The sequence below is a fragment of the Capricornis sumatraensis genome, chromosome 4 (assembly GCF_032405125.1).
Source record: "Capricornis sumatraensis isolate serow.1 chromosome 4, serow.2, whole genome shotgun sequence".
Lineage (NCBI taxonomy): Eukaryota > Metazoa > Chordata > Mammalia > Artiodactyla > Bovidae > Capricornis > Capricornis sumatraensis.
In genome coordinates, this window is record NC_091072.1 from 54,027,801 (window position 1) to 54,149,696 (window position 121,896).

Sequence of the window (121,896 nt, forward strand, 5' to 3'; positions counted from 1 at the left end):
TGTTAAGGCACTAGAGGTGCCTGACCCTTTTGCGATCCCATGGACTGTAGCCTGCCGGGCTTCTCTGTCCATGGACTTCTCCAGGCAAGAATACTGGAGTAGGTTGCCATTTCCTTTTCCAGGGGATCTTCCTGACCTAGGGATCGAACCCCAGACTCCTGAAATGGCAGGCAGATTCTTTACCACTGAGCCACTCAGGATGCCCTATACGAAATTAGGGTTAAAGTTATGTTCAAATTGTTAACTGAGTTACCCTGCTTAACAGAACTGAAGATATATTGCTCTCAAAAGAGTTACAAGAGGTACTCTTAGGCGTCTATTGATCATTAATTAGCATTCTGAAATGTCCATTCATCCAATTACAATTTTCACTGATTAACTGATTTACTTCAAATAATAAATACGGTTAATGTGAAAATTACTGGCATAATTTTACTTCAAGTTAGTGATGTTTACTGTCCTGAACTATTCATACATGAAACTTTCAATCTACTACAAAAGTCTATAATTTTCCCCATTTTCTGAACACTGTATAAGATGAAAGTATTTTTACCCAAAGTGATTTGTAGGTTCTTCAAATGAACTTTCCTATGCCTCCGACCGGTATCTTTGTTTATACTTCTGCACTACAAGAATAATAAAAGGAATCAGATAGCTTTCTACTATTTTTCTTAAAAATTTGCTTCCATAAAGCTAAAATGTCCACTGATGACATCATTTACCTTCGCTTAATAACAGAAATATCAATAGTTTACATTTTAAAGAAACACAAATATTTCCCTGGATAAAAGCTCAAATACTGTTAATTTTATGTCCCATAGTATATCTAAACATGTACAGCAGCTAATCATACATGGATTGACTATAATTTATACTGAGTGGTTTTGCATACTTCAACACAGAATACAGTTAACATGAAAATTACTGGCATAATTTTCTTTAGTGATTTAAATCTACCTTTCCTAACTGGGTCATATTCATTTTTTTTTCATATCACTCAACTAACTGACACCAAGTAGCTTTCTCCTTTATTAAAAGCATCTTTATTCAGTCACAGTAGTTTTTTGAAAGTGACAGCTGAATTGTGCGTTTGGTCCAGAATTAAGAGATAAATTTTGCTTTCTTTTTAGCCTTATATGGTTAGACATCCAAAAAAGGGGGAGGGAGATTGTAAAGGGTATTATAACTAGTTCTGTTTCTTTAACAATAAAGGTCTAATATTACATAGTTCTTTCCAAGAAGCTGACCAGGAACAAAATGTAACCTCTTGTAGAAGTGGGAAGAGAAAACTAGAGGCATGAGATTAAAAAATTACGTAGGTAGTTTAAAGCTACTCATAGAATTGTATGCACCCACTGAGTGAATCTAGGAGAGGAAAAAAAAAAAAAAGGAGGATGGGGTGGATTTGATGAAGTCTAAGATAAAGGGCTCCAGTTCCAGTGCAGACTAGGAGACTTTGCAAAACATTTTTGATAAACTTGCTAATGGAGTACATTCTTACATAAGGACTTGAGACACTGTCTAAACAGCCGGACTGAAAGATGCCTGTTCACTTGTTAGACATGTATGACATTACTGAGAAGATTAATCTACAGTTCTAGAAGTAAAGAAGACCGATTAGCCTGTGCAGGTGTATGAAGAATGACACATTAGGCAAAAGGTTCTGTAAACCATTTACGAAAAAAAAAAGACTGGATTTTTACATTCCCAGACCTCTACTTATCTTTTCTAACTGTAAGGACCTGAAATTCTTTGACCACCATCTGACTTAGTGGATGATAGATCCAAGTTTGGATTAAGAAATTATTTGTGTAGTTTCAAAACACAAAGACAATTATGTGTACACGTCTTCACTATTTCAAAAAGCCTCACCACAAATGTATTCAGATTTATTAATACTATATTTTCATCTGTTAATACACAATTCCTTTTACAATAATATTCTAAAGATTTTAAAGTATTGCATATTGTTTCAGTAAGAGGCACAAAAGCTAATTAGAACAATTAGCACTGTCCTTTAACTTTGAAAATAAAACTCAAGGTCAGGGTTTTACTGATGGTAGAGGAAGGAAGAAAAAATTAACCAGTGTTAAAAATTAGATGAAAATTTACTTTTTTATTGAATATTTGTTATTTTACATGCAAAGCATATTAGAAGTGAATCTTTATCATGTTCACTACCCCAGTAAAAACCTATGCAATGAGAATTATGACAGTTGTATACACAATACTAAAGTAATCAATAAATTATCAGATGTTTCTCTACAAATAATTGGATTATCTGAATTAGCTGATTTTTCAACAAAACAGTAAATTTTAGCTTTCATATGGTCTTTACTAGTAACAGCAGACATCTTAGACTTAAATTTAGAAGAAAAGCATAACATTGAACACCCTGAATAGCATGGTCAAAACTTTCAAGAAACAAGTTTACCAAATTAAAAAAAAAAAGTAATATACATCTATCAGGTATGCAGAAGGGGAAACAAAATAAGCATGTAATAAATGTCCATCAAGTGATCATCACTAATATTCTATTATTACCAAAGTGACTGCCAATATGTGAAATGTTTTTTAGACTTAAATACCTAAAAACAAATCAGTAATCAATAATGTATACAGAAAAACTAACTCAAAATCACATTTGAGTAGCATCAACAGTTGGGTGTATCTGACATACATTGAATTCTTTTTACTTCATTACTGCTCCAAATGCTTTAAAATGTTCTTTTCATAATATATAATTATCTGAAAGAAACATGGAAAGATACTTCCCAATATGTTCAGGTCTTTCCACCATTCAGTAAATGCTGCAGCAAATTAAACAGTACCTATTATCCGGAGCTAAAATACAATGGCTGGATAATTAATACAAAAGGAATACTTTTGAATGAACTATTAAGATTAGACCAGCTAATGCTACTTACATACCATTACAGATTATACACTGCTAGATATAAGTGCTGGTCCATGTCCATTTTTTGGAAACTTCTGTAATATCTAGAATTGTATACCCAGCTGACTAATATATACTTGCTAAAAGAGTAAGTGTGAAAATGTAACATACCCCCCTAACCATACCTTTTTCACATACTCACAACATAATTATTTGGGGGTGGGGCTGGGGATATGACTTTAATATGCTTTAACATGTTAAAAAACAATGTGGAGTCAGGTTTTCTTGGGCAATGATTCAAGCCTACACTGAGAATTAAATGACCAACTTCTATCCATCAATGAGAAAACCAACAGCATGGGGGGAAGTGCCTCTGTTGATGGATCTGATGAGCAAAATATCTGCTGTCTAACTAGTACTATGTCTTCAGTTCATTGAAACAAAAGAAAAGTGTTACTAGTTCTCAGATAAGTAATACTAGTTACAATCCTAATCAATGGGAAGTCCTTTGTTTATGCCAGGGCATTTCCAGTGCAAAAGAAAGTTTATTGTTACATATTAGGAATGGTTTAGATATAATAACATTTACCACTGACTTTAGCATGTTATCTTAAACTTCTAATTCCCAAATGCTAGTTCCTCCTCACTTAATAAATTCTCCTCAGTGAAAAGCTGGTATGTTTGTTTTTTTGTGTTGCAAGATGAAAACATATGCCTGAATCTTATAACAGGTTATCAACAACATTATGAGTAGTTATTAAATAAGTGCCAATACTGCATGAACTTACTAGGTACTGAGTCAAGATCAAATTACAAAGATGACTATCACTATACATAGCAATATTGTCTAGGACATCCAACTGATCATCGAACCCAAGGTCCCTCCTATTGTGTCTTTCAGTGTCGAACATAAGGACATTCTACTACATTGACTTGCATTGCTTTCCACAAAGTATCAGTGGACTTTAAAACTTGCATCTTAGTTTCTAATTATAAAAATCCAGATTAATCCAGAAAATATAAACCACATGTAACTGAGGTAGGATTTTCACCTTTAGGAATACACTGCTTTCTACTGGAATTAAAAAGTTATTTTAAAAGATACACTGCTTCAGGTATCTACTGATGCTTATAAACTACTTGAGCAAGTATGACAAGCTAAACTACTTGAGCAGATTTGACAAGCTATTTACATCTAGTAAATTTCCTTAGAAATATACAGCGGAAAGCCTTCCTCTTCCTCTCTAAAGATAACTGTAGTGCAACAAAATCAGTAACAATTTTAGAAAGATAAAACAGATAACTTCAGTAATTTGCAAGATAATATATGCCAGAAATCAAGGAAGCAAGTCATGTTTATCCTAAAGATAATAAACTTATTGTTTGGAAAATAATATCATAAACACATAAACTCTGGATATGCTTTATTATGCCACAAATTTCCAGGAAATATAAGAAATATTTCTGAATTGGACTAATAATTTCACAAATACTAACACTTTATTGACAAAAGTCAAGTATTTTAAGATAGTGTACATTTAAGTAACCTTTTAAAAATCTCAATGCTTTTTATAAAATTTAAAGGGAATCTGTAGCAGATCTTACTTTGCTTTTCAACATTCAGTGTCAAACCTACATGTGATATAAATGTACATTTTAAGGATGGAAGGGAAGACAGCACATGAACTGCTTTGCCAAAGTTGTCACACTCCTTTCTGCATCTGTACTACGTACCACTATGTAAAAGTTGATTATTGGAAACGTTCCTGGTAAACTGAAATAAAGGGAAAATTTTTAAATGGCTTGGTCTTTAAAAGCATTAATATCTGGTATAAATTTAAAGAGGGAAATGAGATATTTCTCTACTTCCCAAAGGATTAAACAGAAAATTTAAAATACTTCTCTTATTTGGAGAATGAGTACACTAATATATTTTAAGGCTGGATACTGACACCATTTTCACAATATCCAAACCACGGATGGGAAACAAGGCAATACTGATATTTCTGCCATACATCCAAGGGTAAAGAAAGGCAGATGAGGACTTCACAGCCAAAGCCAGTGACTGAGCCTGGCACGCCACTCTGACAAGCGGGCAGCAAACCACTACTCCCATGCTGGGAATATTCTCCCAAAGGAGGCCCTTATGCAGTAATTCTACAACTATATCAAGTTTGGTAATCTATCATTGAACTTTTTGGTAAATATATATATATGGACATATGAGAAGTTTTCGAGAGACAAAGTTAATTATTAAATAAACTAAAGGGTGAAATAATGCTGATAGCTAAAATTATGTTAATTTCAGTGATTCCAATGGAAGTTATGGGAGGAAAGAGGCACGAGGAGCTGTTTCCAAATCGAAATTATGATCCGAATCACCACATGTTCAGCTTATTCTATCCAAGGTCTCAACCTAAACCTAGCTAGAAGTGGTAACCCAGGAACTCCTTTTAAGCAATCCAGGTGACTCTGATGATTACTCAAGATTGAACTTCTGAAGTGGGGGAATGTGGCAGGCGAGAGGGTGCAATCTAGGCTACTGAACAGAGTGTCAGAATTCAACATCTGATATTCACCATTTACTCTGCAATTACCCTCCCTATTTTCTAACAGTGAATCATGAAGTGACATAGCAAGTGAAGAGTCGGTAGGTACCCAAAATGGATTTTACTATGTTCAAGCTATTTACATACATTAACTGGTGTACTATTAGAGATTCAACATCAGACAGACCATTCTTAATGTATCTTAAAGGAGACAATTTCTTTACTCAACATGAAAACGTAACATAAAACAAGTCTAAATACTATTATTATTTGATCAAAGAGAAAATTTTCGTAATTCTTCAAAATAATTCTGTTTTTAAAAATCCAAAGTTAAGAGGAAAAGTCCTTAAATTTGAGGTAGGGGAATAATTTTCTCATATGAGAACAACTGTGTCACAGTGTTATCTGCCAAGTCAGAAATTAAGCAAAATATTTCAGTACTATTTCTGTTTATGCAATGCTTTGTTACTGTAAATATAAATGTTTTAAATGTGGATAAATATTTTGGTTTGATTCTAATACATGTAGTTAAGAATATGAATTGTTTTTCTTATACAGTCACTGAAATTATATATACTCTTTAGGCTTGATGAATAAACAACCTTTAAAATACTCCATGTTCACTTATAAACCTTGGAATAATTATAAAAAAAGGAGTACCTACATAAGAAATTATACATTAAAATTACAACTGTTTTTCCAAAGTCAAAGTGATTTTAAATTTTTTTCAATATCTGAATACAAAATAGTACATTTTAATTTACTATATAGCACAATTCAAGTATTCTCTTAAATTTTATATTTAGCCAACTAGTACATGATATTAAGTGACTTTTTTAACTTTCCTTTTTAAAGATGACTGTTATAAAAACTGTGACTCTATGTTCTTCTAAATTGCTTAGAATAAGCTGAAAGGAAAAATGACAGTAGACACAGACCTTTATGAAATATCATCAACATATGAAAAGTTGCACATATCAGTAATAAGGCCTTTGCAGGTAACTCCCCCAAAGTATCTAAATTCATGTAAACAAACACTAAGTATATTCTTTGAGGGAGAAAACATACTACCATACATGCAATATATTCAGATGGTTGTGACTTTAAACCATATATTATTTGAATAACACACAAAACCAAAAGAGGCCTAACCTACCAGTTTAGTAACTAAAAGATATTACTTATTCATGGAGTAAAAGGTTGATACTTTTGGAAACTGATAATGAAAAAGAAATATTTTGAAAAGTAACACCCACTGTTTTCTAGAAATAAATATACATAGTTAGTTTAATGCATTACAGCATAGGAATATTGTCCTAGCATTAACCATAACATTCAGTAGTTTTAAAATATTTCTCCACACTGAGCCTTGAATCTTCTACCTTGTTAGCTGCCCAACAACCTTCAAAAGAGTTTTATTCTCCTGCTTTAGTTGTTCATTTTCATCTTCTATGTCATCTAGGTCCTTTAGGAAACAAAAAGGAAAATAATATATAAGTTTTTTACATGTTTTAAAATATTCTGTAGGTGATTTTAAAAAAACACTTCAAAATGCACATTCAAAGATAATTCATATAAACAATTACTTTGGAAACACGGGCTCATTCTGAAAACAGTTTCAGAAGGAATGCGCGCCCCAGGTGAAGGCAGCACGCGCTCCAGACTCCTCACTGGCACCAGGATGATGCAGACCAGCTCCTGTCAGATCTTTCAGCTTTTAGAGAGAAGTCAGACAGCAGCACTGTTTGTTGTGAACCTTCCAATTTTTAATAATCAATGACAAGTTTTTAGTTAAAAATAAATCCCTCCTTCCCCAAATGAAAGGGCAAAATACATATGCCCGTCAGTAAGAGGTCTGGGGCCTCGAACTGCAAACACTGTGTCACATTAGGCATTACGAAGGACCCAAGGACAAGTTCTGTATAGACTTCCACCACCTTGGGTGATCTTAACAAGTGTTCATGTTGGGGAGTGAGACTCTGGGGAGGTGACATAACTGAGGCATACAGAAAAGGAGATCTGGGGCTTACCGAGTTGATCTGGTTCAAATTACATTAGGGTTTCTCTATGATAATTCGTTTAAGAGAAAGGTTTTTAAGTTTACAAAAATGCAAAAGCCACTACATAATTACCCTCCAGCTTTAAAGTTATCAGACTCCAGGTCTCTGTTGCCTATATTAATCCTACTGCCATAAATATAATCACTCGAAAAATACAAAGACAATCCACTGTAATTTTTAGTTTGAAGAAACACGATTTCAAGGCAGACTATTTACTGATGGTTAGAAAAGCAGACATTTATAGATTTACCCTTGCAATTCAAAATACTAAATTTGGAGAGATAAATCTGAATTCTAAGCACACTATTGGACAGCAGCATTCTGATACATTTAGTATACTGTCTTCGAATTGAGTTCTAAAAGTACAAACAGAATTTGTATTTACTCACAAACTAAATAAATGATATCAGGAAAGTAATTTGTTGGGGGAAAAAAAAACAATAATAAAGATATGAGATTCCTAAAAGTGAGACCTATCTAAGATTTATCATTAAATGATAAAATAATACATTCATATATCATTATTTCACTTTTCACTTTCATGCATTGGAGAAGGAAATGGCAACCCACTCCAGTATTCTTGCCTGGAGAATCCCAGGGATGGGGGAGCCTGGTGGGCTGCTGTCTATAGGGTCGCACAGAGTCGGACACGACTGAAGCGACTTAGCAGCAGCATTAGGTTATAAACTCTGTAAAGGCAGGTGTCTTACGCTTTTTAATAAACACAGTGCCTAAGACAGTGCCAGTACATCACAGACATCAAACATATTTGCAGATTTTATTAAATCACATTCTATAGCCAACAGAGGAATGCCCATGTTCTGAACCAAGATGAAAGGCAGTCAACAAGAATGAAAGAGCTTACTTAAAATTAACACTATTGAATACCTGAAGGTCACTTACTGGCTCAGCATATAACTATGCAATTCCTACACACGGCCTTGAGCAAGGTAAACTCTGAGCTTCAGAGTCCTCCTGTACACCCCACAGTTAATGCCACGGAGCTGTATTAGAATGAGCTGCACATAATGCAGCTTTCTATTTTCTCTGCTTTCAGAATCAGAGTTAAGACTGGATTAAGAATTTGTTCCTTTTTCCCCTGAAACAAATTTCTTTTCTCCACCTTATGTAAAGCCTTCAAAAAAGGAAAACTATGAAATCGCTTCTCATAACCATTACCTAAATATGGCCTAGCATTAATACCTACTTCTTAAGCAGGAAGTAAATACTGGGGCTGAAAGGGAAAAAGTGTTATGACTAGTAGTAATAGAGAACTTGGAGTAAGGCTAAACCTCAAACTGGGGATAAATACGTATAATTGGAGTGGGCAAAAGTGGTCAAAATACCACAAAAACAGACTCGTGGAGTTTCTGATGGCAACAAAGAGCAATTTCAGTTCTTCTTCGAGGCAACTCTGTGCTAGGACTGCTGTACGTGTTATGTGTGGCGCTGACCAAGCTGTCTCTTACCTCCAGACTCCAGCATAACACAAAACAAATCCATTCACTGGTCCATCCCCAGAAGAGTAACAGAAACACAACCGATAACTGGCCGGAGGAGATCAGTTTGTGGAATGAACCGACAGTCCTGACTACCACAGATTACCATGACATTAACAAAGGAAGGAACTATTCACTTCACATTATTAAACTCTTCACATTTATGCATTTTCATCCAACTGACAGGAAAAAACAAAAGCATTAAAGTGAACTATGTGAATACTCACTCTGTTTAACAAATCAATTTCTTCTCTGAGTTTTCCAATCATTTCTTCTTTCTCTTGCATTAGTCTCACGAGTCTTAGGTTTTCTTGCCTTTCCCTTACCACCTCCTGGTACATAGAATTACAAAGTGTTAACTGAGAAGTAACAAGTGTTTCTAATCTTAATAGCGTACATCCACTAAATCTGGTGAAGTACCTTAGACATATGAAGGTTTCCAGTGACTTTCTTAAGTCACTTGGGGAGGGAAGGAGGAACCCATCCCACAGAAAAGAACCAGGGAATGAGAGGAATACAGGAGCTGTCAAATATACTTCAGATTAAATCAATGTTTACCCAAGTTTTTAACAAATACCAATACTCAAAGGGGCTTCCCTGGTGGCTCAGATGGTAAAGAATCTGCCTACAATGCAAGGACCTGGGTTGGGAAGATCCCCTGTCTAAGGGCATGGCAACCCACTCCAGTCTTCTTGCCTGGAGAATCCCCATGGACAGATGAGCCTGGAGGGCTACAGTCCACAGGGCTGCAAAGAGTTGGACATGGCTGAGCAACTAAGCACAATGACTTTAGCTTTTTAGTTGGTCACCACCATTAATAATAAAATCTCTTAATATTAAATGACTAATACCCTGCTGAAGGAAACTCAAAACTTTTGTTCAAAATACAAAGTTTAAGAAAAGGAGATTGTTCTGTGGAAAACAGAAAAATAGTGATCCTCCATTTACTTTTGGCTCTGCCAGTTAATTGACAAATGGGTAAAATGAAGGAGCTGAAAATCATTATTAGCTTTTAAACCTTTTTCCCCCTTAAAGAATGGAGTGACTTCCCCAGCCATCCAATAGTTAAGACTCTACACTTGTAACTGCAGGGAGTGTGGGTCTGACCCCTGGTTGGGGAAATTGAGATCCACCAAGCCATGCAGTACTACCCCAAACAAACAGAAACAGTGCAACACCTTTTTCAGAGAAATCTTATTTAGAATCCAGGACGTTAGGCTGGGTCAGCCATCTCAGAAGCAAAAGTGAAGCCGAACTGAAAAAGTCTCAGCCAGAATTTGGCTTCTTTCTTATGACCTCAGAGGAAAGCAGGCAGGCAGTCTCCTTAATCAGCTGCTGCCAACAACTCAGTCCAAACTTCTGTGAACTTTAAAAGCCTTTTTTGATGAACCCCCTTGAAAACTATTAAGACTTCCCAGATGGCTTGGAGGTAAAGAATCTGCCTGCAATGCAGGAGACACAGGGTCAATCCCTGGGTCAGGAAGATTCCCTGGAGGAGAAAATGGCAACCCACTGCAGTATTCTTGCCTAACAAACCCAAGGACGGAGGAGCAGTTCAAAGGGTTACAAAGAGTCAGACACAACTGGGCGTGCACAGACTTGAAAACTATTATACTGTACATCCCTTAAAGTTTTTCAATTTAAACTCACAGAAACTAGTGTTAAAGTTCAAATGTGAACTAAAAATAATCATAATGTTATAAAAAAGAATAAAATTCAATCTCTACTTAAAACAACTTTTATCTTACAAGGAATAATTTCAATTCAACAAGACATGCTTTCAACAATCAGAAAGTAATTCAGCATCATTATTAATTTTAGGGATTGAATGTCTACAGAACAAACTTGAGAACCCATGGTTAATAAATTAATGCCAATATTCATTTGACATGTTCTCAAGTGTTAGTCGCTCAGTCGTGTCCGACTCTTGATGACTCCATGGACTGTGGCCCGTCAGGCTCCTGTCCATTGAATTCTCCAGGCAAGAATACTGGAGTGGGTAGCCATTCCCTTCTCCAGCGTGGACCTTCCTGACCCAGGGATGAAACCCACAGTTCCTTCATTGCAGCCCGATTCTTTACTGTCTGAGACACAAAGATACTCTTAAAGAGGTTTACTCTTAAAATTGTTGCAGACATCACAGCAGCTCTAGGCTCTAACTCAGAACGTAGAGGAAAGTCTACAAACTGAATAGATTATATAATAATAAACACACAGTAGTACACACTGCTAGCATAGACTTCTAAACATTTCAAAGGCAAAGACTGTGTTCAATGTATCAATATTACAGATAACTCTTTCCAAACATGAACCCCCCTCCCCTCCCTCCCCATAACATCTTAGTGGGTCATCCCCATGCACCAACCCCAAGCAAGCTGTATCCTGCGTCAGACATGGGACTGGCGATTCAATTCTTACATGATAGTATACATGATAGAATGCCATTCTCTAAATGCCATTCATGTTTGGGAACACATGTAAGAATTAAAAGATTTTAAAATTAAAAAAAAATAAAAATAAAGATAACTCTTGGCAGAATGAGAGGAGCCACTAAATACTAAGCAATTCAAGAACTGACTCCATTTCGAAAAGTTTTAACATCAACAGAACTGGATAGAAAAGCACTAAGAAATCAGAAAATGCTTAGCCACTACGCATCTAGGAAATATCTAATTAAGACTGATTCAAAGCTGCTGTTTGACTACACATACAAGTACCAATTAACACTAACAGTATCTCCCATCATGCCCCTCATTTTCTTCCCTTTTCTGGTACTGCCTCATCCTTACACATTTCAGTTTTTCTCTCTCAGCTGCTATGAAAGTGAAAAAGGAATCCTAATGGTATATTAATTTCATAGATCTTAAATAATTTGTAATTCATACCTTTTCAAGATCTTCAATTTTCTTTTCCAATGTGCTACTTGAGACCAAATTACCTGAAGCATTTGCATCCCTGTTATACCTGCTGAATCCACTTCTATCTGTTCGGGGAAATCTACTTGAGACATCTTCTTCAGAGGCAGTGGTTGTGCTATGGAAATTAAAAAGATACACATTTTTTTAAAGATACCTCATATTCAGCAGGAAGAGTGCCAAGAGTATTTTCTATTTACCATAAACAATTACCATTCCCCTGAGGACACATGATTATGACAGCCAAATTATTTATAATTATAGAAGTTCATCATTATTTCAATACAATAAAAATACAAAAAAATTAATTCTTTTGACTAATCTATCTACTGAGAAGCTGTTAAGTACCAGACATTGTTTTGAGCACTGAGGGTGTAACAGGAAACACAGACACAGACTCTGACTTTCACAGAACTTCCAGTGTAACAAGAACATAATCAATGACAATAAACCAAGACAACCATCAAATAAGGTTAAGTGTAAGGTACTCTGAGAACTATGACAGGGGACCTAACATAGACTAGTAGAAATGTACAAAGTAGTGAAGAACTACTTTCTTTCTCCTTTTATTTTTAAATTCCATTACATCCTGGGCCAATATCTTAGTAAGAAATGAATTGGAAAGATAAAAGTGAAAAACATCATAAAAAATATAAGCCTAAATGTTGCATTAGATTCAGACCTGTAAAATTATATTTCATTAATAGGATAAAGAAGAAAAAGAATTACATGAAAATGAGTCATCATCATTGGAAGTATGCATATAGCCAATTATTATTAAAAAACAGCTGTCAAACTGGCAACTTTTGTCATTTTGTAATTCTTAATTATTTAACCAAAAGTTATCATGAAATAGCAATTCTTCATATTAAACAGCAATTCACACTCTGAACTAACAGCATGTAAATCTTTAATATAGTAAGCTTGCCTTTTTTTTTGTATTAGTTATCTATTAGTGCATAAAAAATTATGCCAAAATTTAGTGGCTTAAAACAACAAAATTATTTGACAGCTTCTGCTGGTCAGAAATCTGGAAGCAGATTAGCTGGGTGTTTATATTTCAGGGTCTCGTATGAGGTTTTAGTCAAGACGTTGGTCAGGACCACAGTCATCTGAAGGCTTGCCTGGACTGGAGGAGAATTTCGCTGTAAGCTCATTCACAGGACTGATGGCAAAACGCCTCAGTTTCAAACCGGCGACTGGTCAAAAGCCTCAGTTACTCAGTATGTGGCTTCTCTACTGGATGTTCACCACAAGACAGCTGCTTCCAGAGACAGAGTGGCACAGCCACCAAGACAGGCACTGCAGTCTCTAGGACCTAACCTCACAAGTGACACACTACCATATCAACCCTGCGCTGGATGTGGGAAAGGATTACATCAGGTGAAAACACTAGGAGGCAGAGCTTCCTGACGGCTCTCTCGGAGACTGGAATCATTCTTGCTAATCAACCTATTAGGAGGCAGAGCTTCCTGGCGGCTCTCTCGGAGACTGGAATCATTCTTGCTAATCAACCTACTCTAGGTTGGACTGATGACAATGCTGATCACAAGGGGTAAAGTATATATAAACTACCTCTATGATTTAGTAGCGTTCACAACAGAAAAATTAGTTTCATCGATTATACTGACCAGAGGAGAAGAGATTTTAAAGTGATGTGAGCAAGCCCAGGATGCTCATTTTTAACTTTTACCCAATATGCAGAAAATGACATTTTTCAAAGTCTGTCCTCAATCCTTTACTGGTAGCCAGTTCCAATCATTTATCTATCAAAATTACAGCTAAATGTGAATCAATTTTTGATGAAAATAATAGAATTTTGATCCATTAACTCCCTATGCATGGGTTTTTTTTGATGGAAAATAAAATTCCAAGTGTATCTTATCAAATTTGTAAGGTAATGGACTATAACATTTTGAAAATGTGCAATACTAAAATCATCACTCACTTACTGATGTATTGTAGAACGAACCATAACAATTTGAAAAATCTTCCCCCCGCAAATTTCTAACTTTCATTTTTTTCTTTGTCTTTATGTAACAATGAAAACATATAGCACTTCTTGCATAAAAGGCTAATTAAGATCATTTTTTTTAAAGAAAAGAATGATGCTATCAGATAAATAAGTCTCATACACATATTTAAAAGGCTGAGGATTAAACTAGTTTCTTTTTTTAAAACTGAAATATTTCTAGTTGTTCAGTTGTTCAATCATGTCCGACTCTTTGCAATCCCATGGACTGCAGCACATCAGACTTCCCTGTCCTTCACCAACTCCCAGAGCTTGCTCAAACTCATGTCCATTTAGTCAGTGATGCTATCCAACCATCTCGTCCTCTGTCGTCTCCTTTTCCTCCTGCCTTCAATCTTTCCCAGCATCAGGGTCTTTTCTAATGAGGTGGCTCTTCACATCAGGTGGCCAAAGTACTGGAGTTTCAGCTTCAGCATGAGTTCTTCCAATGAATATTCAGGGTTGATTTCCTTTAGGATTGACTGGTTTGATCTCCTTGCTGTCCAAGGGACTCTCAAGAGTCTTCTCCAGCATCGTAGTTCAAAAGCATCAGTTCTTCGGTGCTCAGCTTTCTTTATGGTCCAACTCTCCCATCCATACATGACTACCGGAAAAATCATAGCTTTAACTAGACGGACCTTTGTTGGCAAAGTGATGTCTCTGTTTTTTAATATGCTGTCTAAATTTGTCATAGCTTTTCTTCCAAGGAGCAAGTGTCTTTTAATTTCATGGCTGCAGTCACCACCTGCAGTGATTCTGAAGCCCAAGAAAATAAAAGTCTGTCACTGTTTCCACTGTTTCCCCGTCTATTTGCCATGAAATGATGGGACCAGATGCCATGATCTTTGTTTTTGAATGCTGAGTTTTAGGTCAACTTCTTCATTCTCCTCTTTCACTTTTATCAAGAGGCTCTTTAGTTCTGCTTCGCTTTCTGTCATAAGGGTGGTGTCATTTGCGTATCTGAGGTTATTGATATTTCTCCTAGCTATCTTCATTCCAGCTTGGGCTTCATCCAGCCCGACATTTTGCATGATGTACTCTGCATAGAAGTTAAATAAGCAGGGTGACAATATACAGCCTTGACGTACTCCTTTTCCTATTTGGAACCAGTCCATTGTTCCATGTCTGGCTATAACTATTGCTTCCTGCCCTGCATACACGTTTCTCAGGAGGCAGGTAAGGTAGCCTGGTAAATTTTCCACAGTTTGTTGTGATCCACACAGTCAAAGGCTTTAGCATAGTCAATGAAGCAGAAGTAGATGTTTTTCTGGAACTCTCTTGCTTCTTCTATGATGGGATGTTGGCAATTTGATCTCTGGTTCCTCTGCCTTTTCTAAATCCAGCTTGATCATCTGGAAGTTCCTTGTTCACATACTGTTGAAGCCTGGCTTGGAGAATTTTGAGCATAAGAAATGAGCACAATTGTGTGGTAGTTTGAGTGTTCTTTGGCATTGCCTTTTTTGGGGATTAGAATGAAGACTAAAGTATAGTTGATTTATAAAACCTGTTTTTGGCTTGTAAAAACACGAAGTGTTCATCCCAAAAGTCAAACACTTTTGTCAGAATGTTTCCCTCTAAAAATTACTAAATACGTCAGCATAGGGTAACAGTTAATATCTTTTAATTTTCTTTAACCTGCAACTATAATGTATCAGCGTCTCAGTAATTCACGCCTGTCGTGACTGTTGATCTCAGCTGGCCTGACCAGGCCTTGGCAATGACAGCAGCAGACACTGATTCACGCTCTGGCACAGGCTGCAGCACTGTCCCTGTCACTGTCTCTATCTAATCAGAACACACTCCTGCAAAGCAAACAAAAAGGCCAAACTGCATCTGATGGCCCTTCAAAGTTTTATACACTTCACAGCAAGCTGTGTTTGTCAGCAAAGAAGGTGAAAAGTAACTTCTTTCTTCACATTACTGTAATGTCAGCAAAATCAAGGTATTGATCATATTGTAACAAAAATTCCCGTTATCCTGCTTTGTCAAAGAGTTGGTCTTCTGTACCCCTAAATATAACAAATTATGGGCGTAGCTGGGAAGCATTACATGAACTATCTACTTTGCTACAGACTCATCCAACAACTTCCAGCTAACAGCTTTCACTTGTTATACCTACTTTTTTAATGTCAGCAACCTGAAGTCAGACTGGAAAAGAAACTCACAAAACACTAAAGAAATCCTGATGATCTGCTTCTGTCAGCTTCTTAACTGTGACAGTCTTTCTTTCAAATAAGTCATTTGTGGTTGTGAATGTAACGCCGTGCATATAAATGCCATTTAAATTTGGTGGTTTTATTGTTTCAGCAGCCAGTACAATACTCCAAATAACCCCATTATGGTTTTAGCATCTCCCTATCAATAATGGCTAAAAACTGAACTCACTACAGGAGGGATAATACTTCTCAACAAAACAAGTACAAACTCTTTTGGTCTGTATCTCTTTGAAATTACTTCCACCGTCATCATAATTTGGTTTACTACTTCTGTCACATTCAAAAAAGATGTAACTTTTCTTTTAAAAAGTATAGTAAAGTTTGTTTTATCCTAAGTAAATTAAGATGAAAAATAAAGAATGTAAAATTTACTTCCTAGATTTAGATAATTCTAACAAAAGCAGAAACTGAAAAGAATAAAAAAGATTTTTAGCTTTTACTTATTTATTTTGATTTAAGTATATGTCTACTTCTTAATTGTTTTATTTATGGAACAAGAATATGTCTGATTAAATTTAACACAAGATTTCTAAGGTAAATATATCTTCACATTTTCTTCAATTCTTAACACATTTTAGTTTACAAATGACTAACATAAAAATAACACAGGCATAGCAGAATATACATTCTTTTCTAGCTTGCAAGATGACCAAGATAAACCAAACTCTGGGTCATAAAAACCACCATCACAAATTTAAAAGAATAGAAATCATATTGTGCCTGGTCTTAGAGCACAACAGAATTAGACAAGAACTGATAACAGAAAGATAACTGGAAAACTCCCGAATAACATGGAGATTAAACAATGCACTTCTAAATAACACATGGGTCAAAGAAGAAATCTCAAGAGAAATTTTAAAGTATTTTGAACAAAACAAAAAAGCTTACAACTTATCATCTGTGGAATGCAGTGAAAGTAGTGCTTAGAAAGGAATGTGTACACTGAACACATATATTAGGAAAGACAGATCTAAAATCAATACTCTAAGTTTCTACCCTAGGAAACTAGGAAAGAAAGAGCATTTTAAACCCAAAGTAAGCAGATAAAAGAATAACAAGAACTAGAGCAGAAATTAATGAAACTGAAAACAGGAAACCAATACAGAATAATCAATGAATCAAAAGCTATTTCTTTAAAAATATCAACAAAACCAACAGCCCTCTAGCCAAGCTAAGAAAAAGAGAGGACACAGACTACCAACAGAAATGAAGATTCCATGGACATTAAAATAATAAGAAAGGAATACTCTGACCACAAATTTGATAACCTAGATGAAACAGATCAATTGCTTGGAAGCAACAATCTGTCAAAATTCACACAAGAAGAAACAAATAATTTCAATAGGCTGGTATGTATTAAAGAAATTGAATCAATAATTAATAACTTTGAAAAACAGAAAGTACCAGGCCCAGATGAGTTCACTAGTGATCCATCCATAAACTAAGGAAGAAATTATACAGATTACTAAAATCTCTTTCAGAAGTAAAAACAGAAAGAATACGTCTAAATTTTATGAAGCCAGCATTACTCTAATACCAAAATCAGACAGATTTCATAAGAAAACTAAAAAATAAAGATTAAGATCTCTCATGAACACTGATGCAAAAATCCTCAAAAAAATATTTGCACATCGAATTTGAGAATGTATAGAAAAAATTATCCACCAAAAATCAACTGGAATTTATTCAAGGCTGGTTCTGTTAAAACACACATACACACACACAATTATGTAATCTATTGCAGTAACAGGCTAAAGAAGGATCACATGTCACACATACACAGAAAAAGCATTTGACAAAATCTAACGTCTATATATGATAAAAAAAAAAAGTACTAACTAAGCACAGAAGGGAATTTCCTAAACCTGATAAAGAATATCTACACACACACAAACACACACCACCCACACCCACATCCACACCCCCACCCTCCCACCCTACATCATACCTAGTGGTGAGACACTGAAAGCTTTCCTGCTAACATCAACAACAAGGCAAGAATGTCCCCCTTTCACCAATTCCTTTTCAGTATCTTACTGGAAGTCTGTGACTATGAAGTTGCTCAGTCGTGTGTGACTTTGCGATCCCATGGACTGAAGCCTACCAGGCTCCTCTGTCCATGTTATTTTCCAGGCAAGAATACTGGTAGGTTGCCATTACCTTCTTCAGGAGATCTTCCTGACCCAGGGATTGAACCCGAGTCTCCCGCATTGTAGGCAGACACCTTACCATCTGAGCCACCAGGGAAGTCCATACAGGGAAGCCACCACTGGAAGTTTAGGTAATACAATAAGACAAGAAAAGGAAATAAAAGGTATATAGACGGGGAAGGACGAAATAAAACTGCCTTTGTTCACAGATGATATGATCACCTATGGAGAAAATCTGAAAGGACCAACACAAAAAAATTCCTGAAACTAATAAGTAATTATAGCAAGTCTGCAAGATATAAGGGCAATACACAAAAGTCAATCCCTTTCCTACACACTAGCAATGAACAAGTGAGATTTGAAATTTAAAACAATACATTTACATTAGCTCTCTACAAAATGAGATACTTATGTACAAATCTAACAAAATGTAAAACATCTATATGAGGAAAACAACAAAAACTGATGACAGATACCAAAGAAGAACTAAGTAAACGGAGAAACCAGTTAGTGGACAGGAAGAGTCAATGTTGGTAACGCGCCACTTCTTCCCGACTTTGATTTCCCATTGATCTCTTGGCTCAATGCAAGCCCAATCAAAATCCTAACAAGCTATTTTGTGGCTACTGACAAACTAATTCTAAAGTTTACATGGAGAGGCCAGATCCAGAATAGGCAACACAATATTAATTAACAAAATCGGAGGGCTAACACCACCCAACTTCAAGACTTAGTTTAAAGCTACAGTAATCAGGACAGTGCAGTACTGGTAAAAGAAGAGACAGACAGAACAATGGAACAGCAACAGAAGCAGGAAGAGACTCACGTAAATAAGCCACAACTCTCTGACAAGGAGTACAGGCAGTATAATGGAACAAAACTGTTTTTCAACAAATGGAAAACAACTGGACGTGCGCATGCAATGAAAGATAAAACAAAGAACTTATACCCTTAACAAAAGTTAACTCAAAATGGATCAAGACCTAAAGGAAAAATGCAAACTATTCATATATAATCTCATAGAAGACAACTAACATAGGAGAAAATGTAGAAGACTCTGGGTATGCTGAAGACTTCTTAGGTACAACAGCAAAGGCACAATCCAAGAAAAATAGTTGACAGTTGTTGCTGTTTAGTCACTAAGTCGTATCTGATTATTTTGCAACCCCTTGGACTGTAGTCCACCATGCTCCTCTATCCATTGCATTTCTGAGGCAAGTGTAATGGAGTGGGTTGCCCTTTCCTTCTCCAGGAGACCTTCCTGACCCAGGGATCAAACCTGCGTCTCCTGAACTGGCAGGCAGGTTCTTTACCACTGAGCCACCTGGGAAGCCATGATTGACAGCTGAACTTCATTAAAATTCTAAATATCTCTGCTCTGGGAAAGACAATGTTAAAAGAACAAGACAAGCCACCTGGAAGAAAATACTTACAAAAGGATATATCTGATAAAGAAGTATTATCCAAAACAATTGTAGAGAATTCTACAATTTAACAATAACAAACCATCAGACTGAAAACTGAGCCAAAGACCTTAACAGACACCTCAGAAAACAAGATATACAGATGGCAAATTAGCATATGAGAAGACGTTCCATATCATCTGTAATCAGGGAAATGCAAATTACAATCAGATACTGCTACACACACATTAAAATGGCTAAAATCAGGATCAACACTGGTGAGGATATAGAGCAACATTAACTCTTATTCACTGCTGGTAGGAATGTAAACTGGTACAGCTGCTTCTGAGACAGTTTGGTGGTTTCTTATAAAACTAAACATACTCTTATCATGGATTGTACTCCTTGGTATTAATCTAAAGGAGCTGAAAACATATGTCTACACAAAAACCTACACATGGATGTTTATAGAAGCTTTATTCATAACTGCCAAAACTTGAGAGCAATCACACTGCCCTTTCCTAAGTAAGTGGATAAATAAACTGTGGTATATCCAGAAAATGGAATATTATTCAGTGCATAAAAAGAAATAAGCTATTAAACCATGAAACAATATGGAGGAAATTTAAACTGTATACTACTAAGTGAAAGAAGCCAAGCTGAGAAGGCTATACACTGTTTGGTTTCAATTATATGACTGTGGCAAAGGCAAAACTATGGAGCGTAGAAAGATCAGAGACTAAAATGATACCACAGTATCGTTTTACATAGTGATGGAGGCATGTCATTATGCACTTGTCCAAATCTACAGAAGGAACAGCACCAAGAGTGAACCATATAAACCAGGGACTTTGGTTATGATGTGTACGTTCCTCAACTGTAACAAATACACCTCCTGTAGGACGGAAGCTATCCATGTGTAAGGACAGGTTTACATGGGAAACCTGTGTACCTTTTCCTCAATTTTGCTCTAAAAAGTTAGGGCAAAAGTTAAAAAAAAAACAAACAACACATATGTACCATGGTACTTGAATTAGTCGATATCCTGTTCATAAAGGAGTCCACTTATCATGCACTTGGGTGTGATGATGACAATGTCAAAATGAAATTCAGGCTTCTAAATATTTACTTTTATGTTTTATTCTTACTTTGTCATAGGTTAGAAACAAACAGTTCAAGGACCACACTTTGAACAGCATTAAAAGAATGTTTAAACTCAAGACTTAAAAGAGGAATAAGAATGTGCAAATATGAAAGAGTATGTGGTCTATTGAGAAACAGAAAAATCCAATATGGCTAAAGCATGAAATGTAAACATAGGAGTGATAAGATATGACACTGGAATAGCAAGCAGGAGACTGAAAACTATTTTAAGAAGAATTTCAACGAATGGTTTCTAAATTTATTCACTATATACACATTGGTATGTATATTTATCTATTTTATATTATGACTTATAGTATTATATGTTATTATATATTATATTCATATATAATTTATTACACAAATATATATGTAAATGAAATACTATGATTAGAATATGGTATAATTAAAATATTATCTGTATCACAAAAAATAGAACATAAAGGGATGAAAAGAATTTTAAGTGTACATTTTAACTATGGTATGTTTTCTTTGTTTTCACAAAAACTGACTATAATGTTTTTAACGAAAGTATAATTTGAAGATGCTTCTTTACTTCTGAGGAACTTATTTTAACTTACGAAATATAAAGATTCGAAGGTGCAGTTCTAAGATGAGCATGCATTTTTTGTCTTTATGGCTATAACAGAGATGCCTCACAGAGTTTTTAAATTTTTCACTTAAATATCCAAAGCATCAAAAAATTTTTTTCTAATTTGTAAGAACAGATCTGATTTTATGTATCTTGCCAACTAAAAAAACCACATGACCACCTTTGCATTTATATGCTTGGTTTGATATTCTCCGTAAGTTTCCCCTCACCAGACTTACCAACTTTATGAGTATTAAACTACATAATAAATTGTAAATCCATTTAACCATTCAAATTACAGTACTGTATAAGATTTAGAAGGTAGTCAAACAAAATACACTTTCTTCAGGATACCTCCAGTATCAAATAATTATCTGATACACAAAACAAGGGAATAACAAGTTAGTAACTAGCACAGACATGGGAATACAAGACCACATGACCTGCCTCTTGAGAAACCTGTATGCAGGTCAGGAAGCAACAGTTAGAACTGGACATGGAACAACAGACTTGGTTCCAAATAGGAAAAGGAGTACATCAAGGCTGTATATTGTCACCCTGCTTATTTAACTTATATGCAGAGTGCATCATGAGAAACGCTGGGCTGGAAGAAGCACAAGCTGGAATCAAGATTGCCGGGAGAAATATCAATAACCTCAGATATGCACACGATACCACCCTTATAGCAGAAAGTGAAGAGAAACTAAAAAGCCTCTTGATGAAGGTGAAAGAGGAGAGTGAACAAGTTGGCTTAAAGCTCAACATTCAGAAAACAAAGATCATGGCATCTGGTCCCATCACTTCATGGGAAATAGATGGGGAAACAGTGTCAGACTTTATTTTGGGGGGCTCCAAAATCACTGCAGATGGTGACTGCAGCCATGAAATTAAAAGACGCTTACTCTTTGGAAGAAAAGTTATGGCCAACCTAGATAGCATATTCAAAAGCAGAGACATTACTTTGCCAACAAAGGTCCGTCTAGTCAAGGCTATGGTTTTTCCTGTGGTCGTGTATGGATGTGAGAGTTGGACTGTGAAGAAAGCTGAGCACCGAAGAATTGATGCGTTTGAACTGTGGTGTTGGAGAAGACTCTTGAGAGTCCCTTGGACTGCAAGGAGATCCAACCAGTCCATTCTAAAGGAGATCAGCCCTGGGTGTTCTCAATTCTTGAAGGACTGATGCTAAAGCTGAAACTCCAGTACTTTGGCCACCTCATGCAAAGAGTTGACTCACTGGAAAAGACTCTGATGCTGGGAGGGATTGGGGGCAGGAGGAGAAAGGAACAACAGAGGATGAGATGGCTGGATGGCATCACTGACTTGATGGACATGAGTTTGAGTGAACTCTGTGGGTTGCTGATGGACAGGGAGGCCTGGCGTGCTGCAATTCATGGGGTCACAAAGAGTTGGACTCAACTGAGCAACTGAACTGAACTAGTACAGCGTGTGAGTTACTAAGCATCAGTGGGTCCTATGAATCTGTGGGTTCCATATCCACAAACTAAACCAATCCCCATGGAAGAAAATATTCAGAGTAAGGGAATTCCGGAAATTTCCAAAATGCAAAACTTATATTCATATAGCACTTACACTGTATTAGGTACTATAAGTATTCTAGAGATTTAAAGTATACAGGAAGATGTGCATAAATTATACACAAATACATCATTTTACATAAGGGAATTGAGCATCCACAGATTTTGGTATCTTTGGTGGTCCTGGACCCAATACCCCATGTATCAAGAGATGAGTGTAAATGTCTTAGTGTCTTTTAAATTAAAAGGTAAATACAAATAGAAGATCTAATATTTTCCTCCTGCACCCAATGTTATCTTGAGTATCACCCTGCCTTGGAAACTAGCTTAGACTCATTTAAAGGTCACAGGAAGTCATTAAAGCAGGGAAAGTGAGAGAATCATTTTAACAAAGTGGACAGGAAATAAGCAAAACTGAAGGCAGGGAGACCAGTGTGGAAGCTATTATAATCTATGTAAGGGATGATGATATCCTAGATTGGTGGGTAGGCACTAGAGCTACACAGGAAGTAAATTCAACAAGTTTTGGTAAATGACTGAATGTTAACGAGGCAGTGAGGGGGAAAAAAAAAGAAGGGTCAAAAGCAACGTCCAGATTTCTGACTAGAGTAAGAATGGATTTTGATACCAAGTACTGAAATCTAGGGCTTCCCTGGTGGCTCAGATGGTAAAGCATCTGTCTCCAATGCAGGAGACCCGGGTTCGATCCCTGGGTCAGGAAGATCCCCTGGAGAAGGAAATGCAGCCCACTCCAGTACTCTTGCCTGGAAAATTCCACGGACAGAGGAGCCTGTTAAGCTACAGTCCATGGGGTGGCAGAGTCAGACAAGACTGAGCAACGTCACATTCACTTTCACTGAAATCTAAGTTTCACAAGTTTGCTTTTGAACATGCTGAGTTTAAGATGCTTCTATGATATCTAAAAATATATATTTTAAAGTTGTTGGTTATATAGGAATGGACCTAATGATTTGGAATCATCAGCATAGGTATCTATAATAACTGAAGTAATCAGAGTGAAAAAAATTTTCTAGTGCAAATAGAACAAAAACAATACGACAAAGTGCTGAGTAACACCAACACATAGAGAGTAAGTACAGGAAAGGAAGAAATACGAACAACACCGGGAAATGCCGGCAGAGGGGTAGGAGGGACTCGAGAGAGCAAGGTGTCGCCTAAGTTGCAGCATACATAAAAGAGAACCAGAATCGTTTTAAAGGCCTCTTTTCACTTAAAAAAAGTCCACTCACCTGCATCAACCACATGATTATTCAAATACAAACTACAATGCTGACAACTACAAATAAAAACCCAACATGTGGATATACCTTAATATGTTTGTATTTGCTTGATGTACATACAAGCTTAAAGTAAGATTTCAAAAAGTTTAATCTATTCATTAAAAAGTCCTTCTTATTAGGCTTTATGCAAATGATAATACACAAATTCAAAACAAGAAATATTACTGAAAAAAAATCAGTGATTTATCCCTACTATGTATTATGTTTGTAAAGAATACTGTCATAATTGTGAATAATTGTATTACTAGCTCTTATTGCCAAATTTAGTTCTGTTTATTTTAAAAACAGAAATGTTTTAACTGATTTTCAGGGCTAGATATGTACAGTGCACAATACCCAGAATAAAAGATTGTTTTATTAACTCCAAGAAGATTGCAATGTTCTATTCAGGAATGTTAACACAAATCTCTAACTAATACACCTCCAAAAAGAATCCTCCTCTGCCCTTAGTTACAAAGTTATTAACCAAAATGTTCAGAAAAAGAGAAAGAATAAACAGTATTATCAAGGATAAACACCACCATTTACTGAAAATTTCCCCCCTCTGGGAATTTTCTGTGGGAAGAGTAGAAGGTGTTGTGTTGGGGGATAAAACATTGTTATTCTAAAACTACCATGAGGACAAGATTGGCAGCACCATGAGATTACAACTAGAGGAATTTTATGCTAAAATAAGGTATTTTAAAGTTTTGCAATTAGAAGTAATACAAGGCTCATGAGTAAAATCCTTCTTTTAGAAAGGATATCAAATATCCAGAAGTACTGGCTAAACTGTAACATTCTTAAATAACCAGCAAGTGCAAGCCTAGCCTCGAATTGTAATATGTTCACTGCCTTATTGCACTCCACCACTCCAGTTCCACCGTCCTAACAGCCCCACCCGCTGTGTAGGCTCTCTCTCCCTTTAAACACACACACATAAACAGAGCGACAGCTAAATACAAAAGTCACTTCTCAGACTCTATTAAAATTACGATACACATTCACCGTGGGAAACAGATAATATGCTCAATCTCTCCAGTAACCCCAATAACCCAGAGACAACAGATGTTGTGAAAGTGAAAGTCGCTCAGTCGTGTCCCACTCTTTGCGACCCCATGAACTATACAGTCCATGGAATTCTCCAGGTCAGACTACCGGAGTGGGTAGCCTTTCCCTTCTCCAGGGGGTCTTCCCAACCCAGGGATCGAGCCCAGGTCTCCTGTATTGCAGGTGGATTCTTTACCAGCTGAGCCACAATTCCACAGTATATCAATTATTAGTAGTTCATAACCTTTTTGGATTGCAGATCCCTTTGAAAATCTGATGAAAAATGTAGCTCTTCTCCCAAATAAGCATGATATTCTTTATATAGAAATTTAGCAGCTTGTCAACAGAGCTCAAGTTTAGAACACTTTATATAAGAGACATTGTTTTATTATCATACTCTTTGTTATGTGCGCTCCCTCTACTCGTTTAATATAAATAGGTAATATTTTTCCTGTAATTATTAATTCTTATAGGTAATGTTTTCTACAACATCAGTTTAATGTCCGTATTGTAACTTTAATATATTATAGCATATACACTATCTCACTGTTATAAATTTAAGTTTTTCTGTTAGGGGCTATCATACATGTTCTTTTCTCATATGTTAAATACAGTAAATTATCTTAAAGAGATCACTATAAACTTAACCAAGTAAACATTCTATTATGAAAATTACACATTGGGGAGAAAAAAACCCCACAAATACATGACCACCAGTCCACCCTTCCTAAACCTTAAGTTTCAGAAACTTTATGACCCCCACCTCCAAATAATTTTCCAAAGTTATTGAAACATAGTTTTTTTTAAAAAAAAAATATTTATTTCTTTGGCTGTGTCGGGTCTTACTCGCAGCACACAGGGATCTTCAACCTCTGCTGTGGCATGCGGAGGAGCCTTTAGCTGCAGCATACAAACTCTTAGTTGTGGCATATGCGATCTAGTTCCCTGATCAGCGATCGGACCTGCACTGGGAGCGCAAACCCTTAACCACTAGATCACCAGGGAGGCCCATTTAAACATGTTTTATAAAAAGGAGTTCAGTGAATATTTAAGAAATGTTCTAGGTAAACGAGTTGATTCAATAAATAGGGCATAACTAGAGTCACTGCTTAACAAATTCAATGCATCCTTGATAACTGTAAGAAAAAATTAATATTTAAATCATAATTTATAACAACACACACAAACTGGTCTTGTGGATGGCTTGTATCCTCTAATGACTTTTTAAGTTTGTCTAGCCATATGTATAAGTTATTTGGTTTACTGAAAATATTTTCTAACATACAATGCCAAATACCTATCCTTTAGACCATTCCTCCTTTTTTTCATTCCCATTAATCAGCAGACACCCTCTCCAAGAAATATACATTCTCCAGTCTTTGTTGCAACTTGTTGACAGATTAATGAATGCAATGAACTGTTGATACACAATACAACAAATTCCTCTAGATAAGGCACTGATAAGTTCAGATCTAGATTTTGTTTGTTTTTTATCTTGTGTCTGAGTTGCAAAGAGTTTGTGAATAATGATTAGAAACTTTAAAAATTTTTTGTTTTTTTAGTAGTATTAAACATGGCTAAACCTTTGAGAGTTGAAAAGTAACAAACCACATCTTCTAGGCTATGAAAATAAAAGAAGCAACAAGTGTACAAACAGGTCACAAGTAAAATAATGGTCTAAAAAGCCTAAAAATAAAAACATTCACCATGTGAAATCAATTGTCTTCCTGATTTAACACAATGATAAATGGTAAATAAATGATCAATGGTAAGTTAAGCTTCTGATGAAGATTTGAAAGGAAATTATTCCCCGGATGACTCTAACTAAAGAATGCAAATCTGAAAAGTGCCAATTACAATTTAAGGTGTATCATGCGAAGAGTTGACTCACTGGAAAAGACTCTGATGCTGGGAGGGATTGGGGGCAGGAGGAGAAGGGGACGACAGAAGATGAGATGGCTGGATGGCATCACCGACTTAATGGACATGAGTTTGAGTAAACTCTGGGAGTTGGTGATGGACAGGGAGGCCCGGAGTGCTGCGATTTACGGGGTCGCAAAGAATCGGACAGGACTGAGCAACTGAACTGAACTGACTTAAGAACTAAATGTGTATGAATGATACAACAAATGTGGTATCATTACTGAAGTTCATTTTTATTTCCCAAAACAAAAACTGATAAAAATATTTTGGTTTGAGAACGTGGCCTGCAAATGGGCCAAATCAAAGCTTTTTGATTGACAATGCTTGCTAGCAAACAAAAAAAGATTCTTTCCAGTTTAAACTAGTCATGCTAAATAAAAATTACCAAACAATGCTTACATGTTAGAAGTTTAAAGGAATCACAGGCTTCATTATACCTATATCAAAATTACTCAGGAATTAAAGTGAAAGGCAGCAGCAGTGGCAAATATGTCAGATTTACTTACTCAGTCATTGATTACCTTAGCCTTCTTAAACATTGTTTTATCACTAAACATTTACATCTTTTCTATTTAATAAGTTAGTAATAAAATTACAGCTCTTCCTATTCAATATTTTATTTATATACACTATAACATCCACAACTTTTAACCATATATTTTAAACTTAACATAAAACAGAGGAAAACAGAGGTTTTATACATATAAATCTAAGTAGATTGTCTTGCACAGGCATGTGGGTTCTGGAGTCAGGTTGCCTGAGTTCAAATTTGCGTTCATACTGACTAGTTTTGTAACCACAGTGAAATTATTCTACCTCTTTATCTCATTTCCCTCACCTACAAAGTAAAAGCAAATATTTTACCAACAGTACCTTCTTTATAAGATAACTGCAAAAATTGAATGAGATCTCCATAAAGCACCCTGGACATTAGAAGATAAGATTTACCATTATTCTACAATTATTAGCACAAGCATGATGACCACATCTTCTGCAACTTTATGGCTTTAACAGGGAAGGACATTACTACTTCAGGCAACTCTGTTAAACAACTTCTCATACGTAATTCTGATCTTCCTCCTATACATAAGCACATACACTCAAACACATTTTCTGGTAAAAAGCATTATTCAATTGTGAATAGGTGGTGCTATGGACTTGCTCTGGTTTGAATGCTTGTGTCCCTCCCAACTCTTATGTTGAAACCCTAATGTCCACCGTAAGGGCACTGGAAGGTGAGGCTGCGGGAGGTGCCTAGGTCACAAAGCTGGAGCCCTTCTGCACCTGTGTGAGAGCACTGCCACCACAGAGCTCTCCAGCCCCTCCCACTACGTGAGGACACAGCGGCGAGCTGCTAAGTCTGCAACTGGCAGGCGGGCCTTCCTCAACAGAATGGGACCAAATTACCCACTCTCTCCATCACATGAGGTCACAGTGAGCAGGCAGTTCTCTGAGAGTCAAGAAGGGAACCCTCATCAGAACCAGACCATGCTGTCACTCTGACTGATTTTGGACTTCACAGCCTCCAGAACTGTGAGAAAATAAATTTCTATTTTAGCCATCCTGTCTATGGCATTCTGTTATGGCATTCCAAGCTGACTAATACAGCTGTTATACTTATCTTTTCAGTGTTTAAACACACAAGTGAAAATGACTCTAAGTTTTCTTTTGCTAAGTTCATCAAACCTTTACAAATCCATGTAGTGTGCAGTTTTCGGACTGCAGAGTATGTGAGAGTAAGCTGTGGTCTGCCTACAATGCAGTTTCTTTTTAAGAGGACAATTAAGGTTTCTGACATTATACTTATGTTTACAATATGTTCTTAGTCTTAACTTACGGATTCTTACCTTTTGTATCTTCCTGAAACTGTTCTAGATGGCTCCTATAAAGTAAAAATAACAACATATCAGTTTGGGTATGTATAAAAGCACACACAATTCCAGGTTATATAAAACAACTGATAGAGAATGTTGGAACAATTACCATTATTTTAAAAAATTCACATTGCCGATCAAACAAAACAATATCCTACATTTGATTTTTCAGACAAAACCAATCACTGTTTAAAAATTATATCTTTAATTTGGAAACATTTTAAAAGCTTAGAAAAAAATTTTCAAGGGTTATCATTCATCAACCAATTTAAACATTTTTGGAAGTCAAGCATTAAAAAACACAACATATCCCCCTTCTAGTGTTTTCTATGCCCTCAGTTTAAAAAAAGAAAAAAAAGCGGGGGGCGGGGGTGGAATTCACCACAAACATATAATGATTAATGCTTATTTTTTAAAATAGCTAAAAATTAAAGGTGAGAAAATATTTTTAATGCTGATTCTAAGCTAGACCTCACCCCCTCCAAAAGATAGCTGTAAGTTAATATTAAGCATTGAGGTGAGAAAACTATTATTGCTGCTATTTAGTCGCTAAGTCATGTCCGACTCTTTCACAACCCCATGGACTACAGCCCACCAGGCTCCTCTGTCCATGGGATTTCCCAGCCAAGCATACTAAAGTGGGTTGCCATTTCCTTCTCCAAGGAATTGTTCCAACCCAGGGATCAAACCTGCATCTCCTGCTTGGCAGGCAGATTCTTTACCACTGAGCCACCAGGGAAATGGGAAAAGTATGTTGCCTTGAAACCAATAGGGCAGCCTTCTGCTGAAGGCTGGTTGAAGACTCGGTTTTGTCTTCTGCAGTTTCATTTTAATAACACAGTCAAAAGTAGGGCTTCCCTGGTGGCTCAGATGGTAAAGTAAAGAGTCTGCCTGCAATGCAGGAGACCCAGGTTTAATTCCTGGGTCGGGAACATCCACTGGAGAAGGAAATGGCAATCCACTCCAGTATTCTTGCCTGGAAAATCAAATTGATGGAGGAGCCTGGCAGACTACAGTCCATGGGGTAGCAAAGAGATGGACACGACTGAGCAACTAACACATAGTCAAAATTAAATGATAAGTCTTAATTGAAAGATTACAAATCAACTATACTCCTATAATTTTTTAAAAAAAATTTTAAATAAGTAGTTCTTTGACTCTGCAACCCCACGGACTGCAGCCAGCCAGAGTCCTCTGTCCATGGAATTTCCAGGCAAGAATACTGGAGTGGGTAGGCATTCCCTTCTCCAGGGCATCTTCCAGACCCAGGGATCAAACCCAGATCTCCTGCATTGCAGGTGGATTCTTTACCATGTGAGCCACTAGGAAAGCCCATAAGATGATCAGATTCCAGCCTGAAACAGCAAGTACTACATGGTACAGTAAAGAATGTATCAATGTGGAAAAACAAGATAGAAAACCATACAGTTATGAGTAAGACTTAGATTCAAGTTCCAACCAGACAGGCCACCCAGTAGCTCTGAGACTGTGGTTAAGTCATTTAACTTCCATTAATCTCAGTTTCTTCATCTCTAAAACAGCAATAGAAACAATGTCTACTTTACCAGGTTGTTGTGGGGATTAAATGACAGAAGTGATCAAAACAATTAGCAAAACTCCTTTACAACAGGTTAATAATTTAAAATTGACAGCGAAGGTTTTTTTAAAAAACCTAGGATGTAGAAAAATCTTTACTGAATTTTCTGAGCAGAACTTTAATAAATCTGACTTAATTACTCCAAATCAATAAATCCCATTACTACAGCCTACAAGCAAATGGCATCCCACCCCAGTATTCTTGCCTGGCAAATTCCATAGACAGAGGAGCCTGGTGGGCTCCAGTCCATGGGGTCACAAAGAGTCAGATACGACTGAGCACACACAGCACATGCCACAACAGCCTGCATCACTTATTTAAATATGACTTTAATCACATTTTTAAGTAACGCAATAAAGGGGCAGAAGGGGTCTCTCACCTCTGACTTCTTTTTCCCCCAAAAACTCAGTATAAACAGTATGCAATAAATATATATTGACAACCTGTAGAAATAACTTCCCTGGTAATCTACAGTTACAGAAAAAGCATCACCTTGGAATTAAAAAGTTGTCAAAAGCAACCAGGTGATACGATACAAGAAGTACTCATGTGTGTGGGCCTGGCCCTTTAATAGGATCACCCCAGAGGAGCTATGGTCCAATAGCTGGTTCAAAGACATTTTACCCTCCTCTGGGCACCAACTGATCTCATAGCAGGGACAGTAACAAAAGCCTAGCAAGTCAACTTTAAACAGTTTCTTATCTACCTGTCATTAAACTATGAGACCCTAAAGGTAAGACAGATGAATCTTTGTACTCTAACACCAAACATGTAAAATAGAGCTCCTATTTATAAAAATATGATATCTCTAAGTGAATAACAACAAAGAATATACTTTATAAGATCTAGTTTTTTAATTGGAGAAGGAAATGGCAATCCACTCCCATATTCTTGCCTGGAGAATCCCGTGGACAGAGGGGCCTGGTGGGCTGCTATCCATGGGGTCACAAAGAGTCAGACATGATTAAAGTGACTTAGCAGCAGCAGCAGCAGCAACACATATATATGGAATTTAGAAAGATGGTAACAATGACCCTATATGCTAGAGAGCAAAAGAGACACAGATGTAAAGAACAGACTTTTGGACTCTGTGGGAGAAGGTGAGGGTGTGATGATTTGAGAGGATAGCATTGAAACATGTATATTATCATATGTGAAGCGAATCATCAGTTCAGGTTCAATGCATGAGACAGGGTGCTCAGGGCTGGTGCACTGGGATGACCCTGAGGGATGGGATGGGGAGGGAGATGGGAAGGGGGTTCTTGTTCTTGATGGGGAACACATGTGCACCCATGGGTGATTCATGTCTATGTATGGCAAAAACCACCACAATATTGTCAAGTAATTAGCCTCCAATTAAAACAAACAAATAAATTTTTTAAAAGGCAAAAAAAAAAAAAGATCTAGTTTTTTAAAACTATTTTTTAAACCATAGTAACTAGATTAAAATGTTTAATCCTGGTTATTTAGATAAAGCAGAAAGAAATACTAAAGTTATGTGTATACACTGAAAGTAATGATTTCAAATGCAACTCTTCCCCTTAAGTTTTATAAGCAGTATTCCAACTAATATTTTATCAAGGTTTTCTTTCATAATATTCCCTAATTTTATTATATATGAACTAAAACTTTAGGCACAGACCTTAAAGGATGTCCATCTAAATTAAATATGCATTAGAAAAGACGCTAATGACGCAGTAAGGTCCAAAACATAAACACCTTCCTCTTATTTGGGTTATAATTGAAATATTTCAAAAAATGACATCAGCTTGAGGCAATGGCACCCCACTCCAGTATTCTTGCCTGGAAAATCCCATGGATGGAGGAGCCTGGTAGGCTGCAGTCCATGGGGTCGCTAAGAGGCGGACACGACTGAGCGACTTCACTTTCACTTTTATGCATCAGAGAAGGAAATGGCAACCCACTCCAGTGTTCTTGCCTGGAGAATCCCAGGGACGGCGGAGCCTGGTGGGCTGCCGTCTATGGGATCGCACAGAGTCGGACATGAACGAAGCGACTTAGAAGCAGACTACTTCTTACTGCAATGAAATTAGCATAACTGCTAAATGATAAGAGCCTCTGCTGCATTTACGGATTTGTGTGCAGCTGATATACTGACTGAAATGGTATGGAAACCTGGCAATAAAAAATATTTCTGAGGCTTCATGTAGGCATTTTCCCCTTACATGGTAGAAGTAGAGACCAATACCCATTTAGATTAGAATTTTAATATGTACAGAAATGTGAGATGCAGGATGTTTTTAGCAACACTATACTATAGTGGCATGATACTACTGTTACACTAACCCACCTATAAATGACTTAAAAGTACCACTGAAGTATACTATTAATAAAAATAAGTTGTATGTTACTAATATTTTACATTTCTTACAGCTTTTAAAAAAACAACTAGTCACTTAAAAGGCGCTTCCCAGGTGGCACAGTGGTAAAGAATCCGCCTGCCAATGCAGGAGATGTGGGTTCAATCCCTGGGTAGGGAAGATCCTCTGGAGTAGGAAATGGCAATCCATTCCATTATTCTTGCCTGGAAAAATTCCATGGGCAGCAGAGCCTGGCGGGCTATAGTCCAGGAGATTGCAGAGTCAGACATAACTGAGCACACAGTCACTTAAAACATATCTCAAGTTTTACAGTATTTTCTGTACAACTTGTCTGGTACAACTGATAAAATTATGAACTCAGACATACTTGACCAAACTACTCCATGCTCAAGTCCAAGATATGTAAACAATCAGATTTAAGTCTATTTCAATATAACTAATATTCAAGTTAAGATTCTAACGCAGACCAACACTCAGGCTTATTGCTTATTGGCCAGAGCTGCTTCTCACGTGTATTCAAAACTGATATGTACAGATAGGAGTTGAAAGCCATCTTTACGCCCTGACAAAAAGACAAAACTAAAACGTTACACAGAAGGAAAAAAAAATCAACACCTATAGTGCAGTTTAACAGTCCCTTACAATTTTGAAGAGGAAAATGCTTGATGCTTCTACGTGTTAATACACAATTCTATACAAATATAACTACAAGCCTCTATATTTCAGGGACCACAAAGACTTCCAAGCTAACAGTGATAACTTAACAATTACTATAACTGTTAAAAAGTTGACAATTTTAGTCTAAACGTGGGGGCAGGGGAGAAGAAACACTTTCAGTATCACTGAAACTGCTTATAAAAAATACAAATGTTAAGACTATACTGGTCTTTAAAGTTTCAAAGACGATGTAATTCGACCTTTAATAACTCCAAAGTCTATTATACTACTAATTTAAAATATACTTTTCCTGAAATAATCTTCCTTGCAATGGGATGGTTTATATTACAAAGGAAAGGGGAAAGATCTATGTAGAGCTTAGAAAATGTTGGCAAAGCAAATTGGTTTATGTAAGTTTAAATAAAACATTCTGCTTCATTCAAGCTTACAATGCTCAATAGGGAAACCCCACAAACACTGTCTTTACAGGTGCAATGGGAGATCACAATCTGCAAAGTGTGAACAAACATAAAAGCACACGCGAAATAAGATCAGACAAACACTGGCCCAACAGAATACAGTAAAATAATACTCAAGTTATTCAAATTTATTTGAGCCCCCAGTAAAACTATGGTATACCACGTTAAATGACTTTCAGGACTAAATTAAAATACCTATACTGGTTGGTGTACACAATGTATTGACACTAAGGATACAAAGTTGAAGATGAATGAAGAATGGAATATCTGTAAGGTATAACTGATAAAATAACTTAAAGGTGAAAATAAGAAAACCGAACATAATGGACATACAGCAGGGGAACTTGGCCTGGTATGAGAAATCAGCCTGAGCAGAACGCCGAGAGGCGGACGGAGCAGGAAAGGGAAGTCAGGCTACCAGGCCTGAGGAGAGGTCAGAAAGGGAGCCCCATGAAGGGATACTGAGAGCCCCAAACAGAGTGTGAGGGCATGACGGTCGTCCACGGAGGAGGATGGCCCAAAATGGGGGCTTTGCCCATAAGGGTAAAGAAGGTATTCCCTCGAAGAGGCGGCCTGGCGTGGAGAATTCACAGCCTGTGCAGGGTGTGGAGAGGATCTCTGTAGGGAATGAGCAGGGGAGATGTGCTAGAGCCCCAATAAACAGGATGAAGAGAGCATCCACAGAGTGGTAGCCTGGCCTGGGTGGGTCAAAAGCCAACCAGGTTGACAAGGCATCCCTAGACAGGAGTAATCCAGCATGACGCCTCAGTCTGTGCAGGGCAAAGACAGACCTGAGGGAGGAGCCGCCCTCATGGGACGGCAGGAGCAAAGCAGGGTGAGCAGGGGGTCCACGGGGGGGGGGGCGTGACCTGCTATGAGGAGTCAGAATCAAGCAGGGTCAAGAGGGTACAGTACTCTGCAGCCTCACAAGGGAACGGCCAAGCCTGAAGAAAGTGAAGAGTGTTCATGCAGAAGGTGAAGCCAATGTGTGATGTCAGAACCCACATGCAGTGAGGGGGGGATCAGCGTGCGGAAGGAGTCACAATGGGCGAGAGGTTACATACAGGGGAACTGAATAAATAAGAAAACATATCAAGATAATGTGAAACACGTTACCCAATGTCAGAAAAGGGAGTTACGGATACTAGACTAAGCCTTGCAATATCAGATTACAATTGGCCATACGGGTATAAATTAGTTTCAATATCTACATAAATAGATGTAGCTAGCTAGACAGGTAAGTAAGCGGCAAACAGGTATGTATATGTATGTGTGTGCATACAGACACACAAAGTAGGTCTGTACATAGAGAGGGACTAGGAACGGTGACACCTCAACAACATGAACACAACTACAGCCCAGATCTTGGCTTCATAGTATCATTTTCAATAAAAGGGATCAGGGCTCCTTAGAGGCACAGCTGCTTTCAAGGCTGGAGTAAGAAAGCTCCAGATGAGTCTGCAATACCTTATTACACCAGAAAACAATGAAGTATTCTAATAAGATGGAGATGCAGCAAACGATACAAAAGGGTACAGGGGCTCCAATAATGTGAGTGTTAAAATTAACAGTGATGGTGGTGTGGTAGAGCAAACTCGGAGATAGTGAAAGACAGGGAAGCCTGGTGTGCTGCAGTTCATGGGGCTGCAAGGAGTCAGACACGACTTAGCAACTGAACAACAAGGTAGAATAATGACCCTCAAAGACGTTCACATCTTAATTTCTAAAACCTTCAAACATATTAGGTTACACAGCAAAGGGAAATTAAGGTTGCTAATCAATCACCTTAAATAGGGAGATTATACTGCGTTATCTAATGGGCTCACTGTAATCATAATGGTCACTCAAAGTGGAAGAAAGAGGCAGAAAGTCAGAGGGAGATAGAGCAAAGCAGAAAAGTCACAATTTTGACTTTGAAGAAGGAAGAGGGACAAGGAATTCAGGTAGCTGCTAAGAGCTGGAAGAGGCAAGGAAATGGATTCTCTCCTATAGCATCCAAAAAGGAATGCCGTCCTGATTTTATTCTTTGATTTCGGTCCACAATTTTACCAGTCCAATGAGACTGCCAACTTAAAAACTGCAAGTTGATAAATCTGTGTTGTTTTAAGATACCAGATTTGTGGCAATCAAGCTAATACAGATTATAACAAGGTAAAACCCATCAGATAAAATGGGGAGTAGCGAGTTGCTAGAGAGATACAGACATAACTAGACAGACCAATGGGTGCAGACAGTAGAGAGTCTGACGGAGACGAAGGAGTCTACAGGCTCGGAGAGCTCAGCCGCAAACACTCATGGAGCAGCGGCAGGGGGCCTGGCAAACGTCGCCCAATCACATGATCAAAGTGGTCACCAGCAGCAATGTGACAAATTAAACCCATGTGTCACCAGATAGACCACGCACTGAGAAAAGCATAGCGTCAATTCTGTGAAAATACGCAGCAGGAATCTAATCAGAAGTAAATATTAGATATGTCATACGACAAAAATAAATGACCCATAGTCTTTAAAAGTGTTAAGATTAAGAAAGCTAAGGAAAGACGGATCAAACGGAAGGACACTAAGGAGACACAGCAACTAAACAGAATGTGTGCTTCTGAACTAGACCCTTTGCTATAATTTAGGCTATAACTGGGACAACTGGTGAAACTTGATGGGATCTGAATAAACTAGATGGTAAAAAAAAAAATGTGTCAATGTCAATTTTAATTTTCTATCTTGAAGAGCTATGTTGCAGTTATGCAGGAGATCTTCTTTGCAGAAAACACACAGGGAAGTATTGGGTATAATAAAGCATGAAGTTAGCAACTTACTCTCAAACATTTTCAGGGGGAAAAAAAAATTCTCTACACAGTACTTGTAACTTTTCAGTTAGCCTGAGAATGTTTTAAAAGGAAAATCAATAAATGAATCAAAGAAAGAAGTAAAATAAAATTCATAAATGTCCTCTCATAAAATGCTCTTGATTACATAAACTGATAAACTTTTCAAGTAATTTAGGCAATATGTTGATAAATTTTTAATCTTAAATACGCATTATAGGGAATTCCCTGGGGGTCCCTTGTGGCTCAGCTGGTAAAGAATCCACCTGCAATGTGGGAGACCTGGGTTCAATCCCTGGGATGAGAAGATCCTCTGGAGAAAGGAAAGGCTGCCCGCTCCAGTATTCTGGCCTGGAGGATCCCATGGACTGCGTAGGCCATGGTGTCGCAGAGTAAGACATGACTGAGCAAGTTCCACTTTCACCGGTGGTCCAGTAATTACGATTTTGTGCTTCCACTGCAGGAAGAACCGGTTCAATCCCCGGTGGGGAACTGAGATCCCGCAAGTCATGAGGGATAGCTAATAAATAATTTTTAAAAACTGTTCCGACCCAATAAGCTTATCTCTGGTAATCTGGCCGAAGAAAATAGTTCGAAACAAGTTCAATTTATATAGATGTTACTTTCAGTAGTACTTATAATAGTAAAAATGTTTAACCACTGAGGAATCCTATTAATGGGAAATTTGTGTCAACTACTATTCACATTAAAAAAGAAAATTCTATGCCAATGAAAATAATATATAAAGAGATTTGAATAACATGAAAAAATGTTCATGCTCTAACACCTACAAAGAGAATTTTGGCAATATCATCAAAATTACAAACATGTATTCCTTTTCACTCAGAAATTCCAGTGCTAGGGTTTTATTCTACTGATTTATACATACATATACAAAAGACTGTAAGTTTCTTACATATTGAAAGGTTTTTACCACTACATTGTTTGCAGCATCAAAAACTTACATGTTTCAACTAAATGATCAAGTCAGAAAAATTATGATACATCTATAAAACAGAATATTCTGTGGTTACAAAAAAGATAATAAGGAAGCTCTTTATGTACTATCGCAGAAGTCTCTCTACAATATTAAATGAAAAGAACAAGCTGCAAGAATGAGCCTAAAATTAGGAATATGTATATTATACACACACACACACAAACATAAACTTGTTTCTGGACTGCCTTGAGAAGAATGTACAAGAAAAGAAAGCACTGCTGCTGCTGCTGTTGCTAAGTCGTTTCAGTCGTGTCTGACTCTGTGCGACCCCATAGACGGCAGCCCACCAGGCTCTCACGTCCCTGGGATTCTCCAGGCAAGAACACTGGAGTGGGTTGCCATTTCCTTCTCCAAAAGAAAGCACTAGTTGCCTCCAAAGAAGGTAACCAGGTAGCTGAGAGAGACTTTTTACTATTTTTTCCTTTCTATGCTTTTTGCATTTTTTAGCATGTGACAATATGTTTCCTTTTAAATTAATTAAGCCTAATGTTTAAAATTTAATACAATTTTATTATAAAAATACATAAAGAAAGGTACTTTCCTGTCTTTCACATTTTCCATTAATCCTGTATTATTTAATCAGAGATTTAATATACTACTTTAAAAACTGACAGGATTAGGCATGACTACCTAGGAAAAAACATGGTTAAAATGTGTAGAATCATAGGTAAAAATGAAAGAAAAAAATTTAAAGGCTCATATTTTATTACTGCTACTTCATATTGTTTGAAAAAAGCCAAAGAGAAACTTAAAATACTCTAACCTTTCATAAAGCATACTATTACCCCAAATCCATGTTCCCATTTCATTCATTTCAAAAAATCTGTTTCACTGAATGGATAAGATTCACATGTGCCCTGTGTACTCAGCTGTGTGGGACTCTTGGTGACCCCATGGACTGTAGCCTGCCAGGCTCTTCTGCCCATGGGATTTCCCAGGTAAGAATCCTAGAATGGGTTGCCATTTCCTCCTCCAGGGGATCTTCCTGACCCAGGGATGGAACCCGTGTCTCTTGTGTCTCCTGCACTGTAGGTGGATTCTTGGCCACTACATAGATACCACTATATGGCTACCACATAGATAATACTAAGAAACAGTCTTTCTCCCTGGTCTGTTCAAAAAAAAAGAAAGCCTTAAAACAACCAACGAAGACTTCCTTGGTGGTCCAGTGGTTAAGAATCTGCCTGCCAATACAGGGGACATGGGTTCAATCCCTGGCCCAGGAAGATTCCACAGGCTGCAGGACAACCAAGTCCATCTACCACAACCACTGAGCCTGGGGGCCCCAGGCCAGTGCGCTACATCAAGAGAAGCCTCCACAATGCGAAGCCCCTGCCCCGCAACTGGAGAGGAGCCTCCACCTGCCACCACTGGAGAAAGCCCTCATGCAGCCATAAATACGTATTTTTTTAATGCCAATATTTTCTATTTATTGTTTTTAAAGTTGGAATTATAAATAAAATCTATCCTATCTTAGAGTAACAGAATATATGAGTTTAGGTAGTAATTCAGAGAGAGGCCAGCTACGTAGACAGAAGAGTTTTTGTTCCCATTCCCACTGCAGTGTGGCAGTCTGCAATCCATGGGAGACTCTCTGCTTCTCTTTCACCCTAAGCACACAGCCTGAAAAATAGATACTTAAAACCACGATCACCAGTGAGTCACATCCTAATTGCTAATGAAACAAATCAAAATGAGAGAAACGAAGGGTAGATCTAAGAAGAGACTAGTAAAGCAATAGGAAACAAGTTAAACTGCAAGAGATCAGATCAGTTGACACTTCTCCGTATCTGGGTTTAAACCCGGGAATAAGCTAAACAAACACTAAGCTCCCCAGCTTCGAAAGGGTAAGGACTTCATTCAACAGAAATAAATCAGCTCTCTTTCCAAAAGCTGCTGCCTGATGTTAAGTGACATGAAAAGAACTGAAACCAGGTCTCGATTCTTAATCTAAATGCTATACTGTCTCTATCCTAACAAATTAAGCCTATTTCTTCACCTGGAATATGTACAGGTTTCATTTCAACTTTGTTGTGACACACAAAGGATACAAAGATAGTTTAATATAATAGGGCACTACTTCTCCTAGTAGCAGCAACTGCGATACAGGGCAACAAACAAACCTGTGTTACTCTACCATTCACGACCTCAGTATCTGCCTCGAAGAGAAGACGAAAGAGAAATTTTGCATTCATATCCAAACCACTTCAAAACATTTTGCCTCTTTCAGCTAAATGCCTTCTATTATAACCCTGCAAGTTAATAGACAACCTTATATTTCATCTTTTTTCATCAATAAAACAGGGAGATGCATGTACTGCTTGGAAATCTCCTTTAAAGTGGTATCATAATAAAATACATTAAAAAAATTCAAATGCTGAAAAGACAACACGGCAGCTTAACATCTCAAAATAGCGTCAAATTAATTTTAGATTAAATATACACAGATCATTCCCAAATGATAGTTTGTATGGAATGATTCTGCAGAGCAATCTGCTTTAAACTGAGGCACTCCAATGCCAACATCTTCCAATTCTCTGTGCCACAAGAAGCCAAGATAACAGCTAATTTGAAACTGACCTAAATTTTCTTTTAAAAAGTGTAACTATACAGAAATATTGCTGTATCTGGCAATTCACAATACTACATATTGTGTTTTATTATGTTCAAATATTTCACTTAGTAGAAACTTGTTATTCAACTCTACTTCCTATGTAATTCTAAAGTAAATATCAGCTAAAAACAGAACTGTCTGCTAAACCTTACTTCTTTAAGAGCAAAAGAGCTAATTACTTTTCCTGGTTATTTTCACAATGGATACTGTTTAAACCTGCTTGGTTAATCAGTAAATATTCATTGATCAGGATCTAAGGACCAAATATTGCTTACATCAAAAGGTATTTAGACATAAGGAAAATACATACTTAAATTCATTTAAAGTACTTCAGTGGAGCTGATGCAATTAAAATAAAATTGGAAAAATTATTAGCAGTAACTTAAAAAAACTATTGTTAAAATAGCTAGTGACATTCTAGAATTTCTAAATACTCACTTGTAGCAGGTAAGAACTTCCTGGATCTAACAAGCTTACAGCCTCATTTTGCACTGTGTTCTGTTGTGTAATCGCATCTTCTCGTTTCCGCTCTTTCTGCCCAGCTTCATCATCTTCATATTCATCTAAGCACTGAAAGAAAGAACAGTTTTCATTTTATTTCTATATAATATTAATAAAACGTTTTAATAGTACGTGAAGATAAATTTGATAACGAATAGAAATACGGAGCATTCAGAAACTACTTTACACAGTAAAAGTGTTCTTTTCAACAACAGGTGCATTTAATTCCTATACACTAAATTATCTGCTTAAAAGCCAAACCTCCACATGTACACCCCTGTCAACATCTTTTCTCGAGGCTATCACGACTAGTGACAGGGTTTGCTTAAAGCTAGGGTTCATTTATGCTCTATCACTCTATCTTCAAGTAAATGGACTGTGTACCTTAAAGCACTTTTTGGAGGGTAATACAAGATACACCACACAGACACAGAATGTAGAATCTAATGGGAAGATGTGTACGCATGTGTGTGTATGGGCACAGATAACTCAACAATAGTGGCCCTTTTTCTACCTTAGTAGAGTAAATCTTCAACAAAAGACTGTGTAGAACTTGTAACTTTAAAAATGAGTTTAATTTGGAATTGCAAATACAGAAAAAGAATTTCAGATGATGGGAAGAGCATATGAGAAAGCTTGCATGAAAAAGCACTGTTTAAATAATTGAATCAACACCTGCATTATCAACCTCCAAGCTTTGTACATGGGGGGAGAAAAAAACCACAAACAGAAAACAAAACTCTATCCATTACACCCAATGTGAAATGGTGGTCATCTAATCCTTGTAACTGAACACATTCTTAACCAATACAGTGCCTCTGTGTGTTCTATAAGGGACAAAAAATAAATAATCTCTCTGCAGGCACTCTGAGATATACCAATGGCAGGACGGCAGGAAAGGCAATAGGATTTACACAATGTATACAGAGAAAGACTGAAGCCACTGTGCAAAGCAGGGGTCACTAGAGCTTACGGTATAGGAGGACACAGAAACTCAGCGGCACATTCACAGACACAGGGGCCACGGGGCGGGTATGGAAGAAGCATCTGCTGAGATGCAGTCTTAAATCAAGACATTATGGAGAGAAAGCTGGGGGACAGAATGGAAGGGATGAATTAAAGAAACAGGTAGGTTGAGATTCCAGACAATGCTCCGGGTCCCTCTTGTAATGCAACTAAGTGTGTACAGGTGTCACCTGGCCCTCATCTCCTCACCCTGTAGGAACTGGGGCTTAGGTAACTGGTACAAGAAACAGGATAAGATTGTGGCTGCTGCTATTGCTGTAACAAACTGTTTTTGTTCTGACCCAGGAGACTAGTGTCTTCTACCAGGATCCATGAGCCCATAGGAGGCTAACTCGTTAGCCTGTTAGAGGCTAAGATCTCGGATCCTTTAAAGTTCTTGACAGAGGCGAGTAATGGAAAAGCATATGCTCTGTTCACAAAGAAATACAGATAATAAATAGCCTTAGAAGTCTGCACCTTTTTGTTACATAACATGGAAAGATGTTCTAGTGATACAATTCCCTGGAATATAAATAAAACATGATCAAGACTGACTTGGGGCAGGAACTTGTACCAGCAATTCAGAGTTCTGATTAATAGGGGCAGGGACCAACAGTGGAAAGACTAGTTAAACAACACAGTAGGCAATGTGGTCCTATGAAAAATGATGTATTTGGGAATTCCCTGTAGATCCAGTGGATAAGACTCAGTGCTTTCACTTCTAGGACCCACATTCAACCCCTGGTTGGGGAACTAAGATCCCACAAGCCATGCAGCAGGGGCAAAACAAACAAACAAACAAAAAACACAAAGATATATCTGAGGTAGGAAACAGACTCAATAAAAGAAATCTAGCAAAGGATACCAAAGTTTAAGAAATTAGTACTGATTAGAAGAAGAATCTCTCTTAGAACTTTTAAAAAGACTTTTTCAAACCAAGAAATAAATGTTTTATGCCAAAGTAACAACAAAATTTAAAAGCAAAGCCATAGTTAAGACATTGATGTCCACTATCAACACTGACCTGCCTCTTGAGAAACCTATATGCAGGTCAGGAAGCAACAGTTAGAACTGGACATGGAACAACAGACTTGGTTCCAAATAGGAAAAGGAGTACGTCAAGGCTGTATATTGTCACCCTGCTTATTTAACTTCTTTGCAGAGTGCATCATGAGAAACGCTGGGATGGATGAAGCACAAGCTGGAATCAAGATTGCTGGGAGAAATATCAATAACCTCAGATATGTAGACGACACCACCCTTATGGCAGAAAGTGAAGAGGAACTAAAGAGCTTCTTGATGAAAGTGAAAGAGGAGAGTGAAAAAGTTGGCTTAAAGCTCAACATTCAGAAAATGAAGATCATGGCATCTGGTCCCATCACTTTATGGCAAATAGATGGGGAACCAGTGGAAATACTGTCAGACTTTATTTTGGGGGCTCAAAAATTATTGCAGATGGTGACTGCAGCCATGAAATTAAAAGATGCTTACTCCTTGGAAGAAAAGTTATGACCAACCTAGATAGCATATTCAAAAGCAGAGACATTACTTTGCCAACAAAGGTCCATCTAGTCAAGGCTATGGTTTTTCCAGTGGTCAGGTATGGATGTGAGAGTTGGACTGGGAAGAAGGCTGAGCGCCGAAGAATTGATGCTTTTGAACTGTGGTGTTGGAGAAGACTCTTGAGAGTCCCTTGGACAACCAGTCCATTCTGAAGTAGATCAGTCCTGGGATTGCTTTGGAAGGAATGATGCTAAAGCTGAAACTCCAGTACTTTGGCCACCTCATGCAAAGAGTTGACTCATTGGAAAAGACTCTGATGCTGGGAGGGATTGGGGGCAGGAGGAGAAGGGGACGACAGAGGGTGAGATGCCCGGATGGCATCACTGATTCGATGGATGTGAGTCTGAGTGAACTCCGGGAGTTGGTGATGGACAGGGAGGCCTGGCGTGCTGCAGTTCATGGGGTCGCAAACAGTAGGACACGACTGAGCGACTGAACTAAACTGATCAACACAGATGTTAGCATCACTCTGGAAGTGCTATCTGATAAAACCGGGGAAGAGGAATAAGAGATTTTAGCATTAGAAATAAATTTTCATCATTTCAAGTGTATGAAAACTTATGATAAAAACTCTAGAAAAGAGAAAGGCGTACAGAAATTCCTCAATAGACAGTACCAAGAGGTCAATAGAGGCTTCCCAGGGGGAGCTAGTGGTAAAGAACCTGCCTGCCAATGCAGGCAATGCAAGAGATACAGGTTCAATCCCTGGGTCAGGAAGATCCCTGGAGAAGGAAATGGCAACCCACTCCAGTATTCTTGCCTGGAAAATTCCACGGACAGAGGAGCCTGGCAGGTTACAGTTTATGGGGTCACAAAGAGTCAGACACAACTAAGTAACTAACACTTTCACTTCACAAAGAAAGAAATGTTAGTGGAGGTATTAAAATGAGTTCTATGTTAGATTAAAAAATTGGAAGAATTTGGAATCTGAGAGACCAAGATTCAAATTTCAGGTTGGTCACTTAAAATAGTAATAAACATCTACTAATAACTGAGTATCATCTAGGTGTGTACACCACTGTTAAGCACTGACAGCTAGTATTTCAAATACAAGTAATTTTCACAAAAATCACAGGAGGTGTGTACTACTTTATATAAGAAGAATGTGAGGATTAGAATTAAGTAAGAGGCTGAAGGACACAAAATTGTTGAGGGGTGCAGTCAGAACTCTAGCCCAAGCCATTTAAAGACAAACCACAAACTCAATTTTCTAACTACCACGTATAACCTATTTATCACTCATGAAATCCATTTAGTGCACCATAACCCAGAGTTCAAATGAAGAAAAAAGAGAGAAAATATCAGTGAGCATTTTTTCAGTGGAACTCTGGTTTCATATTACTTGTGACGGTCTTAGGTCACTGTGCAGGACACAGAATTACTGGAAGTTACAGGACAAATGGAGTAGCTAAGAGCTAACTATTTTGTAGCTGGATAACAGTTATATAAAGATTCATCTACTCTAGTTCTGTATACGTTAACGTTTTTACCTTTTTTTTTTTTTTTTTTTTTCATTTTAAAGGGACTTCTAGGAATTCTATCAGGTCTCCATTGCCATGTTTATTTCAGTCACTGACAGCAGATCAAACTTCCCCAGGTCTCACCCCAACACTGGCACAGACTCTTGTTTCCATACTGCCTGGTATATTCCTTAATCTGACCCAGTCCTTTGTCCCTCCTCTCCCTTCTAAATTATTTCTTAGTGCCCTCTGGAATTTCTGCTGATTAACATTTTGCTTTTCTTAGCTACAGAATGAAACCTAGTTGGCTCCTTGAAAAAGACCTTTCTCCAGTAAGTTGCACTCAACTTGAAGCTATTTGTTTTTGAAGTTCTTTCATACCTTTGGGCCTGGTGAAAGGATTCCCTGTTCTTTTGACTGTTTCTCTGGCCAATGATTCTTATTCAGTCAATACCACTCCCTAAGAAGCAGGCAATTTTGTGGAGGAATTTCTGCTCATGTTGATAATTTAAAAATATATATTACTTGTTTATGGATCAGATGCATGAAATGGATATCTTGCATAATTAAAAAATTTATAATTTGAAAAATTAGTCCCTCTAGGAAAGAACTGACTCACATTCCATCCAAATGTAGACTGTAATACTGAACAGTCATGCAGAAGAAAAATCTGTTTGTAATTTAGTCAGTTCAGTTACTCAGCCGTGTCCAACTCTTTGTGACACCATGGACTGCAGCACGCCAGGCCTCCCTGTCCATCACCAGCTCCTGGAGTTTACTCAAACTCTTCTCCATTGAGTGGGTGATGCCATCCAACCATCTCATCCTCTGTCGTCCCTTCTCCTCCTGCCTTCAGTCTTTCCCAGCATCAGGGTCTTTTCCAATGAGTCAGCATTTCACATCAGGTGGTCAAACTTTTGGAGTTTCAGCTTTAGCATCAGTCCTTCCAATAAATGCGCAGGACTGATTTCCTTTAGCATGGACTAGTTGGATCTCCTTGCAGTCCAGGGGACTCTCAAGAGTTTTCTCCAATACCACAGTTCAAAAGTATCAATTCTTTGGTGCTCAGCTTTCTTCATAGTCCAACTCTCACATCCATACATGACTACTGGAAAAACCACAGCTGTGAAACTTAGACGGGCCTTTGTCGGCAAAGTAATGTCTATGCTTTTTAATATGCTGCCTACGTTGGTCATAGCTTTTCTTCCAAGGAGCGTTTTTTAATTTCATGGCTGCAGTCACCATCTGCAGTGATCTTGGAGCACAAAAATTACCTGAGCCTAAGCACATTTTATGGGGGTCGGGGGGAGGGTGTTGTGGGTAGAGGTTTCAGGATTTTAAAATACATATGGATTTTTTTCCAACAAGATAACTAACCTTTAAAAGCAGAGAATAAGATATTTCATTTTTGTTAATATTTTTTTAAGTTGCTCAACATTTTGGAAAATGTCACTGGCAGCAAAGCTATTTGTGGTATTTGACTCACTAATAAAGCACACTTTTATCAGTCCAAAAAAAGGTTTTTAAAATATCAAACATTTAATAAGTTCAAAGACCAAAATAACTAAAGAGGACCCATTTCACGATAGCTTTTCATTACCAATTTTAAAAAGGAGATTCCCACAGAGAAAAAAGTAACCAACATATCATTTGCCTACTTTAAACACAATATACATTAAATTATTTTTTCTTTCTTCACAATAACCTTTTTAAATGCTTCTAGTATACGGAGAGGGGCTTCCCAGGCGACACTAATGGTAAAGAACCTGCTGACCAGTGGAGGAGACAGAAGAGATGCAGGTTTGATCCCTGGTCAGCGGGGTCTCCTAGAGAAGGGCATGGCAACCTACTCCAGTTTTCTTGCCTGGAGAATCCCAGGGACAGAGGAGCCTGGAGGTTACAGTCCACATGGTCACAAGTGTCTGACAGGACTGAAGCGACTTGGTGTGCTTGCATATATGGAGAAGAGATATATTCAACAGAGCTTTGTACTTACATCAATTAGAATTCTTGGACAGTAAAGGTATACCTAAGCACAACAATCATCACTCAGAGCTATTATTTTTCTGAAACTATGCACATTCAGCTAAAGAAAGTACAATTTTTAAAAATGTCATATGCATTAAAAATCATTTAATTTTTAATACAATAAGTGCCTAAGCCAAGTTTTGACACTTCCATAATTAGAATAAATTGTGTGGTCTACTATCTAGTTTTTGGAAAACCTAGCTACAGACTGCTTCACGTTCCTTTTTCTTATTTATTCCCTATCATACATGAGGAGTCTTACAAATGAATTGGACAATTCATTCACCTCCAAACACTAGTTCATAAAATCCATTTAAAAATATTAGTTCCCTTAATCTTCAGAATCCCTCCCCCAAAATGTAATATCATATTTTTCTTTCCAAATGCCTCAGTCTCTGTGATCTATGCACATCTGATCTTGATATAAGGAATCCATACAAATTCTTCAGGTGTTTTAGTTTTTCAGTAAATTTTTGCACAATATAATTACTTCTCTATAAGATGCTAACACTAGGGAATAGCGGTACATTTTCATCATATGAATCAGAACAAGGAACATGATTAAAACAGAACTAAACACCGAAGTAATCTTAACTGTATCAATGTACAATAAATCATACAAATGTGGCTCTAAAAGCATGCTGATTTCCCTTCGCATTTAAAAGAAAATCAATTAAGCAATCTAAGCAAAGCTTTTAGAAAAAAGAAATAACTACACAGCTCCAGGGGAGGGGAAAAAATTCTGTGTTTGGGATCACACAATTATAAACCATGAATTTGGATAAGTGACTGTGCTCCCCAAAATGAAAGTTACTATGTCCAGGAAAGGTATCAGGAGAGTTAAAGATAGATTTCACTTGCTCTCTTCAGAGAGACCACGCCAATCCTATCAGCACCACTGTCGCTTCATGTGCCTCCCTCTTGGTAAGACACTTTCTTCCATCCTCCATTAGTCCTTTCTCTAGCATAGACTACTCTGTCATACTCAACCTCTGCCTAGCTTTTCCTAGCCTTCCCACTCTGCTCCTAAGTCAAGAAATGGTTAACAAGAGAACCTTTACAGCACAGCAAAAAGGATGCCGAAGTAAGATCAAATTAATATAAGCATTTTTATGTAAAAAGAACCAAGCAAAATAAATAACTGTGGTTCTCACATTAGGTAGCTGAAAAAGCTCACATGTATCTATAATACAATGATTGTAAACTGCTACAAACAAGCACATGCACACGTAGACACACACGCGCGCGCGCACACACACACAGAGACACACACACACACAAACACACACACAGCCTCAAGCTAGAAAAAGTTTGGGAACTAAGTGGGGTAAATTAAAATATATAAATTTTCAAGACTAATCATTAAACATCCTGATTAACTTTGTAAACTAGCAACCAATTTCATCTATCACACTGAATCAGTTATGCTAACAACTTGGTAACATAAAACATAAGTACTTTGAGTTCATGAATTTAAAAGCTGAATTTGCATCATTAGACTAAAAAAGCAAACTTATTTGTAAAGAACCTAAAAATGTAATACTCTAAAAAACAGAATTTCATTTTCCACAATTTTAAAGTACCTTCCCCACCCACAAATTCTACACTGATACTATCAGACACGACTCAGGCAAGGACAATTCAACCATACTACCTCCTGCTGGGATCCCATCAGATCTCAGGGCTCAGCAGTGTCAAGGTCTTTGAAGAGCAACAACATTCATGATTAGAGAGGCAGCATTCTCATTTTCAGCAAACTCAACAAATAATAATAACAGCTTAAAAACTATAGTTACTTTTTAAACAGAAAATGACATTTTTCCTAATCACAAAATTAATGTACATTACAGGAAAACTTTTAAAATAGAGAAAAGAAGAAAATAAAAATCACCCTTTATTTTAAAATAAACAACCATCATCACTTTAATACAAATCACTCTAAGAGAACTCTTTCTTTTTTAAACCCATAAATCTATAGTTGTAGGTATCTTGTTTTGAGATTTAGTCATATCATGTGTGCATGCTAAGTCACTTCAGTCATGTCCAACTCTGCAACCCCACGGACTATAGCCTGCCAGGCTCCTCTGTCCAAGCAGTTTTCCCAGGAAGAATACTGGAGTGGGTTGCCATGACCTCCTCCAGGGAATCTTCCTGACCCAGGGATCGAACCGGCGTCTCCTGAGTTGGCAGCGGGATCTTTACCACTAGAGCCACTTGGGAAGCCACCTCTTCATTTTCACAAAAATGTTAGTAGCTGCACAGTATGGTATTAGATTATGAACACAGCATGATTTATTCAATCAGATCTATGTTGTAGGATATATAAGCTAAATAGCCTTTCAAATAAATGTTTGTGCCCCTCTCTAATTTTTATAGCTCTTTAAACATGCTGCCAAATTTTCCTTCAAGAACATTAAGGTTGTCTCACTGGCCTTCCCAGGTGGCCCAGTGGTAAAGAATCCCCTGCCAATGCTGGAGATGCTAGAGACAAGGGTTGATCCCTGGATCAGGAAGATCTACTGGAGTAGAAAATGGCCACCAGCTTCAGTATTCTTGCCTGGAAAATTCCATGGACAGAGGAGCCTGGCAGACTACAGTCCATGGAGTCACAAAGAGTAGAACAAAACTGAACACACCGTTATTATGATTGTTTTAACTCTCACCGAACGTAGTAGGCAAATAATGGTTTCACTGAATTCTAGTTAGCAGTTTCTGTTCTCTTTTTACTGGCTTTATGTAGTTCTTTACATATTTTCACTTTTTTTTTTTTTACTGATACCCTCTCTCAATTTTTATACCGGTTTATTCATTTCTTTAGTATTTCCAAAAGCTCTTCTTACAATAAGATGGAACCCTTGTCTAGCATTTTGTCAATTTATTGTTCTAGCTCACCTTTTAATTATTTAAGTTTTCCTTCTGGGATTTTCTTCCTGTGGTTTTATGTTAATAAAATGTTTTTCCCACTTTAAAGACCTAATAAACACATAGTTTAATTTTTACCATTTTTAAACTTTTTCATCTCATATTTAATTTCTTGTATAGTGAGTCTGGATTCTAATAATTCTTTCTTTATAAGCAAGTGTTCTAGTCACAGGCATGGATAACCCACAGCTGCAGCACTGGCAGGAGGTTGCGTGAGTAACAGTTCTACGTTCACCCTCTGGGGCTCTAAGCAATCCCTAACTCTGCACCACCAATTCAAAATGGCATCTTTGTATCTCTATATATGGCTATGTCTTAGCTTTCTATTATGCTTTACTGATCAATTTATGTTAATGGCCAAATCACATTATTTTTATCACTAAAGTTAATAGGATTAAGGGTTTCTCTGGTGGCTCAGACAGTAAAGAATCTATCTACAATGCTGGAGACCCAGGTTTGATCACTGGGTGGGGAAGATCCCCTAGAGAAGGAAATGGCAACCCACTCCAGTATTCTTGCCTGGGAAATCCCATGGACAAGAGAAGCCTGGCAGACTGCAGTCCTGGGGTCCCAAAGAGTCAGACACGACAGAGCAACTAACACACACTGTCTCTAGCAGTTTCCCTTCAATAATATTCATTTTCAAAACTGTCTGGCCATTCCCAGATCACAAATTCTTCTGGTAGAATAATTATTTCAGTACATTTGAATTAATGTATAAATTATTTGGAGAAAATCAGACAACATTAATTAGCTGTGTGATCTTATAAAACAGGAGCGTAACAGGGTTGTGCAATGAGTTAGAACTAAGGAAATGAAAGTAGATAAGAACTGTGGACAAACACAGCCAACAGCAGTGGAATCTGAATGAACTGAAACAGAAAAGCAGTAAGCAGTAGTAACAAGACACATCTAGATTTCTAGTTCAGGGTATCATTCTGGCACACAGATAATTTAGAAAGAGAAGAAATGATGAGAAGTTTGGTGCGGAGCATCTAAATATTTTTAGCCTATGTAAGAGGAAAGGAAGGACCAAGGGAAAACTCAAAGGCTAAACCTTTTCTAGTAAAACCGCAAGGGAGGCTCTCAACATGGTTCAAATGCAGATGAGTTAGACAATACAGGCAAACAAAAATTGAAACAGTTCTGACAGAGGGTTCTCTAGCTTCTCTGAGAAGTAACTATGCTTATCTGCTGACACACATGGGTAAAAGTTTAGGATGAGGTAGTGGGGTATAGGCTTCAAAGTTTAAAATATCTTCAGTTCAGTCACTCAGTCGTGTCCGACTCTTTAGGACCCCATAAACCGCAGCACACCAGGCCTCCCTGTCCATCACCAACTCCCGGAGTCCACCCAAATCTATGTCCATCAAGTCGGTGATGCCATCCAACCATCTCATCCTCTATCGTCTCCTTCTCCTCCTGCCCCCAATCCTTCCCAGCAACAGGGTCTTTTCCAATGAGTCAGCTCTTTGCATGAGGTGGCCTAAGTACTGGAGTTTCAGCTTTAGCATCAGTCCTTCCAATGAACATTCAGGACCGGTCTCCTTTAGGATGGACTGGCTGGATCTCCTTGCAGTCCAAGGGACTCTCAAGAGTCTTTTCCAACACCACAGTTCAAAAGCATCAATTCTTCGGCACTCAGCTTTCTTCACAGTCCAACTCTCACATCCATACATGACCACTGGAAAAACTGTAGCCTTGACTATATGCTATCTAAGTTGGTCATAACTTTCCTGCCAAGGAGTAAGCATCTTTTAATTTCATGGCTGCAATCACCATCTGCAGTGATTTTGGAGCCCCAAAAGATAAAGTCTGACATTGTTTCCCCTGTTTCCCATCTATTTGCCATGAAGTGATGGGAGCAGATGTCATGATCTTCATTTTCTGAATGTTGGGTAAGTCAACTTTTTCACTCACCTCTTTCACTTTCATCAAGAGGCTTTTTAGTTCCTCTTCACTTTTTGCCATTAAGGGTGGTGTCATCTGCATATCTGAGGTTCTTGATATTTCTCCCAGCAATCTTGATTCCAGCTTGTGCTTCATCCAGCCCAGTGTTTCTCATGATGTACTGTGCATAGAAGTTAAATAAGCAGGGTGACAATATACAGCCTTGATGTACTCCTTTTCCTATTTGGAACCAGTCTGTTGTTCCATGTCCAATTCTAACTGTTGCTTTCTGACCTGCATATAGGTTTCTCAACAGGCAGGTGAGGTGGTCTGGTATTCCCAACTCTTTCAGAATTTTCCACAGTTTATTGTGATCCACACAGTCAAAGGCTCTGGCATAGTCAATAAAGCAGAAATAGATGTTTTCCTGGAACTCTGTTGCTTTTTCCATGATCCAGAGGATGTTGGCAATTTGATCTCTGGCTCCTCTGCCTGTTCTAAAACCAGCTTGAACATCTGGAAATTCACGGTTCACGTATTGCTGAAGCCTGGCTTGGAGAATTTTGAGCATTACTTTACTAGCATGTGAGATGAATGCAACTATGCGGTAGTCTGAACATTCTTTGGCATTGCCTTTCTTTGGGATTGGAATGAAAACTGACCTTTTCCAGTCCTGTGGCCACTGTTGAGTTTTCCAAATTTGCTGGCATATTGAGTGCAGCAATTTCACAGCATCATCTTTCAGGATTTGAAGTAGCTCAACTGGAATTCCATCACCTCCACTAGCTTTGTTCGTAGTGATGCTTCCTAAGGCCCACTTGACTTCACATTCCAGGATGTCTGGCTCTAGGTGAGTGATCACACCATCGTGATTATCTTGGTCATGAAGATCTTTTTTGAACAGTTCTTCTGTGTATTTTTGCCACCCCTTCTTAATATCTTCTGTTTCTGTTAGGTCCACACTATTTCTGTCCTTTATCGAGCCCATCTTTGCATGAAATGTTCCCTTGGTATCTCTAACTTTCTTGAAGAGACCTCTAGTCTTTCCCATTCTGTTGTTTTCCTCTATTTCTTTGCATTGATCGCTGAGGAAGGCTTTCTTATCTCTCCTTGCTGTTCTTGGGAACTCTGCATTCGGATGCTTATATCTTTCCTTTTCTCATTTGCTTTTCGTTTCTCTTCTTTTCACATATCAGCTGTTACTAATTTAAAGCTTATCACTGCTGCAAGTCCAATTCTACTGTATAAACTTAATTCATAAATATTTTCAGGAGTTGTCTAATTTTTGGAATGAGTAAGGAGGAGGATCTCCACATATCCTTTAACTGTTCAAACAGGTAACTCAGAAGCAAGTCTTATCCAACATATTATTTGTGCAATTATACTTGAACATAACAACTTCGTTAATATCATCTTCTATCAAGATCTAACTTTCTCCCACTGGATTTTTTTTTTTAAGTTACCAAACTTAGTAAGAAAGACTCCAGAATCATACTAGTTTTAGGTGAAAATTCTTTCTACAATCTTTATACTATTCACTTTCTTTTATTAACTACAATCCAAGTCTCAACATAACTGTATTTGTCTTAATGATTAGTAATTCCAAGTACTAGCCTTTGGTATTTACAACATAAAAATTCCTCAACATGAGTCACACAAACAACGCTAGGGAAAAAAACTAGTCACGAGAATAAGGAGAGAGACTATCTTCAAAAGGAACTACAAAAAAAAGAGACAAATATGTAAAGTATATTCTATCTTAAAAGTATCAGTGATGGTTCTTAGTAAGTTTAGTGCTCAGGCTGGAGAAACCAACATCACACTCTTAAAGCTCAGTAGTTCAAAAGCTATTGATTATACTCCCAGAGAAGCAATGAGTAATCAAAGAAAACAAACAACCCAAAATACCTATATTTAGCTTTAAATAGATATACACCTTGTCTAAGATTTTCAGCTCACAACATACTTAGTTTAAATGAAAATAATAATAGTGAAACCTCTGAACATTTCTTTTTCTTTTTTTATTTTAGAGATACCTTTGAACATTTAGAGTATCCCGGTGGCTAAGATGATAAAGAATCTGCCTGCAATGCAGGAGACCTGAGTTCAATCCCTGGGTTGGGAAGATCCCCTGGAGAAGGGGATGGCAACCCACTCCTCTATTCTTGCCTGAAGAATCCCATGGACAGAGGAGCCTGGCGGGCTACAGTCCATGGGGTCCCAAAGCATCAGACAATGACTAAGCAACTAACACTTTCACACTTTGAACATTTGATTGATGCTTATATTTTAAAAGTAATGTCACTAATGTCAATGCCATAATTTGTCTTTTTTTTTTTAAAATTAAAAATCACTTTAATTCTGAAACCCAAGCTAGGCAGTAAATTAGCTATGTGTATAAACAGGTTTTAGCAAAGGGTAGAAAGATGGAGATACTCAGTCTAAATGAAATTAGCTAGGTAGCATATTTACGAACATGTCTTGTTTAACATGGGCTTCCCTGGTAGTGTTAGTGGTAAAGAATCCACCTGCCAATGCAAAAGACATGGGTTCAGTCCCTGGAGTAGGAAATGGCAACCTGTTCCAATAGTCTTGCCTGGAAAATTCCATGGACAGAGGAGCCTGGGATGTGCTACACTCCATGGGGTTGCAAAGAGTTGGACACGACTGAGCACACAGCACACCCGTTTAATATACTCTAAAAAATACAGTACAGCTTATTACAGGTTCCATATTTCTGTACTGGGATTCCCAGGTGGTTCAGCAGTAAAGAATTCACCTGCCAATGCAGGCCCGGGTTCGATCCCTAAGTTGGGAAAAGACCCTGGAGGAGGAAATGACGATCCATTCAGGTATTCTTGCTTGGGAAATACTATGGACAGAGGAGCCTGGTGAGCTACAAACAGAGGGATTGCACAATGTTGGACACGACTGAGCAACTGAACACATTATCTGATTTAAGCAATCCAGCATTCACAACCTTTCCACAGCTATATCCAATGATGCATGCTAGTCATATGATTATGATTCTTCAACTTCCTAGATGTTTGGGCAATAATATACTTAATTACTCTGTTTCAGTTTTTTTTTTTTTTCATCTTAAAATAGGGATGACAATAATTAAGTCCCCTAAAATTTTAAGGATTAAAGGAAATACGTATACAAAAAGCTAAAAACTAGTGATGCACAAAGCAACATTACAACTTAGTAAATGTTTTATTATCGTTATAACAACTCCCATCAAAGAGCACTCAGATGTACAAGTAAACAAGCTGATAATAGTAATAGCTAACTTTTATTGGACATTTACAATGTACTAGGCACTATTTTAATACTTTATTTGGATGATCACATTTAATCCTCACAGGTACGTACTAGTACGGGTTCCTTTGCTCAATGCTGTTTCAACTGAAATCGCTTTCTCCCTTCTCTTCTGTGTTAATCCAACCACAAAAATGGTAGGTGCTTTGTATTTACCAAATGAAACCTTGTCTAATTATTTCAAATGTAAAACATCATATTATAAATTCTCAATTCCTTAATTTTTAACTCATTCTAGTTCTTGATTACATACACTATATATTTATAGCACTGGTGCCTTTTATGTTGCAAATTCTGCCTACTTAATTAGGTCTCAAGGTTTCCAAACTGCAGAGACCTCATCCAGTATTATTTCTGGATCGTTCAGCTTCTTGTCAGTACACCTATATAATGGGAACATAATGAATATACATGCAAATTCCCTCACAATCTTTCCGAAGACTGTCCTATGGCTTCACTGATGGCTCAGTGGTAAAGAAACTATCTACCAAAGCAGGAGATGCGAATTTGATCCCCAGGTTGGGAAGATCCTCTGGAGAAGGAAATGGCAAACCAAACCAGTATTCTTGCCTGGGAAATCCTATGGATGGAGGAGCCCCGGTGGGCTACAGTCCATGGGGTCACAGAAGAGTTGGACTCAACTTAGCTAGTAAAGAAGAAAACTGGCCTATAAAAATTTTCAACAATTTTAACAGCATATTTATTCCCTTTTATTTAAAAACATTCCTTTTGCTTAAAAATACATTTTGAAAAATCTGTAATCAGTTTGAAATAACTTCTGATAATCACAGTCACTTTCATTATAGATTCTAACAAAAACAGAATTTTCCAAAACTCGCTGTATACAGAATACTGTAAGAAACACTATGTAAATGCAGTAAAGACTCATTTCTTCAGCAATGAACAAGCAAAACTTTCCTCTTACATAATGAATATGGATCATTCTCAGCATTAAATCCCTCCTCTTGAAGAATGAAAACTAGTGATTAATAAATTCAGAGGACCCCAAACTAAAACAAGTCTAAAAGGACTGTAGGCAGAAGCCCTGAAACTTATTAGTTATCTTACTAGCTTTTGTGAGTATGGGTATTTATAAAAACACTCAGAATTTCCTATAGTCAAACCACCTGTTAAAAGTTTTAGGGGGCAGGGAGAAAAAAGATTATTCAATAGAACAGAAGGCAATCTGACACATGATAAGATTTCCCCAATGCAATTTGCTTCTCTGAGAATTCAGAAATATTTGGAAAAACACAATGAAGAATAATTTGTATACATATTCGAACAAAAAAGAATGATAGCACTGAATCTCTGAAAATGAGCAACTGTCCTGGAATCCTCTTTTCTGCTTTTAGAAACAAAGCCACCAAACAACTTCTCTGTTTCCTTCGGCCAGAATTTTCGCCAATGGTCAGTACTATTAAAAAGCAACTAAATAAGGAAAGGCTAGAGGAAAAGGGATCCTAGAGAAGAATATGTGGAGAGTCATAATTTTGCTACAGGGCCCACACGCACAGCTAAAGCTCTGTACAGATCCTACAGAGACAACGTAGCTTTTTGATGTGGTGTCTATAAAGCTCATTTTCAGTCCTCTTTCTCTTCAGGAGCATTTGTCTAGCCCCATCAGGAAGCTTTACATGTTTAAATTTCCTTATCCCCTATGCATATCCTCTCATCCCCCAAGTAGTCAATCTGAAAGCAATTTATCATATAAATCATTCATACTAATATATACTTCCATTTTTAAGAACAGTTTCTCTCACAGAAAAATACAAAGTTTTGTCTATGAAAACAAACTAAAACTGATCTTGAATGTATGTGAGCACTTAATACAGAGACAGGGATACTACAGGTACTTGAATACTAATAAGCGAATGAGCAACTTCACAAGTAAACTGCCTAATCCGCTTGAGCGCAGCACGCTCCCCCCACCGAGGGTCTCTCCTCAGCACTCCCTTAGTCCTACATCTTTCATGTCTCTCTCATCCCGTGGCCCCAAGACTCAAGGACTCAGGCCTACTTGCTGTACTGTCTTCCTTTATCCCAGGCTTCTACTCATAATATGAGCCAAGTAAGCAACCCAACCTGCATGACCAGGAGATTCCAATTTCTCAAGCTCTTTTATACTTTGGATACACAGATCTTGGGTATGAAGAGGATACAGGAACTAGGAGAGAACTGAGCAGCTGGGAGTATAGGAATGCGGCTTAAAGAAACTCAATCCTGCAATGGTTTGATGGGAAGGAATCCTGGATGAGAAATTATGAGTATATGTGTATGTCCATCTCAGAGTCTGAAGTTAGGGGAAATAATGCAACTGTATTGGCAGTGGCTAGAAAAAGAATCAATAAAAAGGGAACTAAACACTTAAACTAAGTTTTGTTTAATTACCGTATTAGACAAACAGGTTCATTTTGCTTTAACTTTCATTAGATAACAAACTCTATTTCTGTTCTTAATTCTCAAGTATACTGATTATACAAAGTTAGCTGTCATTTTTTAAATGTTTTTAGAGAGAACACTATTCATGCTAACTCAAATATAAAAATGACAAGAACATGACATTTATATAGCAACTATATACCAGGCACGGTTTGAAGTATTTTTCAGAGCATAAGTCTTTTAATCTAGACAACAACACTATAAGATAGAAACTATTATAATCCTTATTTTACAAATTTGGAAGCAGTTAAGCAACTTGCAGAGGAACCTGGCAGGCTGCAATCCAGAAAGTCACAAAGAATTGGACATGACTGAGCACACATACACTCACAAGCAATTTGCCTCAAGTCACACACCCAACAAGTGAAGGAACTGCTACTTAGACACAGACAAGTTGGCTGCAGAGCCTACGTTCTTATTCACTAGGCCATATTTACTATTCTGTGTGACTGAGCTTGTTCCTTACTTTCACTGTTATAAAAAAGGGTCTCAAATACAGCAGGTATTTTATAAAATGTTAACTAATAGGATTAAGAATGTCTAATGATTTAACCAAGGGAATCTGAGTAACAACTCTTTCCTGAGCATTTTCAGGAATCATAAACATTCATTTATCTGAGATACCAGAGGGTGAATCCGGGGGGGACGGGGTGCAGATGATCAGAAAAACATCTCACTGATCCAAAGATGCCACTGATTGAAAACACTGTTGCTGTTGTTCAGTCAGTTGTGTTTGATTTGGGGACCCTATGGACTGTAGAGTTTGCTCAAACTCATCTCCATTGAGTCGGCGATGCCATCTGTCACATCCTCTGGTGCCCCCTTTGCCTCCTGCCTCAGTCTTTCCCAGCATCAAGGTCTTTTCCAACGAGTTAGCTCTTCACATCAGGTGGCCAAAGTACTGGAGCTTCAGCTTCAGGATCATTTCTTCCAATGAATATTCAAGACTGATTTATTTCCTTTAGGATTGACTGGTTTGATCTCCTTGCAGGGACTTCTCCAGCACCACAGTTCAAAAGCATCAATTCTTCAGCGCTCAGCCTTCTTTATTGGTCCAACTCTCACATCTATACATGACTACCAGGAAAAACCACAGCTCTGACTACACGGACCTTTGTCAGCAAAGTGATGTCTGTTTTTTAATATGCTCTCTAGGTTTGTCATAGCTTTCCACAATGATTTTGGAGCCCAAGAAAATAAAGCCCATCACTGTTTCCATTGTTTCCCCCTTTATTTGCCATGAAGTGATGGGACCAAATGCTGTGATCTTAGTTTTTTGAATGTTGAGTTTTAAGGCAGCTTTTCTCTCTCTTGTTTCACCTTCATCAAGAGGCTCTTTAGTTTCTCTTCACTTTCTGTCATTAGGGTGCTGTCATCTACATACCTGAGATTATTGATATTTCTCCAAGCAATCTTGATTCCAGCCTGTACTTCATCCAGTCTGGTATTTCGCATGATGTACTCAGCACAGAAGTTAAATAAGGAGGGTGACAATATACAACCTTGACGTACTCCGTTCTCAATTTTGAACCAGTCCGTTGTTCCATGTCTGGTTCTAATCAGTGTGTCCAACTCTTTGTGACTCCATGAACTGCAGCATGCAAGGCTTCCCTGTCCTTCATGAACTCCTGGAGCTTGCTTAAACTCACATCCATTGAGTCAGTGATGCCATCTATTTGTCATAAAGTGATTGCCGGTTCTAATATCATTATTTTTATGCGCCACTGAGAAAGAAAATTTCACCAAACTATAATATACCATTATTTTAAAACATGTGAAGAGAAGCTAGAGCTATGTAATATTTTCAACTGTCAAGGAATATCAGAAAGAAAGCAATATTCAAATGTTTCATTAGGATCTTAACCATATGAGAAGTATTTCAAAGCTACTGGACTGAGTAACAGATAAATAAACTAAGGGCGACCATTTTTGGTCTACTATTTGATTTGTGTCCATGTCTTCTTTATAAATACAGATCATTTAGTATAAAAACAAACATTAAGATAATAATGCTTAATCTCACACATCTGAATCAATGAATGTTGACAAACAATAGTTACTTATTATTTAGAAAGGAGAGCATTCCTTCAGTACAAATATGCTTATTATGTGGTTTCTTTTCTTTATAATTGAAATTTAAGATTGGTTTAAATTGCCAAAATCCCGTATCATTGAGTTTCAGTTTATTTTAAAAGGATCCAAAGTTCTTGAACTCATTGTCAGAAAAAATGAACCAGACTTTTATAATGAGACAGAAAACAAAATGTCTATAGTAAATGATAAGTTCATTTTGTCTTAATTCTGACATTTACTGAAAAATGCTCTTGTGTAGCCTACTTTCAAAGTCTTTTAAGGAATGATAATAATATGCCTTTCCCATTACATAGTTCAGATCAAATTATATGCCTAACAATTACAAGCATGAAGTATTCATTTACATACCTTCCTTCAGTGTTCAGAACACATTTACTGTTGGCCAAATCACTTACATAAAAGATTTAAACAGGACACTAGGTAACAAAAATTCCACTTCTCCTTGCCTTAGCTGTTTTCCTATTTCCTTTATCAAACAACTAGTATTTCAATATTGCCCTTTTACAGAAAGTTTAAAAAAACAACTTTTACTTACAGCAATGATTAACTTTTAAAGTCCATGAGCAGAGAGGGGAAGTTTTGTATGTTTGCTACTTTGACTATAAATATATTTTCTCTTTAAAGACTAGAAACCTGAAGTAAAGACAACTTATGTGAAGTCTAAATTGAAACCAGGATTTCAAATTGAAAGTTAGATTTTAAATACATTTGCGTCTATACATTCTATCTCTAATAATTCTTAAATAAGGATGATGGCCCCCAAACAGCACACTAAGGTACAGTAAACCCACAAGCTCCTCCATGGGAAACAAATATTTTTTGCCATCTATGGAACACTGTATCAGCAACTAGCTCAAAAGAGTTCAGTTTCAAATTAGATCCTACTGCATTCCTTTATACATACTCATTATCTTGCAAAACTAAGCCTCTGGAACTAAAAAATTTTTTAAAAGGAAAGAAAAAAAATAATGGCGAAAACAAAAAATAAATGTGTAAAATGAAATGAGAGAAGTTCCCATCTCATTTCATTCTAAGTTTTAAGAAGTTGTCTAGTATTAATATAAGATGTACACATTCCATTAGAAAAAAAATTTTAGCTACTTAAGAATAAAATTACAATATTTCTTGGTTTAAGTCCTTGGGAGTCCAGTGGTTAGGATTCTGTGCTTCCACTGGAGGGACCATGGGTTTGATCTCTAGTCAGGGAACTAAGATTCCACATGCAGTGGAGCAAGGCTTAAGTAAAAAAAAAAACAAAACAAAAACGCTTTCTTCAAAGGAAAAAGTAAAAGAATTCATATTCATTATTTGGTTGTTAGAACATAAATACTTAACCTGTTTAGACCTAACTACTAAGTATTAATAAATGGTGTAATTTGGTATTTCTTTGAAGGAATTACTGGCACACTAGAGGTGTGGTCAACTGAGAACGCTTGGGAACCTTCTTGAGTCTAAAATGAAATGCCACTAGGACTATCACTAAACTTTTTTTTTTCTTAACCTTGCCTCTTGTTTTATTTTTTGGGAAGAAGAGAAGTAGCAGAGGGTTATATGGATAAAACTTAGAAATCTCCCTCCTGCCTTATGTTGCTTCTTTCTAACAACCTTAAGACCCTTTAAAAGATGGTGGAATCTTTTCCTTTAAGTCCCTGAAACTGGGGTTATCTCTTTTTTCCTATCAATCTAAAGTAGGGTACATATCATCAATGACACAATCTGCTGCAGACCTCAGTTGATGCCTCCTTAAGATTATCAGAGAACTAGGTTTTATGTGTAGCCTAAGTATTTCCCCCTAAATAATAATATGTAACCTAAAAAGGCCAAAGTTGACGACATTCTCTGTGGGGACTATCAGTAAACTTAATGAAACATTAAATGACTATATTATCCTCAAAAGACCATGTAGGCTCTATTAACTCTATCTACAAATGTCTGAAGTAGTCCTCACCTTTTCAGAGAACATTCCCCATCTCTTCCTGTTGCTCAGCTGAAGTCCAGTTCCTGTCTAAACAGTTTAGAGCCTCTGCAGCTATCTCTGGAATAAAATGCTCCTAAGCCTTCATTTGAGCTGCCACAAATTCATCTTTTTTCCCTAACAGGGAAAACAACTACCTAGTATTCTTATGATAAAGACTCAGCTTCTTCAACAAATTCACATGGGTCGAGGTAACAATAAATATAACATTGACAATGTCAATATTATACAAAATTTCTCCCAAGTATAATACTTTCAGAACCATATTCTGACATAACAATATGCTCATTATCCCAACAATAGTGTTCCTCTGAATAATTTCAAGGCCCACAAAGCCCAATGTTGATCTGGTCATAGCAATTCAAAAGGCTTTTCAGTTGAACCAAGCTCAGGATCTCAATTAAGAACAAGGGGTAGCAGTCAAGATCTGTTACCACTAACTTTAAGCAAGTTCCACTTCCTCCCAAGTACCAATATTTTCAACCATAAGTAGGTTCATTTGTTTTTATAACCACACAGAAGAATATTCAAATGAAATTATGCTTATTAAACACTTCATAATGTTATTTATTTTACAAACAAATGGATCCATCATTCTTTCAAACATATACGTGCAAATAGCAATGGAGCAAAAAAAAAAAAGACAATTCTCTCCTCATGGAATTCAGATTCTATTGATAGTTGGGAAATATATATTTAATCCCAACTCCTTTCCACTAAAATGACAATGAAGAAATGTTTAAAAACAAATTAGCACTTATCAACAAAAATTGAGACGAAAGAGAGCTGACAGCTAAATTTTGACTTTAAAATACAGATGAACTGCTTATTTCACAGAGCAGAAAAAGCTGAAATCCACATTTCAACCAGAAAAGGGAGGAAAAATTATACCAAGAAATTGGGGAAAAGATTTAGGAACTGAAAGTTCAAAAGTCCCTAAAGTCAAGGGAGAGGACTGGGCAAAACCAGGGGGAATGGTGAGAAGTCTGTATAAGAGGGAGTTGTCCTCTTCAGGCAACTATCTTATCTCCATGGAAAAGGTTTACTCTACAAACACTCAAAATTCTCCAAGCCAGGCTTCAACAGGACATGAACTGTGAACTTCCATATATTCTAGCTCGATTTAAAAAAGGCAGAGGAACCAAAGATCAAATTGCCAACATCTGCTGGATCATCGAAAAAGCAAGAGAGTTCCCAGAAAAACATCTACTTCTCCTTTACTGACTACGCCAAAGCCTTTGATGCTGTGGATCACAGCAAACTGTGGAAAATTCTTAAAAGAGATGGGAATACCAGACCACCTGACCTGCCTACTGAGATATCTGTATGCAGGTCAACAAGCAACAGTTAGTACCGGAAATGGAACAACAGACTGGTTCCAAATCGGGAAAGAAGTACGTCAAGGCTGTATATTGTCACCCTGCTCAATTAACTTATATGCAGAGTACATCATGTGAAATGTTGGGCTGAATGAATCCCAAGCTGGAATCAAGACTGCTGGGAAAAATATCAGTAACCTCAGATATGCAGATGACATCACCCTTATGGCAGAAAGTTAAGAACTAAAGAGCCCTCTTGATGAAAGTGAAAGAAGAGAGTGAAAAAGTTGTCTTAAAACTCAACATTCAGAAAACTAAGATCATGGCATCTGGTCCCATCACTTCATGGGAAATAGATGGGGAAACAGTAGAAACAGTAATAGACTATTTTGGGGGCTCCAAAATCACCGCAGATGGTGATTGCAGCCATGAAATTAAAAGACGCCTGCTCCTTGGAAGAAAAGCTATGACCAAGCTAGACAGCATATTAAAAAGCAGAGACATTACTTTACCAACAAAGGTTCATCTAGTTGAAGCTATTGTTTTTCCAGTAGTCATGTATGGATTTGAGAATTGGACTACAAATAAAGCTAAGCACCAAAGAATTGATGGTTTTGAACTGTGGTATTGGAGAAGACTCTTGAGAGTCCCTTGGACTGCAAGGAGTTCCAACCTGCCCATCGTAAAGAAAACCAGTCCTGAATATTCACTGGAAGGACTGATGCTGAAGCTGAAACTCCAATACTTTGGCCACCTGATGTGAAGAACCAACTCACTGGAAAAGACCCTGATGCTGGGAAAGATTGAAGGTGGGAGGAGAAGGGGACGACAGAGGATGACATGGTTGGATGGCACCACTGACACAATGGACTTGAGTTTGAGCAGGCTCCAGGAGTTGCTGATGGACAGGGAAGCCTGGTGTGCTACAGTCCATGGGGTCATGAAGAGTTGGACACGACTAAGCAACTGAACTGAACAAACACTGAACCAAAGAAGCGCCATTGAGATATTAGTAATAGTCAAGGGTGGAGGTGAGGCAGGAATCCTGCTGAAACCAGGGAAAATCTACATATCAGTTCAGTTCAGTCGCTCAGTTGTGTCCAACTCTTTGAGACCCCATGAATCACAGCACGCCAGGCCACACTGTCCATCACCAACTCCTGGAATTCACTCAGACTCATGTCCATCGAGTTGGTGATGCCATCTTTGGCTGCAAAGAATGGAAAATCTACATATAAAATAGTGGTTATTTCCAGTCTCCTTCCCCAAGTGAATATCTTAAAATATTGAAGTGAAAAAAGTATATTAAATATTCACCATATTTTGAGACTTATGAGATAGCTGTATGCAGTATTTATAATGGCTCCTGTTTCCCTGGTGGCTCAAGAAGTAAAGAATCCACTTGCGATTCAGGAGACACAGGTTCAATCCCTGGGCTAGGAAGACCTCCTGGAGAAGGGAATGGCAATCCGCCCCAGTATTCTTGCCTGGAGAATCCCATGGACAGAGGAGCCTAGCAGGCAATGGGGCTGCAAAGAATCACACATGACTGGACACGATTGAGCGACTTCACTTTCACGCATTGGAGAAGGAAATGGCAACCCACTCCAGTGTTCTTGCTTAGAGAATCCCAGAGACACGGAAGCCTGGTGGGCTGCCGTCTATGGGGTCGCACAGAGTCGGACACGACTGAAGCGACTTAGCAGCAGCAGCAGCAGCAGCAGAGCGACTAACACTGTTCACCAAAGAGCCATATTTCACTATTAAAAAGAAAGATTTACTACGTTCAAGTTTATATAGAACGGGAGAGAAACAAGAAAGAAAGGGAATTATATTCAGAGGCTAGATGATCATCTTGTCAGGGAAACTTCAGGCAATTCATAAAAGGTAATTCAATACAATTTTAAACAGTCACAAAATGTTATATAATTGTTTTAATATACATTAGAATAATATAGCTAGTTTACAGAGCCTATAACTTCAAAACTATTATTGCTTATCTAAGGCTAAATTTAAAAACTATTAAGTAACTATTAACTTAAGCACTTCGCAGAAACAGCAGATGTTATGTAAATGTCTAAACTTTGAGGCACACTACTGCAGAGACAATGACTAAACTGAATGGTAAATTAAGGCCAGGTAAACGAAAATTACTTCAAACTCCAAAGATGCCTTCAATTCTGATTCTAGGAATATTTTTAATAGCTATACTTTAGGAAGCAAAGTTTTCTGGAAGTACACTGACATGACACAGGTTAAACAAAGTGGTGCTTTTTCAAGACACATTTTCCCAAGATACAACATGAGATAAAAAAAGTATTCTCTGAGCTACAGTAGCTTAAAGCTCTAAAAATTGGAAAATAGGTCACATGAATAAGAAAGCACTTAGATAAGGTAGGGGCTTGCGTGGTGGCTCAGATGATAAAGAATCTTCCATGCAATGCAGGAGACATGGGTTCAAACCCTGGGTTGGGAAGATCCCCTGGAGAAGGGAATGGCTACCCACGCCAATATTCTGGCCTGGAGAATTCCATGGACAGAGGAGCCTGGCAGAGGTCCATGGGTTTGCAAAGAGTCGGACATGACTGAGCAATTTTCACACTTTAGATAAGGTAGAAAAGAGGAAAACTGTAAATTAAATTAATAGTAACTACCAGCAATATGTGAACAGTGAACTTCCAGATGTTCAAGCTGGTTTCAGAAAAGGCAGAGGAACCAGAGATCAAATTGCCAACATCCGCTGGATCATCAAAAAAGCAAGAGCATTCCAGAAAAACATCTATGTCTGCTTTATTGACTATGCCAGAGCCTTTGACTTTGTGGATCACAGCAAACTGTGGAAAATTCTTAAAACAGATGGGAATACCAGCCCACCTGACCTGCCTACTGAGATATCTGTATGCAGGTCAAGAAGCAACAGTTAGAACTGGACATGGAACAACAGACTGGTTCCAAATAGGAAAAGGAGCATGTCAAGGCTGTATATTATCATCCTGCTTATTTAACTTATATGCAGAGTACATCATGAGAAACGCTGGGCTGGAGGAAGCACAACCTGGAATCAAGATTGCCGGGAGAAATATCAATAGCCTCAGATATGCAGATGACACCACCCTTATGGCAGAAAGTGAAGAAGAACTAAAGAGCCTCTTGATGAGAGTGAAAAAGTTGGCTTAAAGCTCAAGATTCAGAAAACTAAGATCATGGCATCTGGTCCCATCACTTCATGGGAAATAGATGGGGAAACAGTGGAAACAACTGGCTGACTTTATATTTCTGGGCTCCAAAATCACTGGGGATGGTGATTGCAGCCATGATATTAAAAGATGCTTACTCCTTGGAAGGAAAGTTATGACCAACCTACATAGCACATTAAAAAGCAGAGACATTATTTTGCGAACAAAGGTCCGTTTAGTCAAGGCTGTGGTTTTTCCAGTAGTCATGCATGTATGTGAGAGTTGGACTATGAAGAAAGCTGAGCGCCGAAGAATTGATGCTTTTGAACTGTGGTGTTGGAGAAGGCTCTTGAGAGTCCCTTGGACTGCAAGGAGTTCCAACCGGTCCATTATAAAGGAAAGCACTCCTGGGTGTTCATTGGAAGGACTGATGTTGAAGCTGAAACTCCAGTACTTTGGCCAGCTGATGCGAAGAGCTCACTCATTGGAAAAGACCCTGATGTTGGGAAAGACTGAAGGCAGGAGGAGAAGGGGACGACAGAGGATGAGATGGTTGGATGGCAACACTGACTCGATGGACATGGGTTTGGGTGAACTCTGGGAGTTGGTGATGGACAGGGAGGCCTAGCGTGCTATGGTTCATGGGGTCGCAAAGAGTCGGACATGTCTGAGTGACTGAACTGAACCGAACCATTTTTTAAAAAAATTTTAACTGAAGGATAATTGTTTAACAAAGTTGTGTTGGCTTCTGCCGTAACTGTGAGTCATCCATAAGCATACATGTATCTCCTCCCTCTTGGGCCTGCCTCCCAATTGCCAATCCCATCCATCTGGGAGGTCAAGAGCACCAAGCTAAGCTACCTGTGTTACACAGCAATTTCCCACTAGCTATCTATTCTCCACCTGGTAATGTATATACATCAATGTTACTCTCTCACTTCATCCCATCCATTCCTTCCCCTACTGAAAGTATCATTTACTGAGCTTCTACTACATACTAGGCACTGAGTTAGCCAGGCAATAGAGGAAGTCTTCACACAACTCCCTTTTACAAACTAAAATTCTAAGACTCAGAAAGTGCTAGTCACTCAGTCGTGTCTGACTCTTTGTGACCCCATGGACTGTAGCCCACCAGACTCCTCTGTCCATGGAATTCGCCAGGTAAGTATACTGGAGTGAGTAGCCTCTCCCTTCTCCAGGGGATATTCCCGAACCAGGAATCAAACCCACATCTCCTGCATTGCAGGCAGACTCAAAGGAATTTACTTAACGTTCCAGTTGGGGGAAAGAAGGGTAGGTGAATGGGAAAAAGTGTGATATAATGGAAAAGAAAATATTTACTAATCCACTAAATTTCAGAATTACATTCCCAATACTAAAATTTTCTACATTCCTACACTCCTAGCATTTAGAAATCTGCATAAAAATCCATAAAGTAAATGACTAAAGACTAATAGGTAAACAAAGACTGAAGACTAGCAGGTAAACAAATGGCCAATAAATTAAACTTACTCCATTCTGCACTCCACAGAGGTCCTGTACCCAGATAGAAAACTTTGATTTGATAAAGTATATTCATATGTTCATCTTATCATAGCTGAGGACTTAATCACATTGCTAGTTCAGCCAATGAAAAAACATAGCAAAAACAATGGCCCAAACTTCTCAAATGGTCACACTTTCAATTAAATGAAGTCAGAAGTTACTGAGCAGCTCAACCAAACAACAAAAACAACTGACATATGCTTTATAATTCTATGATCTGTGTCTTTAAAATGTCACAGGAAGTTTAGCAGTTAAACAAACTGTGTACATTTTCAGAAATCCTCTGATATTTGAATTATCATAAAAAGCAGTAATTCTGTAAAACTGAAGGGAGATTCTGTTATTCATGCTTTTAAAATGTGCTTTTAATTTCTCTGACTACTAAAGGCTATAATAATGTCACTTGGATAACAGGAAGCTGAGTGAGCATCTGAGGGTAAAAGGAATGTTTTCACAGGCGCAGTTGGTAAATACCACTGGCTCTAGATGAGCATTCTTCCCTAACTGGAAGCCAATCTCAATTTAACTTTTAAAATCTCCTTGTTACATAGAGCAAGGGGAGATCATATTATCTGAATTACCCCTTCATATAAAACCCAAAGGTTGAGCTAATACTTTAAACATAATCAACATCTGCTCCTTTTTACTGTGCTTCCAACTGAGTCCATACCCTGAGTCTAGATTTAGCTAAACTAGTCAACAGACTTAGATGTTAGTTTTCTGGTATGGGATTTACAAAAAGCTGATTCTTATACTGCATGCTTTTCCATTTTGATTATGCAAACATTCAATTTGCATGTTATAATATTTCACCAGTGCTCTCAGAGAAGAATAGCTTGTGAGACCCAATTCAAACTTTAACGTCACAGCACTCCTTCACTGTATTACAGAAGAGCAGTGTGAATGAGGCTAGTATGGCATGGGAAGAAACAATTCAATTCAAACACATTTTATGGCTACAAATCTGCAACCAATAAATCTAGGAACCTTGGATACTAGAGTAAATGATCTTGAACAGAGAAAACCAGATGCCTGAGAAATGAATAAAGCATAATCACAAGAAATAAATACAAATTTTAAAATAAAGCAAATTATTACATTTCTGAAGTTTACAGTCATTTTCTTTCTTCACTTAGATTTTGATGCTACGTGATGAACAGAATATATACCATAAATATGAACAGGCAATTCGGGAAATACAAATAGTAAGTAATTGTAATGTAAACACATACAATTTCAAAGAAAGGCAAATTACAACCAAAAGAGAACTGGTTACAGAAATTACGGCACATATACAATTTGCATTTGAAGCTTTCCCTTGCAGGCCTGAATCCTGGATCCCAGCCCTCAGGCTTTCATATCTCAGCTCAGTCTTTCAACACAGTTGTCTCATGTGGTATTTCAGCTTAGATCTGGCTGGATCATCAGACTATTCTCAAATCCAGGCTGGACTCATGAAATAAAGCCTCAAGTGACAATGAGAAAAATCAAGGAAGAGTCAGCCCCGAAGCTTAGGTCCCTTGATCCCCTTCTATAGTGGATTTCTGAACCACTTTTGTAAAACAGTAGAAGTGACTGATACAATCAGTATCTTGAATTTGTTCTATAATAAATTCAGTACAAAAGGAAAGAAAAGGAAGCAACTCAGTGTCATTTGACCCATGAATGGATAAACCAAAAATCATACGGATGCATAGTGGAATATTATTCACCCTTGATAAGGAAATTCTGACACATGCTGCAACACAGATGAAACTTTGAAGATATTATGCTAAATGAAATAAGCCAGTAATGAACAAATATGTAGATATGAATCTACTTGCGTGAGGTACCTGAAGTACTCAAATTCACGGACAGAAAGAATGGTGGCTGTTAGGAGTAGGAGGCAGCCAGGCAGGAAAAATAAGGAGTTACTGTTTGATGGAGTTTCAGTTTGGGAAGATGAATAAAAAAGCGGTTGCTTGACAATGTAAATACACTTAATGCACTGAACTGCACATTTTAAGATAGTTAACATGGCAAATTTTATGTTATGTATTATGTATTTTACCACAATAAAAAAGAAAAAGGAAAAATAAAAACAATTTAAGACCACAACTGCGAAGACCCTGAAAAACTTTGAAGAACATTAGTGGCATTTTAGTATTTAATACATCAAGCAACACAGAGATGCTCATTGGCTAAATATACCTTATAATGCAGACCACAGCCTGACAAATTTGAGTATTTGAGCTGATTCAAGAAAGGCTTTCAAAAAGAGTCATTCTGAATTGTTTATATAAAAAAGCTTCAGATTGGTGATTCTGTAGGGAATGTCTTTTCGAAAGCTCTTTGGAAAGAGTTCAATCATAAAAAAAGACAAAAATATGGACCATCGTGCACTTACTTCATTTTCCAACCTCTCTGTTCACCTGTCCCTAAAATGTATTTACAAAGAACGCAGCAAATCTTTTCATCAATCACCATGAGAAAACCTTTGGCAGGGACACTGTGCATTCCTGGGAGGATTTAAATTAGTCTGTGAGGGACGGAAACCTGGCTTAAAAGCAAAGAATTGGATTTAGGATTTGACAAAGAGTTTCTTTTTTGAGGAACTTAACAGGTTCTATCGTTAGTTTTCACATTTATTTTCTCCATCATTAGCAAAGACACAAAATAACAAAGAATCTCAATTAAAATGATCCTTTGATAATTTTCTACACATTATTGTGTTATCTGTCTACAACAATACAGGATTTGAAATCACATTTCTACTTTAAGCAAAAAGGGGACTAAATTAAATATTCCAAATGCAGGAAATCCTGTTTCAACTGTATCACTTAAAATTCTGAACTGATCTACTTACAAGAGTTCTCTACCACAAAGTAGGATAATTTTTTTAATTGATGCAATTTCAATCTCCTCAAACACTTTTTGCAATCTCCTCAATTCACTTTCATGTGAATGTATCAGTATTTATTTTAAAAAAACACTATCTTTCATCAATTTCAAATTCTAGTTTACTTTTTAAACTGTTAGTTTGACAAATTATTTTAATTGTAGACAACAGGCAACTTAATTTAATTCGTAATTTTTAATTTAGGCCTAAAAACTCAAATTGTTCTAAAGGATCCTTATACGTAGCATGGTAAATCACAAAAATGCCAAGTACTCTAGAAGTACTATGTGAATAACATGCACTCTTCCTGTAAGACTCAAACTGTCACATCAGCTTAATTTAAGTAGTCAAACATGTTGAGGAGCTGCTGCAAACCTGAGAGAACAAGATTAACAAAAATAAATTGACAGTCCTTGAACAGAAATGGGGAAAACCAAGAAGATGCTTGTGATAATAGTGGAATATCCCAGTACTATGACTCAGGGAAATAATACCCTTATTGGCATAAAAATAGGGATTAGAATAATGGATGAAAGTCTACCCACAATCGCAGCACCCTCCATTTGTATAAATATTTAGTTAAATGTGACTATATTTAAATTTTATCTTAATTACAAATACTATTTCACTGAAGTATCAGCAAAGAATGTGTGTGCTTCCCCAAGGGGGAACACTTGGACTAGCCAATCCAAAATAGTTGTACTATGGCCAAAAATAACAACAAGAATATCAGTATTAAAAAGAGAGGCCATGGTCAAATATAACAGACAAAACTTTGCAATAATTCTAAAACAATGGCTCAAAAGATAGCCCTCTTGTTCCTCTATGTAAAAACGTGTTCCTCCTTCCCATCAATCAACCAACCAAGGAAGACTCTTAAGATGGAAAGCTCCTCAAAAAGCCTAATTCTGGTGTTGCTTTACCACCCCTTGGGAGAGGGAATTATCACTTAGGTACTGGGGACTGCAATATTTAAATGCCCTTTCTTTTCTGCTCAGTAACAATGAAGGAATCTGCAACAGTTTCAGCATGTGAAGTTTTGGTGTTGTACTGAGCGGAAAAAAATCAAGGAAATAAAAGGAAGTACAAGTTTGTTTTCATTAAAATTTCTTAACATCATGGTTAGTTTTCTAATGCATTTACTCTTGCTAAAAAGTACAATCTCAGGCTGCACCCCACCTCACCTCACCCTCACTTTCAACGAAATCTGCATTTTTACAAAAGCTTCAGGTGATTTGCACGTAAGAGTAAATCTGAGGGATCCTGACAGCGGGACATCCAAAAGCCCCGTACCTCATTATATATTATTACTACTTTCCAAGTATTTTAAACTTCAGAAAGGAAATATGAAAGCAACTCAAAATCTGAACATAGCTCTGATACTGGAGAAAGTGTTGAACTCACTAAAAATTCTGGACTTCCTAAATCCTTTTCCAACAGGAAAATTGTATGCATTTATTTACGTTTTGAAATCTAGCTCTGACAAGATGGAGAATAGACTGGGGGCAGATAAATTAATTAGGAGCTACTACCGTAATCCAAATGAGTGATATCAGTGGTATGAAATAGTATAGTAGTCATTAGGATATGAGAGAAGTAGATGAATCTGAGCAATATCTAGGAACGAAAGTTGACAACGTGCAGTGAACGAATGGATGTGACATGGAGGTGGGGCAGGGAAATACGGAAGATATTCATGTAACTCAGAATATTAATATCAGTAAATTGGAAAAGCTAGGTAGATGGCTTACTATTCATTCACAAGTTAAGGAACACAAGAACAAGGTTTAGCAGAGAAGACTATATATTTTTAGGGGAAAAAAGCAGAAACATTTAGTAGGCAGACTGACACACAAGTATTAAACTCTAGAGGAAAAGAGGCATTGGAAATACAGATTCATCAATTAACAGAAATGACATCCACTCTGGCCAAGCTGGAGAAACAAGGACCAGATTTATCTGCCTGCCTGAAACAATAACATAGATAAAATGCATGAAACAATGGTTTTCAGACAGTAACTATAAGCACACACTAATGCATAATGAGAGACAGAAAACTAAGGGTAACTCTAATTACTTCTTAGAGTTTCCAGAGTACAGCACAGTGAGAAAGAACCTGGGCAGGGACCAATCATCTCCCTGAACTGAAGAAGTGGATGTGGGAGTTCAGAAAGGCCAAGGTAGCTAGAGTAGGCAGAGTTCTGAACAGAACGGCACAACATCTCCAGGGACCTAGAAGGGTCTCCTCTCTAGATTTAAGCTAGGCATTGAGGCTTCCCTGGTAGTTCAGAGGTAAAGAACCCACCTGCCAATGCAGGAAATTCAGCTTCGATGCCTGGATTGGGAAGATGCCCTGGAGAAGGAAACAGCAACCCATTGCGGTGTTGTGTGGAGAATCCCATGGACAGAGGAGCCTGGCAGGGTACAGTTTATGAGGTTGCAAAAGAGTCGGCAGACACAACTCAGCAACTAAACAACACCGACCAGTGCATCCACACGAGGATGCACCCCAAGGCTAATCCGTCTGAAAGGATTAGCGGGAAACTAATACAAGCCAAACAACTATGCTAAATGAAGCCAGAGTTTTTCTTTAATGTTTATTCATTTGGCTGAGCCAGGTCTTGGCTGCAGCAGGCAGTATCTTTAGTTGTGCCACGTGAACTCCTAGTCGCAGCTTGTAGGATCTAGCTCCCTGACCAGGATTTGAACCTGAGTCCTTTGCACTGGGAGCACAGTCTTAGCCACTGGACCACCAGGGAAGTCTCAAAGCCAGATTTTAAAGAGCATACCCTGTATGATTACATTTATATAAAATTCTAGAAAATGCCAAATATTCTATTGTAACAGAAAGCAGATCAGTGGTTTCCTTGGATGGGGGAGAAATTACAAAGGATCATGAGTAAACTTTTGGGGGTCATGGATGTGTTCAATATCTTGATTATTATAATGGTTTTATGGGTGTACACATATCAAACTTATCAAATGGTACATTTCAAATTTATGCAGTTTATCATATTTCAATCTATCTCCACAAAGAAATTATCAACATATATACAGAAACTAAAGCTACAGGAGTAGTTGAGATTGCTGAGCAATTACATACAGATTCAAAAGAAGGCCTAGAAAAGGACCACAAAGAACACCAACATTTAATAAGTAATAAAGCAAAGAAATTATGGAGTGTGTTCAAAGAATTGGAGCAGAAACTTGGAGAATGAGTCATAACTGAAGCCAAGAAAATAGTTTTCTCTCAGGAAGTCTTTCAAGGAAAGAGCAAACTATAATGACAAATGTAAGATAAATCCTCGAAAAAGTTCAATGTACAAAAGAGAAGATTATGAGGTAGGCTTGGTGTACCTCATGGGCAGGAGAAAGAACACCAAGGCAGTCATCCTTGATCAAATAATATGCTTCTTTAACTAGAAAGACAGTAAAAAAATAGGTATTTGAATAGGTATTTAAAGTTAATACAGTTAAGAAAAATCATGAATCCTAGATGTTAGTAATTATTTTTCATCTGGCCTTGGTACCCTCCTAACTAATATGTTATATTTAACATAAACAACAGTAATTAACTGTCCTTGAGTTTTTAAAGGAAATTAATTCAGATTCAAGCTAAGAGTTATTAATGCATATACTCATTAAGCATGAGAGGAAGTCCAACTTGAAGGTCTTATCTTCCCATCTAAATTTAATAGGCAACTAAATACTTGAAATTCTTCCAGTTTTTCTTTTTTGATGAGTAATGGGGTTATTTATGGTCATCCTATCAGCCAACCAAGCAGAGTAAAATTTTTGCCTCATGTCAGAATAAAAATTTATGTTTATATACAGATCCACATCAGTACACATAAGAATTTAATTTTGTAAATTAAATTAAATGAACTATCTTCCAAAATGCAGATTTATATATCTAACATTAAAATTCCAAGAGACTAAACTAGTCATCCTTCAAAGTAAATAATACCAGTAAGTAGTCATGTTTTAATTGCTTCTTTAAAATGTTTACACAGATAGAATTGTAACTGTTTTTGTTTCATTTTGGAATATTTATTAAATTCAATCTGTTAAGTCTCTTGACTATTAACATACTTATAAAAATCTAAGCTCGAGGTAAAAATCTCTAATACTTTGCAGCAGGAGCATTTTAGATAGTTGATTAAATAGGTCAATGTAGAAGGCCAAATTCTGCTTATTATTCACAAACAGAAGCAAGCTTTGTCTGTTTATTTTTTTATTATGTATTTATTTGGCTGTGCCATGTCTTAGTTGGGGCATGTGAGATCTAGTTCCCTGACTAGGGAGCATGGAGTCTTAGCCACTGGACCACCGAGGAAGTCCTGCTTTATTTGTTCCTATCATTACAAACACTGGCCCTGGGACTTCCCTTCTGGTCTAGTGGTTAACACTTCGCCTTCCAATGCAGAGGGTGCAGGTTCGATCCCTGGTTGGGGAGCTAAGATCTTATACACCCCATGGCCAAGAAACCAGGACATAAACAACAGAAGCAATACTGTAACAAATTCAATAAAAACTTAATTTAAAACAAACAAACAAAAAACAACACTTGCCCTACTCTCTACCTCATCTCAGGAGCTTCATCTCCATGTATACAGTAGTAATAAATGTCTGGAGAAAGCCCCTGAGCTCACAATATTGTCCAGACCAACCAATTCTAGAAAAAACTAAAATGTTAAAAAATTTCACAGTAAATCTGATTTTAAAAATACAAACATTTCTATCTGTAATCATTCATAACATCAATTATATTCTTATATAATTTAAGAGAAAGGAAATAAGCTATAGTAACTTGAGACCAGACATTCATTAAAAACTTATCAATGATACAAACAGAGCATGAGAAGTTCTAAAAAATTATTTTCTGTGATTTTCAGTAAGGAGTCAGTGCTCATCCTGTTTTCATTTTTCTCCTGACATTTAACAAAAGAGAATATTTGGGTTTAAAAGACTAGATACTCCCCAAAAGCAGTTTTACAAATTATATGAGATTATTCTGGGAAAGACTGAGGGCAGGAGGAGAGGGGGATGACAGAGGATGAGATGGTTGGATGGCATCACCGACTCAATGGACGTGGGTTTGGGTGGACTCCGGGAGTTGGCAATGGATAGGGAGGCCTGGCATGCTGCAGTTCATGGGGTTGCGAAGAGTTGGACACAACTGAGCAGCTGAACTAAACTGAAAGGCGGAGGTGGGAGGGGTGGGCCTGGAAAGAAAAGATTCACTCTTCTTTTGCCGTGCATGGTGGCGGAGGTGGAGTGGGGTGGGGTGGACGTATTATTATTATTGGGCTTCCCAAGTGGCTCAATGGTAAAGAATCCACGTGCCAATGTGCCAATGCCTAAGACGTAGGTTCAATCCTTGGGATCAGGAAGATCCCCTAGAGAAGGGAATGGCTACCCACTCCAGTATTTTCACCTGGAGAGTTCCATGGACAGAGGAAAGACTGGTGGGCTAGAGTCCACAGTCTCAGAGAGTCAGACGCAACTGAGCACACAGACATTATTATTAAATACTCATTTATTTCATTTATTTGGCTGTAAAAGGTCTTAGTTGTAGCATGTGGGATCTAGTTTCCTGACGGGATCAAACTTGGACCCCCTACACTGGAAACACCAAGGCTTAGCCAACGGACCACCAAGAAGTTCTAAGATTCACTCCTCCTAATCAACTATTTTATTAGACATGGGTGCAACAAATAAGTTAAAAAAAAAAAAAAAAGCTGAAGACAATATAGTACTCATTATGTTTAGTACCAGGCACATGATAACAGTTTAGGAGAAATAGCTAGCCATTAAAAGCAAATCTACCACGGACACGGTGCTAAATCGCTAAAGTCATGTTCAACTCTTTGCGACCCCATGGACTGTAGCCCAACAGGCTCCTCTGCCCATGGGATTCTCCAGGCAAGATTACTGGAGTGTGTTGCCATTCCCTTCTCCAACAGACATGGTGGGTTATAGATATAAGTACTTGGAGTTCTGCAATCGGCTATGATGAACAGCCTCTGACTGGTTCAGCCTCGTCAGGAGTATCAGTGGAAATGAATGAAGGAAGCAGAAGACAGCACAGATAAAATCTTTTTTTCAAGAGTAAACTTCAATGTGGCATTGACGGGAATCTGGTTCTTTCCTGACCATGTTAGAAACCAGGAATGAAAGTAGACACTAAAGTACCACAGGACAGTTCAGGATAACAGACAGAAACAAGCAGCAGAAGCGCTGGGACTGAGAAAAGCAAAGAAGAGGGAGAGAATGAGAGAAAACAGAGCTTAAAAAATACTTCATGGGGATAACCTTCATATGCAAACCCCATAACCACCACCCTCATCAACTCAGAAGATAAGAATACTCTGCTGTGTTACACGGTTTCGTAACAGCATACATCAAAGGTTTTGAGCTCTACCACCCACCAGCATTACCTGGAGAGCTCGCTAAGACAGCAGGTCTGGAGAGAAGCTCAAGACTCTGCATTTTTCACAAGATCCCCGGCGACGATAATGTTAGACCCAACACCACACTTTAAGATGCACTGCCCTACTTTTACCCTTTTGTGACACTCATCCCACTCATGATCACTTATTTAATATTTGCTGTCTGGAAAGCAGGGAAAAACTCTTATTAAACCCATCACTTATCCCTATCACCTAGAACAATACTGAATATATAATAAGTCTCCAAATATTGTTTACTGAATAAAGACCATTGTGAAAAACACGGAATGTAGTGTGAATGGGGTGAGAGGGGATTAAAAGAGAAATACAAGCATAAAGACATAGAAAACAAAAGCACAATATAAATGTATAAGTATTTGCAAAAAGAGCTGTCCAAGTCTTACTGAGAAAGGCAGTAACTGGACATCAATCTAATTTCACAGGGAGGGCATAAGTCGTAGAAATTCGACAAATGCAGAAAAAGCAAAAAAGTTAGAAGTAAAAGAAGAAAAACCAATGAATATTTTGCATCATTATGAAAATGATATTTTTAAACAGCAAGAGTGATAAATTCAAGAATTCATTATGGATATACTACCATTAGATATCTATGCTCTTCATCATCATCACTAAACTCACCAAGTCTCCATGAGTCAGAGAGTGACACTTACCAGCTACATTTACTCAACCGCTCCAGATAACTATTCTCCACATTTTAGAGATAACTAGGGGCTTCCCAGGTGGCTCAGTGGTAAATAACCTGTCTGCCAAGGAAGGAGACACAGGCTTAATTGCTGGGTCAGGAATATCTTCTGGAGAAGGAAATGGCAACCCAGCCCAGTATTCTTCCTGGGAAATCCCATGGAGAGAGGAGCCTGGTCGGCTATAGTTAATGGGGTCACAAAAGAGTAGGACATGACTTACTGACTGAAGAACAACATAACTAAGCTATATGTAATGAAATCATTTGCCTTTAGAGTCAAATGGATCCCCAGGCTCAAATCTCTGTTTTTCCTACATTATCTCCTAGGAGAATGCGTGCGTGAGTGCTAAGTCACTGTAGTCGCGTCTGACTCTTTGCAACCCCATGGACTACAGCTTACCAGGCTCCTGTGTCCATGGGATTCTACAGGCAAGAGTACTGGAGTGGGTTACCATGCCCTTCTCCACCTAGTAGAATGGCCTTGGGCAAAAATTTCGGCCTTTTAACCTCTGGCTTGACTGTCACTCTTTCTATTCCGTCAGTGGTTTTTGTTATAGCCATTTTGTCTTGTGCTTATTTATTAACCTATTACCATTTAGTGAGTACTCTGTGTGCTGGAAGGGTACAGTCTTTGGAGTCGCAGAGTGAGAGACAATGTAGTGACCAAACAACAATAGTGAAAGTTGCTCAGCTGCGTCCGACTCTTTGTGACCCCGTGGACTATACAGTTCATGGAATTCTCCAGGCCAGAATATTGGAGCGGGTAGCCATTCCCTTCTCCAGGGGATCTTCCCAACCCAGGGATCGAACCCAGCTCTCCCACATTGCAGGCGGACTCTTTACCAGCTGAGCCGCAAGGGAAGCCCAAGAACCCTGGAGCAGGTAGCCATTACCTTCTCCAGGGGATCTTCCTGACCCAGGAATAGAACTAGGGTCTCCTGCACTGCAGGTGGATTCTTTACCAACTGAACCACCAGGGAAGCCCATGGGTCTGGTAAGATCTTCCTATTGTTAGTTCTAGTCCCATTATCTTAAGACTTAATGTTGTGGGACTGGGTCTGGTAAAAGCATACAAAGCCTTGATAAGACTAGCGAGGGGGGCACTCTCTGCTCCCTTCTGATCTACATCAGAAGCTTCCTCTGTCCCTTTTCTTACTTTAATAGAACTCTGCTACACAAAAGCTCTTGAGTAACCAAGCCTGGTCCCTGGTCTGGAAGCTAAATCTTCTTCCAAGATCACGAATCCGACATCATTCACTGTAAGCTATCAGGAGTACGTCAGCGAAGTCCAACAAAAATAACATGGTGGTCAAGGGCATTAATGTGTAAATTCAAGGAAAACAACAGTACATGGATCTGAATTCCAAATAAAGCCAATTTCTTCATTTATAAAACAGGAGTAATAATACCAACCACCCAAGGCCTGGAAGAGAGTCTAGTAACAAAACCTAGGAACTTCTACTGTCATTATCATCAATGTCATTATTACTACTAACGCATACATCAACACCAAGATGAATTAGTCCCGTTTTATAAGAAAGCAAACTGAGGTTAAAAAAGATTAAGTCCTCGGATTTGTGATTACTGTAAATAGTTAGGTACTTGGTGAATTTGGTTATTTTACCTATAATAAAAGTGTTAACTAAAATTTTGTTTTTAAAAATTGCAATTTATAAACAGAGTATTTAGTCTTCTCATTTATAAGAAAAAATTTTGTATACGTGATGGGATAGAAGGAGACACTGTGTAACAGAATTAACCTCCAATTAAGAACAGTTTCAACACTGTAAAAAAGAAAGCAGAGGCATCATCTTCTCCTATATTATATCCAGAACTCATAAAAGAGGCCTTCAAGGAACACTTGAACTGATCTAGTTCTACTTTCTTCGAAGCTGTACTTATTTGAGGGTACATACACTCTTCCTGGAAACACACATCATGGCATACAGAGGCACGGTACATACAGGACCTATTCCTAAAGCACTAACTGTACTCAGAGATTGGGGGTGCGAGGAGTTGAATAGCACACGCATGCATGCTCAGTCCCTCAGTCGTGTCTGACTCTGTTATCCCACGGACTGTAGCCCATCAGGCTCCTCTGTCCATGGGATTCTCCTGGCAAGAATACTGGAGTGGGTTACCATTTCCTTCTCTAGGGGATCTTCTCAACCCAAAGAGCAAACACGTCATCTCCTGCACTGCCAGGCGGATTCTGTACCACTGAGGCATCAGGGAATCCTGCTGAATAGTACAGAAGACCTCAAAGAACTGGGCAGCTATACTAATGCAATCCAGACCCCCTGGGATATAAACTATGTGCTCTCCTACTCAAGAGTTGCTTGTAGCAGTCTAAGTACCACTGGTTTGTATAATAAACCTATTAGTGGCATTAACATTAAATCTGTTTCTACAATTACCAAAAATGAGGTCAATATGATCAGATGATACATGTTTATTTCCTTCAAACTGTCAAGCCTTATCTATATAAATTAGTATAAATGTCTGCTTTGTTTTTTAAAAACTATGGCTCACCTCTTTGAGGAAAGGGCACATTAATAAACAGCTGTTTTCTCTCTCCAAAGTCATTTATATAATTAACGCTTACTAAAAAAAAATTTATAGAAGAGTCTCTACCACTTCATCTTTTGAATACACGTGCTAATTGCTATTGCGAAGCAATTTAAAGATAACAGATTTGTGTTCATCTTTTCGTAAGATTTACTGTCTAGTTATCTCCTCCTTTCCCTTTCATCCACTGACAAATGCCAGAGTAATAAAGCTGGATGTTTCCACTGTGCTCTTCCTCTTCCCATATCCATGCTGTCAAATAGAAACAAAATGTAAGCCACATGCAATATTAAATTTTCTGGTAGCCACATTAAAAAAAGTAAAAACAAACAGATAAAATTAATTTTAATAATATATTTTAATCAAATAGCTCAAAATTATCATTTCAATATATAATTCATCTAAAGCACTGTATATCTTTAATATTTTAATAATGTTTAATAATTTAACATTAACATTTCTTCAACGTCTTCCACAGCCAGGGTGTCTTAAACTCTCAGCACATCTCAACTTGTCCCATTTCAGGGACTCGGTGACCACGTGTGTGGAAACGATGTGGAAACGGTGTGTGGTGGCACCGACAAAGAGCCCCTCTGGCCTGAGGCTGTGGACCCCTGACATTCATGCTCACCTATCCTGCTGAAGCCACTGAAAGAGGCGGCCTTTACTTCTTCCCTCTCCCTGTATCTGTATCACAGCAAACCTGTAAAACTTAATGCAAAAAGGGCATGAGGAATTCAATAAATTAATACAAAAAGTATAACTCTCTATACCAGCAAAATTAAAGAAGATTCTGTGGTATATCAACAAACCAGGAACCAAAAATGATTATCTGGTGACAGTTATAATTTATTGAGTACCTACTGTGTCTAACAGTGTCAGACTTTATTTTTTGGAGCTCCAAAATCACTGCAGATGGTGACTGCAGCCATGAAATTAAAAGACGCTTAGTCCTTGGAAGAAAAGTTATGACCAACCTAGAGAGCATATCAAAAAGCATACACATTACTAACCAACAGCATATTAAAAAGCAGAGACATTATTTTTACCAACAAAGCAGAGACATTACTTTACTTTACTAGGTCTGTCCAGTCAAGGCTATGGTTTTTCCAGTGGTCAGGTATGGATGTGAGAGTTGAACTATAAAGAAAGCTGACTGCTGAAAAACTGATGCTTTTGAACTGTGCTGTTGGAGAAGATTCTTGAGAGTCCCTTGGACTGCAAGGTGATCCAACCAGTCCATCCTAAAGGAGATCAGTCCTGAACGTTCATTGGAAGGACTGATGTTGAAGCTGAAACTCCAATACTTTGGCCACCTGATGCGAAGAACTGACTCACTGGAAAAGACCCTGATGCTGGGAAAGATTGAAGGTGGGAGGAGAGGGGGACGACAGAGGACGAGATGGTTGGATGGCATCACCGACTGAATGGACATGGGTTTGAGTAATCTCCAGGACTTGGTGATGGTCAGGGAGGCCTGGCGTGCCGCAGTCCACGGGGTCACAAAGAGCCAGACACGACTGAGCGACTGAACTGAACTGATTGTGTCTAACATTATATTAAAAAAAAAAAAATTACAAATACAAGGATCAGTGATTCTTAAACATGGCTGGAATTCAAGCACAGGCAAACTGCCTTCACAATTAGGAACTCTGCTAGGCCCGTTGTTCTGGTACCATGTCCTCTGTCATACACTCAGACGACTTTGCTTTTGGTAACTGCCAAAACTCCCCTGGCCAAGAGGAAAGGGCAAACAGTGCCTAATGCAACCCTTTCTTTCTGCCCTCCAGGCAGACATACAGAACCAGTCTTTAAAACAGCTGATTCTTTTCTTAGGAATTTAAGTCCTTTACCATGTCTGTGTGTATTCTGAAACTTTCAAGAGAGTGATAAAACACGAAAGATCTTCTTCCACATTTACTTGACTACCTCAACTTTCCTCCTCCACCTGGCAGCACCTCACCCTACCGCACCCACCCCTGGCCTCCATTAATTAAAGGGACTCAGCCTTCCGAACTGTCAGCTCTTTTACACCCAAGCTAACTCAATCTGTCTACTTTCACATGGTTTAAACAGAACAGATCACTGATGCTCAAAGTGTGAAATCACAGTAGCATCAGTATCACTTTGGAACAAGTCAGAAATGCAATTCTTGGACACCAACCCAGACCTACTGAATTGGACACTGGGTGGACCTCAGTAATGTGTGTCTAACAAGCCCTCCAAGTGCAGTGAATTGAAGTCGTTCAGTCGTGTCCGACTCTTTGCAACCCCATGGACTATAGCCTACGACGCTCCTCTGTCCATGGGATTTTCCAGGCAAAAGTACTGGAGTGGGTTGCCATTTTCTTCTCCATCTCCAAGTGATGATATGTGCTAAAACACAAAAACCACTACTGTAGACTGACTTCCTCCAAACCCTGATCTCTAGGCCAGACCTCTTCCCTGAAATCCAGACTCAGTCTTTCTAGCAACATTGTAAAAAAGCATTTTATTGGACTTTGAAAAAAAGATGAAATCATACAAACTGGAGAATACAAATAGTAACTGTATTATATACTTAAAGCTAAAGAAAAAAATCTGCCCTTAAGAACTTATAGTTTAAACTCTTAGCATAGTATTTCTAACTATGAAATTACTAACAAAAAATTTCAAATTCATGACAGTGTTCATCATCAGCCTTGAAAGAAAGAATCTTAGGATATCCATACATATTTATTGGTAAAAGTAGAGTATCTCTGGAAGGCACACAAGAAAGTAACATTGGTTGCCTGTACCATCTGAAGTTTTATCATGGGCATGTAACTCAAAAGTTAATTTATTACATTTAAGGTAATATTTCACTTTTAGTTATAAGAAGATAGCTATCTTATTTACTCCCCTCTAATTCTTATATTAGTAACACCTAAATTTAAAGCCCTATTAGAACTAGGAAATTTGTTAACTACCAAGTTCAATGCTGCGTTTGCATCATGTTGCATTAAACTAAAGCTCCCTCCCTTCATTACTTTCCCTTATCTCCATAACAGTTATTTCAGTAAGCACTTATGAAAAGCCTGTGTATCTTCAGTAAAAAAGATACAATCAAAAAGGCCATACCTTTAAGCAGGGCTCAGAGGAGACAGGATTCAGGGAATTATAGAAGGGTTATAGCTTGGTTAATCACATTTACAAAGTAAAATGGGAAAGCAATAAAAAGTAAAAATAAATAAAAATATCTTAAATGAAAACCCAAATGTTGCCACTTGCAAAAATGCTAGAAAATATTCTCAAGCTAAAAAACAACCTTTCCAAAAGAGGCTGAAATGCAGTAAATGTTATCTGAAATACAGAAAAATCCCAGTCAATAAGTACAGTAGAGCTTAAAAGATACAGACATCTGAGACAGGAATGATGATAAAAATCATTTGCAAGAAAATACTTTTCATTCATTTGATCTCACAATAGTCCTGTAAATAGGCTGTGGTATTAGAATAACTACATTAAGATGTATCCTAACAAATAAAGAAGGCAAAGATCAGGAAAGCTAGGTAAAAGCTACAGAAAAATCAAAAATCTTTTAAGTCTTTAGCTTGGATCTTTCTTATGTATCTAGCCCTTTCTTCTGCATCTCCCTATGGGTAAATCGAAATAGCCTGGGATTAATAATCTCTCACATCCTTCTTCTGGCCCATCACTAATTGGACCTACCACATCATCAAAGTGAACTAGAATTCAGTTCAGCTTGCTTCCCTTTATCCTTTCTTCAAGTCAAAAGCATCATTCACACATTAAGATCAAAGGGAGAACCCAACTCTTACAGATTCCAGAGTAAGAAATCCATAATGGCTTATACCAAATCATATAACATCCATTTGTATGTGCATCAGTAAACTTCAAGTCATAAAATGGCACTCATTCCCATCATGTCTATTTCCAGAGGACAGAAGATAAATTCCAAAATGTGGAATCAACACTTAAAATCATAAGAGAGAGAGGAAAAATGGGCAGGAAACCAAAAAGAATCTCAGCAGAATCTCATATTCCATATGAAAAAAGATGGTAAATTCAGAGTAAGTGACTGGGGTTCCAAAGCCAACACCAAGGGAGCAATTTGAGAGGGAACATAAACATTCACATTACCAAATACCTATTTATTCATCATTTTCTCATTATACAAATTTTGTTAATGTAAGGATAATTATTAAGAATTATTAATTTCAAATATTTATTCTTCATATTATTCTTAATAAGTACTACTGAATATTGTTAACTATTAACAATGCTAATTATTAAGAAGGATGGATTCCGGGATGAAATAAACATGGATTTCAACCTTGGTTACATCAGTTATTACCTGTGTGATCAAGTGCAGATTTCTCGTTAGGGAAGTGGAGATTCACTCACCTATCTTTTAAAGTTAGGATTAAATAAATTAAATGTGCTTACCTAAAATATTTGTCAAGTAAAAGCTCTCAAATAAGTGGTGGCTATTTTTATTTACAATGACAACACAATATCATTTTCATTATTTAAGATTAGGGATCAGCATTGTTTAAATAGCATTTTCTTAATGCTATTACTCTACCTTCACAGGCAAAATACCAAATGTTTAATAACTCTAAGAAGCCTTTTAAAAAGTAAACTTTGAAAGCCAAGATAAATAAACTGGAGCTTTAAACTGAGTAATGTGTTTCGGCTAACATGAAGTTATTAGTAAATTATGTAAATCAGGGTTTTTCAAAGGTACTGCTGATGGTCCACATTCACCAAAATTATCTGGTACAATCTTTAAAATGCAAATTCATGGGTCCAATCCTAAACTTACTAAATCTCCCTTAGTGATTATTTGGCAACTTAAGTTTTATCAATTTATTTTAAACAGGCTAGTGTGAACTTCTGACACAGCAACTTATAAATGAAATAAAGTCATACTATATGCAGCAGTTAACTAGGCTATGTGTTTATAGTGTAATAAAATAAATTTAAAAATTAAAAATAATCCAACTACAAAGCACATGCAAAACAAACATTCCAGGAGAAGTACTAAGTCTTGGCAAATATGAAATTATCAAAGAGAATAATAGTTCACATCTGAGTCCCTTTGGGCTGCCATAAACAAAATACCACAGACTAGGTGACTTACAAACAGAAATTTATTTCTCACAGTCTTGAGGCTAGGATCAAGGCCCAGGCAGACCGAGTCTCCTGTTCAGAGCCACTTCCAAAGTCACAGATGAAGGTCTCTCTGCTCTTCTTATGTGGTGGAAGGAGCAAGGTAAATCACTAGAACCTCCTTTATAGGGGCCTTAATCCCATTCATGAGGCCTCCATCTTCATGACCCAATCAATTCCCAAAGACTCCTCCTTCAAGTACCAGCACACTGGGGACTAGGCTTCAATATAAAAATGTAGGGAGAACAAAACATTCAGCAGTAGCAGCTTATAATAAAGAAGTTTATTTTACATTCTAAACAAAAATTTGCCTATTAAAAATAACCAGACCTAGTAAGAAATTAAATAGGACTATTTACCTGTTTTTCATAAATGATTATTTTCAAAAAGCTATACAAAGCTAAAAACAGTCCTTTAAATAGTCAGCCACTAGAGACTACCAAATCTAGGTCTGGGGCTGTAACTAGTTTCCAAATGTTTTTCTGAAATGAGTTTTCATTACTTGAAAGGCTATGTGTGTGCTCAGTCACGTCTGACTCTCTTGGACCCCAAGGACTGCAGCCCTCCAGGCAAGAATACTGGAGCAGGTTGCCGTTTCCAATTCCAGGGGATCTGCCCGACCTAGAGACAGAACCCATGTCTCCCATACCTCCTGGTGCAACTGACAGGAGAATTCTTTATCACTGTGCCACCTGCGATCCCAGGAAGACCAGAATGAATGGTCTTATTTTTTCACTATGTGTTAGGCAGATTCTTTACTGTCTGAGTCCCAGTCTTTCACTAGACCTCTACAAAATCCTCCCTCCATTAAAAAAAAAAAAATCTATCTATCTATCTATCTATCTATCTATCTATATATGTAACAAATTAAACCCAAAAAAGTTTCTTTACTACCTTAAGTCTTCTCTAGATGTTGACCCTTTAGTGTCATGTCATACTTTTAGATAGATTATCAGTTACTATAAACAATCACACCACGTTTTTATATTTAATCTATATTTACTTGAACATGCCCTGGAAGTGTGGCACCCCACTCCAGTACTCTTGCCTGGGGAATCCCATGGACGGAGGAGCCTGGTAGGCTTCGGTTCATGGGGTCGCTAAGAGTTGGACCCGACTGAGCGACTTCACTTTCACTTTTCACTTTCATGCACTGGAGAGGGAAATGGCAACCCACTCGTGTTCTTGCCTGGAGAATCCTGGGGACGGGGGAGCCTGGTGGGCTGCCGTCTATGGGGTCACACAGAGTCGGACACAACTGAAGCAACTTAGCAGCAGCAGCAGCCCTGAAAGTATATTTTTGTTTATGTTTTTAAACACATGGAATTAGCTTGTTTTGGGTCATATACTGTTTTTCACAAAGTTATTTAAAGCTTTTAAACACAGCATTAAGAAGAAAGTTCTAAATGTGATACTGAACTATTTCAAATTTCAAAGTCAAAGTAAGCATTTTTTTTGGTAAAGTTCCAAAGGTTATCCTTTAAGAAAAAAAAAGACTGAAAACAAAACATATATTGATAATTGTGTAAACATAGTAAATATGCATCCTCACTACTTTAATCAAAAAAATTTTTTAACTTTGTAGTGAAGATCCAGTCACTTCATTCTTCATTAAAAACTAGAAAATTCTTCAGCTTCCAGGAAGGAAGGACAAGTTCACCAAATATTTTCCCAAAATTCAACAACATTTATAAGGTTCAACTATGAAGAGGTTTGATAGGTTACCACCAATATATAAGGGGAAAAAAACTATTAAAACAATGAAAAGATTTAATTTATTTTCCAAAAAGGTATTTTTCCATGGAATGATGGTGACTACTCAAATGATTCTCCCAAAAACTGTTAACTTTTTTCAATGAACTTCTATAAATACAAATATTATTCAATATTTATTGATTATTATTCAAATATTATTCAAAATATATATTTAAAATTTTTTCTTATAGTCTACAAATAAAACTAAAACAGATACCATCTAACCATAACTATGCTATTAAATTATAATCTCTAAAATAATTTTCACCAGGTCCAAAAACAACAAGAGATTAAGTCTACTAGAAAAGATTTATTTTGCTGACAGATTATTCTGTTTGGTTCAACTTATATCCTTCAACTCACATCCTTCTCACTTCCAGGCCACATTAAATAGATATTTAAACTGCCAAATATTTTATGATCTATAGATGGTTGGCGCAATAAACTCATCTCAACATATTTCTATTGTGTCATAAAAATTCCAAAAGTCAATTAAAATAAAAATTGTTAAGTACAGGAAAACTGAGTCTACATTTCATCTCAAGTACACACAAGTAAGAAATTAAGATGACTTTCCCTTTCATTTGTGGGGAAGATGAATTAAGAAATTAAGTTTTATTATGCCTAATTAATCTATTGCTTATACTGCTCTGACACATATCTTCCCTCTCCAGACTTCATTCCAAGTTTCAGTTTCTGGATTTTATCATTTATGACAGCTTACAACTCCCAGTCTTGCTTCAGGAGTGCTCAAATTGGGGAAGCAATTCTGGAATTAGATTAGAAAGTTCAGTTTTCTAAAATCAAACTGCAGCAAAACTTAACATCCCATAAGAAAGCCTATATTCTTCCTTCTGTGGAGTTAACAGTAATATATCTCACAATATACAAGAGTTTTAAACAATTCACAGACATTAGCTTGTTAATCTTCATACATTTCTAAAAGCATCAGATACCCTGGAAGGCCTCAATCCTTTTTAGCTTCTTCTAGTAGTTTCTTAAAGAGATTACAATGTTATATGATATACTACTAAGTAAGCAACCTGTAAGATACAAACTACACCTTAATAATTTAAGAAGGCAACTCAAATGTATTAGCAGAGGGCTTCCCTTCCCTTCTAGGAGTTTCTAACTAAGCAATGGTTTCAATTAGTGCAAAGGGGGGCTTCATGATCCTTTCTCTTACATGGTGAAACATGTAATAAAGCTTCCATCTCTCTAAAGGGAAAGAACCAAGCACTGAGCCTACTTTATTTGTACAAACCACATCTCAAGGTAATTATTAATAGCTGATAAAAGAAAAGCATTATAAAACACTCCAACTAACAAATTCCAATGTAGTAAGAACTGGAGTATCACCATTTTGCAACCCCCTAATAAAATGAAGATAAACTAGCAGACCCCAAAACAAGGTCCAAAGGAACCCCTGTGGGTCCCCAAAACCCTTTCAGAGAATCTGCAGAATCAAAAACATTCTACAGTAATTGCTGTTGTTCAGCTGTTGCGACCCCGTGGCTTCCCTGTCTTTCACAATCTCCCAGAGTTGGCTCAAACTCATGTCCACTGCGTCAGTGATGCTCTCTAACCACCTCATCCTCTGCCGCCCTCTTCTCCTTTTGCCTTCAATCTTTGTCAGCATCAGGGTCTTTCCAATGAGTCAGCTCTTCGCATCAAGTGGCCAAAGTAGTGGAGGTTCAGCATCAGTTCTTCCAATGAATATTCAGTGCTGATCTCCTTTAGGATGGACTGATTTGATCTCATTGCAGACAGAGGCCTCTTGAGTCTTCTCCAGCACCACAATTCGAAACCATTAACTCTTCGGTGCTCAGCCTTCTTTATGGTCCAACTTTCACATCCATACATGACTACTGGAAAAATGACAGCTTTAGACTATATTATTACAATGATACTAAGTATTATTATAATGGCCCTAAGATGTTACTCACTTCCCCCACCCCACACACTCTCATGAGTGTACATGAAGTTTCCAGAGACTACATGATAAGTAATATCACAACAGACTAAAAAATAAAGCAGATATGAGAATCCAGCTATCTTCTTTTAAGCCAGACAATAAAGAGATTTACAAAAATGTAAAATAAGACCACTCTTCTCACCAAGTTTCTGTTTTGGAAAATAGTTTTCACAAAAATGTTCATTTAAACGTACAGTGAGTTTATTGTTGTTATTTTTAAATAAATAACAGACATTTCTAAATTTTTTTAGCTTTTTTTCTAATAAGGTAAACACCAATAGATATAATAACATTTACAATTAAAAAAAATGTCCTTAGGGTTTTTAATGATTTTTAAGAATATAAAAATTCAGTGAAAAAGTTGGCTTCAAACTCCACATTCCAAAAACTAAGATCATAGCACCCAATCCCATCACTTCATGTCAAACACAAGGGGAAAAAATGGAAACAGTGAGAGACTTTATTTTCTTGGGCTCCAAAAATCACTGTGGCTGGTGACTGCAGCCATGAAATTAAAAGACGCTTGCACCTTGGAAGAAAAGCTGTGACCAACCTAGACAGTGTATTAAAAAGCAGAGACATAACTTTCCCACAAAGGTCCGTCTAGTCAAAGCTGTGGTTTTTCCAGTAGTCATGTATGGATGTGAGAGTTGGACTATAAAGAAAGCTGAGCACCAAAGAATTGATGCTTTTGAACTGTGGTGTTGGACAAGACTCTTGAGACCCCCAAGGACATCAAGATCAAACCAGTCAATCCTAAAGGAAATCAACCCTGAATATTCACTGAAACGATTGATACTAAAGCTGAAGCTCCAATACTTTGGCCACCTGAGCAGAGTCAACTCACTGGAAAAGACCCTGACGCTGGGAAAGATTGAGGCCAGGAGTAGAAGGGGCCGACAGAGGATGATATGGTTGAATGGCATCACTGACTCAATGGACATGAGTTTGAGCAAGCTCCAGGAGATAGTGAAGGACAGGGAAGCCTGGCTGCAGTCCATGGAGTCGCAAAGAGTTGGACACAACTCAATGACTGAACAACAACATAGAATATAAAGGTATCCTGAAACTAAAAAACTTGGGGACAGATGATCTAGGGAATTCATCACTATCTGCTAACGTAAGAGCTGACCAGGGTTTTAATCCTCCTGAAAATACAAAGCACTACCTATGAAGTATTCTTGAGAAAATAAAACTGAACATGGATCTGATTAAACATCTAGTTTAAATCAAAATCTACGTGTTTACAGGAAATACAAATTCAGAGGATTATATTAAACAACACCATGCAGATGCAGTCAGCACAGGACAATCAGCTTTAATCAAACAATAAACTGCAAAAGAATAAAAGAGGATGCATGTGAAGATTAAAAGAAATTTAAGAGGCGCAGCCAGCAACTGCATCGCACTACAGATCTTGCTTGGGCAAAATGTAAAAAACATGCATGAGATAATCATGGAAATCTGAACACTGGATATTTGATAGTAAGGAATTATTATTTATATATAATAGTGGTATTATGGTTATTATTAAAGAACTCTTATCTTTATAAATTTATACTGTTTACAATGAAGTGGCGAGATTCTAGAATTGCCTCAAATAATGGGAACTGGGGGAAATAGATGATATAAGACTGCCCAAAGGTTAAAATTACTGACCTGGGTATTATATTTACACACAGGGTACATACTTATAACAAGTATTTCTTCCCATTAAGCTGCCTGTAATCCTGAACAGTATGTCTTTGGTTATTCCAGCATCTTATTTCTGAACTTTTCACCTCCAAGAGTATCAAAACAAAACAACACCTGGTAAGAAAGGAAGGTTATAGACAGGACAAATGTAAAGAGAAGGATCAGGACAGCATGTTGGGGATTTCTCACTGGAAGGATACTGTCTCATACCAATACAAACATCAACATGCTTACACACATGTGTTTCTAATTGTGTGCTATGGCCAAGACCCTGAAAGGAAGAAAAAGGTCAAAACCGAGCCATGGAAAGGAAGGAATGGGTGCACGCTAAAAATGCACTCTTGTCCTTTTCTATTTCAGATATGGGCTTTGATGAGTCTTCTTTACATTTTGCTCTCAAAGTCTTCAGTCCTAGAGGTGCTTAAAGACTAGTCCTAAAAGTTATTGGGTTGAGCTATATATAAGATTCCCCATCCAATGGAAGCTACGTAAAGATCAAGGATATAAGACCAGTAGTATTACACTGACGGTTTCCTGCACTATGATTTTAATAGAATTTTAAGTAACTTGCAGTATAGATTCATGAATCACACAAACCTCAAAACTTTCTCCACATGACAAGAGTAAGCCATATCATAGACTAGGATCACGTCTCTTCTTCCAGTATCATCCAAGTTTCAAATACTTTATCTTGTCATCAGGTCATATATCATTATTACTGGTTTGAGAAATACAGTCACCATAAGCATAGAACTAAGAAACCTATGTAAATAGCATCTCCACATCCAATAATCACCCCAAATTAGGCTTCATTTTCAAGTTCTCCAAAAGAAGCAACTGTAACAAACACCTTGATAATCCATTGTTAGTTGAGAAACTCTCAAACGTTCTTTAAAATAAAAAATCAGGTAATAAATGGAAAAGTATGGCGAAACTGTTAAATAACTTCAGTTCACTTCAGTCACTCAGTCGTGTCCAACTCTTCACGACACAACAGGCTGCAGCATGCCAGGTATCCCAGTCCATCTCCAACTCCCAGAGTTTACTCAAACTCATCTCCATTGAGTCGGTGATGACTCATCTCCATTGAGTCGTCCCCTTCTCCTCTGCCTTCAACCTTTTCCAGCATCAGGGTCTTTTCAAATGAGTCAGCTCTTCACATCAGGTGCCTAAAGTATTAGCGTTTCAGCTTTAGCATCAGTCCTTCCAAAGAACACCCAGGACTGTTCTCCTTTAGGATGGACTGGCTGGATCTCCTTGCAATGCAAGGCACTCTCAAGAGTCTTCTCCAAAACCCCAGTTCAAAACCATCAATTCTTCAGGGCTCAGCTTTCTTTATAGTCCAACTCTCACATCCACACATGACTACTGGAAAAACCATAGCCTTGACTAGACGGACCTTTGTTGGCAAAGTAATGTCTCTGCTTTTGAATATGCAAAAGTTGGTCATAACTTTTCTTCCAAGGAGTAAGTGTCTTTTAATTTCATGGCTGCAGTCACCATCTGCAGCGATTTTGGAGCCACAAAAATAAAGTCAGTCACTGTTTCCACTGTTTCCCCATCTATTTGCCATGAAGTGATGGGACAGGATGCCATGACTTAGATTTCTGAATGCTGAGTTTTAAGTCAACTTTTTCACTCTCCTCTTTCACTTTCATCAAGAGGCTCTTTAGTTCTTCATTTTCTGCCATAAGGGTGGTGTCATCTGCATATCTGAGGTTATTGATATTTCTCCCAGCAATCTTGATTCCAGCTTGTGCTTCTTCCAGTCCAGCGTTTCTCATGATGTACTCTGCATAGAAATTAAACAAGCAGGGTGATAATATACAGCCTTGACGTACTCCTTTTCCTATTTGGAACCAGTCTGCTGTTTCATGTCCAGTTCTAACTGTTGCTTCCTGACCTGCATAAAGATTTCTCCAGAGGCAAGTCAGGTGGTCTGGTATTCCCATCTCTTTCAGAATTCTCCACAGTTTCTTGTGATCCACAGTCAAAAGCTCTGGCATAGTCAATAAGGCAGAAATAGATGTTTTTCTGGAACTCTCTTGCTTTTTCCATGATCCAGCGGATGTTGGCAATTTGATCTCTGGTTCCTCTGCCTTTTCTAAAACCAGCTTGAACATCTGGAAGTTCATGGTTCATGTGTTGCTGAAGCCTAGATGGGAGAATTTTGAGCATTACTTTACTAGCGTGTGAGATGAGTGCAACTGTGCGGTAGTTTGAGCATTCTTTGGCATTGCCTTTCTTTGGGATTGGAATGAAAACTGACCTTTTCCAGTCCTGTGGCCACTGCTGAGTTTTCCAAATTTGCTGGCATATTGAATGCAGCACTTTCACAGCATCATCATCAATGGGAATTCCATCACCTCCCCTAGCTTTGTTCGTAGTGATGCTTCCTAAGGCCCACTTGACTTAGCACTCCAGGATGTCTGGCTCTAGGTGAGTGATCACGGCATCGTGATTATCCAGGTCATGAAGATCTTTTTTGGTACAGTTCTTCTGTGTATTCTTGCCATCTCTTCTTAATATTTTCTGCTTCTCTTAGGTCCATACCATTTCTGTATTTTATTGTCCCCATCTTTGCATGAAATTTCCCTTTGGTATCTCTAATTTTCTTGAAGAGATCTCTAGTCTTTCCCATTTTATTGTTTTCCTCTATTTCTTTGCACTGATCACTGAGGAAGGCTTTCTTATCTCTCCTTGCTATTCTTTGGAACTCTGCATTCAAATGGGTGTATCTTTCCTTTTCTCCTTTGCTTTTTGCTTCTCTTCTTTTCACAGCTATTTGTAAATCCTCCCCAGACAGCGATTTTGCCTTTTTCCATTTCTTTTTCTTGGGGATGGTCTTGATCCCTGTCTCCTGTACAATGTCTCAAACCTCCGTCCATAGTTCATCAGGCACTCTATCAGATCTAATCCCTTAAATCTATTTCTCACTTCCACTGTATAATCATAAGGGATTTGATTTAGGTCTTACCTGGATGATCTAACGGTTTTCCCCACTTTCTTCAATTTAAGTCTGAATTTGGCAATAAGGAGTTCATGATCTGAGCCACAGTCAGCTCCTGGTCTTGCTTTGGCTGACTGTATAGAGCTTCTCCATCTTTGGCTACAAAGAATATAATCAATCTGATTTTGGTATTGACCATCTGGTGACGTCCATATATAGAGTCTTCTCTTTTGTTGTTGAGAAGATGGTGTTTGCTATGACCAGTGCGTTCTCTTGGCAAAACTCTATTAGCCTTTGCCCTATTTCATTCTGTACTCCAAGGCCAAATTTGTCTGTTACTCCAGGTGTTTCCCGATCTCCTACTTTTGCATTCCAGTCCCCTATAATGAAAAGGACATCTTTTTTGGGTGTTAGTTCTAGAAGGTCTTGTAGGTTTCCACAGAACCATTCAACTTCAGCTTCTTCAGCATTACTGGTTAGGGCATAGACTTGGATTACCATGGTATTGAATGGTTCGCCTTGGAAATTAACAGAGATCATTCTGTCATTTTTGAGATTTCATCCAAGTACTGAATTTCAGATTCTTTTGTTGACTATGATAGCTACTCCATTTCTTCTAAGGGATTCTTGCCCACAGAAGTAGATTTAATGGGCATCTGAATTAAATTCACCCAATCCAGTCCATTTTGGTTCTTTGATTCCTACAATGTCAATGTTCACTCTTGCCATCTCCTGTTTGACCACTTCCAATTTGCCTTGATTTATGGACCTAACATTGCAGGTTCCTATGCAATATTGCTCTTTACAGCATCAGACCTTGCTTTATCACCAGTCACATCCACAAATGGGTGTTGTTTTTGCTTTGGCTCCATCTCTTCATTCTTTCTGGAGCTATTTCTCCACTGATCTCCAGTAGCATATTGGGCATCTACTGACCTGGGGAGTTCATCTTTCAGTGTCCTATCTTTTTGCCTTTTCATACTGTTCATGGGGTTCTCAAGGCAAGAATACTGAAGTGGTTTGCCATTTCCTTCTCCAGTGGACCAAATTTTGTATAACTTATTCTCTATAAATACCAGTTATATTTTTAACCTGTGGGTGTATAAAAAGCTAAAGATAGGTGTTAGTTTTAAACAAGAAAGAAGTAGAAGTTGTTAATCACACTGTTTCTTTCATTCTTTGCACCAAAACAAATTTGTATTATTTTTCCCCATTTTAACAAAGTGAACAGTTTTATCAACAACATTTTAAAAACTTGCATGTTTGATAGTATGTAACCAAAGTCTAAAAGAAAAATGCATGGCAAGTTAATAAATTACAAAGAGATCTTACTGTTTTTAAAACTATTCTCAAAGATTACAATGCAATCAGGTAATTTAAACTTAAAAATCGAAACTATCATCTCAGTTAATGCAGTAAGAAAAGGAAATGTATTGGCAAGGAACAAATAATACTGTTCACAGATGACATGATCACCTATGTATAAAAACTGAAAGAATCATCAAAAAATCTCTAGAACTAACGATCAATTACAGCAAGGCTGCAGAATGTATGCTTAGTATTTTCAAAGTCAATAATTTTCCTATACACTAGCAATGAACAAGTGGAATTTGAAATTAAAAACAAAATATTTTACATTAGCTCCCCCTAAAATGAAATATTTATGTAAATCTAACAAAATATGTGCAACATCTATATGAGGAAAACAATTCTGATGAGACGATACCAGAATAACTAAATATAGATATTCTGTGTTCACAGTTAGAAAAATTCAACACTGTCAAAACTTCAGTTCTTTCCAACTTAATCTATGGATTCACCAAGAGCACAATCAAAAGACAAGCAATTTATTTTCAATGATATTGACAAACTGATTCTAAAGTTTATACAGAGAGGCCAAAGACCCAGAGTAGTCAACACAATATTGAAGAAGAAGATCGAAGTTGGAGGACTGACATGATCCAACTTCAAGACTTATTGTAAAGCAACAGTAAGCAAAACACTGTGGCACTGGTGAAAGAACAGGCCAATAGGAGAAACGAAACAGATAGAGCGCCCAGAAACAGAGCCGCATAAATACAGTTACCTGACAAAGGAGTAAAGATAAAATGGTCTGGAACAACTAGACATCCATGTGCAAAAAAAAAGAATCAAGATTCAGACCTATACCTTTCCTAAAAATTAACTCAAAATGCATCGCAAATCTAAATGCAAAGCTTAAAATTATAAAGCTATAGAAAACAACTCACATAGAAGAAAATCTAGATGACCTTGGGTTTGGCAATGACTTGTTTTTTTTAATTTTTTTCCTTTTTTTTGGCTACAGTGGATCTTAATTGCAGTGCTTGGGCTTTTCCTCTCTAGCAGCAGTGAGCGGGGGCCACTCTAGTTGTGGCAAGTGGGCTTAGTTGCTCCCAGGCACATGGGATCTTAGCTTCCCGACCAGGGATCAAACCTGGGTCCCCTGCAGTGGAACCACAGATTCTTAACCCCTGAACCACCAGGAAGTCCCTGGCAATGATGTTTTAGATACAACAGCAAAGGTACAATCTATGAAGAGAAATAACTGATGAATTATTAAACATTATTAGACATTAAAATTAGAACTTTCTGCTCTGCAAAAGACACTGTCAAGAGGACAAGAAGACAAATCACAGTTTGAGAGAAAACATTTACAAAAGACACATCTTAGGACTTCCCTGGCAGTCTAGTGGTTAAGACTTCCACGCTTCCACTGAAGGGAGCACAGGTTCCATCTCTGGTAGGGAACTAAGATCCTACATGCCTTGCATGCCATGTGGCATGGCCAATAAAAAGACAAGTCTGAAAAAGGACTGTTTTCCTAAATATACAAAGAACTCTTAAAGCTCAACAAAATAAACAAGCCAATTTAAAAATGGACCAAAGACCTGTTAACAGACACTTCATCAGAAAGATACACAGATGGCAAACAAGCATATAAAAAGATGCTCCATATTATGAGTCATCAGGGAAATATAAATTAAAACAAGGTACCATCACATATCTATTAGAATGGTCAAAATCAGGAACAGTAACAACCCCAAATACTGTTGAAGATACAGAGCAACAGAAACTTTTATTGATTGCTGATGGAAATAATACAGCCACTCTTAAAAATAGTTTGACAGTTTCTTAAAAAGTTAAACATAGTCTTAGCATATAATTTATCGATCACGCTCCTTGGTATTTACCCAAAGAAGCTGAAAACGATGTCCACACAAAAACCTGTACATGGATGCCTGTTACAGCTTTATTCATAACTGCCAAAATGCAGAAGCAACCAAGATGTCTTTCAGTAGATGAATGGATAAATAAACCAGACAATGAACTATGGTTCAGTGCTAAAAAGATATGACCTATCAAGCCATGAAAAGATATGGAAGGAACTCAAATGCATATTACCTAAGTACAAGAAGCCAATATGAAAAGACTACCTACTGCATGATTCCTACTATATGATGTACTAGAAAAGGCAAAACTATGGAGACAGTAGTAAGCTCAGTGTTTGCCAGGGGTTAGGAGCAGATCTGTACAGGCAGAGAGAGCACAGATGATTTTTAGGGCAGGGGAACTACTCTGTACAGTACTATGTTGATAGCTATATATCATTATACACTTATCCAAACCCACAGAACTTACAACACCAAGAGCGAACCAGGATGTAAACCATGGACTTTGGGTGTCTGTGTAGGTTCATCAGTTTTTACAAATATACCGCTCTGGTAGGAAATGTTGATAATGGGAAAAGCTCCGCACATGGAAGGGGAGGAGACATGTGGGAAATGTCTACAACTCACACTCAAGTTTACTGTGACCCTAAGACTGCTCTTAAAAATAAAGACTATTGAAAAACAACAACAAATGAAACTATCAAATCTCTGCCTAGATTTGTCAAAATAAAACTAAATGGGCAAAATATTTTATCATTATCATGCCCATCTTATGTGATACTATTACAAAAAATTTTTTTCCTGAACAAAAAATTCCAATCAGTAACAATGAAATTCTTCATAGAAAAATTAGGTTATAAAATGCTAAAAATATCTTTAATGCAGTTTCATTCTAAAAAATTCCATTTGACATAAAATAAAAAGGTTTCCTAAGACACAAATGATACAAAGGGAATAATTTACAAAATTGCAAAATAACAGCAATTACTGTAACTGACTCTTATGCCCACAAATTTTTTGGCAGATATTTTCTAGTATTTGTTATCCTCAACTATTCACTGGAATGCGTAACATTACCTCCTGTAGTTCACAATAAAAAAGGGTTATCATCAACTGAACTCCAATTTTAAGGCAATTTCAAGATTTTGTGATTTTTAGAGCAGGAATCTAGGAGGAAGTATAATTTATAAATGAAATCATTTATTCAGACATAACTGCCTCATTCTCAATAAAGTCTTAATTATGCATTTGCAAGCAATGAGCTAAGAGTTGAGGACATTAAAATAAATGGCCTATTAATGAAAGGTAAGCGTCAAAAAGGAAAACGCTACATTCAAAAAATTATTTGAGAACCAGGTATAGCTTAAAGTTGCTTTGTTTTTGCTCTTATTCTCTTTTTAACTGTTCATTGTTGTTGCACTGGGCCTTCACTGCTGCATGCAGGCTGCTCTGTCGTGGTGCACGGGCTTCTCACTGCAGTGGCTGGCTTCCCTTGTTGCTGAGCACAGGCTCTAGGAGTGCAGGCTTCAGCAGCTGCAGCATGCGGGCTCAGTAGCTGTGGTGCACAAGTTAACTGTTCTATGACATGCAGAATTTTCCCGAACCAGGGATCAAACCGGTGTCCCCTGCATTGGCAGGCAGAGTCTCATCCACTGTACCATCTGGGAAGTCCTTGTGTTTACTCTTTTAATCTTGGATTCAACAAAATGAAAATTTGAGGAATGTAATTAAAGTCCCTTTCTCTAATCATTTTACCACCTAAAATATTCCGCCAAACTCAAGATTGACTCACTTCTCTGGAAGAAGTATGTGGATACATTTAGTTGACACAGGAAAGGTTTAATCAATGAGCTAGACACCGGCCTTGTTGTTCAACCACTCACTCGTGTCTGACTCTGCAACCCCATGCACTGCAGCATGCCAGGTTCCCCTGTCCTTCATCATCTCCCAGAATTTGCTCAAATTCATGTCCATTGAGTTGGTGGTGCCATCCAATCATCTCATCCTCTGTCATCCCCTTTCCCAGCATCAGGGTCTTTTCCAGTGAGTCAGTTCTTTGCATCAGGTGGCCAAAGTATTGGGAGTTTCAGCTTTGCATCAGCCTTTCCAATGAATACTCACGGGTGATTTCCTTTAGGATGGACTGGTTTGATCTCTCTGCAGTCCAAGACTCTCAAGAGTCTTCTCCAACACCACAGTTCAAAAGCGTCAATTCTTCGATGCTCAGCCTTCTTTATGGTCCAACTCTCATATCCACACATGACTACTGGAAAAACCATAGCTTTGACTAGACGGACTTTTGTTGGCAAAGTAATGTTTCTGCTTTTTAATGCTGTCTAGGTTGGACAAAGCTTCTCTTCCAAGGAGCAAGCACCTTTTAATCTCATGGCTGCAGTCACTGTCTGCAGTGATTTTGAAGCCTAAGAAAATAAAGTCTCTCACTATTTCCATTTTTTCCCCATCTATTTGCCATGAAGTGATGGGACTGGATGCCACGATCTTAGTTTTTTGCATGTTGAGCTTTAAGCCAATTTTTCACTCTCCTCTTTCACTTTCATCAAGAGGCTCTTTAACTCCTCTTCCCTTTCTGCAAGAGTGGTGTTATCTGCATATTTGAGGTTACTGATACGTCTCTGAGCAATCTTGATTCCAGCTTGTACTGGAATTAACTTGGTCTTAAGTTCTATACACTGAAGGTGGAAGTAACTTTCTTAATTCAAATATACTGTCATCTCTAAATGAAGTCAGGCGGAAAGAAAGCAGCACTTAAGCTCTAGATTGTTTACCCCTCTGACACTTCATTGAATAAGTAAGAAAAATGAACATCCCTTTCTAAGGATCTTTGGAAAGTCAAAGATTTCGACAGAATGTGAAAACATAGGTTTAGATATCTGGTGAAAAACCACATAAAAAGTTACAAATGTGGACTAGAAAACAAAAGGAATGTGATTAATATTTTAACAAACATATTCTAATTGACATGATCAAATAAGCAATAGGACCTACTCAAGGCTTTATATACAACTTATGAAATTGCACGCATTTTATGAAAATACCATCATTAACCAAAATATTTTTAGTGCTCCTCTTTTGGAATTTCCACTAGAGCTTTGGCATATTCTTCTGAAAAACTGTTCATCTGATAAACATTGTCTCATCACCTCGTTTATGCTCTAACTCTGTACTGGTAACAAATGTTTGGCATCTGAGGGTAGACAGACTCTTTGAAAATAACTATCCCAGATCATCCTGGGGTAACTTAGGTGATTAGGTTACTTAATATAATTATTATGATTTTTAAAAATGAAATGTTAGAACCTTAAATGCATGTTGCTAAAATCAAACAAGCCAGTCTGAAAAGGCTACATAGTGGGATTCCAATCATATGACATTTGGATTAGGCAAAACTATAGAGAAAGTGGATAGATCAGTGGTTGCCAGGGAAGAGGAGGAGGTGAAGCATAGGGAATTTGGGGGGCAGTAAACTACTCCCTATGATACTGCAATGGTAGATACACGATATTACACATTCAATGATCTCTCTCTCTCTCTCTCTCTCTCTCTCTATATATATATATATATATATATATAAAATCTGTATAACAAAGAGTGGACAGTAACGTAAACTGTGGATTTTATTTAATATTGGCTCATCAACATTGGTTCACCAATTGTAACAAATGTGCCACACCAATGCAAGACGTTAATAATAGGGAAAACCAGGCAGTAAGGGAGACTATGAGAATTCTCTACTTTCTACTCAGTTTCTCTACAAACTAAAGCAGCTTTAACAGTCTATTACAGGCATACCTCATTTTACTGTGTTTTACTTTGCCTCACTTTGCAAACACTGCATTTTCTTGCACCAACCCTGAGTTGAGCAAGTCTTTCAGAACCATTTTTTCCAATAGCATTTGCTCACTTCCTATCTCTGTGTCAGATTTTGGAAATTCTCACAATAGTTTAAACTTACTCATTATTGTTGTTATAATCTGTGATCAATGATCTTTAATGTTTTGGGATCCATGGAATCACAAAGAGTTGGACACAACTGAGCAACTGAACAAAAATAAAACTGCAATCATATAAGACAACGAACTTTGATAAATGCTGTGTGTTTTGACTGCTCCACCAACCAGCACGTCCCCTATCTCTCGCCCTCTCCTCAGGCTTCCCTATTCCCTGAGATACAATACTGAAATTAAGCCAATTAATAACCCTACAATGGTTTCTAAGTGTTTAAGTAAAACGAATAGTCCCAAGCCTCTCATTTTAAACTAAACGCTAGGAAGGATTAAGCTTACTGAGAAAGACATGTTGAAAGCCAAGACAAGCTTAAAGGTAGCCTTCTGCTAGACAGTCAGCCAACTTGTGAATGCAAAGGAAAACTTCTTGAAGGAAATTAACAGTGCTATTCAAGTGAATTGAATGATTAGAAAACAAAACAGCCCTATTGCTAACACAGAGAAAATTTTAGTAGTCTGGATAGATCAAACCAGGCCACAATATTTCATTAATCTAAACCCTAATCCAAAACAAGGCTCTAACTCTTTTCAATTCTATGAAGGCTGAGAGAGGCGAGGAAACTGCAGAAGGCAAGTCTAAAGCTAGCACAGGATGGCTGATGAAGTTGAAGCAAGCCAGCCATCACTAACATAAAAGGATAAGGTGAAGGAATAAGTGCTAACTTAGAAGCTGCAGCAGTTTATTCAGAAGATCTACCTAAGTTCATTAATGAAGGTGGCTATGCTGAACAACAGATTTTCAATGAAGGAAAAAAAGTAACCTTATTCTGGAAGAAGATGCCATTAAGGACTTTCACAATCAGAAGTAAGAGGTCAATGCCTGGTCTCAAAGGACAGGCTGACTCTCTCATCAGTTGGGAGCTTATACAGACTGAAGTTAAAACCAGCGTTCACTTACCATTCTGAAAATCCTAGGGCCCTTGGGCTCTATAAAAGGAACAACAAAACCTGGAAAACAGTACATGTATTTACAACATGGTTAGCCCACTGTTGAGACCTACTGCTCAGAAAAGAAGATTCCTTTCAAAATATGACTGCTCACTGACAAGGCACCTGGTCACCCAAGGGCTCTGATGGAGACGGACAATGAGATTTATTTTATTTTCATGCCTGCCAATACAACATTCATTCTGCAACCCAAGGATCAAGGACTAATAGCTACCATAAGATAGTGATTCCTCTGATAGGTCTGGGCAGCCAAGTGCACACTGAAAATCTCTGGAAAGGAGTCACTATATAGATGCTATTTAAAACATTCGTGATTTACGAGAAGAGGTCAAAATACCAACATTAACAGGAATTTGGAAGAAGTAGATGCCAACCCCCGTGTGAGATTTCAGTGAAGAAAGTAACGGCAGATGTGGTGAAAAGAGCAAGAGAACTAGAATCAGAAGTAAAACCTGAAGATGTGACTGAGTTCCTGCTATTTCATGATAAAACTTGGAATGGATAAGGAGTTGCTTCTTATGTATGAGCAAAGAAAAGTGGTTTCTAGGGGTGGAATCTACTCCTGGTGAAGATGCTGTGCAGACTGTTGAAATGACAGCAAACAATTTAGAATATTACATAAACTTAGCTGATAAAGCAGTGGCAGGGTTTGAAAAGATTTACTCCAACTTTGAAAGAAATTCTGTGGGTAAAATGCTATCAAACAGCATTGCATGCTACAGAGAAAGCATTAGTCAAAGGAAGAGTTAACTGATGGGGCAAACTTCACTGTCTTGTTTTAAGAAATTGCCAGTTACCATAATCTGCAGAAACTACCACTCTGATCATTCAGCAGGCATCAATACTGAGGCAAGACGCTCCACCAACAAAAAAACAACCACGACTTGCTGGAAGCTCAGATGGTTAGCATTTTTCAGCAATAAGTAATTCTTTAATTATGGTATGTACATTTTTAAAGATATAATGCTTAGAAACTACAGTATTCCTATAGTGTACTCATAACTTTTACATGCACTAAGAAACCAAAAAATTCATGTGATTTGCTTCACTGCAATGTTAATTATGGAGATCTAGAACAAAATCTGAAGTATGCCTGTAACTGAAAAAGAAGAAGTATTACTATGAATAAACTTCAGTGCTTCAAATGATCTACAGAGTAGAGCTTTGAAGGCAACATCCAAGTACCCACTATAACATCTGTATCCTTCTACTCTGTGTGTTTGAAAGTAGAGACACATTTTCTAACATAAAGCCTTTATCCCAGGACATCCCTGGTAGTCCAGTGGTTAGAACTCAGTGCTCTCGCCACCAGGTCCTGTCTTCTAATCCTGGCTGGAGAACTAAGATACTGCAAGCTGCAAGGCACAGCCAATAAATAAACAAAGCAAGCCTCTATCCCAAGGGCCGCTAAGTCCCACCTTTCTACCATAGCACACTCTGCTCTCTCTCAATCTGAAGTATGATTCTCCTTTTTATCTGCCCATTTCTAATCAGTCCTTCAAGACCAACGCAAACCTCATACACCCTCAATGAAATTTTCTGGACTATTCAGTCCTCTTTGGGAACTCTCACTTCTCTATTACTAACAGGATGGCACAATATTTAACACCTTATTATACACATTTTAAATGTTTCAAAATTATCTCATATAACCTTATTCTTCTATATTAGATTTCAAATTCTCAATGAATTAAGAGTTTGTCCAAATCCTAGCAATGCTGAGAATGGAACAGATATAGCAACACAAATGCCCAAAGGCCAAGTTCAGTGTCTAACAGATAATCTGTACTAAGAAGGAAGTGAAATGTGTTGCAGCTCTACTGAAACATCTAAATTATTAAATATTCTGTAGCCACCAAGAATCACAACACAGTTACAAATTCACTGACATATGATCTAAGAGAGGCTTCAGAGCAACTAAGCCTAGTGAACCACAACTATGGAGCCTGTGCTCCAGAGCCCACGCGCCACACCTACTAAAGCCTAGGCGCCCCAGAGCCCATGCTCTGCAACAGAAGCAATCGCAGTGAGAAGCCAGCACACCATAATGAAGAGGAGCCTCTACGCAGCACAACTAGAGGGAAACCTGCACAACAACAAAGACCCAGCACAGCCAAAAATAAATAAATAAAAAGAAGAAAAATATACTGATAAGAAAAAGGTTATAATATTTGTACAATGACTAAATTTCTGGATTTAGATATTTATTTTAGGTGTATGTACAAAAATATCCTCAGGAATTGTATATTAAAACTATAAAGTAATAGCTATCATTGGATAGTGGAAATTACGTTTATAAAACCAAAAAATATGCAGCAGTTAACTTCTTTGCTTTCAAAAAGAATTTAAAAGGGAATAATAATATTTATGATATAAAATTTAAAGATAGGTTGTAAAAATGTATATAGGTTATAATCCCAATTAATAAAAATAAAAATGAAAGAATATATGTCAAATTGATAATAGTAATCTATAGCTGATGCTTGCACAATCCTATTTTGGCTGTTTAATTTCAAATTTTATATAATACAAAGATATTACCTTTAAATTATCAAATATAAATACTCCTAAAATGTGATTTAGAGAAGCACTTCCTCAAAGTAAGAGAAGGCAGAAGGAAGGGAAAAAGGGAACATCTGTAGAGCTAAGAAAATAATAAGCAGTAAAGAGACAAAGGTGATGCCCGTCCTTTAGCACCTGTATTCCAAGCATCTATATCCCAAGATGAACTAAAAAAGAATCTGGGAATGGAAATTAAAACCTGCTTTTACAAGAAATACAAGGTAAAATCTAAACCAAGGGATCGTATTAAGGTATAAACCTCCCCATAATTACACTCAGAACATACTCTGACAATTTAGTGTCACCAGAGCATCCATCTTCACTCTATCCTGCTCCACAAAAGTATCCCCAAATCTATTTTCAGTACAGAATTATTACTGTAATAGTCACTTGGTATAACTTTGCTTAGAGCCTATCCTCTCATTTTTTTAAACCCATGTGAAAATATGGATTTAATTATTCTATTATATGCATATTTTTATAGGATTTTATATTGTTTACCATGCTTGAATAGGTACCTGTCTCTGAACAAGAAAATTTCCCTAATAACTGCAAATTATGCAGGCAAAACTTATTCCAGAAGCAGTCAGACTTATTGTATAAATAGATATGGACAAAGGAAGGAAATGCCCAGCCAACAATACTAACAAAGAACAGCAGAATAAAGTCTAAATTCCCTGGCATGACAGTCAGATCTATCACAATTGGTCCATATCATTCTTACTGAGTGTTCTCCATTCACTCCCAACCATGAATTCACTGCACATCAATATTTCCTTAGTTAGAACATATCCCTCCCCCTTTCCAACAATGATAACCAACGTGTGGGCCCTGGCACCTAAACAAATGTGGAGTCATATCCAAGTCTGCCAGTATAACCTTTGGGCAAGTCACAACTTCTCTGAGGCTGAACTTCCTCATCTTGTAAAATGAGGGAAAAAAAATTTTTTTTTTGTTTAAATCTATGTTGTGAGCTAATGTGAAGATGAGGAAATAATGCATAGAAAGCCCCCAGCACAGTGCTGGGCACACAGTACACACACAATATAATGCTATTATCTCCTGGTTCTGGGCCTTCCTTTATCCAGAATGTTCGTGTGTCCCCTCTGCACCTGGGAAGTCCTCATTAGTCAAGCCACCATATATAAAGTCCTCCCTGACTCCCTGATAGAACTGGTGGCTCCCTTTTCTGAGCTAGTTCACTACTTTGTTCTTTTCCCCATCATAGTTTTTATAACATCAAATTTATAATTATCTGCTACGGACTGAGTGAGTGTACTTCCCCAACATCCCTATGTGGGGGGGGGGGGGGGGACACCATCAACTCCAATGTGATATTAGAAGATGGTGCCTTGGGGAGGAGATTAGGTCACAAGGCTAGAGTCCTCGTGGATGGGGTTAGTGTTCAGGTAAGAAAGACCCCAGAGATCTCTCTCATCCTCTTCCATCGTGTGAGGACAAGTGAACTAGAAAGCAGGCTCTCAACAATGCAGATTCTGCTGCAGCCTTGATTTTGGACTCACAGCCTCCAGAAAAATAAACTTCTATTGTCTATAAACCACCCAGTCTATGATACTCTTGTGATAGCTGCCTAAACTAAGACAGTATTTTTTTTTAATCCCCAAGAGAAGTTCCTTGAAGATGGGTGATAATGGATAACGTGACTCACTGTATCAGCTAGCACTGTGCCTGGGGCACAGAGAAGGCTGGCCAATGTTTTTGAGTAAACCAACTGAAAAAGAACCTCCAAAAGTGCTGCAGCCCCCAAGGGAGAGGAGTGACAAAGGCAAATGCTTCAGAAAGGCTGCTGCTGCCAAGTCGCTTCAGTTGTGACTCTGTGCGACCTCATAGACGGCAGCGCACCAGGCTCCCCGTCCCTGGGATTCTCCAGGCAAGAACACTGGAGTGGGTGGCCATTTCCTTCTCAAATGCAGGAAAGTGAAAAGCGAAAGTGAAGTCTCTCAGTCGTGTCCGACTCTTCACGACCCCATGGACTGCAGCCCACCAGGCTCCTCCGTCCACGGGATTTTCCAGGCAAGAGTACTGGAGTGGGGTGCCGTTGCCTTCTCCGAAAGAAAGGTTAGGTAGCATGAAAATAGAAAAGAAGCTGTCACGTTTGGCAATTATGAGGCTACAAGCAAACTTGGCAAAATCGATTTTTAAAAAGTAGTGAGACTGAGCAGTGAAATGGGAGTTGGCAGGTGAAAACAAGGCCTTTAAGTTGAGCAATTAAGGAAGGAAAAGTAAGTTGAAAGGTGAAGGAGAATTAAGGGAACATTCCTTAATGGCAAGATGAGAGAGAGAGGTTGAGTATTTAAGAAGAAGGAATAAAATCAGCAAGATTCTCAATAGTAATCAGGATAGAGCTGAAAGGCAGGCGGGAGAGAGCAACACTCAGCTGGGATTAAGACTGAGGCTGACAGACAATTTCAGTTTCAGGAGTAGTCTGGCAATACCAAATACTTTTTTGTATGGAACAGATGATCTCTAAAGACTTTTCCAGTTCAAAACATCCCAATTATGTAATTTTTAAATGCCAATAAAACACCTCTAAAATTCATCCAACTGTTTTCCTTTTCTACTACCTCTATCCTAGCAATCAGTATCATTATAAACTCTTAAACAAGCATTCTCAGTTCTAGACCTTTCTCTACCTCATTACTTGGACTTTACGTATTAGGTTATCGGATTTATGGTTACGCACTTCCCAAGTGGTGCAGTGGTAAAGAAACTGCCTGCCAATGCAGGAGATGCAAGAGACATGGGTTTGATCCCTGGGTCAAGATCTCTTGAAGGAGGAAATGGCGATCCACTCCAGTAGTCTTGCCTAGAAAATTCCATGGACAGAGGAGTTTGGCAGGCTACAGTCCATGGGGTTGCAAAGAGTCAGACACTGAGCTCACACACATACACACATGCATATAGATACAGACAGACACACAGATGTACATGTATGGGCATACAGACACACACACACCACATACTGTAACACTTGCTTAGAAAATTCAATTTGCTCCTAAGCAACTAGTATGTTACGGAACAAGTTGAGCATAACCCAAATTTCACATTTGCTTCTGTGCAACTGCAAGAAACACTAGCTAAGTAGAGAAAACACAACTCGGCTGCAAAGAAACTCACAAAATACACACCACAAACTTCCACCATGCAGCTAGGTTCACTGCATGTGTTGTGAGCCATGCTCATCCGAATCTGGTGCTACATTTTCAATCCAACTTCAGATGACCCTTCTTCCATCACTTCACAAATCGCAACCCTTTTGAGACCCACTTCTATAAGCAAATTCCAGTGCTTTTACAAAGTCATGTCATTATTAATTTGAGTACTTTTATATTTCTTAACCATTTAACATGCATAAAATTGCACTAGTCCTTACAAGGTTTCTGTCTTTTCACATGTCACTGACAAAGTTTTTGAGTGTTATTCCCCTAAACTCCATTTTTCCATATGCCCTATGGTTTTTAATCATGTGACTTCATACCATGTTGAGTTTTATGAACTTATAGGCTGAGCTACAGCTTACACGCACTTGTAATTACTACAGTTCTACTCAATTTCCCACCAAAATCAAAGGCAATAGAGATTAAAAAAAAATCTCTGGGCATCCTTCACAATTACCTGAAGGTGCCCATACCTATAAGATGCTTTGAATGACCCAAACACTTTTCTTGAATGGTTCAGGAAACACAATATATGAAAAGAAATAAATAGCTGTTTAACAGTAGGGTCTTTTCCCAATAAAGCAATGCTTAAATATTTTAGTATCAAATAACACAAACATATCCGTTCCTAAAGACAGAAGTACCTTGGTGGTTGTCTGAGGCTGAAAGGAGCGTAGAATGGAGAGTTATTGTTAAGTATACAGTTTCAATTTTATAAGATGAAAGAGTTATGGGGATGGCTAGTGGTAATTTCTGCCCAACAATCTGAATGTATTTAACAGCACTGAATAAAAATGATTTAAGATCTTATGTATAGTATTTTACCACAATTTTTTTAAAAATCCATCCTTATTTTTGAAGAATAACACCATAAAATGAAAGACTAAATATACACACAAATCTGTATAGTGTGGTTCCATTTTTTATGGAGACAAAAGATTAGAAACAAATAAAATGTATAAGATAAGAGGTGATAGGTTTCACTATCTTCTTTTGTATTTACACAGGAGAACTACAAAGAACACATTACTTTTTCAACAGTTTTTACCAGCAGGAGAAAAAAAAAAAGTTTATACAAATTTGGTTTGGATCAACTTTTGCTTGCATTACAGAATATCAAGAAGTCTTGTCAAGAATTTGAGACTTAATGCAGCTTCTTTGACTATGTCAGCTAAAATATTTTTAATCATATTCCTCAAGCACCATCTTCTGAATGTTAATTTTGCTCTTCATAACTCAGATTTCCATTCTTTTTAAATACTACTAAAAATATCCTGCAAAGAATTCCAAAAGTAATAGAAAAACCATTTCATACTTTATATAACCTGTAAATTTCTCAAACATATGCCCACAAATTTGCTGAATATTAAAAGGTATCTTTTAAAGTTAATTTTATTAATGTTTTCAACTGTATTTCAAACTGATATTATTCTTATTTATCTTATTCAGTTAGTCTCTTACAATTAAAAAAAAAGTGTGCAAACAAAATTTAGCTGTCACAGAACTGTAATCTACAACCTAAGTCCTCTCCTACCTGCTCATTTCAGCAAAACTCTAAAAAACATTCACTTTCAGAATACAACAGCCCTTTTTCTTTAAATTCAACTTATAAAGCAAATAAAACTATTATTGAAAAACACTGTAACCCATACAACTCTGGTGAAGGAAATTTCTAAAGACTATCACCAAATAAATATTTATTAACCAAGCATATGCTAAGTTTCTAACTCACTGGAGCTGTTTTTACCCTTTAAGTAAATAATTTTACTGTTTTTAAAAATTAAATGTTCCTCTAACTTCATTCTGACATGGAGCCTGGTATATTTGTAAGTAACCTAAGGAGACTGTAATACATGGCTGATGCTCAACTGTAACACCAGTCTGTATGCAGCTATAAACAAAAACGCATATGACTTACACCAAAAGCTGCCTCAGCAATAAGCAAATATGTTAAGAATCAACTGGCTAGTTACAGATGCCAACAGGTCAAATATGTAATAGTAAACAAAAGGGAACGATTTCACTTGAGAATATTTTAATGAGATGGACAAAACCTGTTTCAAAGGTTTGAACTAATTATTAAACATTTACAAACATACACTTTCCCTTAAAGAATACACCAAAGAAAAATGAGTGAACGTAAAGTTCAAATTACACATTAAGTATTAGAGGTTTTTTCTGTAGGCAAGGCTTCTTCAAGAAGCCAGGCAGACACAACATTTTGTCCTAAATATATGACATTATATAAATGTTTAAGAAACTTTCAATTTCCAAGTATCTCAAGTTGCCTCTGTTAAAATATCTATAAAGTTCTTAATTAAGTGGAAAAAGTAAGAATGTTTAACATCCCAGTAAGAAATTTCCATTAGACATCAACAACTACTTATCAATGTGTTATACCTATATAATAACTATGATTTATCATTTAGTCATTCTTAAGCTTTTTCAGAAATATTATCTCACAGGACTATTAAATGAATTAATAAAATAATCAGTATCAATTTCATTTTATAGATCAGTAAGCCAGTATAGAGCATTTAAGTCAGTTCTTGAACTTCAGTACAAGAATCACGTGAGCATATGTTAAAATGAAGTCTCAGGTAACTCTTCCCTGAGGTAGATCCCAGAAATTTGCATTTTAAATAAATAACATAGGTGATAATGGTACAGATACCCCCACCCACAGCCACATCTTTTAGGACCCTGACTTAAGTAATAAATGACTAAAGTTTAATCACCTAAAACTCCATGTTTACTCTGAATCAAAGTTCCCAAATGTGTTTTTGCAGACCTCCATGAAAGATATGTAAAATTTTAAACAGTTGAAAATACTACATTCAGTTAAATTATGTACCTCTTATACTAAATTCTAGTAAAGAAAGTGGTAGTAGAGGTCTAAGTTTAAGAAATTAAAAACAGAAGTTTCTACAATTTTATTTTCCTCTGTGAAATGCAGGGAAAGCAGATAGTATATTAATTTAATAACTTCTCCTGTTGAATACTGCTGTACTTTACTGAGTAGGGAGCTAAAATCTACCACAAATACCACAGGTTCTATGAATAAAAAATTAAGATGAAAATGTAAAAGCACTTAGAGCACAACTTTGTGAACATACTAAAAACCACTGATGTACACTTTAAAAAGGTGAATTTCATGATATATAAATTATACTTCACTTTTTGAAAAAAGCGTTGGAAAATTTCAAACTCTTAATATTTCCAGTAATTTTAAACTTCTAAGATGTCAGCACCACTATTAAAGTGCATAATTATTTTCTGACCCATATCACATGTGCTGTAAACCAGTGGAGAAATAATGAAGAGTGTTCGTAAGACCACTAGCTTGACAAAAATTTTAAATAAGAATTTTAATGCCACTGTTAATGTATTTATTTGCTCTTGAATTTTTCCAATAAAGTCCCACTTCATCTGTCTTTTGTAACATGGTCATATTCAAATTCTACAGTAATTTATTCGCTTCTTATAAAATAATTTTTGTATTTCTTAAACTGGGTATATACTTATACAATACAGTGAAATATGATAAAATGGTTCTTAAAAACTAGGCTTTGAAGACAGATTCTCTTTTTCCCCTCAGGCAAGTAACTGGCCCTTTCTGTCGCATTTTCCCATAGGGTGATAGTAAGAATTAAATGCACCAAAACATGTAAGATGCTTAAATCAGTGCCTGGGTCTTAATAAACATACCATATGTATCATCTGCTTTAATTACATAATTATTATTTTCATGGAAAAAGGCCTCTCAGCTTAGAAAACTCACTAAAAATTCTGATAATACTAAAATTTCAATTTATCAATGAGCTCAACATGTAGAAAGGCTAGGACTAAAATCTTATTAAGAAACCTCGGTATCTACCCTGTATCTACTCTATTCACCAGTCCAATTTTCTCCAACTCTGAATCACTATTAGTCCTTCCCCTGACTCATCACATTGAAAGGTAGACAGTCTAGAATATAATGGGCATACCAAAAGGCATTTCTTAAGCTTCCTGGATTTATAAGACTTACTAAGTGGAGCCTGTCCTATATAATGGTCAATAAATATGCTGAATAATTGCGACTTAAATTGTGTTCACTTAGAAGAGTTTCTATATATCAAATGTTCCTTCAAACTATGGAGTAGGTGTTATAATCCCATCTTGACTGAAAAACAAGATATCACTTAAGTAAAATCAAAGATCCACACTTTCTGACTGCTAGCCAAAAGCAGATTTGTATTTTGTTGATGATTCAGTGTTCAAAATTTTGCTAACCGAACTACAGACTACAGGGTTAGAAGCAAAATCTGAGCCTACAAATTTGACCTTAATTTCTATTCAATTTTGTACTTTCATTGTTTTCCCCATTTATATGTTTAAATCATTTAAGATAAACCTCTAATAAAAAATTATTGAATAAAATCTAGAGAAATAAGCTAAGTAATGCAAGATTTATTAACTCTTAAAAACTCCTTTTTCCCTAGACACACACGTACACAAAAAACCAAAACCTTTTAAAATACTACTCTACCATTTATTCACTTCCCATGTGATCTTGAGTCATTTAAACTCTCTAAGCCTCCATTTTCTCCTTTGGAAATAAGGATGAAAACAGTAAGTATAACTACCATTGGGGATTGCTGTGAGCATTAATTAAGACAATACATAAAACACTTTAGCTGACCACAATGAAAACAGTTACGTTTCAATAAATTTTAACTTTTATATTTAAATCCAAATTTTAGTATCATTTGACCTCTACCTGAGACTTCCCAGGTGACGGAAGCGGTAAAGAACCTGCGTGCCAATGCAGGAGACGTAAGAGACTGGGGTTCAATCCCTGGATCAGGAAAATCCCCTGGAGGAGGAAATGGCAACCCACTCCACTATTCTTGCCTGGAGAATCCCATGGACAGATGAGACTGGTGGGCTACAGTCCACCGAGTCGCAAAGAGTTTTCATGACTGAAAGCGACTTAGCATTAGATCTCTATCTATTGAAATGTTATATTTTCTATGAAAACCACCTCTGTTAATCCATTCATGCACACCTACCCAATGGCAATAACCTCACAAGCACTCTGAAAACGTGGGTATAAGTGTCGAGGAAGCCTTCCCCAACTAACCCTCTTGAGTTAGGTACCCTGCTCAGTAAATAGCCTGTACTTAATAGTGTACTACTTAATACAGTTCCCTGTATTACTTAAGAACCCTCTTGTGGGCAAGGCCTGTGTCCTATTCATTTCTGCATCCCTAGAATGAAACCCAATAATTCTAAATCCTGACTCACATGGGGAGCTTATCAAAATATTAATACCTGGACCCATACCATCCCAGACCCATTAAATAAATGTAAGGGGTCAAGGAGGAAGAAGGCAAATAATCAGCAAAGGGGAAGCATTTTTTAATATCCTCACACAGTGTTGATATGCTGCCACAGCTAAGAACCACTGCACTTTGACATTTAAAAAACTATACAAACAGGTATATATGCATTTATGTATGAATATATGCATAAACATATAAGTAAAGAAATGTCTCAGTTCAAGACCCTCAACCTCAACAGCTACTCTTAGCCCCATCCTCTTTCCTTTAAATAGACAACAGTTTTAATTAACAATTAGCTACATGCTGTGTTAAGTTGGCTTTTAAACTGTTAACTCAGTGCCTACTTAAGTTTCTTCATATAATTGTGCCTTCTTCCTAGATTACAGTCTTGCTACTTGAAAATATACACTGCCTTATTCTTGTTTTCTCCAGAGTGCTTATGACAGTGCCTTGAACAGAGACATGTAATAAATATGTGGCTAATCTAATAAATGTATAAAAAATAGCAGCAGTAAGTATGTTACATTCAAGTTATCCAATTCTGGCTAACAGAAAAGGCAAAAATTTAGAAAAAAGTTTTTTTTTAAAAAAACTCCTACTTAGTAAACAAGAGCCACTGAAGTTTATCTCATTAATGAGTATCTGTATATTTGCATTTATTATAGCCATCACATGCAGTATCCCCCCCCCCACCTACACTTCAAGATTCTGAACTGCTTCCTCACTAAAACTATCTTCCATTTGCTGGTATCATCTTTATCTGCTATCAGGTTCTTTTGTAACAATTTTATAGTTACTCTGTAATCAGTAAAATAAGTTAATGAAAGTCACAACAAATGTTTTACACAGATCCTTAACAAATACTTTTGAAGAAATTTAATGTTTATCAAACACTAAAACAGACTCTGCATACAAGTTACATGCTAATCTACTAATATAAACTTGGTTGGGAATACTGCCTGAAAATAAGAGATTAGTCATTCAACACTATATATATATGTATATATATATATAACTCTACTTTTGAATATTGACTGATGATCTTTTTATATTTTATAATATTATAAAATATTTTATAATATTTTTATGCCTGAAAATTTCGTAAAATATTATATGACTTTTTAAAATAGTAGTGCTAAACTGTATTATACAAGAAACTCCACAGCAACTGGTATTTACAATGTTGAAACTGCTAAGAGAAATAAATGGCACATGATTCACATAATGTGAAAGACTTTATTTTTAAAAAACTGAAAATATGGGGAGGAGGAACTCAAGAAATATGCCTGCTAATTAGATACTGTGGTAAAACATTACCATGTTTTGTTGGGTCCTACAGCATGAAACAGATAGAGCCATAGTTACCACAAAAAGAAAGCAGTACTCAATTCCCTATTCAATAAAAAAGGTTCAAATTCCACAGACAAAAAAATGGTACCCTGGGTTGTTTGTTTTTAAGGAAGATTAAATTTAGGAGCTGCCAACACCCAAACAAAAAACATTCCAGAGTATTAGACTCAATTGTAACGGGGAGTCATCTACATTCTCAGCACTGTGTTCCCTTACCCAATACATGAATATTAACAAAGGACGTTTCTTAGGACCTCACAATATACACCATACTTATTTCTCCCAGTAAACATTACCCTTGTTAAAAAAACAAACACAAAAAGGTACTGAGAAATAACAATTTTAGCACAACCAGCCAGACAAAAAATGAAGTTTTAACATCTGCCAAGAGATCTCCCAAAATAAGATCCCTGTCAAATGAACAATGAGGAAAAGATTGGAAATGACAAATTATTTTATTTGGACCATCAGCTACATTTAAAAATAACGCTGAGGAATGTAACTTTTCCAAAGCCTTGTCTTCAGTTTCCCCTTAATCTTCATATTTTTAACTTAAAAAAACCCTAGAAATTTGATTACCACTCTCATGAATTCCTTTTAAAGCAATTTAATGAATAACAGATCTTTTGTGCAAGTAGCAAACCACAGAGGACAGTTTTGCTGGCTGATAAAAATCTTCCTGAAACATGCATAAAAATATACCCTTCAAAGACAAACTGATTTTCTAGGTATGGAAATCATATTAAGACTCAAAAATTTGGTATGTTTGATACACACCCTAACTTATTGCAGATGTTTTTATCTGAACCACAATTAAAGTTGGTGAATTCTTACTATTTACTTACTGTGTGTCAAAGTTGAATAAATTAGAAGGCCAGGAGAAAAAAAAAAGTTAAAACCTTAGAGCCAATGAGCAAAAGATGTAACTACTTACGGTGAAACGGGATTGTTGAATCACTTCCCCAAACCGGTGAGTTACTATTAAAGCAACTAAAAACTTGTTTACGATTGTTTTGTTGAGTAGAGAGAAGTGCTGTTATACCATAAGTAAAAAAGTTTCACCAGGCATTCTAATAGGAAGATGCTGCTGTTGCCCACAGAAATGTTTCTCAGACTGCTCAAAAATACCAAAAAAAAAAAAAAAAAAAAAAAAATCAACCACCACTCCCCCTCCACCCCAGAAATTCCCAAACCTACCACAAATGTTTTCCAGAATACATAGGGTCAAATACTTCAACACATGGAGAGAGCAAAAGAACTGTGGGTTGCTACAGCGTTCCTATTGTCCAGAATACCACTCAGGAAAAAAGTGTGTGCGTGTGTGTGTGTGTGTCTGCGCGCGCGCGCTATTTCCAACAGCTGGTGTGTATATATGAAGTAGTACATATGCTTGGTTTGGATATACTTGTCTCGGGTCCATTGAAAGATAAAGCTGTCTGGGGTAGTGCTACAGCCAAGTTTTCTTTACAGGTGCTATTAAACACTGCTAAGAGGGAAGAAGAGATAAACGATCCGATAACGTAAGACCGACACCTGGGAAACTAAATAGAGTACGTCGTCATCACCATTCACCAATTTTTCTAACTGATCAAGCAGAAACGAGGTAGGCAAGTTCTGAAGCCCCATGCTATCCTTCCACCAGTGAAAAGAAGGCTCTGGTGTCTGAGATCTTAGCCAGGAAGCCTGAAAAGCACGTGTCCGACTCTGGGTTGGGGAACTTCCCAGGAAGCGTTTGTTGAGAGTAAAACTCCATCACCCCCTGCCTGCCTACTCAGAGAAAGGCTAAGAAGTGCAGGCTCGAGGAGGAAAGCTCTGGGTCCCGGAGAGATGAGACCAGGAGGCGGCAAGCCCTCCAGGGTCCGGCCGCGGCCCCGCCCGGCTCACCTCTGCGGCGGGGATGTTGACCACGCCGGTGGATCGCCGCTTCTCCCGCAGCTTCCTCTTCTCGATCTGTCCTTTGCCTTTCCTGGCGCTGGGGCCCGAGCTCTTGCCCTTCTCCGGGGCGCAGTCCCGCTCCTCCTCGCCGCCCCGGGCGGGCGCTGCCCCCGAAGTGGCGGCGGCGGCGGCGGGGGACTCGTCCTCCGGCCGCCGCGGGCCGGGGGCGGCGCGGCTCAGCGGCGCGGGGCCCACGGCGCAGTTCACGCCCCCGGGGCCGGGGGCGGCAGGTGCGGCGCCGGCGGGGCCGCCGCCCGGGAGGTTGTTGTTGAGCTCGTTGGCCGCCGCGGCGGCGGCCGAGGTGCCCAGGGCCCCCGGCGGGAGCTTGCCGGCCGCGTCGCCGGTCCCCCCGGCGGGGGCGGCCGGGCCCGGGGGATTCTGCTTGGCGCGCATCTTCTCGCGCTTCGCCTTCCACTCCTCCAGGAAGTCTGTGGTGCTGCCGCCGCCGCCGCCGCCGCCGGTCCGGTAGCCACCGGTCGCCATATTCCCAGCGGGGCCGGCCGGGCTCTCACCTCAGGCCGCCCGCCCCGACTCCGGCCGCCGCCGCCTCTTCCTTCCCGCCGCCCGGAGGAGGCGAGGGAACGACCCCCGGGCGCTGGGGCGGCCGCGCCTCCCGCCGGGACCGGCCGGTCTGCAGGGGAAACACAAAAGGGGGCGGGGAAGGGAAGCGTGAGGTCCTCGCCCGGCTCGAGGGTCTGCCCCGGGGCCGCGCCCCTCAAGGCCCTCCTCCCCGAGAGCGCCCCCACTCAGCCCCGCAGGCGAGGAGTCGCCGAGTCGCCGCCCCGCCGAGTTTCTCCGGCGCACCTACACGGCGGGGCCCGGACGGTCGCCGCCCCTGGAGGGGAAGAGAGAGGCAGGGTCCCCGTCTCCGGCGGTCGCGGGGGACCCGAGCCAGACCCGCCACCTGTCGGCCCGTCGCATCTCCAGCCCTCGCCCGGCTCCAGGGTACCAGCCGCCAACACCCTCACCATCGCGGGGCGAGGCGCCGAGCCCCCTGACCGACTCGCGGAGGAGGCGGGACGTGTCCTGACCCAGCCGTCCAGCCGAGTCCAGGGGCACAGGTTCGCGTGGAGAGCGCGCAGTGCCCCGGAGGCCCCTTACCTGAGCGGAGTTGCGGGGGGACGAGTTTCGGGGCTGGGAGCGGGCGCCCAGGTGAGCCGAAGCGGCCGCGCGCGAGAAGCCACCGCCAACTCGCCGTCCGGAGCCCGCGGTTCTCCCGGGCTGGGAGGGAGGGAAGGAGGAGGGAGGGGAAGGACCGGAGCCGAGCGACGCCGAAGCGCGGGCGGAAAGGACCGAGGCGGCGCGCGAGGGGCGCGGCGCGCGGCTGGGGGCTGTGCCCGCCGACGCCCCGCCCCCCGGCGCTCAGGTGCGCGACGCCGGGTCCGGCCCGCCGCCGCCAGCCCCGCAGTCCTGGGCGCGCAGCCGCGCGGCGTCCGGCCTCCGGGCGCCTCCGGGCGCCTCCGACTCTGGAGCGCGAAAGGCCCTGTACGCCGTTCTCCGCCTCTCCTGTCTCCCACCACTCTTCCTTTTAAGTACAAGACATACTCTTCCAGGGAAAAGTCTCAAATGCTGCTGGCTGAAGGGAAAAAGGCAATCAACTGGTGATGATTTAGGGCCTGACTAGCCAGGATGGGAAAAGACTCTCACCTCTCTTTTCCTCGCCGCTGCCTCCTTTTCAGATGCACTAGGGTGGCACGCAGGACGGTAGGAAGAACTGAAACCCAGGCCCCCTCCTCTGTCTGTGGTCTCAGGTGAGAGGGTCGGTTGAAAGGAGGGGCTTCAATTGTCAGTGTATTATCAAGGCTTTACTATTATCTTAGGTTTGCAGGAACAAAATGTTAAACTCATTTTAAAATATATGATATCGGCGAGCCCAATAAAATTGGAGTTTCCTCTTAACTCTGACTCTACACCTCCTCTTCACAGATAAGTGAATTTAGCAGCAAAGCTTCCTCCCAAAGTCCTAAAGCTGCTTTGAGGCTGATTTGATATGAGCTGGGGCGGTGATTGTCTTTATTCTTGTGCCGTTAACGTGCCATAGGATAAATCTTATCTTCAGATTCAGATCATCTCAGATTTCTGGATCAGGGTAGGCTAAACTTCCACTGTCAGGCAGCTGAGGAGGCAGACTGCACTGTATCAGAGTAGTGCCAGGGCACATCACTATCAAGTGTACGAGCACTGAGTCACATTCTTACCTAACGTAAATCTTTCTTCCTACTTAGTACTACCTGTTTTGCCCAGGTGGCACATGGTGGTGAGCCCTCCGCGTGGGCCTGCCCAGGAATAAGGACAGGACACAGTGATTCACATGCTGTTTGTCAGAGAGGAAAGACATCCCGTTCTCCTCTTTGGTCTGTCTGCTGGGAGTGAACATGTGGATAACCCGGATTGAGTTCTGGAAAAACCCTTTAAAAAATTAAAGGCCTTCCTCGGGAATCGGTTTAAAAGGCTGAGTCTGGCTGGTACCAACTTGGGTGCGCCACTTGAAACTCCTCAATTAATGATTCATTGCTCTGTTTTCTGAGTTTTAAGGCCAAGAGGGCAGGAGGGAGGAGGTTTGGGCATTAAATAAGTTCACGTTAATATGCTTTGTAACTTCCCAGAGGATTTTCTCTTGGAGGGACTGCAGGATATAGTGGCAAGAGGATATAATGTACCTGAATTCAAACATAAAACAGCTGAGCAATCTTGGGCATGTTCTTTAAATTCTCTGAAACTCAGCTGTCTTTACTATAAAGCCAGTAATAACTGCATATATTTTTAAGTTAAGAATTGAGCATTGCTTGGTCAAGGAAAACACTCTGTAAATATAGTCTCTTTTATTAATAGGATATTGAACAGAGTCCTGGGTCTCTAAAGGTGAGGGGAGACACAGACCAAAAAGATAAGGTACTAAATACACATTATTAACTTGAAAACAATAGATCCTGAATGAACTAGGATAACACTCTGCCACATAATTTATCACTGCATCTCTTATACCAGTTCTCTTAGTATTAACAAGCCCGGAGTCAGGAATGTTGGCTGCTATTGACCGTGTGACTTTGGGAAAGTTGTTTAACTTTTGTGCCTCTGTTTACTTACATACAAAATGGGGATAATAATACTTCCTACATTGTGAGAGTGCTGTGAAAGTGCCTGAGCTCCTTAGATAAAAGGTAGTATGTGAGTACCAGAGTAGTTATTATTAGTCTATAAAGTGCCCTAGGAATCATGGATGAAAGCGATTATTGAAGTACAAAGCACTGTATATTATTGTTGTTTATTATATCTTTTGTCTTTACCTTACCATTCTCAATATTCCCAAAGATATATTTCACATCCAGACTGCTTCCATCATTGCATCAAAATATTTAGCTGAGTCAGTTCTAAATTGCCATGCTTGCATGTCATCAATCTTTATGTACAGCATTCTGATGAAATAATCCTCAAAGACTCCAGGCCTGTTTTCTCACCTGCAGCACTGTGGACCTTTGGGACTGGATAGTTCTTCGGGGGTGTCGTCCTGTCCATTGCAGGATGTTTAGCAGCATCCTTGGCTTCTGTCCTCTAGAGACCTACCAGGAGTCGCCTCCACCCCCAGCTGTGACTTTGTCAAGTATTTCCTATATGTCAGTCCCAAACGTTCTTCCTCGCAATGCAGTTAATCATATCAGATGATCCGTCGGTTCTCGGTTCTCGTTTTCTGGGAGGGATCTCTCCTGGAGCTCTCCACCCCCTGCTCTACCCTGGACTGACTTCTAAAGTTCACTGCTCTGTGCTTATCCTGGGATTATACTTGCCTGACATCCTGGGAATCATTTCCTACACAGAACTCCTTGTTTCTTCAACTCCATATTGTCCTCTTTTCCCTTATTTTACTTAAGTACTCCTTCCTGATACTCTGGAGATCAGATTGCACATCCTTGGAGACTGTGTATGTTGAAAACTGATTTTCCTTTGTCTTCACACTTGGTTAATAGTTTGGTGGGGCTTAGAACTCTAGGTTGGAAACCATTTTCCTTTATAATTTTGAGCGCATCACTATATTGTCTTCTAGTTTCCAGAGTTAGAGTTGCCAGAAAACCAATGGCATTCAGATTCCTTTGTGTTTTCTCTCTAAAGTTTTGGAACTTCTAACCCACCTTCTTAATTACCTTAAAGGTTTGCCATGGTTTATCTTCTTTCATTACATGTTAAGCACTCAGTGGGCCCTCTAAATCCACCCTCTGGCCTTCAGCTGGGAGATTTCCTTTTTTTATATCTTTGGTAATTCTTCCCTTCCATTTCCTCTATTTTCTTTCTGGAACCCCTGCTAAATAGATGCTGAATTTCTAAGTGTTCCCTAGTAACTATTTGTCTTTTCTAGTTTCTGTCTGTTTGGCATGTTATTATGTTTTCAGGGCTATTTGGTCTCTTATTTGCCAGACTTCCTACTGAATTTTCTGTTTCTGCCACCATTTTTTCTGTGATCTGTTTCTTAGTCTCTAAATGTTCTTCCATATTATCCTGTTCTTGTATCACATTCATTATCTCTTCTCTAAGGAAATTCCTTTACCTTTTCTTCTGCTGGTCCTGCACTGCGTCTCTTATCTATACGTTCCCTTTCATCTTCTTGATTATTTCAGTCTTCATTTTTCATTTTCCTGTTTTCACCTTATCAGTCTGCTATTCATTCATATTTTATTTATTTACTGGCCACTCTGCGTGGCCTGCAGGACCTTAATTCCCTGACCAGGGATCAGACCTGTGCCCCCTGTAGTGGAAGGGCAGAGTCTTAACCTCTGGACCACCAGGAAAGTCCCTGTTCATTCATATTTTAGGCTGAAGCATTGAAAAGTTGACTGGATGCTCTTCTCAAAAGGCAGAATTTGTTGACTGATGGTCCCCATTCTGGGAGTTGGTACTTGGACCCAGGTGGACCCACATGCCAGGTGGAGGCATGTGTCAATTGTCAGCATCTTTGGCGGTTTCCTCCTGGCCACATCAGTTTCCCAGAAAGAAACTGTTTCTGTCTGTGACACTGGTTGTCAGCTGTTTCAAGTGCCAGGTAAAGAGAAGGGACTGTGGGAGTCTCAAAACTCAATATGCAGATTTCACACAGTCCCTATGTTTAATGCCTGCTGTGTTCAAGTTCCCTACATTTGTAATTCCAACAGCTCCAGCGCATGAACTTCCAGTCTTCTACCAATATCAGGAAAGACAACCTCCTTGTTATTAGGCCTTACAGCGAGAACTTGAGAATCTAACTGTCCTTTATGTCGATTTTTAGCCAATCCTTTTTTTTTTTTCATTCCCATTCTTTCTTCTGTTTCTGAAGTATATGCTGCTGCCTCTACTTTCTCAGCTTTCTTCTTTAGGACATAAAGGAATCCTTGCTGACTTGGTCTCTTGAAGGTGGTTAGAATTCACCTTTTTC

The 121,896-nt window shown here is 38.1% G+C and overlaps 1 protein-coding gene across 1 annotated transcript; it reads right to left on the reverse strand.

Annotated features, from left to right (window-relative positions):
- Positions 1-2,195: 2,195 nt before the first annotated feature.
- Positions 2,196-116,978, reverse strand: PAWR (pro-apoptotic WT1 regulator). Its single transcript, XM_068970450.1, has 6 exons — positions 116,445-116,978; positions 41,046-41,177; positions 29,070-29,104; positions 11,890-12,037; positions 9,232-9,336; positions 2,196-6,910 (listed from the first exon to the last, which is right to left on the reverse strand). Exons 1-6 carry the CDS (start codon positions 116,976-116,978, stop codon positions 6,824-6,826), a joined length of 1,041 nt encoding a protein of 346 aa, XP_068826551.1. The 3' UTR covers positions 2,196-6,823.
- Between the last annotated feature and the right edge of the window lie 4,918 nt (positions 116,979-121,896).

Coding starts and splice junctions, on each gene's coding strand:
- PAWR (XM_068970450.1), bottom strand. CDS start 116,978: ATGGCGACCGGTGGCTACCGGACCGGCGGCGGCGGCGGCGGCGGCAGC. Junction 41,178..116,444: donor TCAACATCCCCGCCGCAGAG/GTGAGCCGGGCG, acceptor TCTTTCTTTCAG/TGCTTAGATGAATATGAAGA. Junction 6,911..9,231: donor AAATTGATTTGTTAAACAGA/GTGAGTATTCAC, acceptor TGTTTCCTAAAG/GACCTAGATGACATAGAAGA.